Source organism: Hibiscus syriacus, unplaced genomic scaffold (assembly GCF_006381635.1).
Source record: "Hibiscus syriacus cultivar Baekdansim isolate YM2019G1 unplaced genomic scaffold, ASM638163v2 tig00002793_pilon, whole genome shotgun sequence".
NCBI lineage: Eukaryota > Viridiplantae > Streptophyta > Magnoliopsida > Malvales > Malvaceae > Hibiscus > Hibiscus syriacus.
In genome coordinates, this window is record NW_024061944.1 from 719,340 (window position 1) to 863,518 (window position 144,179).

A 144,179-nucleotide genomic window follows, 5' to 3' on the forward strand; every position below is an offset into this window, starting at 1 on the left:
AAGACAACATAAAAAAAAATAGTAATAAATATACATCACCATCTTCCAACTTTTAACAATAAATGACCAAAATAATAAAGGAAACGTTATTTTCCACAATGAATGATCAAAGTAGAAACAAGCAGTTGATTTTACCCAATTAATAATTCGAATATTATTTTTCTGGAACAACAATTTACCATAAATATAATAGTGTATTTTCTGGATGGGCTAATTCATTAGTATGACAGCAACCAAACAAGCAAGAAAAAAGAAATTATTACATAATAAAGATGTTTTGAGAGAGCCCAAAAATTCAACAAACGTAACCTAAGGGTCACAAAAATATAACAAAATAAAGCACATGACAACATAAAGAAGCCTTTTTTAATAAAAAAAAAATCAAATAACATGAAGTCGTCATTGATCACCCAGATATATATTATTCTCATAGATATTAATTCAAAACCCACCCCCAGAGTTTTACCAATCCCTCCCATTGTCCATCCATTGATATTGTTGCTCGTCACACCTCTAGAATATCCACCACATCATTACATTTTAACATCTGCTGGCAGCTGACTTCTATCCCATAGTTAAATAGGATACAAAACCAAGTTTTATTTTGATCACAATTAGCCCCACAAACCAACAGCTCCATCCCAAGTAACCCTTTTTAAGGAACATTTACTCCCTTACAAATTCAGCATCTTATAAGATTGGTTTTCCTCAATCTTCCTCCACAGATCTGGCTAAACCTGCAAAATTAACAGTAAGCTTCACTTTGGCTGACATGGGTATATCTACAAAGCAACATAACCAGACCCTTGAGGCTTTTTTTAATGGAATAATTGAATGCATACTCACTTGTTTAGCAGCAAGTGCCCACTGGAAGCCAATGCTTCCCATTCTCCTCCAATTACTCAACATTGACAATGCTTCCAAGTTGGATTTGGAGTTGAACTTGACAGCAAATGGAAGCAGTATATTCAAGGTAAACATTCTCAAGAACCTCAACAACAAAAACAAATTACAGACGAGCAGGTCATGTGAAAAGAACTTTAGGAACAATTACAATCAAACTATAAAACCTAGAGGCAGAAAATGAGGGAAGTTCCCACATACCAGCTACACTTCCATATTCTCACACAAAATAACGACCCATCCATGCTGATTGTCCTTGATACTGCTCAGGCAGTGAGGTAAACTGTTGGTTCCCATTCATGAGTTGTTGGTACAGTTTCTGTTGATACTGAATTTTCAGTTGCTCAAGAGTATTGTAGTTCTGCAAGTCTTTCTCCTTTTCCGTTTGAACCTGCACTGCTGGAACCTGCTCTCCAGGGAATGGAAAGCTTGCCTTTCCAGACAAGCCATTGCTTTTGCTATCGACATACTGAGGATCAGCATGAGATGAATAATAGAGGGAACTCTCAGGCCCAGAGCCTTTTAATAATGATTTCGACTGATGCCCAACCAACCACCTATAATCATCCATCGGAGGGTTCCCCAAATCAATGGCAGAAACAGATTCATTCAGTGGCTTTGTGGTAACAGGGCTAAAACCTGGGGGCGGACCAAGATGCCTAACAGGGCCGCTAACTGGATTCTTCTGCATCACAACTAGTGAAGCGGAGGTAGTTCTAGCAGTCAAGGCATCACCAGTAACTCCAGATGACGCAATGGCATTAACTCTGGATGGCATCACATTTTCGGACATTTTTGTCTGACTGTAGTACATACCACAAGCACCAACATTGACAGGCTGTTGTATAGCATGTGGATGAGCAGCAGGACGTGAAAAGCCTAAATTATCTTGGATCTCACTCTTTGTTAAATGTCTGTTCTCCAACATTGTCAAACCTTTCAAGCCATTAGCCAGAAAAGTAATTTCTTCTGTTGACCACCTAGATCCATGCATCTGAACCGGTTGCAGATGCCGAGGGAGAATACTACCAACAGATACAGGCAGTGGATGATCAGTATCAACCCTCTCATGCTGGCGAAGACTATCATAAGAAGCAGATATTGCACTGCCAAAGAATTTGAGATCACTTGCAAAGCTACTTTGATTGAGCTTCAAAACCTCAGTGGGAGAATGATGTGGAGCAATCACCTCAGTTTTCTTCTCTCTCACAGCTGGCTGGAATACAATCACTTCATCATCATCATCCTCTTCCCCAACCATTCTAGCTTGTGGGATTGGCTGAACGTTTCCACTATTAATTATATTCTCAGAGGGGGTTTCATGCACCGCACTATCTGTTACCACCGGGGAAGCAGAGCTTAATGTGCCATCTGCAAATGGTTCAACACCAATGAGAAATTTCTTAGCTTTCGAATCAAAACAAACAGCCTTCTGATCAACCCTAATGACATTAGCTAGAGCCTTCCCAGCTGCTAAAATTCTTTTGACACGGGCTTTCCTTTCTTTATCACCATCACTTATAAAGGAATGTTTCCTTGAGAAGTCCAAAATGGCCTGTGCTGGAACAAGAGGCAAGAACCCTTGCAACTCAAAGTCCTCCCACAATGCAAGACGGTTCTCAGTTTTTCCTTCTTCATACCTACTCATATTGAAAAAGCAGGTCTCGTCTTCATTATCATCCATGCACATAGGCCTAATTGACAGAATTTTATTCAGCAATGCTAAGCAATGTTTCCAGAAAAAAGATCTAGTAATCAACTGCTTCTCATCAGCATCATTACTAGCAGCTGCAACATCAGGGCAACAAGCCAGCCATTCTACAAAAACCATAATAGCAGGTAGAGTGTAGCTTGAAGAAACATCCCGGAGCTGTAAACATCTTTCGAACACATTTCCCATCAACTCAAAAATGGAAATGAAGGCATTATGAAGTAGGGCAGCACGCTGTACAATTTCAGTATATGTTGACCTTCACTCTCCCTCTTCAGATTGTGCACCGTAAATATGAGAATGGAAACCAGCCTAACAAAGAGAAGTGCATTCTCAGCAGCTCCTGTTCCAAAATTCAGCTCCTCTTCTGGCCCAGATGAGAGAAGTTCACATAAATCACGGCAAACGTGAGTAAGAACGTCTGCAAAAGTCTCCTGGCTGCACAGAGTAAGCATTAATAAGGACACAGCCCCAAAAAACCTTGGTCAATAACACAGGTGAATGAATTTCAGAGGAAATATACCTTGTGCGAGTAAAAAGAATGCCATTTAGACGGACAAATCGAATACAAAAGGACTTAAAAGTATCCTGGTCACCAGATACTTTCTCCACAGCATGGCTTGCCTCTATGTTGCCATCTTTCTCTTTAGATGCAAGTTTCGCTTCCACTTTCCCCCTACCTTTACCTGATTGCTGCAAAGCAGGCCCCTTGAAGGGAGCTTTAACATCCCCAAGAAGCTGTAAGTAATTATGGCGATTCTGCAAACAAAAATTCATATATTAAATACAATTTCAACAATCGTATACAATTTCAAATACTGACATATAAATAATAAACCCACTCAAAATCAGCTTTCAAGTCAGCCACATTTAACATAGTATAATTACACTATTTGCAATTATATAAAAGCTGCAAATTCTCAAAGTTGGTCTGCCATGTCAACAAACTAGCTGCATCCTCAAAGGAAACAAGATAAAAATGACATACATTGAACACATTTAAAAATCCTTAAAAAATCTATCATAGAAAGATTATGATAACTGTTTAACATTATGCCATTCTGAGGTTAATTCCCAAAACCCAAAATAAAAACTATTGTTTGAACTTAAACCTTCTCAAATGCCACAATCAAGTTATCCCTTGCAGTTGACAAGGGATTAACAGAAGCTAAACTCCGGAAATACTGATAAACAGCCACCAGCTCATCTCCTGAATATGAAGCTATTATAGCTAGCTGAAATAAGAAGATAATTGAAAGTGTAAAAAATTAGAATTGTATTAAACAAAAGAAATTCAAGAGAAGTGCAAAAAGATTGCAAGGGCATAAAGGTTGAGAGTACTATATTAGCAGGGAAAAGGAAAACAAAACAAATAACCTGATGATGTGGATTCCCACTTGATGGCCAAATTGATGCAGCTTGCATGTAGTAACATGAAGCAGCTGCATACTCACGAGATTTAGAGTCGCCATCTCCGTATAGTCCTTTGTACCGTGCTAGGTCTCCCAAGTATATCAAGCAACGGTGACAAGACACCAAACCCTTTTTTATATCAGCAGATTTCTTCCCATCTTTGTCCATAACAATTTGGCTTTCTGAATCATCAGAAAAATACCCAAATGGTAGTCCATACTTTGCTCTGATTTTCAAAATCAGATCATGATAAAATCCCGTTGCCTCTGAAAGGAAAGTCTTAAACTGCAGTCTTATTTTGTAATCCTGTCAGGTCGTGGAGGAACTTTCACACCCCGAGATGTGTTCGATCCTGAAGAAGCTAGAGCACTAAAATGTGCCCTTAGTTCCTCTATCCGCTTGTAATGCAATTGCCACAAAGCATACTCAATATTGTGCTGCTCAGAAAAAGCATGGTCCTCGAGAATTATTGCCTCATAGTTCTCACGCATCTGCTGCCAGGCATTGGGATCTGAAGGTACCCGTGCCTGAGCTGCTCTCCTGCGATTATTTTCCAGCTCTATGTTCTGCAGAGAGCACCAAATATTAATTCCCATTTTCAGGATCTAAGTAAACCTCTATCATAAAGAAGAAAAAGAATACCTTCTCATAAAGACGCTGGGCATGCTCCCTGGATGAAGGAGCAGACATTTTATCAATTGGCACTATCATCTTACATCTAAACTGTTCCGTCAAATGAAATAAACCTACAGACATTATGCATCATAATCAACAAAATATAGGTCATGTATCATTTGATAAAGTGAGTTCTTACAATCACAACTTATCTGTAACGAAAAAATGCAGGGAAAAACGCTTATCATCTAAAAACTGAGCCACTATGTTAGTCAAAATGTAACATAACTCCAAGTAAATAGTACAACCCCTATAACCAGATTACAAGATGCTCATAGTTAAAATTTCTAAGTTTCAAGATATGAAAAAGAAAACAATCTCAGTGCCCATGTAAATGTAAATGAATTTAGATAGCCATTAACTGAAACCCTATTATCAAGATAGCCAAAATCATCAAAGACTGGCATCAACTCTCACAGAAAGCAACAAGAATACATTAGATCAATGGAACCCTCGCCAGAATAAAACTCTCACAAAATGCAAAAATGACCTAAAAAGAACAATTAAAACCCCTAAATCATATTTTAGAATGATTTCCTCCCCAATTTAGATAGCCATTAACTGAAACCCTATTATCAAGATAGCCAAAATCGTCAAAGACTGGCATCAACTCTCACAGAATGCAACAGGAATTCATTAGATCAATGGAACCCTCGCCAGAATAAAACTCTCATAAAATGCAAAAATGCTCTAAAAAGAACAATTGAAAACCCTAATTCATATTTTAGAATGATTTCCTCCCTAATTTTCAGCTCTCAAATGGAAGCTTCATTCTGTCCAAAAGCATCCGCAAATATAAAACTCTTCCCATGCCATGTATTACTTATCCTCAGCTGATTACTTGAGCAATACTTGAAAATTACTGTAAAATCTCTGGAAAAGATCCTAAGACTAATATTAACCACAGCTTCGTATGCTATGCCTACCAAACCCCGACACTGTATCTGCTGTAGCAAATAATTACAGTTCAGTTTTTTTTTAAACCTAATATAATATTTACATTTTTCAATAACATCAATTTTTTAAAAAGGAAAAGAAAAGAAATAAAAAAACTAAGAGAAAACGAATGAAAATCAACCCATCTCTTATCATTTAAAATCAAATTCGAACATGTTTCTTCCATTTTTTCTCTTTCAATTCTTTCTAGATAATAATAAGAACAATAAATTATTCATACATAAAATTTTGATTTCATTACCGGAAAAGACAAAAGCAAAAACGCATCAGACCCGAAGACATCAAGGAGGTGATTACAATAATATCAACCACAAATACAATCCCCCAATGCAACCGAACAAATATATCAAATCGGGAAAAATCAAAATTGAAATTAAAAGTCAAAGGGAGAAAAAGGAACTCACTTGATGTAGATCGGATCTGAAGAGAAACCTGGAATTAAAGTATGTGTACGAATTTTGAGATAAATAAATAGGTATCGATTAGGGTCTGGTAGTTTGATAGAGATAGAGAGAGGTGGTTTTGTTTTGGTAGAATTGGGGGATGAGATAACCTTAAATTAAAATTTCAATATTTCTATGCATTTTCTTTTACATATTCATTTTAATTCGATTTAGATCTCTAAGAGGAGAAGACTAAGGGCGGCTCTCGTAAACGGCACCGCTTTAATAGCTGCTTCCATGCTGCTTGTTTTCTAGAATCATTATCGGGCGTACTAGTAACAGAATTAAGCCCGTGTTTTAATATTTTTATATTTATAATTAGTAAAAAAATACTATTTTATAAAATAATACGAACATAATTTATTTTTAATACTGTAAAATAAAATTAATTAAATTTTTAAACACAATTAAATATATTAAAAAATTAATAATTAAAATAATATAATAACATGCTTTTGAGATAAAATGATATAATAATATTTTTAAATTATAATTAGAGTTTCAATAATAGTAATAATGAAGGTCGAACTCTTTTTATATTTTCCTACTCTCTAATAAAATTCTTAAACATGAGATATTAACTGATACGAGTTTAAATAGGATTGTAAGTGTTTAGTGTAATTTAAGATTATTTATTAAGAGTTTTAGATTAATCAAAATTATGTTTATTTTATATTATAATTATAGTTTAGGTAAAAATTGAGATGTAAGTGACGGATACATAATTACTCGAATATAGATATATGTTCATTCTAAAATTTAAAATTTCTTCATATAGTTATATATTTTATTAATTATATTTTCTTAAAATTTTATTTGTGTCTGTTTCATTAGAAAATATTAATATTACTAATACATGTGCATCATTTTTAAAAATATTTTTGGATCCATTATTAATTATTAGAAACTTGTAATATTATAACGCAACAAAGAATGTATAATGACATCACTGGTTTTGAATCAAGTAAACCAACATGCACCTATAAAACCAACTGCATCATCTCCTCATAAATTTCCAAATAAAACTCCTTTTTCAAGCTTTGTCAGTACACATGGAGCATCCATTCAGCAATAAGAGATATGAGATTCCCCATTTTTATAAATCCGGTTCTTTCTAGCCTAATTAGCATACAGTTTTTGTATCATCATTATTCATCAGCCTCAATGGGAAGGTCTCCATGCTGCGCATAGGATGCCAATGTGAAAAGGGGGCCGTGGACTCCAGAGGAGGATCAGAAGCTGGTTGATTGCATTAAAAAACATTAACATGGAAATGGAATGGAAGCTGGTGAGCTTTTCCTAAGCTTGCAGGCTTAAACAGATGTGGCAAAAGTTACAGATTAAGGTGGACTAATTATCTGAGGCCCGATATCAAGGGAGGAAAGTTCATTGAAGAAGAAGAGAGTTATTATTAACCTTCATGCTGCTTTTGGAAACAAGTACATACCTTTTGTCTTCTCTTTTTAATCTTGGATTTTTGGATAGGAAGGGAGGGGGGGGGGACCATATATGAATATCTGATGTTTATATCTGATTTGTTCTCTTTGTTGCAAGTGGTCTAGGATTGCTACTCATCTTTCTGGAAGACAGAACATGAAATAAAAAAAAACTATTGGAATACTCAGATTAGGAAGAAGCTCCTGAGTCCTGAACATGGGGATTGACACTCACATCACACCCACAAGCCAAGAACTATAACTATAAAATCTTCTCTCCAACGTTTATTCTTTTAGCACAACGTAATCCTTTGGTACCGTAAGTTCCACATAATTCTAACCGCCATCTTAGACTCTACACAAGCTAAGCTAGGGTGTTATTTTTATCTATGCCTGGACCAGACGGGACTTGTATCCATGTAAAAACCAGGTCCAGCAAGAAACCAAAACGAGCAGGCCATGCAGGGGCCTAGCAACACAATTCTTTTATTTTGGTTGACGTATACTGCACGAGAATAGCAGGGAAACAAAAAGAATCTTAAATTCAGTTTGAAATAGAAATTCGCCATCTCCAGAAAGAATTGTACAAATAACATTTCCAGATTTTTGGTTAGCAATGAGCATTTAGGACGGTGTATTAGGGTTGAGGCCTTTTGTTTTTCCTAACGTGACAGTAACTTCTGAGGCAATTATATGAGGAAAATTCTGATGAACAGTACAGCTGATAAATCAATTTTGGGTTCAACCTGTTAGAGTTTAAGCAGTAACTGTAGTGGGGCTGGAAAGTTCCGGGACAAATTGAGAGAAAAAAATTAATAGACAAGCAGATGACAAGTTTGATAGACAGCCTCAGAAAATGAAGGGATAAAAGAAGAAATCCAAGTGATTTTATCTCTCCCACAGGAACCAAATAGAAGAAGAAGATCTGTGGTATTGGTTGGGGCAGGGAAGAGTGTGGTTGACAGGACTTTATCACGTTATCTCTTTGCATTGCTTTCTCAACCTCACAGTGTCCCATCTCGCTTTCAGGTTTCCTTTCCTCCAAGTCAGAGTGGTTGATATATAGCCGCTCGATTCCAAATGAATTCGCTCTTATCTGCCACTTGGAACCAGGTTATGTTGAGTGCTTCTCTTGCTCTTTTATAAAAACTCCAAACCCATCATATATATTTGTAAGGCACAACTAGCAGCCTGCAAGCATCCTTCATCCAATTCCATTGGAAGCTTCCCTTCCAAAGGTATGCCACTTTACACACTCATTTCTGCACTTTTACAGCGTTTCTTTTTATTATTATTACTATTATCATCTTCAGTTTCGTTTTTTCACTCTGATGTGTTTAAGCTTTGGAAGCTATAAACTGATCAGAAAAGATGTATTTATACATATGGAAACAAAAGCAAGGCAAACTTGCAAAAATATGAAAAAGACAAAAGAAAGATGATCACAGATCGTTTAACCAACCAAAATACGTATTGTGTTAGTATGATGAAACCTGTGCTTTTTATATTATCTACTTGATTGAAAGTTTGAAAAAACTATCATCTTTATCCTGACTGGAATAACTGTGAGTATAAATATTTATGTATGTTGTAGGAAAAATGACCCAAGACAAGTTATTAGAAATCTTTAGAATTTCAAAGTTTTGATTCTATCACAAGTTGTAACAAAGATTAAGATAGCTACCATAATTTGCTAGCATCTCTTGGGTTTGTAAAGGTATAGTCCCTGTTAGCCTTCAAATTTTGAAGAAAAAAATAATGGTAACAGATATAATACGTCCATCTTTTTGGCATCCTAGTGGATGTGGTTATCTGGTGTTTCCCTTTGTCCATTTGGTTTTCCCTCTGCGTTTATTTATATGAGAGTGATAGAGTGCTGTTAGTAACCAATCACCCTAATAAATCTGCATTAGAATCTAATTTATTCATATTATTTGAAGCCTATAGAATGAGATACATATTAATTTATCATCTGTGATTTTGTTTTCAATGTTGAAGTTGGAACACCGAAAAGTAGTGGAAATTCGAGTTATTGGTGGTGGTATTTCTAGGAGGGACAAAAGATGGATTATGTGTATGGACCGGGAAAGAACCATCTCTTTGTTCCGGGGCCGGTTAACATCCCGGAACCGGTTATTCGGGCCATGAACAGGAACAATGAGGATTACCGATCCCCTGCCATTCCTGCAATGACAAAAACTCTTCTTGAAGATGTCAAGAAGATTTTCAAGACTACCACCGGAACTCCCTTTTTGATCCCAACTACAGGTGTTTATTGTTTTTAATTACGCTACCATGTTTTCAGCTATCCATCTGAAGTTAAAACTTAAGATTGACCGACTTGAAAACTAATACCATTAATCAATCACATAACTATGTCATTAATACTTAATAATAGTATCTTACATGTTTCAGATTAGCTAATGAAGATGATGTTGGTGTTTGAATTCAGGAACTGGTGCATGGGAGAGTGCACTTACTAATACCCTGTCCCCTGGAGATCGAATTGTATCTTTCCTTATTGGACAATTCAGTCTGCTCTGGATTGATCAACAACAACGCCTCAAGTTCAACGTCGATGTAGTTGAAAGCGAGTGGGGTCAAGGTGCGAACCTTGACATTCTGGCAGAAAAACTTGCAGCCGATCACGCCCACACAATCAAGGCCATTTGCATTGTTCACAATGAGACTGCAACTGGAGTCACCAACAACCTGACTACAGTGAGAAAACTACTTGGTAATTGTTATGTTCTTTCAGCAGTGTACGTATTCATATGGGAACTCCCGAGTTCGTTAAACTAGCGAACTGGAATCGGAGCCCTAGTGAAAGCTGAAACAAAGTTCAAATCAACTTTCAAACATGGTTCTCATACTCTCTGTTTCTTCTCAGATCACTACAGGCACCCAGCACTACTACTTGTTGATGGAGTTTCCTCGATTTGTGCCCTTGATTTTCGTATGGACGAATGGGGAGTCGATGTGGCACTAACTGGCTCTCAGAAGGCACTTTCTCTTCCAACAGGAGTAGGTATTGTTTGTGCAAGCCCCAAAGCCCTGGAGGCGTCCAAAAGTGCAAAATCGGTTAGAGTTTTCTTTGACTGGAACGACTACCTGAAGTTCTACAAACTGGGAACATTTTGGCCATACACCCCTTCAATCCAACTACTCTATGGGCTAAGAGCCGCTCTGGATCTTATCTTTGAGGAAGGACTCGACAATGTGATTGCAAGGCATAGCCGTTTGGGAACAGCAACAAGGTGAGACATGCTTTTCATATATCTCCACCACACCACACATCTATATAATCATTTGTGAATACCATATCGTCTATTGATTTCATCACTTGCACAATCGTGGAATAGGCTGGCTGTGGAGGCCTGGGGCTTGAAGAACTGCACACAAAAGGAGGAATGGCATAGCGACACCGTGACGGCTGTCCTTGTTCCCCCGTATATCGATAGTGCAGAAATTGTTAAAAGGGCATGGAAGAGATACAATTTGAGCTTAGGTCTCGGCCTCAACAAAGTGGCAGGAAAAGTATTCAGAATAGGACATCTTGGAAACCTAAATGAGGTAATTACTGAGTGATGTTCAAAGTAGTGCTCCTTTTCTAGTTGGTTCTTTACAAAAAGCTTTTTTACCAACATCACCATTCTCTTGATGTATTTTTTTTCAGTTGCAACTGTTGGGTTGCCTAGCTGGTGTGGAGATGATACTCAAAGATGTTGGATATCCAGTTAAGCTCGGCAGCGGAGTTGCCGCGGCTTGTGCATACCTGCAGAACAACATTCCTATGATCCCTTCCCGGGTTTAATGAATGTGTTATGCATGTAATTACCTCTCTTCTATCTCTTGCTTCAAGGTACTCTGTAAAAAGATGCTTCCCCTGTGTTGAAGCTTTTCAAATCCAGTACTTCTTGACATTGACATGTTCACTTAATATTGTAGTATGCTTCGTTTCATATATGTACATTTTCTGGTCATATTTTTAGTATCCAGTTGGCTTTTGCTCCACACAAGTAGTTCCTTTTTCTTAGAACTGACGTAAAAGATAGAAAAAGATAAGGAAGAAAATGGGAAATAAAAGTAAAGAGAGCTTTCTGTACGAATTGTAGTCAAAACTGTGTGAATTTGAATTTCTGTTTACTGTCTGCATTTGACCATGAAATGATTGTATATTTGTTGTTTCTTTTAGGAAATTGGTTTGTGTATGATGGAAGCTTCAGTGGAAATATGATATAATTTATAATTCCCTCAATATATTATTAAGAATCAAGATATGGGTATAAATATTTATGATAATACATTAGCTGCTGCTACTTTATTTATAAATTTAATTTGGTTAAGCCTAGAGGGTGTTACGCAAACAGTCCATATCAAGTTTAATCTAAAACATGCAGTTACATGACACATATCAGCAGCACGCCCAATACAAGTCTGTAGTAAAACACACCTATCCACATAACACGACAGCTCCTCAAATAAAATAGCAGGCATCAGCAACACTCCAGGTTTCAGCAACTGAACAGGATAAGCAGCAAATTTCACGTGCCATGCAAATACATAACACATACCACACAAAATTAGATTTAGACGTAAAGATGAATATACTAACGCTATCCGAAACGAAGAGGTCTAGGGGCAGCCTCAACATTCTTAATCCACTTGAGAAAATCACACCTACATGTGGAAGTTACTGCAAACAATTATATCCGCTTGCAGCCGCCTATCCTTAAGTTATTTCGAATCTGGAATCAATAAAAAAAATGGGGTAGTGGACGACATAGACGCCCACATGATACGTTGTATCTTGGTGGTGGCACGGTTGAAGAAGATGCAACTCCCTCCTCCTTTTTAGATGGCCTACGTGTCTTTCATTCTAATCCCAAACGCAACTTGTATCATGTCTCTAGACTCTTTATGAAAGCAATCATACAGTTTTAACCTTTTCTCACAAGTGCACGCAATTCATTTAAACAAAATTTCATTATTTTAGGCTATTGAGAAAATTAAGACGGCCATGCATGCTGGAGTTCTACAACTATAAATACAGAACCTGGCTGCACACTTCAACTTCATCCCCTACTTCAAATTTTAATTGCATTCCTTTCTCTAGTTTTTCTATCAATGAACTTTCGATTGATTCCGATCTTCTCTACGGCGCTCATTGTGAGTAATAAGCTGTTATATGTGAATTATAAGTTAAGGCTTATTTAATAAAATTTTCGATGTAGCTTGTGTTGAAAATTGGTGAAATGCACCGAAAGTTGGCATTAAAAAAATTCCACCGAAAGTTGCACAATGGTGAAGTCAAAAGTGGCAGCAATTTTTGTTGAAATTTGGTAATAGGAAAATTTCAAATTTAGTCCCTGCATTTTAGGGTATTTACAGGATTAATCCTTAAGTTTCAACTATAAATACCCTAACTCATTTAGCTTCAAAACCATCCCAAATCATTCTAGCTTTCTCTCAATACTAGAGAATTTAGAGAGTTTCTTGAGAGTTGTTTTCTCCTTGTAGATTGAGAGAAGTTGTAATTCGTATTTTCTCATAGTGAAATTCTTCTATCTTTGCCCGTGGTTTTTACCCTATATTATTTAGGGGTTTTCCACGTAAAATTTATGTATTCTTTATCTTTATTTTTATTTTCTCAAATTATCAGTTGCGATTTTGCTCTATATGATAGCCGTATTCTGCAACAATTGATATCATAGCCAGATTTGAGTGTGTAATATCTACTTATTTTCTTTGTGGTTGCCACCAAAAGGTGGATCATCCAACATAAGAAAGTAAGAAGGTATTACCCATTCTTTGAAGGTTCCAGAGAACTATTCACGATAGTGAAATAGTGAGATCTATCCGTAATAGAAGCTATGACAACACAATTTGATATTGAAAAGTTAAATGGGAGAAATTTCTCATTGTGAAAATTGAAGATGAAGGTCATCCTGAGGAACGATAGTTGCCTAGTAGCTATCAGTGAAAGGCCGATAGATTTCACAGATGACAACAAATGGATCGAAATGGACGGGAATGCTATGAAAAACTTTCATCTAGCATTAGTAGATGAAGTATTGTCAAGCATCGAGGAGAAGAAGATAGCTAAGGAGATATGAGATCATCTCACCAAATTGTACGAGGCCACATCGTTGCATAATAAAATTTTCCTTAAGAGGAAATTTTACACTCTCCGTATGCCAGAATCCACTTCAGTGACGTAGCACTTAAACACACTGAACACTTTATTTTCTCAGCTTACATCCTTAAGATGTACAATAGGAGAACAAGAACGTGCTGAACTTCTACTTCAAAGTCTACCTGATTCGTATGATCAACTCATCATCAACTTGACAACTGTCGTTTCGATGTCAAAATAAATTTCCTTTTTCTCGGAAAATAAATAAAGGAAAATTCACAGTATAGAGAAGTAAGGGTTGAACCCACAGAGACTTAGAAAATTCTAAATTTATGTCTGATTGGTTTATACCAGGCGTGAAAGTAGTAAAATGGGGGGTTTGGTAAAAATATATTTAAATAATAAAGCGATTAAATAAATAAAATCAATTTAAATAAAAAAATAAGAGAATAAAGATTGTGAATAAATACTGTAAAAATAGCCTCAAGCCTTTCTTTGACTCAAATTCCTTTTGACCATCGAATTAAATTTTCCCTTCGGGATTCACGTCGGTTACTTATCCATGTGACTATCTTGTATACCAAATACCCAAGACAATATTTGATTTCGGCTTCAAAAATTGATTCTATCAACATCAATTGTCGTAGATCAATTATCATTTAAGTTCGTGGCAACCGACTCGGATTGTTGCTTCAATAACCGTCAATTACGATCTCAATTCCCTCTTGGTGAAGCCATCTCGCCAAATGTGTTCTCAGGAAGTCGAATTTCTTTCTATAAGCCGAATCTTCCTCCCACACATTTAATCGCAACAACCTCTTGACCAAAGTCAATCTTTGATTTTGAAAATTGTTTTGATTTTGAAAAAAATAAGCGCAGAGATTGAGAGAGATATTCTTAAGATATTAAGGGCTTGTTTCAATTCTCCCGTTGGAATTGAGTCATCGCTTCAGCTCTCGGCTTATGAGAAATTTAGCTAAGCATGACAAAAGTCATACTTAGCATATTAAAAACAAAACTTGAAAATAAAAGAAAAATGAAAAGAACTTGAAAAGTAAAAAGAGAAAGCTTTTATAAAACTTGAGAGAAAAGAAGATTGTAATTTGAGTGAAGAGTTTAGTCTTTCCCCAAGTGGGTATTTAGAGCCTCTCAAAGCCTAAAGGATAAACAAAGAAAATAAATAAATAATCCTAAAGATAATTATTTTTTAATTTAAATTCAAACTTAAACTAGTCTCCTAATGCAACTATGCTCGTCAATCTTCCAGAAGGTGTGCGGAGGAAGTCTTCTAGAAACCGTCGCTGACTAAACCTTCTAGAAACTGTCACGTCAGACCGCGTCGTGCCCAGAGTCGTGCCTATGTCTCCAACCATGACCAAATAAAAAAAAATGTAGAATGCACCTGTTTTGTCACTAATTTTAGAAAGTAAAGACCTGCACGAAAACAAGCATAACACGACCAATTTAACAACAATAATTCCACAAAATCGAAGAAATAAAGAACAAAGATTAACGATTCTGAACACTCATCAAATTCCCTCTCACTTATCTCATGCTTGTCCTCAAGTATGATATAATCAAATAAATCAAAAACTTCATTAAACGTTCTTTTGTCAAGTTTCACATTCAAGGAAACAAGGTAGAGACCACAAGAAATATTCAAGTCAAGGCATCAATCAATTGAATATCATCAATTGGAACAAGTCAAGTGCAAGTGCAATTGCAATATCCATTCATTCATTAATCTCAATGCTTATAACTCAATACCTTACCGGGATTCACTCAAATCACTCAATGTGTTTGGGGTAAAGAAATACTCAACGTCATAATTGACACAATATTACCATAAGCCTGCAAGTAAATCAAATCTCCACTACTAATAAGAACAATTTACATAAATCAAAGGGTCTTTTATTGGTTGTAACGGGGCTTGGGTAAAGGTGGAGAAAAGGCTAAATATATGGCTAAATCTTCAAGGCAAGGAACTAACAAATAATAGTCTCAACTCCATCAAAACATTAAGCACAAGAAGATAAAAAGACAACATATCAAACAACAAATTTCTTTTCAAAATCATTTTTTCTTTGTTGTTGTTTCGTATTCCATTTTTTTCACGTCTTTTTTTTCTTTCGAACAACCCCTTTTTTCTTTTCTTTTTTTCCTTTTCAAAATGTTATTCCTTTTTCCCCTTTTTTTGAAGCATACATCGGATAATTATTCACTTTCCCTGAAAATGGTAGAAAAGAGTGATAAAAATAAAAGGCTTGAGTTTATAAATATGGTGAAAACAAAGAACCGAGAATAGACTCAAAAGTGGTTAACTAGAGGAAAAATGCATGAGTAGGTAATTTAGTGGGGAACAAAATAGTTAATCCTAAGGTGCCCAAATCATATTTAAGCACCATGTTCATGTGTAATCTTGACACTATTTAACATGCAGGTTCTAGAATACCAATGCCAAATTCGACATACTCAATCCAACAAAATGAGAGAGAAAATAATATGCTCGTAAAGGCTCAAATCTCACCAAATTGTTTCATGCATTGAGTTAATCACATTGCAACCAACAAAGTCATGGAATATCACAAAAACACCAACTTATCACAATCCATGCTATTCGCTATCAAGAACATCCTAAACTAAACAATCATGTGTTCCCAAACAAGCATAACATTCCGAAAAATATTCAACAAGACCAAGAAATTCAATAAAATTTCGTAAATTCAACCAACACATACTAGAATCGAAACATAAAGATAAGCAAAAGGGAAATTCAATCCAACACTATACTCCCCCTCACTTAAAGTGTTTTGCCTCAAAACGTAAAACTAAAGTGCAAGAGAAGGGATAGTGTACTCTCCGGATTTCATGTCGAGTTTGCTAACGTGCGTCACTCTCCATAGGAGTGTGCTAACGTTCGTCGTTTATTGAAACGGTGCACACGGCTGGGGCATTATTTTTTCTGCTTTGTTTGACTGTTCACTGCTCAGTAGTCTCCAAAATTAGCACTATTCGAATCATAATTTCACAAATCTTTGTCATTTAAGTTTGAATAAAAATATTCGGTTCCTGCAAAATAAAAATAGAAATTAAATTAAACATGCTCAATGAAACAAAAACAAAAAATAAAAATAAAAATAAAAAATAAAAATTTAGCAGAATCGAAAACAATGGGTTGCCTCCCATGAAGCGATTTTTGTTTAACGTCGTTAGCTCGACGACCTGATTCAGACTACAAGTTCTTATAAGTCGAGATCTTCAATTAAGCAAACTTCGCTATTTGCATAATACAGTTTAATCATGTGCCCATTTACTTTAAATCGAGTGCCCGAATCATCTTTAATTTCAACTGCGCCATGAGAGAATATTTCAGTTACCGTATAAGGTCTGCTCCACTTTGATCGAAGTTTACCTGTAAAAAGTTTTAATTTTGAATTAAAAAGAAGAACTTTTTGTCCGATAGAAAAAAAATTAGAAACAATTTTTTGATCATAGAATTCTTTTTTTTTGTCCTTATATATTTTGGCATTGTCGTAAACATCTCTCTGGATTTCCTCAAGCTCTTCTATTTGTAACTTTCATGTTTCGCCATCCACTTCTAACTTCATATTGCATTATTTTACGGCCCATTATGCCTTGTGTTCTAGCTCGACAGGTAAATGGAATGGCTTACCGAACACAAGGCGATATGGCGACATACCGATAGGTCCTTTATATGCAGTTTGATAAGCCCACAAAGTGTCAATTATCTTCAAGCTCCAATCCTTGCGATTTAGCTTAACTATTTTCTCAAGAATCGTCTTTACTTCTCGGTTTGAAATTTCTGCTTATCCGTTCGTTTGCGGATGATAAACCGTAGAAATTCTGTGATTCACTCCATATTTTTTCATAAGTACATCAATTACTCAATTAATGAAGTGTGTTCCGCGGCCGCTTATTATCGCTCTTGGTGTACCAAACCTGGAAAAAATACAATTCTTTAGAAATTGAAAAGTAGTTTTAGCATTGTTGTTTCGAGTGACTTTAGCTTTTACCCACTTCGAAACATAATCAACCACAAGAATTATATAACAATTGCCAAAAGAAGAAATAAATGGACCCATATAGACAAGTCCTCAAACATCAAATATTTCGCATATATGTATAGGATTAAGAGGCATTTCGTTTCTTCGACTCAAATTACCTGCACATTGTTAATTATCACAAGACTTGCAAAACAAGTAAGCATCACGAAAAATATGAGGCCAAAAGAATCCGCATTCCAAATTTTTATGAGCAGTCCGCTTCGGTTTGAAGTGTTTACTACACGAATAAGAATGCAAAAATTTAAAATTGAGCTTACCTCGCTTTCAGGAACACATCGTCAAATTACCTGGTCTGAACAATGCTTCCAAAGATACGGATAATCCCAAATAAAGAAACGAGATTCTCTTTTAATACGGTTTACTTCAGCTCTCGTTAAATCAGATGTAAATTTACCTATAGCTAAGTAGTTTACTATATCTGCGAACCAAGGTATTGACTTCTGCACCATCATTAAGCTTTCCTCGTGGAATTCTTCACGAATGAGAGGATCAACTGTAGTGATTGGAAGTCGGCTATTAAGTTCTCACATCATTTTTTATCCTTGATTTCCAAATCAAACTCTTGGAGGAGTAAGATCTAACGGATTAGTCATGGTTTCGCTTTTTTTTACTGAGCAAGTACTTCAAGGCTGCATGATCAAAGAAAACAACAACTTTAGTACCAAGAAGATATGATCTAAGTTTATCCAATGCAAAAACAATAGCGAATAATTCTTTTTCAGTTGTTGAATAATTCCGTTGTGCGGAATCTAAGGTACGGACGCATAAGCGATAACGTGAGGTTCTTTCCCGATTTTTTGTCCGAGCACAGCTCCAACATACATGACTTCGAAGGGAAAGTCCCAATTTGGTGGTTGGACTATGGGTGCCGAAACCAATATTTCCTTTAATACGTCGAATAATTCTTGGCATTGTTGGTCGAAATTGAATGCTTTATCCTTCTATAATAGCTCGCACAATGGTTGCGCCACATTAGAGAAATCCTTAATGAATCTATGGTAAAAACCTGCATGACTAAGGAAAGAACAAATTTCCATCACCGTAGTGGGGTAAGAAAGTGAACGTATTATATCGGTTTTCGCATTGTCTACCGTAATTCCTTTAGATGAAACAATATGTCCTAGAATTAAACCTTTATCAACCATAAAGTGACACTTTTCATAATTTAAAACAAGGTTAAATTCTAGGCACTGACGCAACACATTTTTCAAGTTTAATAGACACTCATTGAATGAATTACCGTAAACGGTGAAGTCATCCATGAAGACTTCAATACCTTTCTCAATAAAATCAGAAAAATACTAATCATACACCTTTGGAAAGTGGCAAGTGCATTACAAAGTCCGAAAGGCATCTGTCGGTAAGTAAAGGTGCCGAAGGGGCATGTAAATGTCGTATTTTCTTGATCTTCAGGTGCTATTGGAATCTGGAAGAAACCTAAAAATCTATCAAGACAATAATAGTGAGATTTACCGGCTAATCGTTCTATCATCTGATCTATGAATGAAAGAGGAAAATGGTCTTTTTGAGTTAAAGAATTCAACTTCCTGTAATCGATGTAGACTCTTCATCCATTCTGAACTCTTGTTGGTACAAGTTCTCCTTCAGAATTTTTGATCACAATAACTCCTATTTTTTAGGAACTACATGTATCGAACTTGCCCATTTGCTATCCGAAATTGGATATATAATATCTGCATCTAGGAGTTTTTGTATCTTCTTTTTTACCACTTCCATTATTGGTAGATTTAGCCGGCATTGACCTTCCTATGTTGGTTTTGCGCCTTCTTCGGTCTTAATTTTGTGCATACAATTAGACGGTCTCAACCCTTTTATGTCAGCGATGGTTCATCCTATAACATCCTTGTATTGGCACAAAATAATGATTAATTCTTTTTCCTCCTCCTCGAATAATTCTTTTGATATGATTATTGACAGAGTGTTATTTTCTCTGAGGAAGACGTATTTCAAGTGATCAGGCAGTGACTTAAGTTCAACTTTGGGCACCTACAAAATGGAAGGTAAGACTTTAAGCTTAGAAGAAATCAAATTCAATTCGGTATGATCAGAATTCACGTTTTCATCATGATCCTCTAGCTCCCTACATATATCAAAGGAAAAGTTAGTTCTTAAAAATTCATCAGCCAAATGATCAATTAAATCAACAGAATTTAAACTTTTCACTTTATCAGGATATCTCATTGCCTTATATATGTCAAATTTAACGATCTCACCATCAAATTCTATATTTAAAATTCTGCTTCTCACGTCAATTTTCGTGTGAGCAGTGCTTAGGAAAGGGCGTTCCAGCAGGATATCAGAGGACGTGCTTGTGCAATCATTCTCCATATCGATTATATAAAAATCGGTGGGAAATATTGTTGAGTTAATCAATCGATGGAATTGGCCAAGAGGGGGGTGAATTGGCAATAAAATTTTTGGTGGAAGCTTTTGCAGAAAATTGAAAATATTTGCACAACGATTTAGAGTGATTCGACTTTCTCAACCAAAGTCTACGTCCACTACCTTAGCTATCTACACTAAGGATTTTCCAACAAATTCACTAATTTGTTCTTTCTTTTGAGGTCAAAGAGTAACCTTACAACTCCATCAAGAATTATACCCCAAATTCTTGAGCACACTATTTTTCAAAGAGAAATACACAAATTTAGAAACTTACAAGGAAAACCTCACAAGGTAGATTGTTTGCACAATTCTAGAACAAAGAAAGAACACTCAAGGATAAATACAATAGAGCACAAATGGTGTTCTTGAAAGCACAATGAATATTGAATGAAAAATAGGCTTGAAGTGCTCAAACAATGAGTTTGATGCTTTCTCTTTGATTCTCTCTCAATTCTTGATAATTGTTGTTTCTTATTTTTGATCAATGGCTTCTAAGCTTATTTAAATACACCTTTAAATGATTCTGAACGTTCAATAGAGCCATTTTAGTGTGAAATCAATTAATAAAACAACTTGGAGCGTGGGGGGAATCGGTACCCCCTCATGGGGAATCGGTACCCCCTCATGGGGAATCGGTTCCCTAAGTGTAAAATTCAAATATTTCGACCGTTAAACAGGGGGGAATCGGTACCCCCTTGGGGGGAATCGGTTCCCTCCGAGCATTCTGTTTTTTCTCGGAGCCAAACCATTCAGGGGGGAATCGATACCCCTTGGGGGGAATCGATTCCCTCTGAGCAATCTGGAATTTTTGACTTTGAAATGGTTCGAAATATTTTGTAAAATTATTTTGAAATTATTTTAAGTTTAAAACTTAATTTTACACTTGAGTAAGGATTAAAAATGTTATTTGAAAGATTTGGAGTAATATTTTGATATTCGAATAATTATATCGAATATACTTAGAAAATCTTTTGGAAAATCTTAAAATTCATTTAACTTAATTTGTTATATCGAAATATCAAAATATTTTTAACAATCTCCCCCTTTTTGCTATAATAAAACATTTTAGTAATTTTAAGATTTTGAAATCAAGTTTTGAAATTACTCCCCCTTACTCTAACACTTCTCCCCTTTAAAACACTTTAACATTTCTCCCCTTTTTTCTTAAATCAAAAAGACTTTAAAAAGATCACAATTTAGCCAATTTATGATAAATATATATAGCTTAAGCTGCTAAGATCACAATCAAGAGAAACGTTAGCCATTAGTTCCATAATTCAATATTCATAAATAATGTGAAATGACAAAAATTGGTCATAATGCAACTAATATGTAAATAATGCAAAAATAAACATTAAGCTCAAAATAAAAGTTAAAACTAAACCAAATGTATAAGCATGTAAGTTCAAATATCCAATTATCCAACAATTTCAAACATCCAAAATAAAACAATCCATTAACATTAAAATGTTTCACAATTCAAAGTTCTGAGTTGATAAATCCATTGGCCCCTTTCCTTATCCTTTTTCCATCTTGCTTTCTTCAAGAAAGTAAGATTGATTTGGTTTTGAAGAGGGATAGGAATATCAGAAGAGACCCTAAGACCGAGTTTGATAAACAAATTACTAAGGAGATAACCATAAACCAAGGTTTCTATATTCTAGGAAGGAATAGTGTTTATGGAAACTCACTAAAGATGATCTGTGGAAGATTAATCTTCTTTTTATGTTGGATACAGTATATCCACCATATATCTATGTTCCTAAGGGAGGAGTACCTACCTCCAGATGGTCTAAACCACCAAGAGATCATATAATGAATGAATCTATCACGATAAGTTCTTAGGGTACTCTCACTATCCTTAGACTTATAGGGTGAATCCACAATCTCTTTTTCATTAAACTTGAGTTATCTAGTCCAAAATGGGTAGCGATTGTGCCAGAGTCAATAAAAATGAATTGTCCTAAAAGATATGATCGAATTCCTATAATTTCAGATCGACGCTCGTTTTGGACACATACATATTGGAATAGAAAAATGCGGACTAATTGATGATAAACCAAAGGTTTGAGTTTAAAGAGTTTATCAAACTTCTAGGATTTAAGAGTAGGAAGATATTGGAAGTCCATATCTTCTATAGCTTGGATCGAAGGGATACGTTCTTCCCAGATTTTGTATGACTCAAAACAAGTATGGTACCTATGATATAGATCTCGTCTACGGCCAGGTACGTGAAACAAGAGTTCAGAATGGTCATATTTGGGTTATTTGGATTGGGTGGAGGAATAAGAGGTCGGTTTTGACTTGAGCGACTAGAGAATGTCCTAGGTCGTTTAGGATTTGACATGGTTTAAGATTCGGAATAGAATATGTAACCTGTAAATTTAAACACATGTATGCAATATAATCAAACCCAAAACTTAAATGAGTCATCAATATTTCAAGGTTCTCTAAACCGAATCCTAAAGGGCAATGTTTTGAAAAACTATTTGGAAAATAATGTTTGAAAATCATAATACGTATAGTTTTATGAAAACAACATAATTGAATTAAAAACATCAATTAAAACAACAATTCTCGATTTTTTTAATTTTTGAAATTAAAAGATAATTTTGAAAAATTGAGTGTTTTTGACGAAATTGGTTGTAAAATCATCATATAATCAATGCCCGATGTAATGTTCATCTTATAACTAATCAAAACTAGTCCTAAGTTCAAAAATCAATGAAATAGAGGATTTTGAAATATTACCTTGAAAATTTGGATTTTATGAGAACGTGATGTTGTTTGCAAGGATTAGAAGTTGAAGAAAGATCTAATTCCGAATGTATTTGATGATTTTGGCAAAAATGGAGATTTATAGAGAAAGAGAGGATGAATGACGTTTAAGATAGAAGAGAGGGTTTTAAGAGAAAATGTTTTTTCTGGGCGTTTAATAACCAGAACTCGTGGGGGTATCGATTCCCTAAAGGAGGGAATCAGTTCCCATTCAAAGGGGGGATTGGTTCCCCTTCAAGGGGGGGTATCGGTTCCCTCTGCACTAAAACTGCTAAAATTTGATTTTAAACAATCAAAATGCTAAATTAATTTTCTCTAGTGGTATTGGCAACTCATATTACTAAAAAATTAACTATGTTCAATCAATCAAATTTATCATTAAAATTTATTTGAACATATAATCAACTTTTCACAAAGAATCATAAACTCCCCCTAATTAATAGTAGAAAATGCAATCAAAATTTATTATAAGCATTTTTCATTTATTCTTAAAAGTGCTAAAATTATTTTAAACACTAATTGAAGATAGGTCAGTTAAACCTAATTCTCTCCTAAGTGTCTAAAATCTTTCCTTGTCTAAAGGTTTTGTAAAGATATCCGCTAATTGGTGTAAAGTATCAACAAATTCTAGAACTACATCTTCCTTAGTGACATGGTCTCTAATGAAGTGATGTCTTAGTTCAATGTGCTTAGTTCTAGAGTGTTGGATGGGATTTTTAGTGAGACAAATATCACTAGTATTGTCACACTTGATAGGAATAGTACATACTTCAATTTCATAATCAAAAAATTGTTGTTTCATCCATAAAACTTGCGCACAACAACTACCAGTTGAAATGTATTCAGCTTCAGTGGTAGATAATGCAACATAATTTTGTTTCTTTGAAAAACCAAGAAATCAACATATTTCCAAGGAATTGGCAAGTACCGGAGGTGCTTTTCCTATTTAATTTGCATCCTCCATAATCCGCATCAGAAAAAGCATGCAAGCTAAAACTAGAGTCTCTAGGATACCAAAGTCCTAAACTAGGAGTGTCCTTAAGGTATCTAAAGATTCTCTTAACAGCTAGTAAATGTGATTCATTAGGGCATGATTGAAATCTAGCATATAAGCAAACACTAAACATAATATCTGGTCTACTTGCAGTTAGATAGAGCAAAGAGCCAATCATTGGCCTATATAATTTAACATCCACACATTTACCTCCTTCATCTATGTCAAGCTTTGTTGATGAGCTCATTGGAATGCCATGAGGTTTCTCATTTTCCAGTCAAAACTTCTTAAGCATAATCTCTTGAGTATTAGTCAATTATGTGATAAGGGATTCAATATCATGTTTGAAACTAATGGTTGTAAAGTCATTGACATTGCATCTAATCGGATTAGTTGTTAGGATTGAGTCATTCATTTCTGAACAACTTCCTAATGGGTCTCCTATCCTTGGATTTCCCTAGTCCAAGCACGCTTAACCATAGAGTTCTAAAGCGAATGATCACCATTCCTTCTTAAAACCAATTGGAGATAAGTAGGCAGGTCATTTTAACCTCATATCTTTGTAGTGGGTGATCACTGGGTTCCCCCAAGCCAAGGTGGATTCTTCTGAGGCACCCCCCACAGTTCACCACGGTATTTCAGAGCCCCGCATCTATAGCGTGCTATGGGCGGGCCTAAGGACTTTGCAAGGCACACGTGGGCCTTGGCAGGTTGGACAATCACACACCAATATCGCGCCCATACACGATAGAATCCCTAAGGGTGATCGCTGGACCCCATAACCCAACAATCACCCTCAACGACACCTGGGGGATTCGAACCTATAACCTGCTCTGATACCAGTTGTTGAGTTAATCAATCGATGGAATTGGCCAAGAGGGGGTGAATTAGCAATAAAAATTTTGGTGGAAGCTTTTGTAGAAAATTGAAAATATTTGCACAACAATTTAGAGTGGTTCGACTTTCTCAACCAAAGTCTACATCTACTACCTTAGCTATCCACACTAAGGATTTTCCAACAAATTCACTAATTTGTTCTTTCTTTTGAGGTCAAAGAGTAACCTTACAACTCCCTCAAGAATTATACCCCAAATTCTTGAGCACACTCATTTTCAAAGAGAAATACACAAATTTGCAAACTTACAAGGAAAACCTCACAAGGTAGATTGTTTGCACAATTCTAGAACAAAGAAAGAACACTCAAGGATAAATACAATAGAACATAAATGGTGTTCTTGAAAGAACAATGAATATTGAATGAAAAATAGGCTTGAAGTGCTCAAATAATGAGTTTGATGCTTTCTCTTTGATTCTCTCTCAATTCTTGATAATTGTTGTTTCTTATTTTTGATCAATGGCTTATAAGCTTGTTTAATTACACCTTCAAATGATTCTGAACGTTGGGGGATGATTAGTGGAGTCAATAGAGCCGTTTTAGTGTGAAATCAATTAATAAAACAGCTTGGAGCGTGGGGGGAATCGGTACCCCCTAATGGGGAATCGATTCCCTAAGTGTAAAATTCAAATATTTCGACCGTTAAACAGGGGGAATCGGTACCCCCTTGGGAGGGAATCGGTTCCCTCTGAGCATTCTGTTTTTTCTCGGAGCCAAACCATTCAGGGGGGAATCGTTCCCTCTGAGCAATCTGAAATTTTTGGCTTTGAAATGGTTCGAAATATTTTGTAAAATTATTTTGAAATTATTTTAAGTTTAAAACTTAATTTTACACTTGAGTAAGGATTAAAAATGACATTTAAAAGATTTGGAGTAATATTTTGATATTCGAATAATTATATCGAATATACTTAGAAAATCTTTTGGAAAATCTTAAAATTCATTTAACTTAATTTGTTATATCGAAATATAAAAATATTTTCAACAAATATCAAGTCGTTCATATCTACCAATACATTCTCTAAGAGTCCTTCTGGATAGATCACCGACCTGTCGGCAAGCTGTATCGAGATCTTTGTATCCTTCAAAGGATCGTTAGTAACCATTTTATAAACATATAGAGGCATTACATTAATTGATGCGCCAAGATCACACATTGCTCGTTTTATCTCAAACTTACCAATTTTACAAGGGATTGCGAACATACCTTGGTCTTTTAGTTTAGGTAGTAACTTCCATTGGAAAATGGCTGCGACGTGCTCTCCTAAGTTTACTTTCTCTACCCCGGTAAGCTTTCTTTTTTTCGTACAAAGATCTTTTAAAAACCATGCATACCTTGGAATTTTCCGGATAACCTCGAGGAGAGGTATGTTAACCTCCACCTTTTAAAGTACGTCTAATATTTCCTTCTCCTCAGTTTTTTATCCTTTTTAACTAACCTCGATAGAAACGGTGGTGGCACGTCATAGGGAGATGACGTCGGGTCGTCTATTTATTCTTCGTTATTCTCTTTCTGGGATCCTGAATCATCAGTCTTCTTTTCTTTTCGGGTTGCTTTGTTTGATGGAACAGGTGGCACCACTACTGTACCACTCCGAAGAGTGATGCGCTGACGTTCTCCTTTGGGTTTACTTCAATTTGAGACAGAAGCTTACCTTGTGATTCCAAGCGGCATACGGTTTGAGCCAATTGACTCATCTGTTTGTCTATCTCTTGTAAGTGGGCTTTAGTTCGATTCTGGAATTTTTCCTGGGAGAGTACTAACCTCTCGACAATCGACTCTAATGATGTCTTCTACGGCTGTTGTGGTGGTGGAGGTGGTCTCGCTTGATAACCTTGATTCGGTCTTGAGTTCTGAGCGTAACTGAAGTTCAGATGATTCCTCCATCATGGGTTGTATGTATTGCCATAGGGATTCTAAGCTCTTTGGGGAGGTCCCAGAAAATTCCTGACAGTATTGACTTGAGCTGCTGTGTCATCTTGAATCAGTGGACAACCGTCTGTCGGATGATTAGGTAGTGCACATATTCCACATAATCGGTTTTGTCATGTCTTTCCTGCAACAAGGGAGTTTACGACTTCAGTTAACTTATCTATTTTATTTTCTAAGGAAGATGAACTTATCTCATGAACCCTTTGAGAAGGTTCATTATTTGCGCGGAACTGTTGGGAATTTACGGTCATCGTGGATATTAAGTCTCTTGCCTCAGTAGGAGTCATATTCACTAAGGCTCCACCACTGGCAGCATCGATCATCTTCATTTCCAGGGGAAATAATCCTTCATAAAAGTATTGAAGGAGTGTTTGTTCAGTTAACCCATGTTGTGGGCAGCTAGAACATAACTTCTTAAACCGCTCCCAATAGTCGTAAAGTGACTCTCTATCAAGCTGTTTGATTCCAAGTATTCTCCTTCGTAGTTCACTTACTTTCACCGCAGGGAAAAACCTGTTAAGAAAAAGACGAGTCATTTGAGTCCATGTAGTAATATAATTAGGAGGAAGATAAAATAACCACTTCTTAGCCGAATCGGCTAAGGAAAAAGGAAAAGCTCTAAGTTTGATTTGGTCCTCGGTTACTCCCAGTGGTCTCATGCTGGAACAGACCATATGTAATTCCTTGAGATGTTTGTGTGGATACTCGTTTGGCAATCCACAAAATGTAGGGAGGAGATGAATATGGTCGGTTTTCAACTGGTATGGCGTTTCGCTTTGGGGAAAATCAATGCACATAGACCCTTGTTCAGTGGGTGCCGCGGCTAACTCCCGGATAGAAGGATCGGCCATCGGATTTATATTACCTAAATTTGATTCTTCTTCTGGATTTGTTTCTTATCTCCTTCTCTCCCGAAGTGTCTGTGCGTGGAGTCTCCTAGCTTTGGCTTCAATCTCCGAGTTGTACTCCACTAATGCTCCCAGATTAGTCCTGGTTATAAATCAAATGCAAACAAAAAATTAGTAACTTTGGCGAAGTCCCCGACAACGGTACAAATTTGACAACTGTCGTTTCGATGTCAAAATCAATTTCCTTATTCTCGGATAATAAATAAAGGAAAATTCACAGTATAGAGAAGTAAGGGTCAAATCCACATGGACTTAGAAAATTCTAAATTTATGTTTGATTGGTTTATACCAGGCGTGAAAGTAGTAAAATGGGGGGGATTTAGTAAAAAGATATTTAAATAATAAAGTGATTAAATAAATAAAAACAATTTAAGTAAAAATAAGAGAATAAAGATTGTGAATAAATAATTTAAAAATAGCCTCAAGCCTTACTTTGACTCAATTTTCTTTTGATCATCGAATTATATTTTCCCTACGGGATTCATGTCGGTTACTTTGTCTAAAAGGGCTATCCCTGTGACTCTATCTTGTATACCAAATACCCAAGACAATCTTTGATTCCGGCTTCGAAAATGGATTCTATCAACATCAATTGTCGTAGATCAATTACCGTTTAAGTTCGTGGCGACCGACTCGGACTGCTACTTCAATAATCATCAATTTCGATCTCAATTTCCTCTTGGTGAAGCCATATCGCCAAGTGTGTTCCTAGGAAGTCGAATTCCTTTCTATAAGCCGAATCTTTCTCCCACACATTTAATCACAACAACCTCTTGACCAAAGTCAATCTTTGATTTTGAAAAAAATAAGTGTAGAGATTGAGAGAGATATTCCAAAGATATTAAGGGTCTGTTTCAATTCTCTTGTTGGAATTGAGTCATCGCTTCAGCTCTCAGTTTATGAGAAATTTAGCTAAGCATGACAAAAGTCATACTTAGCATATTAAAAACAAAACTTGAAAATAAAAGAAAAATGAAAAGAACTTGAAAAGTAAAAAGAGAAAGCTTTTATAAAACTAGAGAGAAAAGAAGATTGTAATTAGAGTAATGAGTTTAGGCTTTCCCCAAGTGGGTATTTATAGCATTTCAAATCCTAAAGGATAAACAAAGAAAATAAATAAAATAATCCTAAAGATAATTGTTTTTTAATTTAAATTCAAACTTAAACTAGTCTCCAAACAGGTCTACCACGGAGGCGATTCATCTACTTCGACGGCTTATGGAGAAATATAGGGAAAAGTCTAGAGATCTTCACATGGCGTTCATTGACCTTGAGAAGGCTTATGATAGCGTTCCTCGCGATACGATCTGGAAGACTTTGGAAACGAGACGGATACCAACTGCTTATATCCGGGCGATTCGTGATATGTACTGTAGATCTACTACTTACGTCAGGACTACAGTTGGCGACACCGAGGCATTTTCGGTGGAAATCGGACTCCACCAGGGGTCGGCTCTTAGCCCTTACATCTTCGCCTTGATTATGGACGACATCTATTGCGCGACACCAGACGGTGTACCTTGGTGTATGCTTTTCGCTGACGACATTGTCTTAGTGGCTGAAACAAAATCTGAGTTGAATAGTAGACTGGCTACCTGGAAGACTGCTTTGGAAGAAAAAGGTTTAAGGATCAATATTGAAAAGACAGAGTATTTATGTTCAAACTTCAATGGGAACCAAAACGATGAAGATGTAGAAGTATGCATAGAAGGACACGTTCTTCCCTCAAAGGATTGTTTCAAGTACTTAGGGTCTATGATACATAAAGATGGGGGTGTAGATGATGACGTTACACACCGTATAAAGGCGGGATGGCTAAAGTGGAGGGCCGCTACTGGAGTTTTGTGTGACAAGAAGGTGCCTCTAAAACTTAAGGGAAAATTTTATAGAATGGCAATAAGACCAGCGCTGTTGTATGGATCAGAATGTTGGGCACCCAAGAAGGATCACGTAAGGAGGATAGAGGCCGCAGAAATGAGAATGCTTCGATGGACATGTGGTAGGACTCTGTGGGATATGACGACAAACTCTGCTATTAGGATGTCCTTAGGGGTGGTGTCTGTTTCCGAAAAAATGAGGGAGGGAAGACTACGGTGGTTTGGGCACGTCCTTAGGCGACTACCGTCGGATGCGGTCAGGAGGGTAGAGTCGATTACAGTCGACGGTGCCAGAAGGAAAGGACGACCAAGGAGGAAGTGGGATGACTGCTTGAGATCTGATTTGATGGATTTAGGCCTTACCGAAGACATGACCTATGATAGGAAATTATGGAGGCTTAAGACTAGGGTAGTCGAGTAGTGTGAGTCACATCTATAGGGTGTATCATCTTTGTCTTCTTTTAAATGCATTTGTAGTAATTTCCATGACTTTTACTTTTTATACTTTTCTGTTATTGGTATTTATGAAAGATTAGACCTGGGCTTGCTATCGTTGTCTTCTGTGTATCATTCCCGTCATGTTTCCTCTATTAAATTTAGCCAGGTCTTAGGTTTCTGTCTATATGCAGAGATTCTTTCGCATGGATTATTTTGCAGGGATTACTCCCCATTACAGAAGCACATATGATATTAATGACTGCATATGAATACTATTTTAGCTATGTATTTATGTAATTATTTATACATGCATTGCATTTTATCTATATTTTTAATTTTCTGACTGCCGGAGGTCTTTCACGGAAGCTATTCTCAACCTGGCGTTGGGGGCAGCCTACTACCCTACCTCCCCCTTACCCCATATATATGGGAATTGGGTTTTGTTGTTGTTGTTGTTGTTGTTGTTGTTAAACTAGTCTCCTAATGCAACTCTGCTCGTCAATATTCCAGAAGGCGTGCAGAGGAAGTCTTCTAGAAACCGTCGCTGACTGGACCTTCTAGAAACTGCCACATCAGACCGCGTCGTGCCCATGTCTCCAGCCGTGACCAAATAATAAAAAAATGCAGAATGCGCCCGTTTTTTCATTAATTCTGGAAAGTAAGGACCTGCTCGAAAATAAGCATAACACGACCAATTTAGCAGCAATAATTCCATAAAATTGAAGAAATAACGAGCAAAGATTAACGATTCTGAACACTCATCAGAGATCAACATAACATGGTCAAAGTAGTAGTCACAAACATGGTTAATCAAAGTCGAGAAGCAAAAATAATTTAAAGTTCTACAACTGTGGAAAGAAGGGTCACTTGAAGAAGGATTGTTGGAGTCCAGGTAAAAACTCCGATCCACAAGGCAATACCACAAACACTTCAGATGATGGAGATGCTCTATGTTGTGAAGCGTCAACCATCGTGGAAGGTAGAAAGAGATTTGCAGATATATGGCTCATTAATTCGGGAGCAACATATCACATGACCTCAAGAAGAGAATGGTTCCATCATTATGAACCTGTCTCAGGAGGATCTGTGTATAGTTACAATGATCATACCTTAGAGATCGTTGGCATGAGAACCATCAAATTGAAGATGTATGATGGAACAATTAAATTTGTTCGAGATGTACGACACGTGAAAGGCCTGAAGAAAAATTTATTATCCTACGAATTGTTGGATAATAATGCAAGCAAGATTGAAACACGGAAAGGAATCATGAAGGTGTTCTGTGGAACGCTTGTGGTGATGAAAGGAGAAAAGATAGCAACAAACTTGTACATGCTGAAGGGAGAGACTTTGCTAAAAGCAGAAGCCTCTGTTGCCTTATGTAGTTCAGATTCTGCAATGCTATGCATCAGAAACTTGGACACATGTTAGAACAAGGAATGAAAATCCTTGTGGATCAAAAGCTACTTCCAGGCTTAACAAAGGTATCACTTACTTTGTATGATCATTGTATAACAAGTAAGCAACACCGGTTGAAATTTAACACGTCAAATTCTAGAGGCAAAAGTGTTCTAGTATTAGTTCATTATGATGTATGGCAAGCACCAGTTACATTTCTAGGCGGAGCAAAATACTTTGTCTCATTTATTGATGACTACTCCAGGAGATGTTGGGTGTACCCTATTAAGAAGAAGTTAAATGTGTTTTCAACTTTCAAAAACTTCAAAACACGGGTGGAACTTGATTCTGGAAATAAGATCAAGTGTTTCAGAACAGATAATGGAGGAGAATACACAAGTGAAGAATTTGATGACTTTTGCAGGAAATAAGGCATCAAAAGACAGTTCACAGTGGCGAACACTCCTCAACAAAATGGAGTGGTAGAATGGATGAACAAAACCTTGTTAGAAAGAGCAAGAGCAATGTTGAGGGCTACAGACCTAGAAAAATCATTTTGGGTAGAAGCAGTTAATACCGCTTGTTATTTGGTGAATCGAGCTGTTATTTGGTGAATCGAGCTCCATCAACTGCAATAGAGCTGAAGACATTAATAGAGATGTGGACTGGTAAACCAGCTGATTATTCAAACCTCTATGTATTTGGAAGTTTTGAGTACGTGATGTACAACTCCCAAGAAATTTCAAAAGCTGGATCCAAAATCCAAGAAATGTAAATTCTTGGGGTATGCTGATGGTGTAAAGGGGTATCGCTTGTGGGATCCAACTGCCCGAAAAGTGATCATCAGCAAAGATGTTATCTTTATAGAAGATAAACTACAAAGAAAAGAAGATGATGATAGCATTGAAAAGTCAGAGACTACATAGATACATGTAGAAAAGGAGTTTGAACAAGGAGATTCTTCTGAAGCAGAACCAACACATGACGAATAAGAAATAGAGAGTTATGAAGCTCCAACAACTCGTCAATCAGATCATGTGAGAAGACGTCCTAATTAGCAATCAGATTATGTTATAGAAGGAAATATTGCATATTGCTTTTAACATAGGACAGTGAGCCATCAACATATCAGGAGGCAATAAACAGCTCAGATGCTTCACTATGGATGATGGCGATGCAAGAAGAAATTAAAGCCCTTCATAAAAATAATACATGGGACCTTGTGCCAGTACCACAAGGAAGGAAGCCAATTGGTAACAAATGGGTCTTCAAAATAAAGCGAAATGGTGATGATCAAGTTGAGAGGTATCGTGCAAGACCGGTGGTCAAAGGATATGCTCAAAAAGAATGTATTGATTTCAATGAAATCTTTTCTCCTGTAGTTAAACTAATAACAGTTCAAATAGTCTTGGAAATGTATGCTACATTGAACTTACATCTAGAGCAGCTAGATTTTAAAACAACTTTTCTTCATGGAAATCTTGAAAAAGAGATTTATATGCTCCAACCTGAAGGTTTTGAAGAAAAAAAAAATAATAACTTGGTTTGTAGTTTGAACAAATCTCTGTATGGTCTAAAGCAGATGCCGAGGTGTTGGTATAAGAGATTTGATTCATTCATTATGTGCCTTAGATACAACAGACTTAATGTAGACTATTGTGCTTATTTCAAGAGGTTTGGTGATAACGATTTTGTTATATTGTTGTTGTATGTGTATGACATATTGGTTGCAGGACCCAACAAAGGTCATATTGAAGAATTAAAGGTACAACTGGCTAGGGAATTTGAAATGAAGGACTTGGGATCAGTAAACAAGATTATAGGGATGTAAATCCACCGAGACAGAAGTAATAGGAAGATTTGGCTTTCACAAAAGAATTACTTGAAGAAGATCTTGTCACGATTCAACATACAAGATTATAAGCCAATTTCTACCCCTCTTCCTATTAACTTCAAATTAACCTCCAGTATGAGTCCTAGCAGTGAAAAAGAGAGGATGGAGATGTCTCGAGTACCGTATGCATTGGCAGTGGGAAGTTTAATGTTCGCTATGATATGCACAAGACCAGACATTGCACAAGCAGTGAGAGTGGTTAGTCGGTACATGGAGAATCCAGGCGAGCATTGGAATACAATAAAGAGGGTTTTGAGATACATCAAAGGGACCTCAAATGTTGCATTATGTTACGGATGATCAAATTTACTTATCAATAGGTATATTGATTCTGACTATGCAGGGGATTTGGATAAAAGCAAATATACTACATGATATATGTTGAAAATTGTTGGTGGAGCTGTAAGCTTGGTTTCAAAATTATAGTCAGTTGTGGCTACGTCAACAACAGAAGTAGAATATGTAGTAGCTACACAAACCAGTAAAGAAGCAATTTGGTTAAAGATGCTATTGGAGGAGCTTGGGCACAATCAAGAGTATGTCTCTATGTTTTGTGACAGTCAAAGTGCCTTACATCTAACAAGGAATCCAACATTTCATTCAAGGACAAAGCACATACGAGTTCAATACCATTTCATTCGTGAAAAGGTGGAAGAAGGGACGGTAGATATGTAGAAGATCCATACCAAAGACAACATAGCAGATTTCATGATGAAGACGATCAATGTTGATAAATTTACTTGGTGTCGATCCTCTTGTGGCCTGTCAGAAATGTAAGCAACATGATGGTACAAGGTAGAAAGAATGATGTGAAGATATGATTGTTCCAATCAAATCTTCAAGTGGGAGATTGTTGAAATTTTTTTAAATGAATCGAAAGTTGGCATTAAAAAAATTCCACCGAAAAGTTGCACAATAGTGAAGTCAAAAGTGGCAACAATTTTTGTTGAAATTTGGAAATGGGAAAATTGAAAATTTAGTTCATACACTTTAGGATATTTACAAGATTAGTCCTTAAGCTTCAACTATAAATATCCTAACCCATTTAGCTTCAAAAACATCCCAAATCATTCTACTTTCTCCCAATACTAGAGAATTTAGAGAGTTTCTTGAGAGTTGTTTTCTCATTTTTATCAAGAGAAAATTGTAATTGTTTTCTCCTTGTTAGATTGAGAGAAGTTTTAATTCCTATTTTCTCATACTGAAATTCTTCTATCTTTGCTCGTGGTTTTTACCCTATATTATTTAGGGGTTTTCCACGTAAAATTTTTGTCTTCTTTATCTTCATTTTTATTTTCTCAAATTATCAGTTGCGATTTTGCTTTATCTGATATTCGTATTCCGCAACAGCTTGCAGCTGCAGCAAGACATGTGGCTCCCCAACACAGATGCACTGAACTTCTGTGTTCCCAAACACTCCAATGCCTAAAATCTTGCAAAATCTTTTAGTACCATCTGCTGATGGTATTGTTCTGTTTCCTCTGTTTATATATTTTCAATAATTTTGTGAGCTTTCTGATGCTCTGTTTCATGTAGGATATGGAGATCATAAGAAAGTTGTTTTGGCTAATATGGTCAAGATGTATAAAAATGGAATATCCGTCGACCAAGGAACGACCCAACGAACATATAACCGAAGATATGGATACTCGAAAAACAAGGAATTTGCAAATAAAAAAGTTACAGTTGAGAAAGACATTTACTTTTTGGAGAGTAAGCTTCATCCTGATACCAAGGTGCACTTAAAGGAGTTGTCCAGTAAAACAAGCAAAACGAGTTTTTTTATCTCGTCCAGTGGCTGACTCAATTCCCTTCTCAACTCAAACCTTTGCACATGTCTTGAACTATTTTTCATTGCAATCTAAATCAACAACATCTAAAATACTGGAACAGGCAATCGAGGATTGTGAAGCACCAACCATGGAAGGAGAAACAAAATATTGCGCAACGTCATTCGAGTTTTTCGTGGATTCGGGTGTTTCCATGCTGGGAAAAAACATCGAGCTTTTGTCGACAGAGTTAGAGAAAGAGACGCAAAGCCAAGAGTTTAGTGTCGGGGAGGGAGTGAAAATGATGGGTGAATCTACGATTGTTTGTCACAAAATGGAGTATGCATATGCAGTGTTCTTATGCCACTCCATTGATAAAACAGATTTGTATAATGGTCCTTTAGTTGGGGAAGATGGAACAAAAGCTACAGCATTGGGCGTTTGCCATAAAGATACATCAGCTTGGAATCCCAATCACTTGGCTTTCCAGGTTCTCAAAGTTAAGCCAGGAACTGTTCCCGTCTGTCATTTTCTAGCCAGAGACGCCCATGTCTGGGTTCCCAACTAAATTTGCTAAAAATACCAGTATCAAGAGGACTAGGGCTAGGGGTCGTATTAAATGTGTTCCAACTCATCAACTCGGTGTTTGCTGGTATTATAAATAAGTATAGTTGAAGTGCGCGCGCGTGTCAACATATAAATAGGAGAATGTATTGATCCTTTAGCATTTCTTACATGTAAAGTTGTGTATGTATGTGATGAATGTTTTTAATGTAGTTACTGATAGTTTATATAACTATCATTATTTGTCGTAGGACTCTGTGTTAAACGATTTTGATATAATCAAACGATAGTTTATCAAATTTAATCTTTTTATTATTTTTTTAAATTTAACTTTAATCTATAATTAAGAATATATTTTTTCACTCTTATACATATGTGAACATTTAATATGTGTTTTCACTCTTAGACATTGTGTAAAATAGTTATTATAAGTAAAATATTGTTTTAGTAAAACCTTCAATATTCTAAGAAGTACAGAGATTCACGAGAACCTTTTCAACATTTCTTGTTAGTATAACAAGTAAGCTACTTGTTTGCAACGTAAAAGTTGTGGCGAAGACAAAAACATAAAGGAGAGATAGAAACAATGTCCAAGTTCAAGAATCGGCAAGCATATGAGTATTACAAAGATACATCAGCTTGGAGCCCCAATCACCCAGCTTTTCAGATCCTAAATATTAAACCAGGAACTGTCCCCATATGCCATTTCGTTATCCGAGATACTCTTGCCTGGGTTCGGAAGTGAGTTACAAATACAATCCCGAAATGGTACCTTAAAAACATCACGTAATTTCGAATAAATTGCTTGTCTTTATGAATTCCTGTATCTTCCAACTTTCGAAGTATATCTTCGCCAATAATCATGTTATGCTTACTTGGAAAGCTTCTGTAATAAAATCTTTCATCTTCTCTGATAGAGAGAATTTGAGTTCGAATGTTGAAGATAAAATGATTGGAGACAGCCATAAACCCTGAAAACGATTAATTTTCATAAACAGTAAAATGAATATGTATTGAAATCCTAAATACACAGACAAATTTAAATAAACATGACATACTAATGTTGAAGTGTTTAAACATAAAGTTCACATCTCTGTCGGAAATTAAATTATCAATTCCAGTAATGAAAACTGCAATAAAATGAAACAATCAAGTCCAGAAAGAAGGGGTAAGTATAGCAAAAAAATAAAAATGATATATTCTTAGTCGAATGTCAGCCAGAGATGTAGAAACTCCAAAAAAAACGTAGTTCTTCGTAATGTCTGTACATTTGCTCGACTTCCTTTATGAACAAGCAATTTCCTTGAACCAAAAGGCCATCCGGGCTTAAAACATGGACTTCATTATTTCAAAGTTTAGAAACCTTTCACATTCACAAACTGTGATAAAAACCCTCAAAAAAGAAAAGAAAAAAGGAATTGCTCTTTACGTACTGGCATTACCCAGAACTTGCATTGATGCTTTCAATCATATGGTATTACCTCCTGGAAGTTCAAATAGTTCTAGGGAGTGAGTGGTTGATGTAGATTCCTTCCTGCGAAGTTCCTACATAGATCCGAATCTCCTAGAAATCATCATTTAACTTGATCAGATATCTCGAGATTGTCAAACACGTGGCCCACAACTGTCAAAAGAATCTGTTTGAACGAGTGGCTTTAGACCCTTTGGAGCTAGAGTAGCCAAACGATCTCCTGGCATCCCTCCGTGATTGCATGCCACTGCTTTTATCGAACGAATAATTATAACCATCTGCAGCTACTCTGGATGTATGTGCAAAATGTTTCTTTTGCAAGTTCCTTGTCTCTTCTTCAGAGTCATACCTAGAGCGCTGCAAAAAGACAATGTTGCAAGATAAGTACCATATTTGCCAAGAATAACATATACCATAATAAATAAAGTTATTATAATGCTCCTCAAGGTCAAGGAAGGAATAGGCAAATTCGAAGAGGATAACATATACCTTGGTAGGGTCTGAAAGTACTGCATATGCTTCTCCAATTATCTTAAATAGTTTGTCAGCATCCTTGTAGGCTTCTTCTCTTATCTCCTTCCAGATCTTATCGTCTCCATTTTCAGTTCTTACCAGGGATTGAACAGCCTACATGTGTACAAAACTACGATCACTGCCAAACTTCTAAAAATATGTGTATAGCAGCAGATATTAGAAACCTTGTCAGGATGATGCCTAAGAGCAGCTTTCCGATATGCCTTCTTTATTTCTGCTGGTGAAACAGATTGTTCAACCCCCCTGCCATTACAGTAAAAATAACATACATGGTTATAGATGAATGGAAAGTCTTAAACCCCTTTCACGAAATCTAAAATTTACTACCCACACAACAATATTAGAAAGGTTTAAGGTAAAGGCTAACAAATTATTTAATATTAAGCCAAAGAAGAAAGTAGCATCAAGATCCATGTACATAAGAAACTCACAAGATGAGATAGAAATCCAAAGGCACTTCCTTTTTGCTTTCTTCCTCAATTTCAGAAAGCCATGAACGAGCATGTCTTGTGTCGTTTGCCAAGTTAACAGATCTTTCAGATAATCCAGTTTGATTGGTTTTCATCTCCGTTTGTTTCACAAGAAGAGAAAGAAGTCTTTCAAGATCATTAGTTGCTTTCCCATAATCTCTAATCTTCTCATATAATGTGGCACGTCTAGAAAGTGGCTGCAAAGATAATTTTAAAATGATCTATAAATTTCACAATAAATCTAACCATTTATGTTGACTTTGATTCAAGCATGCATCCTACACAGTATAAAACCAAGAAATGCCCCTAGAAGGTGATAGGAAGCCAAGAAATGTAATGGAAGTGGATAAACAAATAATAAAGGCTGTGCCTGAGGCTCCAATCATTCAGAAAGCAATATTTTCCAGCAGTGAATAGTTGCAATAGATGTCTAAAAAGAAAATAATAAAATGTACTCCCAAAGTCCTGAATTTATACAATCATTTTATGTTGCTGCCGTAAAGTTACTTTTTAGATCCATACAACACAATACTAAGCCAAACTTATCAGGCATACATGACAACTTCTGGAAAAAACAATTGTTGTTAATGAGTTCGAGAATAAGAAAATCCCCATTTTAACCAGCAAATTAAAATAAATTTCTAGTAAAGGCATTTGGTTTATGCATTTTCTAAGTCCTTAGCATTCAGCGTTTATAGTTTTCTTGTTTTCTTTTGTTCATATTCAACATTTATAGTTTATTGCACCTTTCAGTAACATTTTATGTGCCAACCACTGCTGCTTAGAACAGAATAAATGATAGGCTGATAAGTAACAATCGTCTTCTTGTCAATACAATGATAAAACCATCCAGGCAGTCCTACAAATTGAGGTTGTGCATGTGCTTAGTAGCTATTAGATGACTTCATTCACTTTCTCCCTTTGGAGGTATTTTTCAGTTAGATTAAACAATTTTATTTAGAAACAATGGACTGACTGATTCAATCTCTCTACTCAAATTCCTCCAATCACTTCCTCTGATAGAAAATCATCTGAACAAGTAAGAGCACAAAGACAAATCAGTTTGCAGGAAAAAAAAAGAAACCTTCAAATAATTGCCATCAAGTGCTATGGCGAGGCTGCAATCAGCAATAGCATCAGTGACTTGGCCTAGTGCTTTGTATGCAGCAGCACGATTGCAAAAACAAATAGCTGCAAAAGGACGTGACTCCACATTGCAAGATAAAGCCGCAGTATAATGTTCAACAGCTTCCAAGTGTTTTCTTGATTGGAATGCTTCATTCCCTGCAGCCTGCAGAAGAAAGAAATAATTGAATTGATAATAAAGTTTTTATCTATCCCCCACCAAAGCACATCATTCTTCTGAAAGAAAGAAAAAAAAATTTAATACTGGTTTCTACTAATCATTTAAATGTTACCACTTCTCAGTTCCAGGATTCAATCTTAATTATACATTAATGTATAATTACGAAATAATTTACTTTTTAGTATATTAATCTTAATTATATTTTATTATTGAATTAATGTATTCAATTATAATAAACTTGCTAATAAAATAATATATTCCAGTGGAAATAACTTGTGTAGAGTCAAGTTATGTTGAATGAGGTCCAGGGTTCAATCCCTGTGTTTAACCACTTCCCCCTTCCTCCTTTAAATTAATCTAATTGATTGTACTGAATATATATATTTATAATATATAATTTAAAAATTTTAGACCACATATACCACATGGTCAACCAAAAACCGCCTTGACCCAGTCCCAACTTTTTTATTTAAAATCTGATTCTTAAGTTAAAAAGCATATCTAGGAAATACCTTATGGCTTAAGAGCTCACGTACAGTAGCAGCCAATGGAATTGATGATTCCAAACTGTTTCTTCCATCCCTGGACAGACTCAAAATGTGCAATAATCATTGTACTTCATGGCATAAATCAGAATATTTTGAAAGACAATGGTGTGAATTTTACCTATTTGTAGTGGATGGCAATTCCTCTTGCTTCTCCAGAAAAGCAATAGCCTCTTCAAGCTTTCCTAGATGAAAGTAAGATTTGAAGATCAGGTGACATCGCCAAATTCTAAAGGTAGGGTCCTTCAAGAAGCCAGAACTATCTGGACTGGCCGATTGCCCATTGGCATCTAAAGAAGGAGAATTCTTTTCAGCGGAATCAAATGTCTGCTCACACAGCTGAATTACTTCTTCATATTTGCCTAGCTGTCAGATTGCAAAAGTGTTGTTATGATTCCATCAATCTCCCTGTTGTTTAACATATGCTTAAATAACAGTAAACCACCTACTTTCAGAAGTTCTACATTTAGAGAAGCATATGTCAAAAAAATTACACTTACAATTAAAAAAGCCTCTGCTTTCATTTCAAGTAATTGATCTGAAACCACACTTATTTGCAAAGCCTCAGCAATTACTTCCAAAGCAGCCTCTGCATTTTCAGACATTTTGCTTTGCAAAAGTAGAGCCGAGTGATCCATGCATTCAGACAATTTCTGCCAAATAAGAAACCACTAATCAGCTAAATTACCATCATCTCAAATAAACCCAGCATAGTGAAGCTGAAAACTGAATAACTTCAGAGAAGCTAGCGAGGGTGGCTATCAAAACAATCATACACCTTCCATCAGCTAACGATATAAAAGAAAAAATGTAAACCCCTTCCACCACCACATACATTTGCACATGCACATACCCATAGACACGGAAATTCTTTTTTTTAGGATGACATTGCAAGAAATTTAAATTCAGACGTGTGGTTCCATGGCTTAGCAAATAATCAAACTTCTCAAAAACAACATATAGCCACAAAGTGAATTAATTTATCCATGCAAGTTAATAAATTAGAGCAAGTGGTCCGCCAAGAATTAATCTAACTCTCAGGTGCATTATTATGACTTTAAACTTGTCCACCAATTAGAGCAAGTGGTAGATCATTACGCTTCCTTTAGTAACCAACCACCTTTTTCATTTTCGAGCATCACTTCTGCTCCAGTACCTGTTTGTTGATATTACTTTCACCCATTGATTGTAATAGAAATATATATGATTTTCAAGAAAAAAAAAGGTTGAAACTAGAAAGTATCAAGCTCTGAAACTTGTATGAATGACATCAACTCCTTAAAGCCTAAAGACAACAATTTGGACTCATTTGCAAAAGTGCAGCAATTATTTGATTACTAACAGCTTGTTATTTCTCGTATAATCAATCAGACAGTCATATTAAACAGATAGCAAGCATTGAAGCATATACTATGAGAAGGTCAAGATCATGTTCTTGATCAAGTTCATAAATTTTGGTCTCATGTAGTTTAAGATCCTAACTGATGGAAAACCCAAACTAAATTGATCATGTTTCTTTGTCTTCAAAAGTCCATTGCAAAATACAAACTACAACATACCTGCAGCCATAATTCAAAGATGATAGGCTACTCAACAGGATAATCTCAAATGAGGACAAGATGCATTATTCAGTAGGGACTTTTGCAAAATTAATTGATCTTTGTGGAGATAAAGAATAAATTGTAAATAGAAACTAATGTTATAATTAACTCAAACCAGTACCAAATTAACTTGAATAAAAGAAGAACAATAATATAGTAGCTCCTCCCAAATAATAATCAGCACCTGAGCCTTTTGTAGGCCATCTGAAGATTCTACTGCAACTTTTCGGTCCACACAAACATCAGTTCCAGATTGTAAGCACTTCCTGAAATAGCACATCGCATTCTCAACTTCTCCAAGGGCAAGGTAGCAACTTGAAGGAAAAGAAATAAAGAAGAATCAAGTTAGGAGAGATAATGGAAAGCCAATAGAAATGAGAGTCAAACTAGTATCAAAGCATTGACATGAAAACTGATATCAAAATCAATATCCTAACAACAGGATGAGATCATAAGAATGAGGAGAAATATTAACTCCAAAAGTGAGCAGATATAAAAAAAATGGAAAACATAATTGGTAATTTAACTTATAGAAATAACACATATTAAGCACTACAAAAGGTCATCAAATGGAAGTGCTAAGATTTGAAATTGGCATCAGAGCTGCATCTATGGGCAATTTGAAACAAATGCCTGTAAGTCATCATGCATGATGCAACAAATCTTCAAAAAGAGAAAATAATTCTCAATCTTCAATAAGCTTGATATCTAAAGGAATTTATAAAGTTCCAGGATAAACACATAGAATCCTGGAAAATGAGATAGCTCAAATAAAAAATGAAACAAATGTAGAGCCTTACTTTGCTGCTCTAAGTTGAACCCTCAAAAAGTTGGGATCTATTGAGATGGCCATCATACAATCTCCTAGTGCATCTCTCATTCTTCCAAGAGACATGTGTGTGGCTGCAAGGTTGCTATAGCACAACATCAATGCACGAAGACAGCTTCTAGATTTCTCACCTGCGGGAATACAACTTATCCCTTGCATATAAGATTCCTCAGCTTTAGATGAATCCCCATTTGCATAGGCTTGATTTCCCCTGGTACATATTGTAAAAAATGTATTCATCGTGGAAGGGAAATCAATCGCTAACAGAGGTCGCATCATCAAATTACAAGATGGCAAAACAAGATCTATAAGAAAATTAATCTACTTGAAAAGTATATGTTTTAAAAGAATAAAGGTCAATTATAAAATTCATATTAATAATAACCTTAACCGCCACTTTTCACACAATTCCATAGCTGCAGTGTTTGAACTGCTCAAATTAGGCTCACATTTAACCTCAGGTCCTTTTTCCACCCTGGAATTTCCTTGAACCTTGCTTTGCATGGTAGAAACTTCAGCTTTCAGGTCTTGCCTAGAGAATATATGCAATGAAGCACTTTTAGCTGAATTTTTCTTTTTGTGGTGACCACTTGGTGGTGGTTGTTGACTTTTATCGGAAGGACATGCAGCAAAGGTGAAGTCAAAGCCACTTATATGTTCCAAGTTAGAAGGGGAACTAAAGAACATCTGGCCATCACTATCTTTCCTGTCAATACTTGTTCTTGAACTGACTTGAGTTTCAGCTGAACTAAGAGCAATACCACTGTTACGATCAATATCCTCGACTGCAACTGCAAAGCTCTCAGTTTTGGACCCATGCACAGAATCTTCTTGGGTAGCTTCAGCCGCAACACCATCAAAAACATCTCCAGAACCCTCCTCTTTTAGTTCATCTTTCACCCTACCATCTTTTATATTCATATACTGTGCTGTAGCAAGAAGATCCCCATCTATTGCATAACGTGAAACTGTTGACTGTGTATCACTGAAGTCATCTTTGTTATCAAGACTGAAAGACTCCTCTGAAGTTGCAGAAGGTTCTCTTGAACAACGAGCACTAATTTTACTTGAAACAAAATCTGGTCCATGCCACAGCTGGACAGATTTAGGCTGCTTCGACTTACCCTTCTTTTTCTTGACTTTTGTGCTTGTACCAACTTCTCTTTTTGCACCGAATTCCAAATTTTTATTTAAGCCAAAGGCTCTATTTGACTGTGAATTTGGCGTTTTGAATTCTACAAAGGGTGTTTCTATAGCATCTTTTTTTACTGTAAAACAAAACTCATCCTTGTTTCCTGGTTTATCAGAAGTCATGCCAAAGGTATTTGAACCACTCTGGAAAGGCAAGGTGTTAGATGAAAACAAAGTTGTTGATGCTGTAGCTCCACCACGTCTAATATCAGTTTTTGGTTTATCCATATGAGCTTTAGTTGTGGCCGCCTGAAAAGTAAATCCCCTCTCTGTTTGTCTAGTAGAATCTCCCATTGTACTCCCGATATTCAGCTTCATCTCGCTTCCAGCTGATAATACCTTATCTCTTTTCAAACCAAGATGACCAGAGCTTTCACAACTCTCCTTGGTGCTATTATCATCGAACCCCTTTATGTTCAAATTCTTAACCCCATCACTAAGCGTATCCGACACGCTTCGAACCAAATTATTACCTTTTCCAGCCTTAAATACAAAATCCTTCTTAACTCCATCGTCAACATCATTGCCTGTAGTATTCAATTTGCTCTGGAACTCGTACCGAAGTTTTTCAGTTTCCACACCACTACTAATACAACTACCTACATTGTCATCATTATTAGTACTCACCTTCGTTATATCATTTGTGAGCTTGGAAAATAAATTGCCACCCAAATCACTCCCATCAGAAAGGCTAGGGTGTCGCAACAGATTAAAACCGGAGCCTGTCCGGTTTTCTAACTTGCCTGAAGATTTTGAATTATGGGAATTCGATTGCTTTTTACTTTTGGCAGGCTTTGGCCTTGGAAGGCCTCCCGATGACCGTTGTACAGAAGGCGAATTGAAACTAAAATTGGGATTATTCGGGGTCGATTTGGGGAACCCAGAACAAAGATCACCTCCAAAACCAAAACCAGAAGATGAGTTCATTTTCTCTCGTGAAAACTTGGATTGAACAAAAAATAAACAGAGAAAGACCCAAAATTATTAACCGTAAAAGGAACAAACGAAGCCTGACCAATGGGAGTTGAACAAGAGGAGGAAAAAAGAAGCTCCTCTAGGCTCTAGCAACGCCGGCTACATGGCAACGTCGGCGTCATCAATCCAACGGCTGCCAATGTGATTGGATTGAAAATCTGATACCTTGATTGATCAAAAGGTGGCAGACGGTGGCGATCTTTTCTTTTTCTTCTTCTTTTCAATTCATTGAATGATCAAAACAAAATGTAAATAAACATTTGGTTTTAGGGGTGACGGTGATAATGAAACAGAGATTAGCAATGTAAATTCTGGAGAAAAAGAGGGGTTTTCCACATTTTTTGAGGGTGGTTTCTTTTTAAAAAAGTTATCCTCTTAATGCTGCTTAAAAAAACATCTTTTTTTTTTCTTTCTGTTTATTTTTTAATTTTTTAATATTGAAATTTAATTTTCTGAAAATAGACAAATTACAACTGCCATATTTTTATATTTTTATTTTGGATGAAAATACGTATAATTAAATATATATTTCACTAAATTTAGTAACATCTAATTATTTGATACTATCATTTTGTTATGTGAATATTCTGTTACGATCTTTTTGTGAACGAATAATCTACTTTAATATTTTTTTCAAAATAATATTTTTTATTTGTTTTTATCCTTTTTCTTTTTATTAAATTTAAAAAAAAATTGATAGATTAAAATATGAATAACTAAGATTTTCTATTTGTACAATATATCATTATATATACATATTTTTAGCACGATCATATTTACAATTGAAGAACGGTTATGATTAAGTATGATGAAATCTAGTTTAAAATGTCGAAATCAAAATTCTTTACTCAAAAAATATGTTACAATCAAGGATAAAGTACATTGTTGAAACTTTTTATTTTCGATTTATTTTATTTTAATCATTATTTAAAAATAATATTTTAATCATTTATATTATTAATTTATGTTGAATCTTTTTTTATTTGTTTTATTTAATCATTATTTAAAAAATAATATTCTAATCACTTATATTATTAATTTATTACATTTTCAACTGTTAACCATCGTTAAGTTAATGACATGGTATATTAATAAAAAAAAGTTATCTTTCGTAATTATAAAAGATTATCTTGTAGTTTAATCCGGGATAAAGTCACATGTCATTAATATTTGACGAAAGAATTAATATGACATATAATAAAATTAGTATTACACATTTTATATTTATTACTTATTCATTCTATTAATTTGATCATAAATTTAATTTAATCTAATAAAATTTTCCTCAAATCAATTAAATTTATTAAATTATATTAAAATTAAATTGATAAAATAAGTAAATAATTAAATTGATAAAATAAGTAAATAATTATGACTGAATGTATAATCATATTAATTTTGTTAACCACTTTATTAAACATTAACATCAAATAACTTGATTGTCATAATTTAAATAGTTAAATATTTGATTGACAAAATTAAAAAAATTAACAATTAAATTAAAATATTTTCATAATTAAGTGAGCATCCATATAATTTTTCCCCAAAAACTCAATTTGTATGAAATAAATACAACAAATTAAAAATAAAAACTAAACGTGTATACACGTATTCGTAAGGAAGAAACTAATATATATAAATTGACTATCCTTGAATAAAGCAGTAGAATATTCAAATTCAAATTATTTGCAGTGCATATGATTTCTGGAACTATATACAAGATGGAAACACCTCAGTTTATCATTTCTGGAAATTGTTGGTTTCGTTCATCAAAATTTCAAGCATGTTTGAATAATTTCATGCTAAGCCAATGGAAATATACAAAAATCGCAAGTACGGGGAGTACTACCTGTTCAAATAAAGAGTCCCACTGAATGCAATTCATAACGGAGGTCTTTCACGGAAGCTGCTCTCAATCTGGCGTCGGGAGCAGCCTACTACCCTACCTCCTCTTACCCCCATTACATATGGGAATAGGGTTAGCTAATTTAAGTGATCGAATTACAACTCTATCTGAATCCGCAATAATACTATTTATTATCAGGAGACCTTAAGATAAAGAAGAAGAAGAATAAAAAACAGAAATCACATGTTGTTTTGGATTGCTACCATTAGAGGATAATTCGAGAGCAGAAGAAGCTTCGACATAACAGCGGTGAAGAGAAATCCAAGCAAAAGAAGGGTTCCAATTCCCACTAACAACAACCCCATAACATTGTCGTTCTTAACCTACTATCCCCACTGGTAACCATTGTTTCCATTACCAGAGTTTTAGACCTCCAGAAAACCACAACAGGTAAGATCCTAAAGCGGTGTGTAATTTTTCTTATAGCCTTTTTACGGGTTTTTTCAATCATGGTAAAATAATTGAAGTAAAATTGATTGGTAAAACAAAATCGGATCTCAACTCGAATTGGACGAATGAAGGTCCAAACCCAATTTTTTATAATATTATCTGATTTCTCTGTAATTTTTTTTAATTAAAATATCTCGATTGTTATTTCCACCAAAATGTACAAAAGAAAGAGAAAATTTCATTTTTCGGTTAATGACTCTTGTCAACATCGTAACGGTCAACGATAAAAATATTTAATCAAAATGTCACATCGAATTATTTGTAGTGCATTTGATTTCTGGAACTATATACAAACAAGAAGGTGAAAAAGAAAAAAAATTGAATAACTCTTGTGTCTCGTCAGGATTCAAGATGGAAGCACCTCAGTTTATCATTTTTGGAAGTTGTTGGTCTCGTTCCACAAAATGTCAAGCATGCTTGAATAATTTCATGCTAAGCCAATGGAAATATACAACAATCACAAGTATGGGGAGTGTTAAAGGCACCAAATAGTTGTAATACCTGTTCAAATAAAGGGAATCCAAATTCAACTAATTCATATATTATATAGCGAGAAAATAATATTTAAACATCATTAATCCCTGAAAAAAAGGGCAAAAGAAAAGAAATTTCGGAGACAAAAAAGAAATTTTTTCGAAACCTAATGATTTAGCGTTGGAAAGTGATGGAATTGCAACACTATCAATATCCGCAACAACACTATATATTACCAGGAGGCCCCAAGATAAAGAAAAAGAAGAATAGAACACAAAAATCACCTGTAATTTCGGATGTATGCCATTAGAGGGTAATTTGAGGGTGGAAGAAGCTTCGACATAACATCAGCAAAGAGAAATCCAGGCAAAAGAAGGGTTCTAATTCCTAAGAGCATCAACCCCAAAAACTTTGTCGTTCTTAACCTACTATCCCCGCTGGCCACCATTGTTTGCATTACCATATTTTTAGACCCCAAAAAACCACAAAAGGTTAGATCCTGAAGCAGTGTGTAATTTTTCATATAGTCTTTTTACAGGTTTTTTATTAAACATGGTAAAATAATTGAAGTAAAATTGCTTTGTAAAACAAAATCGGATTTCAAGTCAGATTGGGAGAATGAAGGCCCAAACCCGATTTTTATAATATATTATCTGGTTTATTTGTTAATTTTTTAATTAAAATATCTCGATTGTTATTTTTACCAAAATGTACAAAAGAAAGAGAAATTTTCATTTTTCGCTCAGTGCATCCCATGAAGATCGTAACGGTCAATGAGAGAAACTGTTGGTCAAAAGGTCAAATCAAATTATCTGCAGTGCATATGATTTCTGGAACTATATACAAACAAGTAGGTGAAGAAGAAAAAATTTGAATAACTCTTATGTCTCACCAGAAATCAGCATCAAGGTTCATGATTGAAGCACTTAAGTTTATCATTTTTGAAAATTATTGGTCTCATTACACAAAATGTCAAGCATACTTGAATAGTTTCATGCTAAGCCAATGGAAATATACAACAATCAAAAGTATGGGGGTGTTAAAGGCACCAAATAGTAGTAATACCTGTTCAAATAAAAGGAATCTAAATTATATATTATCAGTAGGCCCTAATATGAAGGCCTAAACCTGATTTTTTTTATAATATATTATCTATTTTGTCTATTATTTTTTAATTGAAATATCTCGATTGTTATTTCCACCAAAATGTACAAAAGAAAGAGAAAATTTTTGTTTTTGCTTAGTGCATCCCATCAACATCATAACAATCAACAACAGAAATCGTTGGTCTAACGATCATATAAAATTATTTGCAGTGCATATGATTTCTGGATCTATAAACAAACAAGATGGTGAAGAAGAAAAAAATTGAACAAGTCTTATATCTCGCTAGAAATAAGCATCAAGATTCAAGATGGAAGCACCTCAATTTATCATTTCTGGAAATTGTTGGTCTCACTCCATAAAGTGTCAAACATGCTTGAATAATTTCATGTTAAGCCACAAGTATGGAGAGTGTTAAAATAACCAAATAATTGTAATACCAGTTCAAATAAGGGAACCTAAATTCAACTAATTCATATATATATATATATGAAGTTCAAAGAGTATGCACTTGAAAAGTTCAAAGAGTTTAAAAATGAAGTTCAGAATCAATTAGGCAAGAGTATTAAGGCACTTCAATCTAATCAAGGTGGAGAATACTCGAGCCTAGAGTTTGACGAGCTCCTAAAAGAATGTGAGATTGTCTCACAACTTACGCCACTTGGTACACCACATCGGAATGAAGTTTCCGAGAGGATGAATTGAACATTGCTAGACATGGTTCAATCAATAATGAGTCATTTGAATTCTTTTTGGGGATATGCACTTGAAACAGTCCCTTTCACATTAAATTATGTTCCATATAAATCGATTCAAAAGACACCATATGAGATATGAACTAGGAAGCATCCTAGTATGTCTTTTATGAAGATTTGGGTAAGTGTATATTTGTTGGATATCCTAAAGAACTAAGGATATTATTTCTTTAACCCTAACGAGAACAAAGTGTTTGTTGCTCGAACGGAAGTCTTTCTCGAAAGAGAATTTCTCTCAAAGAAAGGGAAGGGTAGAAATGTTGAAATTGGAGAAGTTCAAGAACAAAAAATCGATGAACCTGAGGTTGAGCATGTTTCACAAGTTGTTGAGGAACATTCAACATATTTATGAACAAAACCATTGCGAAGATCTACAAAAGAACACCATGTACCTGAGAGATATGGATTTCTCATTACCACACATGAAGACATTATTCTTACGGATCAAGATGAGCCTAGAACTTATCAAGAAGCAGTGTCAGAACCAGACTCTGAGAAATGGCTTGAGGCCATGAGATATAAGATAGATTCCATGTCAGTAAACCAAGTAAGGACTTTGGTTGAACCACCTCAAGGGCTCAAACCTATAGGATGTAAATGGGTTTTAAAGAAGAAAGCTAACATGGATGATAATGTACAAACATACAAGGGACTATTAGTTGCTAAAGGTTTTCGAAAAGTTCATGGTGTAGACTATGAAATTTTTTTTTCCTGTAGATATGTTTAAATCCATCCAGATTTTGATAGCAATAGTTGCATTCCATGATTATTAAATATGGAAAATAGACGTCAAAACCACTTTCCTTAATGGAAAACTCGAAGAGGATGTGTATATGACACAACCACAAGGTTTTTTCGCTCCAGGAAATGTTAGAAAGGTTTGCAAGCTACAAAGGCCTATTTATGAACTAAAGCAAGCTTCTCGAAGTTGGAATCTTCATTTTAATGATGCAAACAAAGAATTTGTTTTAATCAGAAATGAAGATGAACCTTGTGTTTATAAGAAGAATAGTGGGAGCATTATTTCTTTCCTAATCTTGTATGTAAATGACATACTCATCATAGGAAATGATATACCTACTTTACAGTCTGTTAAAACTTGGTTAAGTAGTTGCTTTTCTATGAAAGATTTGGGTGAAATAGCATACATCTTAGGAGTTAAGATCTATAGAGATAGATCTAGACGACTTCTAGGTTTGAGTCAAAGTACATATATAGACAAAGTGTTGCAAAGGTGTAGTATGGAAGAATCCAAGAAATGATTCTTGCCTATGAGACATGGTGTTTCTCTTTCGAATGAAATGTGTCCTTCAACCCCACAAGAGAGGGAACGAATGAGTAAGATTGCATATGATTTGATGTATCATATGCTTTGAGCATGACAAGTCGGTATCAAGGAAACCCTGGTGAAACCCACTGGGTTGCAGCTAAATATATCCTTCAGCTCACATAATTCAGAACTATGTTTTGTGCAATAGGCATCATTTAAACTTTCCTGGTGCTGCAAGGGTGAGAATGGTGATCAGCACAAACATGATGTCGTCTCTTTTGAAAAAGGGAATATTACGACTGCAGAACGCAGCAGTAAACAGGTATTACTTCCTCTATTGTATTAGAGAGCCTTGTTTGCTGCAATTTTCTTAGTATCTTCCCTTAAAATATAGCTTGGACACTGTTTGTTTATTGTGTGCCTTCTATCTATCATCTAAGATACCGCTATTTCTTTCCAGATTTCTCTGAAGTGGGAATCTGACCCACAGACCGTGCTTATTTTGACAAAACCGAATTCAGTTTCTGTTCGGATTCTTTGTGCACAAATGGTCAGGTGCGGATGTTGAGAATGTTAATTACTTTTACATGGTGTTATTCCGAATGTAAGTTTCATGCAAATTGCTTCAGGTTCTTTTGCCTTAACTGATCTCTGCAAAACTCTTCAAGACATTCAAAAGCATATTTTAATGTGCTTCACTTGCTTTAAATTTAATTCCCCTCCCCTCAAAAGAAAAAAAAAAGAACTCAGTTGGGCATTTAATCATTTTCTACATCCTGCTTTTTTGTCTGTAACTCTATATAAGTGACTTCTGAATATTTTATGAAAGGAAACTAAAAGATGATGAAGAATAATCAAAAAGAAATTTCATACACAAGTCATAATCGAATTTATTGCAACAGTATTTTCTTAGTATCACAGTTGTATACACGTTAGCCATTAAAATTCTTTGAGCAGTATTTTCTTAGTATATACGATTAGCCATTAAAATTAGTTCTTAATTAAGTCTAATACTAAAAGTGTTAATAAAGTATCAAATGTGCTAAACTTTTGTCCTTTTTTCATTATCCAATAGGAAGACACTCTTGTAAGGACCAAATTATAACTTTCTTTGGGTGGGGAATATGGGGGGTGGAAGGATATATTTTCACCAGTTTCAGTTCGACGAAAGGTAGTATATTAAGATTTCGAAAAGGCAACGTGAGGCAAAGGCCCCCGTAACGCCCCTGGTTGTATGGGTACCTCTGCTTGACAGCGCTGCCCTTTGATCACCCTGATCGGCTTTAATATGGTGTTTACATTGGCTGATGTTTAAGATAAAGTTTCCAATATGAGGGTATTGTAGTTATTAATTATATTCCGAGGACCCTTTAACTTTTTGGTCATTTTTAGTTCTCAAGCCTTGCATTAACTGCTTTGAATGTATGGTGTCTATCATCTTTATAGTCTTGCATGTCATTAATCTTCTATTGCATATCCCTTTACCCATCTCTTTCTAAGCCTTTCATCCAGATGGTTGAAAGAGAAGAAAAAGTTAAACATTTATGTTGAACCACGTGTGAGATCTGAACTTCTGACTGAGTCATCCGACTTCAACTATGTACAAACATGGGAAGATGGTATGTAGTTAGTCATTTTTCCTCACTGTCAAATTCCGCTTTTGAAAGTAGTATGCATACACTGATACTTAATTCGTCATGAATCAAATATCTTGGCTTATTGTTTCCTTGATGCTGTCTGTATGAAGCTTTTAAGTGTTGATGTTGAATTCTCTGTTTCTAGGTGGTTTCCATTTATTGCTTTCGCTTCAATACTCTGTCTCGCTACTTTGTGTTTGCAAACCTCAAGTATAGATAAGAAGATGAAATTTAAGAACACATAAAATTTGAGATTAAATATGGGATAAGGGACAGAAATTTCAAACATAACTAGAAAAGTTTTTGTTTGTGGAACTAAGAGCCTGTCCAATTTGACTTCCGTGTTTTGAAGGAAATCAGATCGAATTTGGTCCAAACACCTTTTGAACTGAATTTTATCAATCCCTATACAGCAGAATTTATCCGAATTATAGTCCTGTACAATAATTTTTATCACATCCACTGATAATCTCATGCTAGGTAAGTTTGTAATCGAACTAATTTCCGAAATATTTAATTAAACTGGTGGTTAAATACTTTTTGAAAAGTAAGCAAGACTTATTTATTTAATTTAGTGTTTGTTGGTATTTGTAGGCAATGGTTCTATTGTAGGAATTATAGAAATATATGACATGTTACCATCCCTTCAGTTAAGGGATTCTGTAAATATTTTGTTTTTTTACAATCCCTTATTTTAAGGGATCATATCTCCTAGGATTAATATATTTTCTAACTTAGAGTTTCCTAATTTAGAGATATATTTTGTATATATAAAGATGCAATATGTCCTAGTGAATTAATAAGAAAATACAGATAATTATTCTGATTTCTACATGGTATCAGATTAGGTTACGGTTTCTTTCCAACCTAGACCATGCCCGCGAATTCTTCTCCTACTCCGAAGATCACTTCAAATCCAGAAAATCTTTCTGGTTCTGATGCTCAATCAGATTCATCTAGTCTGACTATCACCTGCCATCGATTGAATGTCAATAACTTTCTTGAATGGTCCCAATCAATTAAGATTTTTCTCTTAGGAAGAGAAAGATTGGGCTACGTTACTGGTGAAATCAAGAAGCCTGTTGCGACTGACACTGTTTTTGCTAAGTGGATGCGTGATAATGGTCAGGTTATGACTTGGCTCCTTAATTCCATGACCCCGAGTATAAGCAGAAACTTTCTTCTGTACACTACAGTCGCTGAAATCTGGAATGCAGTCCGCGAAACCTACTCTAGCACTGACAACATTATTGAATTATATCATATTGAAGATCAGGCAGCCACCCTTAAGCAGGGAACCATGCCCATCACTCTCTACTACAATACCCTTATCGGCCTTTGGCAGCAATTAGATTTGTATGCACAACATGATTGGGCAGATCCAAGAGATGCTACTATTTACTAGCAAATTGTCACTCAATGAAGGCTTTTTCAATTTCTCCAAGGCTTAAACAAGGACCTGGACGAGGTTCGCGGTAGGGTCCTGGATATTTCTCCTCTTCCCTCCCTTCGAGAGGTTTTCTCTATTGTCAAGAAGGAAGAAAGTCGAAGGTGTGTGATGTTGCCTAATGAACCATATTCCCTTCCTGAAGGATCTGCCTTACTCACCCATCAATCATCTCCCACTTCCAAACGAGGGAGACCATGGTGTGATCATTGCAAAAAGATTGGTCACTCCAAGGAGAAGTGTTGGAATCTTCATGGTAAGCCTTAGGACAGGAAGTACAAGAACTCTTGCGATAATAAATCAAGTCTAGTCGCTGCAACATTTGTCACTAGCTTTTCCAAATAACATATTGCTAAACTTCAAAAACTGTTTGGAAAGTTTCAGGGGCCTTGTGAGGGTAATATGGTCATGAAAGAACCATAAGGTAACCCTTATGCTACAACTTTTTTCTCCTCCCAGTTGACTCCTAATTGAATCATCGATTCTGGTGCTACGGATCATATGACTGGTAACAAGGCTTTGTTTTACAATTTTTTCCCAACCTTTGGTAAAGCTGTCAAAACAGTTGATGGTTCCTTGTGCAAAATAGAAGGACATGATACTGTTGTTCTCAATGAACATATTGCACTTCAAAATGTTCTCTTTGTACCAAATCTGGCTTGCAATCTCGTTTCTGTAAGTAAACTTTCCAAGACTTGCACTGCTCTGTAATTTTTAATGATATTGATTGTACTTTGTAGGCACTGAACTCGAAGAAGATGATTGGTAAGGCCAGTTTGCAGAATGATCTCTACATCCTCCCTTTCTCTCCTAAAACCGAGATCTCCAAATCTTTCACCGCTTTAGGAAAAGTTGATATTGTTATGCTATGACACTTTTGTTTAGGCCATCCTAGTTTCCAATACCTTGCAAAATTGTTTCCTGCTTTATTCATTAATAAAAGGCCAAATTCTTTTTCTTGCAAAGTTTGCTCTCTTACCAAACATACTAAATCATCTTATTTTTCTTCTACATACAAGTCATCTCAACCTTTTGCTTTGATCCACAGTGATATTTGGGGTCCTTCTCGGGTGAAGAATGCTAATAATTGTAAGTGGTTTATCACTTTCATTGATGATCACAGTAGGATAACTTGGACTTATTTGCTGAAAGATAAATCTTAAACTGCTGGTTTTTTGCCTAATTTTATAACATGGTTCTCACTCAATTTGGGTCTAAAATTCAGCTCTTTAAATCTGATAATGGCACGAATTTTTTGCTAGGTCTTTAGGTATTTTTTAAGGGAAAAGGGCATAGTTCACCTTAGTTCTTGTGTTGGAACCCCTCAGCAAAACGGCATTACCGAAAGAAAAAATAAGCACCTCCTTGAAGTTACTCGTTCTCTTCTATTTACCACTAATGTTCCCAAATATTTGTGGGATAAGCCTTATTAACTGCCACATATTTAATCAACCGAATGCCTAGTAATGTTTTACAATTTCAAACACCTCAATCTATATTTTTGCAACATTTTCCCCATTTTAAACCTATCTCCCCCATTTTAAATCTTTGGTTGTATTATTTTAATCCAAAACATTGCTCATAATAAGTCCAAGTTAGATCCTAAGTCTTTAAAATGTGTATTGGTTGGGTATTTTTCACTTAAAAAGGGTTATAAATGCTATCATCCTCCTAAACGATTTTTACCACTATGAATGTAACATTTTATGAGCAGTATCCCTATTTCACTCAGGCTAAAATTCAGAGGGAGACATGGAGGGATTTTTAGCCACGTCAGGTATCTCCTCCTAATCTTCATTCTCAACCTTCAGAATTGCCACCATTTTTTCCTTTACCTACAGATTTGTCACCCGTGACTACTCCCAGTGATTCTCCTGTAATACCTATTACTAATTCACCCACACCTACTTTAAACACCTTCCTGAAAATACACCTACTCCCATTGAAAGTCTTCCAAAAACAACACCACCCAAACTGCTTCGTGTCTACACAAGGAAAAGAAAACATATCCCTGAGGCTGTTTTGCAATCTGATTCTTGTCGAGAGTTGGATTTGGGTTCAGCTACCGAAATGGAAGGAGAAATTAGTAAGTCCACTTCTCCTACTTTAGATGACTTCCCTATTGCTATTAGAAAAGGGGTTAGACAGTGCACCAAGCATCCTATTGGAAAATTTGCTGGTTATAATTCATTGATGCCTGATTTTCAAGCATTTACAGCAACCTTGGATAAAGAACAGGTTCCCACAAGCATAGCTGAAGCTATAAAGGATCCAAACTGGAGAAGGGTTGTTGAAGAGGAAATTTGTGCACTAGAGAAAAATGCTACTTGGACCATTACAAACCTTCCTCAAGGAAAAAAAATTATTAGCTGTAAGTGTATCTTTGTTGTAAAGTATAACTCCAATGGTAGTATCCAACGATACAAAGCTATACCCAGAGGCTTTACGCAAACATATGGGATAGATTTCACAGAAACTTTTCCACCTGTGGAAAAGCTTAACACTATTCGAGTACTCCTAATTTTGGTTGTAAATTGCGATTGGCAATTACACCAACTTGATGTAAAAAACACATTTCTTAATGGCAAGCCAGAGGAAGAAGTCTATATGAAATTGCCACTTGGCTTAAAGTTTGTTGAAGGTAGCAACAAGGTTTGCAAGATCAACAAGTCTCTATACGAGTTAAAACAATCACCCATAGCTTGGTTTGAGAGATTCACTAAAGTTATTCTTAAAAACGGTTACAAGAAGTCCCTCGCCGATCATACTCTTTTCATCAAGGTAACTTTTACAAATAAGAAAGTTATCCTAATTGTGTACGTGGATGACATAATTCTTACTAGATATGATGAGGAAGAGATTAGCAATTTGAGGAAGTTGTTAAATAGGGAATTCAAAACCAAGGACTTGGGAAATCTAAGGTATTTCCTAGGAATAGAGGTGGCAAGATCAAAATAAGGACTTGTGATCAACCAAAGAAAGTATGTACTTGATTTACTCAAAGAAACTGGTTTTCTTGGTTGTAAGCTGACTGATACACAAATGGAGGTAAACTTGATATTCAACAAAGAAGATGGGTCCTTAATAGACAGAGAGATTTCAAAGATTAGTTGGGAAACTAATTTAGTTATCCTTGACAAGGTCAGATATAACCTTTCCCGTAAATGTGATAAGTTAACATATGACTAATCCTACTGAAGAGCATATGGCAGCAACAAATAGAATTATCAAGTACTTGAAGAAAACTCCAGAACATGGCTTAATGTTTAAGAAGACACAAGACAAAACTTTTAAGATTTTTACAGACTCTAGTGGGGCCGGAGATCTCACTGAAAGAAAATCCACTAGTGACTACTGCATTTTTGTTTGGGGTAACCTTATAACTTGGAGAAGTAAGAAACAATTTGTCGTTTCAAGAAGTAGTGCTGAAGCTGAATTTAGAGCACTAGCATTGGGAATATGCGAAGGAATTTGACTACTTAAACTACTAAAAGAACTTGGCACTAATCAGGAGGATCACTTTGAAGTTTTGTGTAATAATCAATTTGCCATTCAGATTGCCAAGAACCCTGTTCAGCATGACCGAACAAAGCATGTTGAGATTGATAAACATTTTATTGTTGATCAAGTCAACAAAAAGCCAGCCACCCTTTCATACATTCCTTCAAAAGGACAGATTGCAAACATTCTTACTAAGGCTTTGCCAAAGCCTGTTTTCAATAAATTCCTATTCAAACTGGGATTATACAATGTATATCTCCAGCTTGAGGGGGAGTTTAGGAATTATAGAAATATATGAGTTGTTACCATGCTTTCAGTTAAAGGATTCTGTAAATATTCTATTTTTTTTACAATCCCTTATTTTAGGGGATCATATCTCCTAAGATTAGTATATTTCCTAACTTAGAGTTTTCTAATTTAGAGATATAATTTGTATATATAAAGATATAATATGTCATATTGAATTAATAAGAAAATACAGAGAATTACTTTGATTTCTACATCTATAATTTTTGAGTAGTAAATTGGTTTGATTTATTTTTCATGTAACTATCTTTTACTTCTAGCTTGTATTCTGATTTCTCATTTAAAAGTTTATTTTGCTGCTCTTTAGACCGGGAAATTTTGCTCCTGCACACGGAAGTTGATCTCATCATAACCCTTGGTGGTGATGGAACTGTTCTATGGGTAAGTTATTTCTGTTTGATCGAGCCCATATTTGAAAATGCATTAGTAAAAGTAAACTTAGTAAGTTTTCTAAAATGAATTTTGTTTCATTTTTATTAAGTTATTATTAGATATTTATTTAGTTTATGTATGGTTCTTTTTATGAAATTCAAATTTTGCCAATCTGAACATCAATTCTGAGTCCATCCGTAGATGATTTATGTCGGGTTCTATATGGACTCAGTTTCTTTAACATGACTGTAATTATTAGAATCGACATTATCACTGCAAGTAAATCCTGTGTCGTTTGAATTTCTTCTGATATAGTTATGTTGGTCGTTTTCTTATTTATTTTGGATTTCTTCTGAGTTCATGGTTAGCAATCATCACCTAATTGTTCTTTGCAGGCAGCATCAATGTTCAAAGGACCTGTTCCTCCGATCGTTCTGTTTTCTTTAGGGTCTTTAGGATTTATGACTCCGTTTCGTATCCTTCCAGTTCCATGAAGTATTTCTTGAACAAAGGATAAATGTTTAAAACTTTTTGTTTCTATTTTAACTGAGAATCCTTGTTAATTCTCATATTGGAATGAAAGGAAAATTCTTTGACTTGTGCTAGATAGTGAACATTTTAAAGAATCCCTTGATTCCGTCCTGAGGGGACCTGTAGGTATAAATAACATTACGGCACCGCTTATTGTGCCGTGTTATTAGAGATGCAGCTAAAAATGAGTATGAAACAGAAGAACCTAATCTTGTTCTGAACGAGGTTACAATAGACCGGGGAATATTATCGTACCTCACAAATTTGGAATGCTATTGCGACAATTCCTTCGTCACGTGCGTGCAAGGAGACGTTTTGATTTTGTCAACATCTGGTAGCACTGCATATTCATTGGCAGCTGGAGGATCAATGGTCCACCCACAGGTACATGCTGATAATCATAATTCCCCTTAAATCTGAAAATATCATGCTAATAATCATTTGGTGATATAACTGATAACACTCAGGGTGTGTTTGATTGGGGGAATGTGAGATTCACATGGGAATGGAATCCACATTCCCCCGTTTGGTTGGCCGGAATGTCATTCATGGGAATCTTACATTACTAATAGTAGATTTTTTGGGTATATTACCGGGAAGTCATTACCTCCATTTCTTTAGGTATTGTTGGATTCTCGACGTTTTGGACTAAAATGCCCTTAATTTTTTTCCTTTCAAAAATATCCTTATTCTGTCATATAATAATAAAAATTTACGAAGGTTAAATTACAAATTTATCCTTAAACTATTTTAGATTTACAAAAAAATCTATAATTAAAATTTTATATGAAGTTCAGAGGTTAAAATAAAATTTTACTCTTTCATTAAATCTTTTTATATTTTCAATTTTAAAAAAAATTATATAAATTTTATGAATTTAAATTTTTTTAAAGAAAATATATAAATATTTTTCAACTTGTTAAAAAAATAAATATATAATAAGGACAATTTGGTCAAATATAAATTCCAATAATCTTTTATTCATTTAACTAAATACGGTAATCTTACATTCCTGTTAAACCAACCAAACACAAAATACAACATTCCTAGTAATCCTCCTATTCACTGGTAATCTTTTATTCCCACTGATAATCTTACATTTCGTGAACTAAACGCATCGTCAGGATTTTGTTCAGAGGCCTTGTTTCATTACATAGTTTTAATGTCACATGGTTGTGTACAATACTACAATTTGCAGGTCCCTGGTATCTTGTTCACACCCATATGTCCACATTCATTATCCTTTCGACCCCTGATATTGCCGGAGCATGTAACGTAGCGTATAGTGGTGCCATTTAATAGCAGAAGCCCAGCTTGGGCATCATTTGATGGCAAGGATAGAAAACAGTTGGCTCCTGGGGATGCCCTTTTGTGCAGCATGGCACCATGGCCCGTGCCTACAGCATGTCAAGTTGATTCTACTAATGATTTCTTAAGCAGCATCCATGATGGCCTTCACTGGAACCTGAGGAAAACACAGTCGTTCGATGGCCCTCGGGAACTATAACTAAATTTCCCGGACTTAGTCTTACACATTTCTTGTTGAAAATCTTACTCGTATTATATATACATATTTTGGCTGTTATATGGGGCTGCAGGATTCAACATATTTAGCTGTCATATGTTTCAGGAGTTCTTGTAGGAAAGCAAAAGGCAAAGTTCGAAATATAAATTAACTAACACTTTCTAATCAAAAAATATTTTAATCAAGAACAAAACATTGAGAATTAAAATAATTTGTAAAGAAAATTGATTAAAGTGACTATGGGTTTTCATATTATTGGCTTTAAATTTCCATAGCAACATTTTCTATCATTTTAATACAGGAGGAGGAAAGTTCCTGACTTCAAAAGTCCAGGATTAGATGAATTTCGGAGGGCGATCGGAACACTCATTTTTTCCATACCCTTGCGTCAATGAGAAGGAATTGCAATCTAATTAGCTCTTTGGAAGTGAACGATACTGTTCTGGATGATTTTGTAAGCCTCAAACAAGCGATTCAATCTCACTTTCAAGAGGCGTTCAATTTTGATCAACTCTGGTTGTGCAACACATAATGATGCCGTCTAAGAAGTTGAATTCGGAGGAGGCCAGTATGTTGGAGTGCTAAATTCTCTGAACAGGAAATTTCTCAGGTATTAAGGAGTTCGGATGGGAACCGAGTCCGGGATTGGATGGCTTTAACTTCAATTTATTTAAAAAGTTTTGGCCGGATTTGAAGAGGGATATACTGTTGTTTCTATAACTCTGGGATTCTGGCAGATGGTCTTAATCACTCCTACATCGCCCTAATTCCAAAGAAGCCTAACTCGTTGTCTTTGGATGATTACAGGCCAATTAGTTTGGTTGGAGGAATGTATAAGCTGTTAGGTAAGGTGCCGACCAATCGTCTTAGAATTGTCTTGGGCTCGCTGATTGGAAGTTCTCAGTTTGCGTTCATTCCTGGATGGAAAATTCTAGACTGTTCGCTGATTGCTAATGAAGTGGTTGACTCGGCAGGGTGGAGTGGAAGATTGGGAGTGGTCTTTAAACAGCTTTCAAGAAAGCTTACAATTCGATGGACTGGGATTTTCTCATCCGGATTATGATGGAAATGGGATTTGGAGCTCGATTGTGTAATCGGATAAATAATTGTATATCGTCGGCTACTATTTCAGTTCTAGTAAACGGCTCCCCTTCTAACAAATTTCAATTGGCGAGGGGTCTAAGATAGGGGTGTCTGCTTTCACCGCTGCTGGTAGGCGAAGCCGCGAAGCATTAACTTGATGATTGAGAAGGCGACGAGGGTGGGTCTGTTCTCGGGATTTTTGGTGGGTCATGGTCCAAACGCTCTACGAGTTTTTGAACTTGCATCGGGCCTCAAGTTGAATTTAAAGAAATGCATGCTATTTGGGAATTAATACTTGCCACCAAGAAATCCACGTTTGGGTATCGAGAATCGAATGCATGGATGGAAAGTTGTCGTCTGATTATTTGGGACTTCCACTAAGGGCGAAACGCAATGCTCAAGCGCTCTGGCAGCCGGTGATTGATAAAGTAGAAAAGAGACTTGCAGGGTGGAAGTCAAATTCTCTGTCATTTTGGGGTAGAATTTCCTTGATTAATGCGGTTCTGACCAAACTCCGACCTATTTCCTATCGCTATTTAAAATGCTGAGTTCGGTATATAATAAACTAAACAGTACCTTCTCGAGAATTCTCTGGGGAGGTTCGCAAGATAAAAAAGGGATTCATTGGTTATGGTGGAAAGATGTTTGCCAGCCGATCGACTGGGGAGGCCTCGGCATCACCAATTTAATGCTTAAGAATAGGGGCCTGCTTGGGAAGTGGTGTTGGCGCTTTGGTACGGATGTTTCTTCCTCTTGGAAGCAAATCGTAACAGCCAAATACAATCTTAATCCGGGTGATATTATTCTCCCTAGTTCGAAGGCTAGAGGAGTGTCTTGGCTTTGGCGGGATATTCTAAATAACATTAACATGGAGAATGGAGAGCCGAAATTTAGAGATAACCTCAAAATTCAAGTCGGCGATAGGAAAAGAGTGAAATTTTGGCAAGATACTTGGATTGGTAAAGGACCGCTTATGCTAGCTGTCCCAAGAATGTTTGCGTTAGCTTTGAATAAAGAAGGGAGAGTTGTTAGGAAAATAAACCCAGTACAAGTAATTTCCCTATAACCAGATTAGTGAGAATGCAAAATAAAAGCGGAAAATAATACCCGAAAATTGATAACGGAGTTCAGCCAATTGTGCTTACGTCTCCGGGCTGCTGCAGATCTTTTACTAAGAGAGAAAATTTACAGGTGTTTACAAAACACTCACTACTCACAAGAAAGCTCTCTAGTATAGGAAGAAAGAAATGTTTTGGGATGATTTTGAAGCTAAATGGGTAAGGGTATTTATAGTAGAAACTTAGGGACTAATCTTTGAAAATACCCTAAAGTGCAATGACTAAAGTGAATTTACCCATTCCTATTTTCAACAAACATCTACCAAAATTTTACCAAACTTTGAAAAACATTTTTCAAAGAAACATTTACCAAACTTTGAAAAAACATTTTCCAAAGTTGGTTGCCAAACTTTGAAACTTTTAACAATCTCCCACTTGAAGACTGATTTTAATATGTCTTCACACCTCGATCAATGCAGCAGCATGTCTGGTCTTGTTATTCTAGCATGCCAACTGAAGCTGAACACAACTTCAGTTTGTCCGTAGTCACCGTCTTTGTCAACATGTCTGCCGGATTTTGAGCTCCACTAATCTTTTCAAGTTTCAAAATCCCATCTTCCAGAAGAGACCGGATAAAATGATATCTCAATTGTATGTGCTTTGTCCTGGAATGAAAAGACGGATTCTTTGCTAGATGGATAGCACTTTGACTGTCGCAATACAAGATATGTTTTCTTGTTTCTTGCCTAACTCTTCCAAGAAACTTTGGAGCCAAACCATCTCCTTGCTGGCTTCCGTAACAGCGACATATTCTACTTCAGTTGTGGAGAGAGCAACTATCTTCTGTAGTTGAGAAACCCAACTCACTGCAGTTCCTCCTAGAGTATAGACATACCCTGTAGTGCTCCTTCTGATGTCGACATTTCCGGCTAAGTCAGCATCTACATAGCCTGTCAGTATCATATCTCCACCTTTGAAACAAAATGCTTTGTTTGTGGTACCCCGAAGATATCTGAGGATCCATTTGACTGCTTCCCAGTGTACCTTGCCCGGATTATTCATGTACCTGCTAACAGCTCCCACTGCATGAGCAATATCTGGTCTGGTACAAACCATGGCATACATCAGACTTCCAATTGCTGAGGCATACGACACCTTCACCATGTGTGCACGTTCTTCCTCCGTCTTTGGTGATTGGTCTTTGGAGAGTCTGAAATGAACACCTAAAGGTGTACTTACTGGTTTAGCATCTTGCATGTTGAACCTGGAGAATACTTTGTTGATGTACTCAGCCTGTGATAACATCAAAGTCCCCGACTTTGTGTCTCTCTTGATCCTCATCCCAAGAATCTGCTTTGCAGCGCCCAGATCCTTCATAGCAAACTGCTTCGACAATTTTTGCTTCAAGTGTATAATCTCTTGCATGTCTGAGCCTGCAACGAGCATGTCATCAACGTACAATAATAAAATAATGAAGCTGTTGTCGAACCTCTTGATGTAGCAACAATGATCTGCTTGGCATCTGATAAAACCACTGCTACTCATGAAACTATCGAACTTCTTGTACCACTGTCTAGGAGCTTGTTTTAAACCATACAAGCTCTTCTTCAACCTGCATACCAGGTTTTTCTTGTCTGCCTCTATGAAGCCTTCTGGCTGCCTCATATAGATTTCTTCCTCCAAATCACCATGAAGGAAAGCTGTCTTACATCTAACTGCTCAAGATGTAAATTCTCTGCAACTACAATTTTCAACACCAGTCTGATTGTAGACAATTTTACGACTGGAGAGAAAATTTCATTGTAGTCAATACCTTCTTTTTGCTGAAAGTCTTTGACAACCAATCTTGCTTTGTAGCGTTTGCTCCCATCGTGCTCTTCTTTGATCCTGTAAATCCACTTGTTGTGGAGCGCTTTCTTGCCTGGTGGTAATTCAGCTAATTCCCATGTCTGATTTGACATAAGCGAGTCCATCTCATCTTTCATGGAAAACTCCCACTTGACTGAATCCTCCACTTGCATTGCTTCATCATAGCACTCTGGTTCACCATTGTCAGTCAGCAACAAGTAGTGTAAAGAAGGAGAATATCGTTGGGTTGGTTTAGGAATTCTGGAGGAGCGTCTCAGTTCTGGTGTGCCTGGTTCTTCTTGAACTGCTTCAGGATTGATCTGAACATCATTTCCAGAAATCTCCTCGAACTCAGCAAATTCCTTTGTTTCAGCTTCGGTATTACTTGATTCTGCGGTTGACCTATCTTTGTACATCACATTTTCATTGAAAATGACGTCTCTGCTTCTGATGATCTTTCGATTTTCGTAGTCCCAAAACCGGTAACCGAACTCATCACCACCGTAACCAACAAAGACGCATTTGTTGGACTTGGCATCAAGTTTACTTCTTTCAGCAGAGTTTATGTGTACATAAGAAATACAACCAAACACTCTTAAGTATGAAAGGTTTATTTCTTTCTTGCTCCAAGCTTCCTCTGGTATTCCGCCATCCAAAGGAACTGAGGGCCCACGGTTGATCAAGTAAGCTGCAGTGTTGATAGCTTCAGCCCATAGAAATTTGGGCAATCCGGCATGTATCCTCATGCTTCTGGCACGTTCATTCAGAGTTCTGTTCATGCGCTCTGCTACGCCATTCTGCTGCGGTGTTATGGGAACTGTTGTCTCCATCTTGATCCTATTGTTTGCGCAGAAATCTCTGAAACTACTGTCTCTGTACTCTCCTCCATTGTCAGACCTCAACCGCTTGACTTTCAAACCAGTCTCATTTTCCACCATGGCCTTCCATTCTCTGAAGGTATCAAAGACTTCTGATTTCTTCTTCAGAAAATAAACCCACACCTTCCTTGTTGAATCATCGATGAAGGTGACATAATATAGTGAGCCTGCAAGAGATGGAACAGGGGATGGTCCCCATACATCAGTATGAACCAATTCTAACCTTTCTGCCTTGGGAGTCTTGCCAATCTTTGTAAAACTGACTTTCTTTTGTTTTCCAAAGATGCAATCCTCGCATAGTCCGACATCTACATTCTTTAGATCCGGCAGCTTCCCTTTTGACAGAAGTATCTTCATTCCTTTCTCGCTCATATGGCCGAGCCTTTGGTGCCATAGGTTTGATTTTCCATCAGCATCTGCTACTGCAATGATATTCTCTAAATTGGAGGTTACATAGAGAGTACCGGTCTTCTTACCACGAGCAATGACGAGTGCTCCTTTGGTAATCTTCCATTCACAGCCTGAAAAAGTTGTACTATATCCTTCTCCATCAAGCTGCCCAACAGAAATCAGATTTCTTTTGAGGCCAGGAATATGTCTCACTCCTGTCAGCTTCCAAGTGGTCTGGTTTGGCAGCTTTAGTCGGATGTCTCCTTTTCCGACGATCTTCAAGGTTTCATCATCAGCTAGATGAACCTTCCCAAAATCACCACTGACATAGTTCTCCATGATTTCTCGGCATGGGGTGGAGTGAAAAGATGCCCCTGAATCCAAGATCCATGATTCAATCGGACTGTTGACGCTTAAAATCATGGCATCACATGTCTCCTCCGTCATGTTGGCAGATTCCTGTGCGCCGGTATTTTTCTTCGGTGCTCGGCAATCTCTTTTGAAGTGACCCTTCTTGCCGCAATTATAACAGGTAAAATCTTTATTTCCTGTTCTTGATTTGCCCCTTCTGGATTTTGATCTTCCACGATTTGAATTTCTTTCTGAAGTTCTCCCTCTAGACTCCGTGTGCAAGGCTGAGGAGGTTGATGCTTCACCCGATTCTCTTCGTCGAATTTCTTCACTCAATACCAGATCCCGAACATCATCGAATTTTAATTTGCTGTTTCCCGACGAACTGCTGACTGCTGTAACAGTAGCATTCCAACTATCTGGTAGAGATGATAAGAGAATTAAAGCTCGAACTTCATCATCGAAATCAATTTCCACTGAACTCAACTGGGTTGTGATTGTGTTGAGTTCATTTAGGTGTTGTGCCACCGATGCCCCTTCCGCCATCCGCAAATTGAATAATCGCCTCATCAAATGAACTTTGTTTGAGGCTGATGGCTTCTCATACATACTGGAGAGAGCCGCCATAAGACCCGCCGTGGTCTTTTCCTTTGCTATGTTAAAAGCAACATTGCGGGATAATGTCAGTCGGATAACTCCGAGGGCTTGTCTGTCGAGAAGAGCCCAATCTTCATCCTTCATGACCTCTGGTTGCTTTCCTGAGAGAGGTTGATATAGATTTTTCTAGTACAAAAAATCTTCAATCTGCATCTTCCAAAAGCCAAAGTCCGCACCGTCGAACTTTTCAATTTTCACCTTCCCTTCGTCTGCAGCCATCGCTCCCACTCGAATCTGGCTTCGTTTGGATCGTTTCTGACAATTCTTGCGAATCACCGTGTATTAGAACACCACCGTCGACAAACTCGTATCGCCGACCGAATTTCACTATTCACGAAATTTACTATTCACGTGAATAGTAATGAATAGTAACCTCACAGAAAATTTGACAAAATTCACAACCAAAAGCTCTGATACCAGTTGTTAGGAAAATAAACCCAGTACAAGTAATTTCCCTATAACCAGATTAGTGAGAATGCAAATTAAAAGCGGAAAAATAATACCCGAAAATTGATAACGGAGTTCAGCCAATTGTGCTTACGTCTCCGGGCTGCTGCAGATCTTTTACTAAGAGAGAAAATTTACAGGTGTTTACAAAACACTCACTACTCACAAGAAAGCTCTCTAGTATAGGAAGAAAGAAATGTTTTGGGATGATTTTGAAGCTAAATGGGTAAGGGTATTTATAGTAGAAACTTAGGGACTAATCTTTGAAAATACCCTAAAGTGCAATGACTAAAGTGAATTTACCCATTCCTATTTTCAACAAACATCTACCAAAATTTTACCAAACTTTGAAAAACATTTTTCAAAGAAACATTTACCAAACTTTGAAAAAACATTTTCCAAAGTTGGTTGCCAAACTTTGAAACTTTTAACAAGAGTGTCGGATTTCGGCACCAAATCCTGGTCTGGTTGGAGTTGGAATATCCAGCTTAGGAGGAACAATTTCGACTGGGAGAGAGATCAATGTGAATCTCTTTTCCGTCTGCTGCATGATTTTGAGAGCTTAGTCTCTGACTTGAATCGGCTAAAATGGCTAGGGTCTAAAGACGGGCAATACTCAGCAAAATCAGTAGCGTCTTTGCAGTTCTCAGAGGGCCTATCGGAGTTCGATCGGAGGGCGATAACTTGACAGGGGATTGCACCTTATAAGGTAGAGGCATTCGTCTGGCGAGTTCTCTATTGCCGTGTTCAGATCAGATCAGAACTCGTAAAACGTGGAGTAGTGGTGTCGTCGGACAATTGCTGCCCTTTGTGCATGGAATGTCAAGAATTGCTAACTCATTTATTTTTCTCTTGCATTGTTGCTTGGAAAGTTTGGGGAGCTTTCCTCGATCTTTGGGATGTTTCATCTGCCTTGCCTTCCGATCCTAAACTTTTCCTATTGGTTTGGAGAGAGCTCCTCCCTGTCAGTCTTAATTGCAGGATCGTTTAGGGCATTATTCCTTTAGCAGGTTTTTGGACCATATGGTTACACAGAAACAATTTGGTGTTTAATGAGAAGAATCTAGATGTGCGTTAGATGATGTTTACTGTCAAATTCCGGTTGGTTAGCTGGTTAATTGCAAAGTTCTCGGATGTCCCATTTAGGAAGGAGGATTTATTTGCAGACCTATCTCGTCCAACCAATGCATTACTTGGGAAGAAGTCGAAGCTACTGCTCCATTCTTGGTCTCTGCCCTCTGCGGGCACCCTTAAGTTTAATGTGGGTGGGGCTATGAGATCGGATGGTAGTGCTGGAGGAATTGGAGGTGCTCTCCGTGACAGTTTGGGTGAGCTGCTATTGTCTTACTCGATCTCTATTGGTAGTGGTTCCCCGTTGCAAGCGGAAGCTTTGGCGATTGAATATGCATTAAAGCCGTTTATGGCCTACACATAGGCTGCAAATAGAATCAGATTGTGCAATGTTGGTTAACTGGTTGCTGAATGCCTCCTCTGTCCCATCGGATCGGTCTTCCTTGCTACTCCCTATTGTGTCTCGTTTGGTCCAGGCTAATGTAGTTCTTAAATTCGCCCCTATAAGGTGTAACTCTCTGACTGAAAGGCGATTGGATATCGTTGATTCTAGGAGGCGTGAGGGTGTTGTGTGATTGGCTTCGCTGTTCCTTTTTGAGTATAGGATTGGGATGTTCTGGTGGGTGGGGGTAAAGTGCCTAAATGTGATTATAGAAGTGTTGAGGGCTAGAGCTTGAAGTTGGTTTATCTTTATTCTGTTTCATTTCTTGTTTCATAGTGTTATAAGTGTCTTGGGGTTTTCCAGTTTTATTTCTCAGGATGTTTTCTTTCAGATTGTATTCATTGGCTAGGGGCACTCTTTTTCCTCCACTTAAGCCAGGGAGGTTTTTAACGAGGCCCTTACCAATGTTTTTACTCTTCGTTTAGAATAAAATTCTTTACCTTTCAAAAAAAAAAATATTTGAATTAAATGTTTTCAAAATATGATTAAATTTAAGTATTTTCAAAAATTAATAATGATATTAATAAAATTTAATCAATTTGAATTATCATTGTAGCAATATTAATAACCGGAATGCAGGATCCATGAACAAGTCTGTCTCAACCTTGTTGGACAAAAAGGCCATCGCAGGGAATTCTTCATAAATTTATAGCAAGAGAAAGGATCAAACTGAGCAGCAGCTTAAATTAAGATGAGAGATTAAGTCAAAACGTAGTTTTTTCAGTATTAAATCGTCATTTTTTCCTGGTAAAATAACTGAAACAATTATAAGCAGAAGCCAAACAGCAAAAGGGTCGATATCTCAAGAAAATTGAAAAGAAAAAGGCATCAAAACCAGAAACATAAAAAAGAAAAACTTATTCACCATTTATTTTGTTATGGGGGGTCAAGAAAGAGAGGTACTAAGAATCAACTGACAAATCCCTTTTCCCTCAAGCTTTCAACTGTTTCCTTGAGACTCACCTCCAAAGGAGTGAATTCTATACCCAAACTCAATGCTTTTTCCTTTGACACCTGATATGTTGGCACATAAGGCTTGTCATCTGCACATCTGCCATGATTTTACCAAAAACGAGCTCAGAATGGAAAACCTAATGCTATATTGTTCACGTGGAAGCAATTGATACAAAGGATGCAGAAGCATAAACCATCATGACCTTTTGGCTTGAAAATGAAGGGAAGTGCTCCGTACAGAGAGGGAAAGAGAAGCATGTGGCTCAGAGGTAGTCAGTAGTATACTTTTAAAATTTAGAAGCTGGAATCTGACCTTTCTGGAAGATGTAAAGAAGGATATAGCTCTCTTAACATATTTACAACCTCCGAGCAATGTGCAACTCTCTCCACTAAACAATATCTTCCACTAGCTGATGGAATCTCAAATGCCTGGATGTGTGCATTTGCAACATCTTTTACATTAACCCATCCAAATGTTGCATTTGGGAATGCTTGCGCTCCTGCAGAAACAACAGAGGAGATTAATAACCCCAGCAGCTATAACTTGGACAAAATAAATTCCTAGAGGGTCTTGTTATTGGTTTTTCCTTTAAATCAACTGACATTTACCAGGGAAGCAAAGGGTTAACCGTGTACTTCAGATCATTAAAGAATGTGTTTTTTTATCCTATTTATTTTGTCAATAACCAGGGCAAATAATATTGATCATCAAATAAAGCAAATGGCATGTTCAACGTGCGAAGGCAAATGGTAGCCTGGAAAAATTACCTTTAGTTAAGCTTAAAACTGCTGCAGCACTCGTGTTAAGTGTTGGCTGTAAAAGAGGACCGATCACCATTGCTGGGTTTATGACAACTAAGTCAAGGCCCTTCTCTTTTGCAAATGTCCAAGCAGAATCCTCAGCTATGGTTTTGGATACTACATACCAGAGCTGAATTAAAAAGATGACATTCAGAAATAATACCCTTTTATTATAAAAGAAACAGTTTGATGTACTAAAATATTAAGTTGTAGCATGAACAAATTGTATAGTGCATAAACAAGCCAACAACTAGCCAGTTCATGCAACCAGCAAAAGAAGCTATGAAAAGTGTGATCAATATCTTCAATATGCTAAAAGTGCATGATGGTCACTAATTAGCTGCTAAAATAAGATACCATCTCGAACTTAACTTGCAATGATGCTTTGAAGCAAAAGACCTAAATAAATTATCAGTTAAATTATTTATATTGAGACTGGAAACCTATAGAAATTATGAATTTAGAACCAGTTCTGCAATCTGATAGAACAAGCGCATTGATAAGCTAGTTTGGCAACTAGCTCAAATTCACATTTGATACAAGCTCGACCTATCATCAAGCATTAATAAAAAAAGAAGAAAATAAAAGTGAGTTCAATGAATGTTGTCTTTCGCACGTTTTTACCTTTGTCTTTCAGCAACTAACTACTGATATTCATAAAGCTACCCAGAGCGCAAAAATGAACAATTTACATATAATATACTTTCATTGAAATGTATCTCCATATACAAATTCCTTTTTAGTTTCCTTTTCCATAATAATTCAAGAAAAAACAGGTTTAGGTTACATATAAAACACAACTCGAACCTCAAAATACCATCAGATGTATTGTATATGTACTCACCATTAAGCTCTTGCAGTACTCAGGATCGGTAAACCAACTTTCGTCAACCACGACATCTGGAGTTCGAGGTTTCCCATTGTAAGTGACTGCAGCTATAGATGTCAAGATCACTCGTTTGACAGAAGAGGTATTAGCACACGAGTTCAGAACATTCAGTGTTCCCTTCACAGCAGGATCGAGTAATTCTGTCTGAGACAGAGGAATGAAAAATTAAAACTTAAAAGCTTATTAACCGAGGAGAGATGGTCAAAGCCCAATCAAGAAAAAAGTTGGTAAACTAGTTAGTAATTTGAAAATAAAAAATAATTAAAACAAAATCAACGTGAAATAATATACGCATAACAAGCGAGATTTAACGTTGTTCGATCTTGTCATCACTCATCACTACGGATGAGAATACAAATCCACTATATACATAGAGCTCACAAAGAATACAAACATGTGAAATTCTTGTATCACATAACCCAATATACATATCGAAACAAAAACCCGGTGTATTTCAGAATCATCTCCTAATATCTCTGCAACATAAGCCCCAAAAAATTTAAAAAAGTTTTCCCCAAAAGAAAGGAAAAGAAATGTTCAAAAATAATGAAGCCAACTGCTACAATGAAATCCGTTCCCCAAAAATGAGAGCATCAAGAAAGTACTTATAAATCACTTAGAATTAAGAATTGAAGAAACAATCAGAAGTCATGTATGGTTGATAATTTTCTCAGCCTTCATCAGCTTCACTTTGTTAACATTTGAAACCATGAAGATTAGAATGTCTGTGATAAACAATACTTAACAGAATTGGCATCTTTTACGGTATGGCAATAGAACCCAGTGGATACAATAAGGATTGAACATCAACCTGTGGATCTGTGACATCATGGTAAAAGGGAGATGCTGTGTGAAAAACACTTTCACAGCCTTCAACAGCATAATCATAGGAACCTTCTTCCATTAAGTCTGCTTTAAACAACTTCAGCCTTTCCTCGGCACCCTCAAGTGCAAGTAAGTGTTGTGTTTTTCTTGGATCACCTATCGATGAAGAATAACTACTAATTGAAATGGTTTAGGAAACATATAGGTAACTCTTAGAATAACAAACAAGAGAAATGCAAAAGAAAAGGACCGTTATTCCATGATTATGAATCTGCTACGCAAACAATCTTATCAAAATATTCAATCGGAAAAAACATGAAGATCATGAAACAAGGAAAAGCATGAAATGATGTATGAGAAAAAAAGACCATACTGGGGTCACGAACTGAAGCTTTGACGGTGTAACCGCGAAGGAGAAGGTTCTTAACAAGGCATGAAGCAATGTATCCTGAGTGTTGAGATACATAAGGAAGCTGAGGGTGCTATCCACGTGCGAAGTGTCAAGGCTGTTAGGAAACTATTCTAGAAGTAGTAGTTTGTTAAAGTTTGTATGAACCTGCTATAAGAAGCTAAGGTTAGGTGATGTATAACTCACGCTTAATGAAATATATTTTCTGGTATTCTGTTTGTTTCAAGCTTTGCCTACTACAATGCTTAACATGGTATCATTCGCCGTCGATTCTGGTACTTCCTGGTGCTTCCGTTTTTTATTCTTTCACTCACAACATAGTTCATGGAGCTAGTTCTAAGGATACGGCGACCTCCGGTGGTGAAACGGTGGTTCACTCCAAGCTGTTCACTAACAAGAAGATTAGTATCGTTCTTGATGAACTCAACTTCTTGTTGAGGAAACATCAGATTCTTCTCGTTGTTCCTAATCACCGATTGGAGAAGTTGTTGCAAGGCTTGGTTCAGCCACCGCCTCTGACGGTGATCCTTGATGACGGGAGAGTGGTGGAAAACGAAGATTATGAGGTTTTTATTGCACAAGATAGTGCTTTAGCGTCGTGGTTTCTGTTCACTGTTAGTCCATCTCTTCTTCCTCAGCTGGTTGGGGCAGAGCCCGCGACGGAGATCTGGTCAGCCGTATACAATTTTTTTATGAGTAAATCCACCACTACCATAACGAATCTGCATTACCGGTTGAAAGCGGTTAAGAAAAGAGAGCTGAGCATGCGTTCTTATATCTCGCAAGTCAAGGAAATCTGTGATGCATTGGCCGCGTGTGGGAGTCTGGTGTTCAAGCACGAGAAGGTTCCTACAATCTTGAGTGGGTTACCAACTGAATACCGTTCGTTCGTCATTGTGGTTACCGTTAGCCGAGACCCTGTCACATTTGATGGCGTTGTGTCGAGTCTTCTTGATGTTGAGCTTCAACAACAAAGTTTTGACCGATTTGATGGCCTGAGCATCAGTATTAACGTTGCTCAAGCTTCTGCTCTAGAGGCTGTGAATCATTGTGGTGCAGTCAATATCTTTGGTTTTGCCCAGTGAATTGGCTAAACACGCGGTCTCAGAAGGAACCAAAGCGGTTACCAAATTTACCAGTTATTAGATCTATTCTTGTTCTTTTGATTTACTCTTAATTTGATATTGCAATTAGATTAGTATATTCGCTAAAAAACGTCAAGGAACCTTGTAAAAGAGGATGAAGAGGAAAGAAATGAAGGTGAATAAGAAGAAAGAAAGGAAGCATCGGCACTTTCGATTCAAGAAGAACGAAAGGAAGCATCGGCACTTTCGATTCAAGTGAACGGGAGGAAGCATAAGCACTTTCGATTTAATTGTTCATTTTTTCATCAAGAAGGTTGAATGTTAGAAATTAGTTGTAATTAGTTTTTTTTCAAGCAACATTTGAAGTGATTTGTGTAAAGATTGGAGTGCAAGTGTGTTCATGGTCAGAAGAGGAGAAGAATAAGAAGCGGGGAGAATGTTGAGATACATAAGGAAGCTGAGGGTGCTATCCACGTGCGAAGTGTCAAGGCTGTTAGGAAACTATTCTAGAAGCAGTAGTTTGTTAAAGTTTGTTATGAACCTGCTATAAGAAGCTAAGGTTAGGTGATGTATAACTCACGCTTAATGAAATATATTTTCTAGTATTTTGTTTGTTTCAAGCTTTGCCTACTGCAATGCTTAACACTGAGGTGTTGAAAGTATTAAAATGGTTTTCAAGTTTGGTAACCAACTTTGAAAAAATGGTTTTCAAAGTTTGGTAAATGTTTCTTTAAAAAATAGTTTTTCAAAGTTTGGTAGATGTTTGTTGAAAAATGATAATGGGATAATCACAATTAATCCCTAGGTTTTAGGGTATTTACAAGATTAATTCCTTAAGTTTCAACTATAAATACCCTAGCTCATTTAGTTTCAAAACCATCCCAAAAATCATTTATTTCTCCCAATACTAGAGAGTTTTCTTGTGAGCAGTGAGTGTTTTGTAAACACCTGTAAATTTTCTCTCTTAGTAAAAGATCTGCAGCAGTCCGGAGATGTAAGCACAATTGGTTGAACTCCGTTATCAATTTCGAGTATTATTTTTTCATTTTTATTTCGTATTCTCACTAATCTGGTTATAGGGAAATTACTTGTACTTGGTTTATTTCCCAACAACTGGTAATCAGAGCTTTTGGGTTGTGAATTTTGTCAAATTTTTGCGAGGTTACTATTCGGGTTACTATTCAAGTGAATAGTGAATTTCATGAATAGTGAAATTCGGTCGGCGATACGAGTTTGTCGACGGAGGTGTTTTAATACACGGCGGTTCGCAAAAATTGTCAGAAACGATCCAAACGAAGCTAATGGAAATTCGTTGAAGGGAGATTGAAACCTCTCAGCTCATCAAAGGGAGATTGAAACCTTAGGGCTCGGCCAAAGAGAGACCAAGATCTTTTAAGGTTTAAGTTAAATTTTACTTCTTCAGTTCTATATTTATATATCTGGTCTGCTTTATGCAATTGCATGTTTTGCCTTTTCCTTTTTCTCTGATTATAAAATTTGCAGTGAGAGCTGCAATATTTGGTGCTGCATGGATCATTCTAGGAAAGCGTGTTTGGTTCTTCCCTAACATTCTTGCTGAGGAGGCAACATTGCGAGAATTATTCCGTTTTTGGCCCAAAAAGATGAAGAGCGACCAAAATGGACAGCGAGGCTGTTCTATGCAATAGTGGCTATGTCGGTCATATTGTTGCTGAGGCACCATGCACCTAATGAGGCTGCCAGAGCAAGGTCAGTTCCAAATCTGCTTTCTTTAAATATTTACTCAGAACGAGCCTTGTTTTCTGTTGTTTGACACAGCAGTTCAATCATCTTATTGCTGTAAAAAAATGAGAGTTCGTGAAAATCTTGAATATATGCCGTTGGTAATACAGTGAACAGAAATCAGGTTATTATGGGGTTGTTTAGTCTTTGGCAGTTACAGTTTTTCCTCTTATTTTTTTGCACTTGTTTGGAAACTGCTCCATCTTTTCTGGACCATTATTGTTCTTGGAATCGTTTGCCATCATACATCTGAAATTTTAAATTTACACTTACCTTGCAGGTATGAGAAGCGAATGTCAAATATAATTGACGATGTCCTTGAATGGTCTCCCAGTGTGGCTCTGTCCGGGATGATGGACAAACAAACGGCATTCAATGCCACAGAAAACAGCAACAATTTTTTGAACGAAAGCAGTGCAACCTCCCAGTCGGAGACTGTAACTTCTGCAGATGAAACAGAAAATTTGGACGAACCCGATCAACATGAGAACGATAGCATGTAAATAGATCATGTTGTTAAATGGTTTATAGTGCATATTGTTGGACTTTGCCCAAAAAAGTGTGATATCAAATGAGGAAATGAAAAAATAAGGCGGTTATTTATTAAATTGGTTTTTTTTGAAGGGCAGGTTACAGCACTAACTATAGGGCAGCGATGTCTTCTGATGTTATAAAGTGTAAACTATACATCCATTAAAACGTTTGATGTGCTTTATGGTTTGGTATCCTTTGATGAAGTTATTCTATGTCTCCGCCTGATGATTTAGTTACATTGCTGCTGCAATCATCTGGTATGACAGATCAAGATTAATGATAATTGGATTTGATACAGATGATTATACAAAAAAACTAACTCAATTCATATATTCAATCTTTATAACACCACCTATGTTTCAATGTCCCAAAATGCAAACTAATAGCATTGTTAATCCAATCTACAAAGTGCAGCAGATACAGGTTTGAAGAAAAGCAAACGTCTCAACTGAAAATGACAAATGGAATCACCCCACAAACCAAAACAAAGTTGAGTTTTATTCAACACTATCTGTACAGGAATGCAACTAGGGAAAAAGAAGTACGACAAAACAAAAAGCTGTTTTATTCACTTGCAATCTCTTCTCCCCTTGCATCCACAACCTAGTAGTAAATAAGAAGCCAAGAATGATTTGCCGCCTTGACAATCAAGTGTCAAGATGAGATCATGGACAACAGTCGTACAGTTAACCCTTCAGCTTTTGAAAGGGCATTCTCCAATTCACTGGATAGCAAGAGGCCTATGAGAGGTCTGGTTAGAGGAGATACTACCAACTCGTTTCTGATAGATCACCGCTGTTGATATGATGGGTGTCATGCTTATGTGATCCTCTTGCTTCCTGCTGGCTGAGGGTGGAGTTCCAGGTTGCCACAAAATCAGCCGGAAATGGTTCAGAACCAGATGAACTAGCATATTGAGATGACAGAGCATGACCTGAACCTGTTCCTCTTCCTTCTGCCATCTGTTTTGAAGTATCAGCATCTGTCTTCTTTGCAAATCGTCCTCCACTACCTCTCGCCCTGCGCATAGCATGCTGGTGCCTAGATTCATGAAGATAGGCTGTAGGATATTGGAGACCAGGGTTTATAAGGATAGAGGTAAGATGCCATGCATATCAAAAGTAGAGCCACATGTTGAATAAAATAAGATAACATGCAACTCACTAAGTCATCTTTCAAACTCTAATTATCATGTAATTCATGTGGGACATCAAAAGGAATAAATTATTTGAAGATCTCTTGTTAAAGTGCATAGATTGTCCAAGTGAAGGAGTATGCAAGTATATATCTACCTTTCGAACTTTTATATCCTTTTTCTCAGTTCTGCTTTGGCACGTGCCTGCCTTCGCCTTAGAATTCCCTGGTACTGCTTGGCATTCACGTAAACAGGTTCTTGTGCCTTCTCAATAGGCAAAGCCATTCTGGCATGTGGCATTCCAACAATGGAGGATAACCCTGGTCAATTCAAACATTTATTCCTCGGAAATTATACCATGTTTTGACTGTCAAGTATGAAAGGAAGTTCTTAAGCAAGAATCTCACCAAAACGAGTGATCACCTACAGAGATTTCCATCACATTATTTATTTAAAAACGTAGTAACAGAAGAAAAGCAGTGACTGATGCCTGCTAACAACAAAATCTAAGCCCCAATCAGATTCCCCTTTTACCTTGCGTCCCATGTGAATCCCCTAATATCATTACCACACAAAGAAAGAAAGATAAAGAGGGGAAAAAAGCAAAGCAAAGGATGGAAACAAACAACCCACTTACCCAAAACAAGAAAACAAAACACAAAAGGAAAAAAGGGGAAAGGCAAAGCAAAGGATGGAAGGAAACAACCCACTTACAAAACAAGGAAACATCATTTCAAGCTAACATGTAAACATGACACACTGTTCATTAACCATTTTTCAATGTTCACCAACCACCTTTTATCTTCTGTAGTTGGAAAGGAAACTTAAAACGTCAGTATCATGGAGCAATAATTCACGAACCATAAAGAATTGGAAGGAACTTGAAAGTCAAAAGCATGTTTTCAACTAGGTAAAGACTAAGGAGAACAGGATTTAGGAACAAATATAGGTTTCCAACTACCTAATAGTGAATTTCAAACATGATAAGTTTTCATTTAGTTTTCTTCCTTTTCTAATACTGGCATTGTCTAGCCCAGGTAGTAGAGTTGATTTGAAGATAGGTGTAAATGAAAAAATAAAATCTAGCATTGAAACATTTCAACCCAGCTAGCACAAGCAGAGCATTAAGCATAAACATGAGACATTTTGCCAAGCAGAGAATTGTCAAGAAACAATAGGTTTGCTCATATAAATCGATGGTGTAAACTGCCCCTTCACAGGGTAAGAGAACATATTATCAGGGTTCCTTCAGTTCTCTAGTTAAAGGTAAAAAATAAATCATTCAACTTGGGTTTCCTTAAGATGCTTTCCAGAATCAAAATCCCCAAAAATGAATACAAGCATCCTTATGCTAGCCCCAGGAGAGGTCAAATGCCAGGTTCATTCCAACTAACGACTGCAAAACTACTATGTAGTTTCTTTGCACACATGCATGTGTGTATGTATATCTGAGTCTGTACATATGCATATATCCATGTCCTTCTCAATCCATCTATGTGTTTATGTAGCATAATAGAGGGAAAAAACTAAAAAAACTAAAAACTAAAGGAAAAAATCTACAAGCATCGCAGCTTCCTTATGAAAGTTAAATAGAACAATCAAATTATAATATAAGAAAACATATTGAATTGACCATATATATCAAACAAACCAGGGTTCCATACCAAAGGGTAATGTCCATAAGCAGCCATCATCCCTCCATATAATGGATCTTGATAAGGATTTGGTGGACATGCCTGCAAAAGGATTGAAACAAAGCTAGGATTTCTTCCATAACAAGTTCTGTAACTATAAGATCTCTAATTGTATATGCCAGAAAATCTAGAGCCTGATGCACTTACTATTGAACGGCCGACAAGCTCAAGCTGAGGAGGCTGCGTGAAGTGTCCGTCATGCATAGCAGGCATGTTAGATGCAACATGCTGTAAATTGTGGTGTTCTTTTCCATCATTTCTTACTGAAAAATAAGATAGGAAAAATGCATTACCACCAAAACCAAAAAACTGTTGGATGAAAGAATAATATGTAAGAGCTGGTAAATAACCAACATGCTATGGCAACTAAAGCTCCACTGAGAGCATGGAAAATGTTATTACCACAACTTGGGTTATCTAGTATACCCATCAGAGAGGCCAATGTCTTGAACTAGGTTTCTTAATGGCAAAAGGGTAACTTTTGGCCATGTAGTAGACTCAATTTATCACTTTCCCCCTATTGTATTTTCGCAACAATTCAGCCCTCGAAGTTGCTCAATTACATCATTATATACCCTAATCTAAAACCCTAAACCATACACCCTAAACCATAAACCCTAACTTAGAGTTTTTATTTTAGGGTTTTGAGTTAAGAGTAGGGTATAGAATGACGAAAACAACTTTGAGAGCTAAATTGATGTGAAAATACGATAGGGACGAAAATGATAAATTGGGTCTACTATTGAGGCAAAGGTGACCCTTAGGCCTTTCTTAATTATTCCTGGTTTCCAGGTAATCTTTGAGAATGGCTCAAACACCAGTTTTCTTGGCTTCTGGATACAACAAGTTAAACTAGACCACCAGATCTGTCCATTAAATAATTCCAACACATTTGAAAGGAATCTAAGGCTTACACGAAATAGTGCTAAACAGAAAAGAACCCAGGTGCATATCTAATTTGACTAACCTACAGATCCATAAACGGTCTTGAAAGTCGTGAAACAATGAACAATATGGCCCATCAGCAATTTCCACAAGAACGGGCCATACATGTGATGTTTTAGTAGTTATTGTCTACAGGTATTACTGGAATAATGAAGTGAAGTACCTGATCGGGAGGATATAGTAGTCTGTGTTTCTTTATTAACATCATCCTCTTTGTTTACCCCGCCATTGGACAGCATTTGGCTATCATTTGACTCAGAACCATTAGGGCATTTCCCTGAAGATGAATTTGAGGCATTTCCTGCCCTCACTCTTGGGGAGATGGCACCGTAACCATTATTATGCCACCAAGGTTCAGAATAAACCGCAGCTGGAGGAACACCGTGCAGATCAGATTCTAATTGCCTTCCACCTTCAGACTTTGATTGCATTCCTCCTAATACACTCAAGTAATAGTCAATATCAAATTGTCAGCTTTGGATTTGAAGAGAAATTAACCTAATTCAGATATACAATCACAAAGTCCTTTTAACTTGATAGAAAATACAACCAAATAATAAGATACTATAGTGAAAATTTTGTCATAATCTAGAAACCAAGACGGGACCGGGGGAACCTCCCCAAAACCAACTCCAAACTAAAAGGGAAAAGACGGTTGTATTTTTGAATGTCAGCCGTGAAAGTAATTAAATTCAACCTCGTCAAAATATACCAAGCATAGAAATATTTCCTAAGATGTTAAAAATTAAAAAGGCATTTTGAAGTCCCAAAAAAGTTCTTCCTTGGTTTCTCAAAAGCTTAGCATTTTTCACTAATAATTTTTTCACTAAGCTTAGCATTTTTCACTAATAATTATTTCCTAAGCTTAGCATTTTTCACTAATAATTTTTTCAAGAATAATTCAAAACTCTTATTTCCTGTTCTGCATGCAATCAACAAATTTAAATTATCAAATAGAAAACCCCACTTCTAGTTGTTCCAAAAACCCAAAATTCCCACATAAAGATAATTCGTCAAAACCAACAACCAAAACCTCTTAAATTTTCTAAACCCCGATATCGAACTCTCCCCCCAAAAAATACAAACTCTGGGACAATTCAAATCCGAAACAAATAAACCGAAATTCTCAAATCCTTAAAAAGACAACAAATTGCAATTACAAGATAATAGAAAAAAGAAAGAAAGAACCGAAGGAAATCAGAATAGGATAAACCAACAAAAGAAACTATTGAAAAATACATTTACCGGGTAACCGAGAATAACGAAACCAAAAACCAAAATTTTGAGGACTTTTGTTGAGAGAAGAGAAGGGGGGGGGGGCAGTCAAACCAGTTTCTCTGCAATTCTCAGTAAACAGATAGTCCAGGCTCAAGGGAACAGCTTTGCTTATTTCTCCAAATGTGAGAGTTAAGCTTTGATTGCGTCACCTACCGTTACGATTCCAGGTTCTATCCACCCGCTCCTTCTATTGACGCGTGGACGGCTTCAATCTCGTCACTACTTTTTTTTTTATTTACGCCTTTATTCCCTTTTCCAATAGGAAAAGTAATGCACGGTATTCTCATTTTCTTTTAAGGCTAAATTATATCAAATATCACTCTTCGTTCTAGGTAGAGATGCACAGAAGTCGAATTTTAATCTGATTCAGATCGGATAAAAATCGATCTAATTTTTTCTTCAATCCAAAAACCGGATTTTAAAAAAATTGGATCGGATCTTAATCGGTTTGGAGGTCCGGATGGTATAATCGGTGTAACCGGTTTTGGTTTGCAAAAAAATCGGTTTTTTTTAAAAACATGATTTTTTTCAGATAAAAAACCGGTTTTTTATCCGGTTTGAAAAAAAACAGGTTTTTAATCCGGTAAAAAAACCGGTCGTTCAATTTTTTCCCAAACCGGTTATACTATCCAGTTTTTAAATATCCGATCCGGTTTAAAAAAACCGGTTTTTCCAAAATCCGGTTTCGTATATTTTTTTAGGCAAAATCGGATATTCGGATTTTTTGTGCACCTCTAGTTCTAGGGGTGTTCATTCGGTGGCCGAATCGACCGAACTATCATTTTCGAATTAATCGAACTTTTTTTTCGAATTAATTTTCGAATTAACCAAAAATTTTAGAATTTTAGAATTTAATATTTTTTAATTAAAAAAAACAATTTACAATTAATTTAAATAATATCTAATTATAAATAATATCTAATTAATTTGATTCAAACATTTTGCATTTAGTTTTGATATTATTTTAATTAATTAATATTTGATTTGGGTTTTAAATGGATTGAGCCTTTTAATATAATTATATTTAAATGTTAATTCGGTTAATTAACCGATTTCGAACCGAATTAACCGTTAACCGAATTCTAAAAAAATCTTTAACCGTTCCCCGATCGAATTAATTCAGTGACCGACCGAATTAATCGAACTAATTCGATTCGATCGATTAATTCGGTTAAAACCGAATTTTGAACACCCCTACTTCGTTATACTAAATGTATTTCTTCTAATTTTTAAAATTATCCTATTTAAAATGTATCGATAATTTTATCATTTCCCTTAATTAAATATATCACTAGAAACTATATGCGTAGTCCATGTAAAACACAAATTATGGGACTAAGAGAGTATTGAATTTTAGGTGATGTCATGTATACTATTAAACGTTTAACTTTTAATTATAGTATTGAATTTTAATTTTGACTTTAATTATATCATTATATCGTTAAATTTTAGATGACGTGAAAAGATAGATGCAAAGATCATAATTTTAATGACGAAGATTATGTGATAACACAAAAGTTAAGAGTCTGTTTGGCTTTAGAAAATATTTTATGTTTTTGTTTTCGGAAAATAATTTTCATTTTCAGTTGTCTGAAAATTAGAAAACATGTTTGATTAATATAAATGAAAACTTGAATTCAGAAATAAAAAATAATGAAAATATATTTGATATCTAATTTTTTTTAAAATAGAAATAAACAAATAGTTATTAAATAATTAAATTAAACTATAATTGTTAAAAATATTACATAAATTTAACGTATGAGTTATGTAAATATAAAACAATAAAGTTGATAAGAAATTTTATAACACGAGAATTATTTTAATTTATAATAAGAATATTATGTTAATGCGTATGAACATCAATTAAATTTAAAAATAAGAAAAATATTGTTATAAGAAATAAAACATAAAAGTGTTATCAAAATAAAAATATGTTTAGTGGTAATTGAGGTCTTCAAACCTTTTTTTTTGTTTGAAAAAGTTAGTGTAGTCCCTATTAGTTTTTTGCACCTAATATGATCATTAAATTGAGAAGAAGAAAAGTCAATTTAACCCTATAAATGACGAAAGTTGACCGTCACGATGATTGCAATACAATTTATGAAACTTACATGAAAATCTACAATGTTTTGATATGATAATAATATATAATATTGTTATGATAGTACACGATGGATGATTATGTGACATATGAGCTTAATTGCTTTTTTGGCTAAGTTCGAAGGTATAATTGATTTTTTTTTAATTTGAGGATTTATTTAATTTTAAACAAATTTTAAAAAATCAATTTTAAAATATAAACAATTATTAAGAGATTCAATACATTAAAAATAAAAATACAACAAAATTAAGGTATTAAAAAATTAATTTACCACCTTAAATGTAAAAACAAAATTCAATGACCATTTTGATTTTTTTAAAAGTGAGGATTTCATAAACCATTAATTTTAAAAAAATTTAGAAGGGTTCGAACTTATGTAAGTTAAGTTAAAAATCTAGATCTCATATTTTTTTATTTTTCAAAATAATTTTAATGGAACAATGAAAACATCTTTTTATGTTTTTATTTTTCATTTTTCAGAAATCATTTTTTTTAATTTCATAACTAAACACGTTTTCTTCAATGTTTCTAATTTCTTAAGAAAATGAAAATAATCTATATTTTCTAGAACAAAACGTAACCTAATTTTTTATTTATTTTTAATGTCAACGTCAGATCACGTCAAACCATCATATGATTTAATGATAGAATCCATAGAACTCCTAAAATTTAGTGTTAGTGATTAGCTGGCTACTTAACTCAAGATCGGGTAATTTTGAATGGGTTGAACAAAAGGAAAGATTAAAGGAGGTAGGGCTGTGGTCTGAAATTTATTGGGCTTTTACAACTTCATGGGTCGTCAATTAGGAGTTGCTATTTTTTTTCCGAATTCCAAACTAATAATATTGATAGGGTGTTCAAACGGGTAATTCGATTAACCGATCGAATCGAATTATCCAAATTCCATTAATCAATTTTTTTTTTCATTAACCGTTAATTGAACCGAATTTTTTTAAAAAAATTTAACCAAACCGAACTAAGTTTGATTAATTGATCAGTTAACCGAATTAACAAAAATTTATAAATAATATATATTAAATATTAAATAATTTTTTTTATTCGGCTAATTCTATAAAAATTGAGCTCAAACACACCTAAAACTAAATAATATATATAATAATATTAAATATTTAATAATTTTGGTTAACTCGGTTAATTCAGTTAATTAACCGATTTCGAACCAAATTAATCGAAACAGAAATTTGAAAAAAAAATATTAACAATTAACCGACCGAACCCAAACTTAACCGACTAATTAATCGATCAAAATTTCAGTTTAATCGGTTGATCGGTTTTAACTCAACAGTGAACGCCCCTAAATATTGATAGATGTTGGAAATTAAGTAGGTAGAATCTTAATCCAGGCAAGCATGTGCATGTCACATGCAACATTCCAATCTTGGATAAGATGCAATGGTGTCAGAAAGTGGCCCCACTGATATGCAGATGACCTTTTCCCCCTTTAATTAATAAACTTATTGAATTCGATCCATAGACGGACTGAATATTGATTGATTCGGTCTGGGCCAATGCTATTTTGGACCAGCTACTTGATCCGGTCTACTCGAAGAATAAGGAACCACATCACATTTATAAATGATAATTAATCTTAATAATAAGATAAAAAAATAATAATGAAAGAGGTCGATTTGGTGAGAATCAAGGGTTCATTTTATGTTTAAGAATCAACTAAATATAGTTTTGTCGAGTCATGTATGATTATAAAATTAATAAAAAATTTCATCAAATATTTATCGTTGGTGTATTCTCAAGATCTCGAACTTAAAATCTTGATTAAATTAAAATAATTTTATTTCACTGTAAATTTGACCAAATGATTGTTACTTACACTATAATCAAATTTATTATTATCATAAGATTGAATTATTTGAGAGTTTTATTACGGTTCAGAGTTGAATTTACACTATATTAATAAGTGATGTCATGTAATTTATACATTGAAATTACACCAAATAAATAAATAAATAAATAATGTAGCTGTTGATTGAAGTTCAACCATTAATAGGGCATGAGAAAATTTGATGGTTTTGGAGGATGCATGGGTTCCAACAAAAATAAAGATACATACATGCACATACATGCGTGAGTTGGAATTGTTTCTTTTCAAGTAATTATTCACCACCACTACACTGTCTTCCCTAGCTGCAGACACCAAAGCTAAAAATACAAGAAAAGAAAGTAGGGTTGGAGAACAGAATATGCAATAATACCAAAGATTTCAGCAAAAAGATAGTGTAAGAATCAACCAAGCTTTTGATCAAACACCATGGTGGGATATTTATGGATGCACCTCCCACGTTCAGTGCTGAAGCACATGTATTTAGTGCACATATACATGGTACTAAAATCTGATTACAATATTGACTAATGGTTGAGGATACAATTGCGATATCCTAACTTAAACGTTACGTAATACATACCGGTTATCGCATTCGTGATTTGCTTCGAATTATAAATACTATACACATATATGACCAATGTTGAAGCACACATTTCTTCAAAGTTTCGTATATACACACACTGCTTTATCTCCGTATTAAAGAATGTTCAACAAAGGGAAATTGTGGACCAAAGGTAACATTACGATCTTAAAGACACTCTTAACGTTATTATTCTACGATGACAACAGAATCAATGCTTTTCCATCTTTGAATGCATTTTAATGGCCAGAAAAAAAAATGAAAGAAGAATGAAAAGGAAGCTGTTCCTTTCCTTAATATTCAGCTATGGAGGATATGAAAAGGCAGAGAATATACAGTAGGGAAGAACGATTAATACATACACGCATAAAGATAACACCTGCTGAAGATCAGAAATCGACAGGTAAATTTTACACAATACATACACGCATTTTAGCTTTTATTAACTTATGATAATATGTATAAATCAAGGAGAACATGTTCACAGTGTCGCCAAGCAGGCCTTGCATGATTTTTTGTATTGTATTATTTTTCTGCTTTTGTAATTACTTTTATAAGAACTTCAACTTTTTCAATTCCCAGACAAATTTACACTTTATTCTCTCGCAAGAATCTGTCCAACAAAGGACATCTGTGGCCCAAAGTTTTTCTTTAAAAAATAAAAACCCATTGATCTCTAAAAGCTCAGCCCTCCTTCTCTGAAAGATTATTTTGAAGATGACATGTCAAGAAGGGTTAATTAATCTTCTAGCAAAGGATGCCTTACAAAGGAAAGGAAAGGAAAGGATGTCAAGAAGAGAAAGTACTTTTCCTCTTGTTCAGACGATGAGCATAAGAGAAACTGCAGAATATGCTCGAAGGAATCACAGTTTTAATTAAAAACATCTGATTCATTACATGATGTAGTAAATGATTAGATCAATTATTAACAAAAAAATATCCACTTTAATGTAAAGCTTATATGAAGAGTTTTTACGTTATGAGATTATTGAGGTGCAGGGTAGTAGTGGAACTCCTGCAGCAGTCTAAAAAGCCAAAGCAATTTGCTTTTTTTTATATATTAATTTGAAGAGTATGGGCGAGCCCTTCCCAACCCATCTTTATTTGCTTTTGGTTTGGATATACTGCAATGGCCATAGCAAAGTTGGATAAAAGCTGCCACAAATTTTAGAGATGAATCCTCTGCTCTGATAATGAATTTGGCTTTTCCTTTATTATCTTTGGGTCTGAATATATTTCATTCATTTTCCAAATATTTAGAAATCTGGAGCTTGACAATTGACATGCATGCAGGGCAGCTTTTCCATGGTTGATCCTTTACTAGTACAACCAATAAAGAATATGTCTGAGATAAGCCTGTTGTTGGCTTCAAAGTCTTGAGATACGTATGTACTTTTAAGCCTTATCAAAGTAGTCGGTCGACCCATTAATTTCCCCCCCCCCCAACAAAAGAATATCCTTCACATGCATGTATTGGCAAAGAAGAGAGAGATAAGTAGTAAACTCTTTCATAACCAAAAGGATCTATCGTCTTATATGTGGTCATTTATTCACTCTTAATCCTTAATCAGTTAATGGAAATCCAGTTGATTTCCCTCAACACCCTGTGCTTCTTATATATAACGCCCAACACAGACGATGTGTCTTGCTAAAGTGCACACGCCCTTCAGATTTTAGGCCCCAACTCAATCTGTCAATCAACAATAGTTTGATTTTAAACCATTTCACATGTTCTCTGTTTTTACCAAAACCTAGGATACTCTCCTCAGACTAAAAGTGAAACTCATACTATTAGGAGTGAAGTTAAATATGTTACATTACAGGTTGAGATGACAAATATCAAATCATATATGTTTTCTTAAGCATTTATTGCTTAACAGCATAAAAATTTTGAAGGTAATCTAGGGGAAGTATTGCCTAAATCCATATTATTATTATAGATTTATTTTATATTTTAATGTTGTCTTATGATAGTATCTATTTTATTTTTAACTTTAATAAGATAACCATTCTTTTTACTGCGTTCTTTGAATTTTATTTCATATGTACATGTAGTTTAGATAGGGTAATTTTTTTGACTATTAGATAGGCTAAAATTAATTGAAATAATTAATATATGATATAATGTGGGTCAAAATATGTATAATAAATTATTAACGTTTCAAATTCATAAATGTGAAGTCTTTTTAATATATATATATATAATAGAAAATATAAAATTTGTATAAGTTATTTAATCTACTTAAATGCAAAAATTGAAAGAAGAGAGTTACAGTGTGAGCAAACAACAAGGGTCCCTTGTACTTTTTCTTCTATCATTATACACACAAAGTAAGATTATATATTTTCTTTATATATTTTTTAAAATTTTAAACAATTATTTCAATTTAATTTATTTTTATTTATTAATACTTCTATAAACTGTATTTTTTTTAAAGAAAGGAGGGTCTCATTACAAACCCCTACTACCAACAAAAGTTAGGATCCTAAAAGGGGAAAAGAGTAAAATCTATTAGTCACGAGGTAACATATTATTTACATCGTTTATAAGAAATTCAGGACAAGCGGAGTCAAAGAATAAGGAAACGTAAAAATTGAGGGCTCGCTTAACCAATTTATGAACCACCTTATTCGCTTCTCTACATACATATACCACAAAACAACAATTAAAGGAATTACAAGTGCGTCGGATGACTTGCATATACACCCTTAATGTTGAAACATCGTTGTTCACAGTATTAAATTTGTTAACCACCATGGATGAATCCATTTCGAATATAACATTCGGTCATCCTTTATACACAACCAAATTGACCACAGCGGCCGGGCCATGCATCTCGGCCGTTCTAGCATCTAAATAATCGGGGGAAGTAGATGTTTAGCCACTAAGAACCATCCCTTGTGCATCATGAGCTATTACTCCAATAGCAATAGTCTTGGATACCGGATCGAAGGCATCATCCGTAGTTATTTTGATCATGTCCCTGGTCGGAGGTATTCATTTGCCAACATCTCGATTCCCTACTGATTGCGAGCTTTGGAGTGTTGAGTTGTTAGAAAGTCCTGATGGAGCAATCGGGAATTTGCAACCAAGAGCCAAGCAGGTTGAACTCGACCCTCATGCACAATAGCGTTTCACCCATTCCATACATTCCAAAGGATCATTAGAAAGCCTGTAAAGTTCTCTAAACCAAGAGTAGCTAAAGCATGTTCCAAAACACAATAAAGGCGAAGAGCAAGTACTGTATCTAATCGAACATGGTAGTCCAACCAAATATAGTACCTCATGTACAAACACAGTTTCGTACAACGTGTATGGGACTCGATATCAAGCTGACATCGAGGGCAAAAACCATTCCCTACATCGACTATTCGTAAGCGCATACCTACTGGAATCACACCATGGGCTAATCTCCAAGTAAAGAGCCTCGCTTTGGGAAGGATCAATAACTTTGCCATGGTTTGCAAGAGCTTTGAAATAGGTTCTTGTATGTGTGGATTTATGAAGTCATCAACATGCTGATCGAATAGAATAAATACCACTGTCATTGTTACCCCAAACTATCGTATCACCGTTGCAGGGGACTATCGGAACTTGTAGTACTCCCTCCGCATCTTGGTCATTGAAAAAGCCGATAACCTTTGCTCTATCCCTTTGAGGTTGATCCCTAATCATAAAGTTGCCACAATAGACATCATTTGTTGCCTTTTTGCTAGTACCTGTAAGGTTTATAATTTTGATGTCGCCTCATTTATCTTAAAAAAACACGTGTTAAACTATTATAACCAACCCTTCAATAAAAGCCTTTTGCTAAGGCTTGCATTGTCTTGTATATAATCCTTTCCACGAGTAGGAGCTTTGATCACCCATTTTATCATTTAACAGGTCTTCATTCAGATAATATTTAGCTCGGAAGACTCGAGCCAACAACGATTATGAGGACTTGATGAGTCTCCAAAACTGCTTTTCTAACATGGCAAAATTGAAGGATCTTAAATCACAAAAACCTAATCCTCCCATGTGCTTTGGTGTAAATATAGTGCTCCAAACTAGAAGTGGTCATCTGCGTTCAGACGTCTTTCCCGTCCACCAGAATTGACTCATTATCCCTGTGATCTCATTGAGTAAATTTTCAGGTAGTAAGTAACAAGATATAGCATATTGGGGCAACGATTAAGCAACTGCTTTGAGTAAATCTTCTCTTCCTCCATATGAAAGTAATCATTTAGTCCAGCTAGTGACTCTAGTCTGCTCTCGGTAATGTAGATATCCGAAAATGTTTGTTTTATTCTTGCCAATATGCAACGGAAGGCCAAGGTAATGACCTAGAGTATCAACTTCTACAATTCCAAAAATGCTGGCCAGATTTGAGCGATGTTCTGGGATCGTGTTAGGACTAAAATAGATAACATATTCTGACAGATTAATTTTTTGGCCAGAAGAATCATCATACAACCCTAATATATCTTTAATGTTGGTTGTTTTCGCCATTGGATTTTTAATAAATACTAAGCTATCATCCACAAATAACATGTGGGAAACTCGTGGTCCATTCTGGGATGCTCGGATGCCTTTAACTGCTTCTGAAAGTTGGACCTTATGGAACAATACAGACAAACAAGAATAAGAAAGGAGATAAAGGATCTCCCTGTGAAAGGCGCCTAGTAAGGGTAAATTCGCGTGTTAATGATCCATCGACACAAGCAACAAAAGATACAGATGTGACACATCGAATAAGCTCCACAAAATTTGTATTAAATCCCGATTTTAACATAACACAACGAAAAAAACGTTCATTGCACTCTATCATACGCCTTTTTAATATCAAGCTTAAGTGTACCTAACCCACTTCGTTTTAATGTCAAATAATATCTTTAATCTCAAAAATATAAAATATAAAATAGTATAGAGAGAATAAGGGTCAATCCACAGGGACTAAAGAAGATGTTGATGTAGGCTTTTGATTCTTGATCTGGGTGAAAATAATAAGTAAAAGTAAAAATGGGGGTTTGATAGAAAGATTTGTAAAGAAAGTAAAAAGAATTAAAAAATAAATTTAAATTAAAAATTCAAGATGATTAAAAACAGTCTCAGGCTTTCGCTTTTTCTCAAATTCTAATCGATCATTGAATAGGATTTTACACTAATTAAATGCCGGTTTGAGTCCGCAAGGTTCAATCATTGTAGCTCATTTTTCTCTTTGGTGATTAATTTTCCCAAATTTATTTTAGAAATCTCAATCCTTGTTTGGATTAACTGCGACTATCGTTGTTAACTCAAAACAAATTAAAAGAGCTTGGAAAAGTCTGACTCGAATTATGCTTTCTCTATGAACGTCAAACTCGATACCAATTTCCCCTTGGAATGCTATCACTAAGTGTGTTCAAGGGAATTCAAATCAATTCATTTTATAATCCCAACGATGAACCATAACAACATCCAAACCAAAACCTATTTTTGAATTGAAAGCGTTTTGATTTTAAGAAAGACCATATGCCAATCTAGTTTCCAAAAAATTGAGAAATTTAACACGAAGGGTATGAGGTGATTTTCAATTCTCACGTTAGGAATTGAGTCATCGCTTCAGCCTTTGGTTAATGAAAAACTTAGCTAAGCATGGTAGAAACCATACTTAGCATTTTAAAAAATAAATAAAACTTTAAAGAAGAATAAAGAAAAAGTAAATAAAGAACAAGAAAGAACTTTTATAAAACAAGAGAAAGAAAGAACAAATGAATCTGAGATATCTTTTCAGGCTAACCATGGTGGGGTATTTATAGTCTCCTGAAAAACCCTAAAATAAAAAATTCTAAAAGATAATTCTTGAAATTAAATCCTAAAATAAAAATAAATCCAGAATTTAAATTCGAATTCACGGTTGAGTTTTCTGTCTTCATGCAACTACTGAATGGACCTTCTAGAAGATGCTAACTGGATTCATGTCAGTGCTTTCATGCCCGATTTCATGCCCACTAGGACGCCCATGATTCTGGAAAAAAATAAAAAACTGCAGAACTTTGTCTTTTAAGTGCAATTTTCAAAACTCAGGGTCCTATATAGAAAACAAGTAGAAATGCTGAAATAAATAACATAATCTAATTAACAATGATAAATTAACAATAAAATATTAACTATATAAAACACTAATCAAATTCCCTCTCACTTATTCGATGTTTGTCCTCAAGCATTTCCCAATTAACATGCCAAAATCACAAGTTATCATCTCAACTTTCACAAAATTTCCAAGCAAATCAAAATCAAGGCAAATATCGAAATCCAAGAACAATCAAGAAAAGACATAAAAAATCAATGTAAGCAAATCAAGGCATCCCAGTTAAATGTTAATTTTAAAGATACAAGACTTAACACCTTACACTGATTCACTCATTCCACTTAAGTGTTTCGGGTAATAAGAATTGCTCAAGCCTAAACTAATCATCACATTACTATAAGGTTTTAGCTAAATCTAATATCCACTACTAAGTAAAAACATGATGAAATAATCATGGGGTCTTTTAAAGGGTTGTAACGGAGGCTATGGTTCGGGTAGGATAAAGACAGAAAGTCGGGTTTAAATTTCAGGATAAAGAGAAGATCATTCCAAAATTTATTCTAATGGAAGCAAGCGAATAGAAACAAAAAACTAAAATTTTCAAACTTTTATGTTTTTTCTGTTTGATTTGAGTCTATTTTATCTCATGCATTGTATCTTTTTTGCACAGTTCAAACAATGTAATTTTTGTTTTTTCTTCTACTTTGTTGTTTTTTTTCGAACATGCTTCCTTTTTCTTCTTTTTTTTTTGTTTTTTCAAAGGAACAATCTTAGTTTTTCTTGAAAACGAGTGACAAGAGAATGTAAAATAAAAATTGTTTCAGTTTATTAAAGTGGTAAAACAAATAAAGGGATTAAGGTTCAAATTTAGTTATCTAAGGGAAAAATAAAAAAGGTAGGTCATTTATTTTTGGGAAGAGAAATGGTTTAATCCTAATGTCCCTATCATATTAAACATCACATTCAATCATGTAGTCTCGAAAAGTATAATGCTACAAGTTCTAGAATGCAAATAATTAATCGACACATTCAAATAAAAGAAAATAACAAGAATGTAAATATATGATCATTAGGGTCAAAACTCACATGAAAGGTTTTAATTATGCTAAGTCATGCAATCGATTCAACTAACTAATAAATAAAATTCCAAGAAAAAATTACAAAAAGTAGTCATACCATACTATCATGTATCCTAAATTCCAACAAAAGCAAGATCAAAATTAACATGGAAATACAAGAAAAGTTAAAGAAACAAGAGATAGACAATAAGAAATTTCAACACATTAAATCAAGAAAAACTAAATTCCAAACAATCAAATAAGCAAAATGAAAATTGATGCAAATGATATCCCCTCACTTTAGTCATTTTGTCCCAAAATGAAAATTAATGCATAATAGAGGTGGTAGAAAATGTTTTCTATTCAATGACGGCCACGGTCGCGTCGAGATGAGCTCGGGCTCAAGTAAGAGAGAATCTTAGCAATGTTTGTCTCGATGGATTTGAGTCGGCCATGCACCTCATGGATCTCGTTGTGGACATCCGAAGATGGTTGTTCCACTGGTGACACATATTGTGTCGTCATCCGAAGCAATATGCGCGCATTGCATGGAGTAATGGCATAAGGAGGAACTATATATGGTGCATCAGGAGTGTCGATGTTAAGTCCCATTGTATCCAAACATCGCGCATCTAAAGGATCCAATGCAAAAGCGTAAGGAAATTGAGATATATAAAATGTCAATGGAAATAATCGATATGCAAGGTGATTAGTATAAGGGTCGGGAATGAAAGGGTGATTGGTTTGCACAAGGCATTCAAAGTCATGGGCAAACCAAAAACTCAAATTTACCTTTATATCAGTTTGTATACACCATAAGAAAAATAATTCAACTTTACTCAATGAAGACATAGTGTCATTACGTCCGAAATAGTTATATGCGAGGAATCAGTTCTTGTAGTGATGAGCAAGATTGTGAATCTTTTGGTGGTACGAGAATCAAAAGTGACCATTACCGAGCCAGTGAGTGCTTCATAGGTCATGTCCGTATCAAAGTCATGCAGAATCTCATACAAAGAAACTATAAAATCATGGTCTGTGACATTAATCACGAACCCCCTAGAAAAGTTAAAATCCACTAAATACTGAACAAAATATTGTCCAAGTAATCTAAAAGAAATCATGCATGGTTTATTGGTAAAAATTATACAATTTGGTAAAAACGTTAACGTAGTATAAAACTCGAAAACCAACTCGTAATAGTACTACAATGAATCTCATAATATAAACGCCAAGTAAACCATAACGAAATCACATAAATACAAAGAAACTAAAGTGCGATCAGGAATATACCTACAAACTTAGAACTTACGATGTCATATTCCATCAAGCCGCCAAACCTCTTTGTTGTCAAAGTCGATATAACCTTGAAGTGTTTCATCGATCGGAACGTAATAAGTTCATCCACGATGATGGCGTTTAGATAAATGAACGTGTTCAGTTGCTCTATTGTCGGACATAATTGCATCACTTGAACTAGCGGTAAATGTAAGTGAATGTGGGTTCTGACCGTGAGTTTTTCGTGAGGTTGAAGCATGATCGGGTGCCGAAAGTGGTGGAACGTTCGATAAATACCCACTTTCAAAATCTTTTGAAAATCAAAACACGGATGCCAAATTAGTGATGGTTCAACACTAACATGTTTATAACTTACCTTGGGTTGGTCAAGCATGCCAGCGACAGTGAGACTTGAGTAAGAAACTGATAGAGCGGTGCAGAAGGTTTATATCACCGACGAGGAGGAATGATTCTACCACAGTCGGGAGTGACACTATGGAATTAATTGAGGAGTAAGTTGCAGACGTAGATGTGGATGGGGTCAAAAAATTGACCGACTCTGGAGTGGGAGAACACGTGAACGATTATTGCGCATGACGCCCACCACATGGAGCAGTGGGAGTGAGGATGTTCACGAGTACAGACGGTTGTTGTGGAAATGACTCTAAGATGATCGACACATCGATGACATGTAGGGCAGAAAGCGAAGACAGTCTCCACCAAGAGTGACAGTGATGTAATCCTGTCTAGCACCAACTTTCTGCATGACAAACTCACATCATTTAAAATCCATCAAGCTCAATATAAGGGAGTTCTACCTTACTTTATATTATATTTACTCATTTATACAATATATATTATTATGAGCATACATTTGCATATTTAGAATATATTTGAATTATCATAATATGTGCATTCATTCATTATGTCCTATGGTTTGCGTCATTGGTTAATATTCATGCATGTAATCTATAGTTATAATAATAATATTTATTCATTATCATATGATGCATGCGTTATTATTATAACATATAGTCCACATCCTTATATGATTATTGTTTTAATACTTATATTATGTTTTCTTTTGTAGGTACATAAGCGGCCACATGATGGGAGCTAAGTTAAAGCTAGTATTGGAGTCCATGAGCTATGAAAACATGACTAGGACAACTCCGGGACAGCTCAAGAACATTTTCAGACAAAGTTGTCAGCTACCCTCTGAGCTCATAGCTGACTTGAGATGGACTTTTGAGCTAGTTAGACATCTCATTTCAGCTGGAGAGTTGCACCATCATCACCACCACACAGAGTACTTCAAATATGGTCTAGGTCAATTTTTGTGGAATCGTACCTTTTCGCGAATAGTTTCCATTCCAAGAGGTGCCTTTTCACAAGGAGTTGTCCTATGACTCATCTTCGTGTAATTCATCAATGGCCAGCTCATCTTTAGCTCATACATATGGGAAGTATCTCAAATGATGAAAGGTTACCTTACACGTAATGTGACCTTTCATGACAAGTTGTTGCCCATTGAAGACCATGACACCTAGATGCACGTTCGAAGCTAAGTCACGCCTAGTTGCTGCCTATCTTCATTCCATGGACTTCAAGACACCATACTATGGTTGCAACCTCACCAAAGCATTGCAAGAATACCCATGTGCATTTATGTAGGCTTCCATGTGCATCATTCAAGCATGTGCACTCCATGTGACATCAAATAGTCGCCAAAACACAAAGGGATGCTTCTTATTCGGCCAAAGACTCATTCCTCTTCATTTTGGCGCCCAAATAACTTCCAAATGCATTCTAAATATCCTTAGTCCAAACCAACACCTTACCATTTGACCAAGAGCATGTATCTTCATTAAAATCATGTATTTTCATTAAAAAATCATGTATTTTCAAAGGGGTTTCATCCATAGCCAAACCATCATGTATCTATTCAGCCTAAACCCTTTAAAACTATAAATAGGCTTTGGCATTTCATTTGTAACTCAACCCTTTTGATAAATTAAACTCTTGTGAGATTATTGTCTCTTTAAGTTCTTTTTAGAACTATATCGATTAAGCAAGCTTATTTCTAAGTTGGTGGCGTCAAACCCCTTTCTATTGATACTTAGAGTTCCTAGTCCTATAACTAGTAGGTTCAAGTCCTTGCTACCATCCCTTATAACGACTTATAAGAAATGGGTTTTTGCTCATCTATAGCATTGGTTCCTTCTTAGTCTTATAAGATACTATCTTTCCATCACCATATTTCATCACCTTCACGCCTAAATCATCACCATTCCATTCCCATTTTTTTATCCTTCAATCATCAACAAGGCATACGTCCAACAACATCATTTGGAGGCCGAATTCATCATCACTTGAAGGATAATTATACAACACTTCTGTAGCCTACTTTGATATCATTTCTTTCTATTTAATTTTTTTTATCAATTTCCATTTCTTTCGTTTCTTATTTCCATTTAATCATTTCTTTCTTTTTAATTGTGCAGATTACTTTTTAATTCAAAGTGTAGCATTTGATGTATCTCCTAGATCGGGAAACAGCAAGGCTGCCAACTTCTCCATTATTGAAGAAGCTTGAATAGTCTTACATCAAGCGGAATTCAGAGTTTTGTTGGATTGACAATCAAGTGATGCAACAAAAAGAAAGAAGAAAAAGAAAAAAAAAGAGAAAATACTCCTACATCATATTTGGAGTGCAAAAAAAGAAAGAAAAGAAAAGAAGAAAATTCAAAGCAAAAGAAAAGTGAAGCAAAGTTGCAAAATACACTCAAAGAGAAGCATATTACAATCTGCCCCAACATCAAACTTGAAGGAGGTATCCTTGTTGTTTCTTGTGAAGGAAGATAATAAGTGTTGCAACTTGAGTTATAAGTTATCTTCATTTTCTCTTTATTTCACTTCCTTTTATTTAATCTTTTCTTATCTATTACCTTATCCCTTCTTACCTATTCTACCTTTGTCATATCCATTTCTATACCCTAACCATTTCTTTTAAGCCGACGCACAAACAAAGAAACTTACTCAATCTTGAGTTAGTTCTCTAAAGGACCCACAAAATAGAATTGAGCGGAAAAAAGCAAACAAGAGGATGAGATCATAAGGGGGATTAGTAAAAGCCAAAAACATATCCCCGAGTGCAAACACGGGTGTGAGTGAAGTGAAGTCTTAATTTTCTTTGGAGAGACCAAGTGAGGCTTTTGTGAGTGCGCTGGTAAGGTTTTAATTTTTTTATTTTATACTAACAATGTCTTGTGATCTTCCATCTTTTCAAACATTGGAGGATGAACAACAAAGAACAAATATATTTCACACTCGTTGCCATGTAAATGATAAAGTGTGTCTTGTAACTATTGACGGAGGAAGTTGTACAAACATTGCAAGCACATACATGGTCAAGAAGTTGGGACTTACAACGTTCACACATCCCCACCCATATGTTTTGCAAGGATTAAATGAAGATGAAGAGTTGGAAGTCATAGAGCAAGTACTTGTTCCCTTTTCAATTAGGAGATATGAAGATGAAGTCTTGTGTGACGTTTCTTCCATAAATTCAAGTCATCCTCTTTTCGGTCGACCTTGGCAATTTGACAAACGAGCTGTCCATGATGGATTCACAAATCGGTATTCATTCTACCACAATGAAAGAAAAATCATCTTGACTCTATTATCTCCTAGCCGAGTGAATGAAGATCAAACACATTTCAAAATGAACATTAAAGAAATGAAAAAGCAACTTAAAGACAATGAAACTGAATGAGAACATTTGGAGGAAAATTCAAATAAAGAAAAGCTTGAATGTTTGGAGAAAAATTCAAATAAAAAAGAGCTTTTTGAAGTTGAACAAAAGAGAGTAGATTCAGAAGACGTTGGACTTGAAAATGAGAGAGTTGAAAAGAATGAATTTGGAGATAAAGAGAAGAGTGAAGAACCAATTTTATCTAACATTACTTTTTCTCCTATTCTTCCTTTTGTTTTGTAGGACAATTCAAGAGACATATCTTTTAAAGGAGATGATTCAAGAATCATTGCTTTTGGAGGACTAAAAGATGTGACTTTTGGTGATCTAAAAAACATGTCTCTTGATATTTCAAAGGAAATGTCACTTGAAGTGCCAAGAGTAGCAGCCATTGACATTCCAAATACATTGCACATATTGAAGGGAATTCAACAACCAATGGAGTTCTCCATCATTAAGCAACCAACTCCCATTAAACATCCACCTTGGTTTAATATTTCCACATTTTGTTTATAATTTCTCACATTCTAATTGTGATTTAATTTGAAGGAAATCATATGGTATTATCCGACCAAACGTTGATGGCAAGTTCCTTTGTCATTATGAGATTGATTGGTGCTTTGAACTAAACCATTTCAAGAGTATAATGCGAACATTGTCCACATACTCAATAGCTATATTTGGAAAGAAACATCAAGCATGTAAGAAACTATTCAGAAAGATGATTCAAAGGTCACAACTTGTCAAATGGAGGAACCAAGAGACATGATCCATGGAAGCTTAAAAAAAATATCTTTTCAAGTGCCAAAATCTATAACTTTTCATGGTTCAATGTACATGACTTTTGAAGAACTAAACAATATGCCTTTTGGGTTACTAATAGATATGATCATTCAAGACAATATGTCTTCAAAAGACATGACTCTTGACCATCCAGCAAACCTAGACAGGGAGTATTTCTTTCATTTATTTATCATTAATCATTATCTTACTTATTAGATTCCCTTTTCTTTTCAGGTCATGGACATTCAAGGAATTTATTCAAGGGATATGATTTTTGATAATAATCCTTTCATAAAGATGACACATAAAGGCAAACCAACAACGATCAAATGGGCATACAATTTGGAGAAGTCAACTTTCGATTCGAGGATAAATCGCCCAAAAGAAGGGGATGCTGATGTGGTCATGTCTAGCACCAAATTTCTGCATGACAAACTCACATCATTGAAAATCCATCAAGCTCAATATAAGGGAGTTCTACCTTACTTTATATTATATTTACTCATTTATACAATATATTATTATGAGCATATATTTGCATATTTAGACTATACTTGAATTATCATAACATATGCATTCATTCATTATGTCCTATGGTTTGTATCATTGATTGATATTCATGCATATAATCTATAGTTATAATAATAATATTCATTTATTATCATATGATGAATGAGTTATTATTATAACCTATAGTTCACATCCTTATATGATTATTGTTTTAATACTTATATTATGTTTTCTTTTGTAGGTACATAGGACAACTCCGGGACAACTCAAGAATATTTTAGGACAAAGTTGCCAACTACCCTCCAAGCTCATAGCTGACTTGAGCTGGATTTTTGAGCTAGCTAGACATCTCATTTCAGCTGGAGAGTTGTACCATCATCACCACCACACAGAGTACTTCAAATATGGTCTAGGTCAATTTTTGAGGAATCATACCTTTTCGCGAATAGTTTCCATTCCAAGAGGTGCCTTTTCACAAGGAGTTGTCCTATGACTCATCTTCATATATTTCATCTATGGCCAACTCATCTTCAGCTCATACACATGAGAAGTAGCTCAAATGATGAAAGATTACCTTACACATAATGTGACCTTTCATGACAAGTTACTGCCCATTGAAGACCATGACACCTAGATGCACGTTGGAAGCTGAGTCACGCCTAGTTACTGCCTATCTTCATTCCATGGACTTTAAGACACCATCTTATGGTTGCAACCTCACCAAATCATTGCAAAAAGACCCATGTCATTTATGTAGGTTGTCATATGCATCATTCAAGCATGTGCACTCCATGTGATATCAAATAGACGCCAAAACACCAAGGGATACTTCTTATTCAGCCAAAGACTTCGTCCTCTTCATTTTGGCTCCGAAATAACTTCCAAATGCATTCAAAACATCCTTAGGTCGAACCAACACCTTACCATTTTGCCAAGAGCATATATCTTCATTAAAATCATGTATTTTCATTAAAAATCATGTATTTTCAAATTCATCCATGGCCGAACCATCATGTATCTATTCGGCCTAAACCATTTTGAAAACTATAAATAGGCTTTAGCATTTCATTTGTAACTCAACCCTTTTCATAAATTAAACTCTTATGAGATTATTATCTCTTTCAGTTATTTTTAGAACTATATCGATTAAACAAGTTTATTTCTAAGTTTGTGCCGTCAAACCCTTTTCATTGATACTTAGAGTTCATATTTCCTATAACTAGTGGGGTCAAGTCCTTGCTACTATCCCTTATAACGACTTATAAGAAACTGGTCTTTACTCATATATAGCATTGGTTCCTTCTTAGTCTTATAAGATAATATCTTTACATCACCATATTCCTTCACCTTCACGCCTAAATCATCACCATTTCATTCCCATTTTTTTATCCTTCAATCATCAACAAGGTATACGTCAACAACATCATTTGGAGGTCAAATTCATCATCACTTGAAGGATAATTATACAACACTTCTGCAACCTACTTTGATATCATTTCTTTCTATTTCATTTCTTATCAATTTCCATTTCTTTCATTTCTTATTTCCATTTAATCATTTCTTTCTTTTCAATTGTGCAGATTACTTTTCAATTCAAAGTGTAGCATTTGGTGTCTCTCCTAGATCGGAAACAATAAGGCTGCCAACTTCTCCATTATTGAAGAAGCTTGAGTAGTCTTACATCAGACAGGTGGTCAAGCAGGGTTACTGATTTGATTCCTCATTCGTATCATTATTGAAAACTAACGTAGATAAAAAGATAATGAAGCAAAGATAACTTGAGGAATTCAGGAAGGAGAATCGATCGGAGCGGTACGATGACGAAAGGGAAAAATAGTGATGCTATATGAATTATGAATGGATATGGAAAATCGATTGGTTTGTGAAATAATAAAGAGAATGGGGTGTTTGGTTATGGCACTTGATTAATAGAGTGAAGAGTTATTATAAGGATGTAGATGCTCGTTTTTGTCCGGGGCTAAGTCGGAGCAGACCCGAAGCAGAGCAGTTGGAGGCCCAATCCAATGATCAAGCCCAGTCCACGTGAAATCCTAAACAATTAAAAAGGCGGTTATTAAAGGAAAGTGGAGGAAAAGGGTCAGTTTTAAGGGATTAACTACTGGAAATTGTGGGGTGGATTGAGAAAACAAATAGAGAATTCAAAGAGGATGCCATTCAAGCAAGAGGATTCACGAACAGAAATCTACGAAGGGGGCATACGTCCGAGCAATTTTTGGTTCCATTATTAGTTGCGGCATCCAGGGCAGGGAAATACAAACGAGTATTTTGAGTTTTCTGCAGTGATGGATTATTGATTTTAAAAATAAAAAAAAGGGAGGAGAAGAGAGCATACACGCCTAGTTGCTGCTGGATCCTAGACAGAATTGGAAGGGGAAGCTCTCGGTTTTCAACAAAAAAAAACATTGTGTAAAGGGGTTTTCATCTTCCATTTTTCTATCATTCGAAAGAAACAGTTTCCGGGAGTCCATACGGGATTTTGGTCGAGTATTCATGAGCAATGTAATCAAGTGTAATTTGGGAATGAAAGAAAGCAATTGAAAAGGCGAAAGGTAATTTCATGAGGTATATGTTATTATTCGTTTTCGATTTCCATGTTTGTTGTGTGTGTTCTTGTCTCTAAATAAATATAAAATAAAGCAGAGAAAGCCAAACAATCATTAAAATGTTAAGGAAATTCGAGTGATCTTTTTGGTTTCAAAAGCTCGTATTCTGGTCCCTAAATTGATTTTTTGTTTATAGCTCTTAAGTTGATGTGTGTTTCGTTTTAGTCCTTGCTTTGGTGTTGTGTACATTTCGAATTTGGCTCTTAACCTTTATGTTTGTTACATTTTAGTACGAGCCATGTTATTTTAAGTTTTGACAACTTTATGTATTCGGCTATTAAATTTCAGAATATTTATTTTAGTCCATCTCGTTAGTTAATTCATATTTTGTGTTGTTGATATTTTTGGCCTGTTGTTTCGTGTTCTTTTATTTTAGTCCTGTAACAAGTCTTTTGTGTTTTCCTAATTCTGTTCTCTTTGTTTATGCATATTCTAATTTAGTACCCAGTGTGTTACTCTTCTTTTGTTTGTTTGTCTTCGCATCTAGCTCGTAATTTTTATATATGACAATTTAGTTACTTAGTATGCTTGTTGAGTTTAGTGTTTAATTTCTATTTTGTATGCTTAGTTCTAGTTTTCTATTATTTTGGTCCCCATGTCAGTATTGAATACGAGATTGTTGTTATTGACAATAGGTTTTTATATGTATAGCAATTGATGTTATTTTAGTGTATGTGCATATTTTATTTTAGACTAAGATGTTTATTCGAATGTGTGACATTATATGATTAGTTTTTGCATGACATCCTTTTGCATAATTTGCATGTTAGCCTCATGTGTATAACTCGACATCGTTACATAATTGATTTAAGGGTAATACCCTTTTAATTTAAAATTGTTTTAAGTGGGTTGTCTTAACTGATTAGAGATCCGCTTTCGACAATAAAATCGTATCCCATCAGTGACACCTAAGAAATTGATGTATCACTTTAAAAGTTTGGGAATGGAAGGAAAAGAAATATTTGGCTATTTAAATCTATCGAGAAAAGGTTGTTATAACTGATTCAAGATCTGGTCTCGATATTTGTAAATAATCGAATATTCTTTATCTTTATAAAGAATGGGTAATTTTAATTTAACCTATTTTGGTGCTTTTGAATGTTGTAAATTTGTATGTTATTGTTTTGTCGGGGATCATAAATCAAATTAAAATCGAATTTGTAAATTTCATTGCAAAGACATTAATTAATCGACGAGGTATCGATTTAGGGCGCTGTAGGGGTGCTAATCATTCCCCACGCGTAACCGACTCCCGAACTCATTTTCTGGTAATGCGGATCTAAATTTGTTGTTTTAATTAAAATTAATTTTTATTTAAAATGACGAAAATGTTTTTGGGTGCCCAATCACATCCTAATGAAAGATTGGTGACAACTCTTTGAACCTGTGTTTTTATCGTGAATGAATTCCCAAATTTTCGAAACGAGAGGTTTTCTAAAATCACATTGTTTTTAACTAAAAATTGTAATCTTAAGAGAATAATTAAAAATGATGCGGTTTTCAAAATCTCCCCCCCACCAGTTTAAAAATCGTTTCGACAAAGGAGATGAGAACGACTGAAATTTTGGGAAGGGGTAAAGTACAAAAGGGTTTAACTTTTGAAGGGTGAATTGTAATTGGGTAGGGTTGGCGACTAAATAAAACAAATGTGGGAAAATGAAAAATTAGGGTGTTGGGCGGAAGGAGAAATTTTTTTTGCTTTGCGCTAACTTGCGTCTAGGCCAAGGGGGATGTGCTAACGTGCGCCCACCTAAATGAAACGGTGTGCACGATATTTGGAAACAAATTTCCTTGTTGATGCCTAATATTTCCCTGCTACTGTGTGTGTATTGTGGCTCCAAAATTTGGTAATTTCAAGCTTTGTTCAATCGGTTTTCAACTTTCAATTGAATCTAAATTTAATTAAGAATGATGGGGTACCTATAAAATTAAAATTAAAATTAAAAACAAGTAAAATATCAAGAGAAATTAAATAAAAACAAAAAAAATTGAAATCAATTAAAAATGAATTAAATTAAATATGAGTTGTCTCCCATAAAGCGTTTTGTTTAATGTCGTTTAGCTCGATGACTTGATTTAGACTACAAGTTCGAAAATACATGTTTTCTCCACTTCATACGCTTTTTCTAATGAAGAAATTTCTTAATAGAAAGTCTACGATCGTATTATTCCTTTATTTTTTAATTGTAGATCTAAACATTCTCATAAACTTTTCTTCGGATCTGCTTCAACTTTACAAGCTTGCCCAAAATAATTGATAAATTATTTCTTCCACCTAAAACTATGTTCTTCAAATATTTAGGAAGCAATTTTATTTTTTATAGTGATCTCTGCAAAATAGAAAATAACAATTTAGTTTTTGAGGGAGTTAAGCACAAATTTGATTCAACAAATGAAATAGTTTTCAATTCCCTAGATTCTTCATTTTTATCCTTCAATTTCCTGCACAAATTATCGGATAAATTAGTTTCCACAATTTTATCAACAGCAAGTTCAATAATATCAATAAAATGTATGCTAGCAATATTATTAGGATGTCGCATCGCTTTATACACATCAAATTTAATGACATCACTGTCAAATTACATTGTAAGAATCCCGTTTCTTATGTCGATTTTTGTGTTTGTCATACTAAGGAAAGGTTTCCCAATGAGAATATTAGAAGAAGAATTTGATCAATCGTTTTCCATGTCAATGACATAGAAATCCACTAAAAAGATTAGTTTATTTATCTTTACTAAGACTTTCTTTAGGACTCATTCGAGATAGATTACCGAGTGATATGTCAATTGTATCGTCACTCTAGTATCTTTCAATGGCTCAGTATATAGTAAATTCTATACAGATAAATGCATATAATTTATAGATGCTCCCAAATCACACATCACACGTTTTATGTCAATCTTACCAATCTTACAAGGGATAACAAACATACCTTGGTCCTTCAACTTTGGTGGCATTGAAAAATGCAGAAACATGTTCTCTCATATCGACTTTATCATTTTCGGTAAGCCATCTTTTATTTTTGTAGAGATATTTAACGAATATAGCATACTTTAGAATATTCCAGATTATATCAAGAAGTGAAATATTGATTTCTACCTTGTAGAAAACATCCAAATCTATTTCTCCTCAGTTTTTTCTCTTTTTTATGAATCTTGAGGGGAAAGAAGGTGGAACATCATAAGGAGATGGTATGAGATAGTTGTAAATCTATTTTTCTTCTTTCTCTGGGATCCTACGTCATTCTCACTTCTCCTCTAGAAGTCTGCGTCTAACTCCTCTGGGATTGGGTTTTTATAATCATTCTGCTTTGGAGGGTGATGGCAGTAATATTCTCCCATGGGTTCACCTCGGTTTGATATGGTAGTTTTCTTTGTGATTCCATGTGTCCCATGGCTTGAACCAATTTACAGATCTACTTGTCGATTTTTTGAAAATGTGACTCTTGCGATTCTGAAACTTTTCTTGGGAAAGAGATAATCATTCAATGATTGATTCGAGTGATGTCTTCTTCTGTTGGTAGGTTGCTATGGAGGTGGCCTGGGTGATGAGCTTGATTAGGCATCGGGTTCTGGGCGTAACTAAAGTTAGGGTGGTCCCTTTAGCCTGGATTGTATATGTTTATGTTAGGATTATAAGGCCTCTGGGATGTCCTGAAAAGTTTCCCAAAATGTTTACTTGTGCACCTACTTCTTCCTATAGTATCGAACAGTAGTCCGTTAGATGATCCGACATTATGCATATCTCGCATACTCTTGCTGATCCAAGTTTTCCTGCAACAAGAGAATTATCCACTTCAATAAGTTTATCTAATTTTTTTTTCAATCAAAGCGGTACTTATCTTATTAACTCGTTAGTTGGGTTCACTTGTAAAGTCAAACTGTTGAGAGTTGGCTGCCATTATCAAAATTAATTCCCTTGCTGCATTCAATGTCATGTTGACGAGAGCTCCTCCTCTAGCATCATCGACCATTTCATTTCTAAGGGTAGCAGTCCTTCATAAAAATACTGAAGAAGAATTTTCTCGGTTAATCCGTGTTGCGAATAACTTACGTAAAGCTTCTTGAATCGCTCTCAATAGTCATAAAGCGATTTTCCATCTTTTTGTTTAATGCCAAGATGTTTCTTCTCAATTCTTCTACCTTTTCTTCTGGGAAAAACCTGTCAAGAAAGATATGATTTAAATCAGCCCATGTGATGATTGAATTTAGAGGTGAATAAAATAGCCATTCTTTTGTTGAACCAGAAAGAAAAGGGAAATGAATGTAATTTAATTTTGTCTTCGAATACTCCTTGTGTTTCATACTATAACAGATCATATGAAACAACATGAGATGCTTGTGCAGATTCTCACTGGGCAGTCCATGAAAGATAGGAAGGATATGAATGAGTATGTTTTTAGTTGACATGGGTGTTTCGCCTTGAGGGAATGCGATATAAAGAGGTTGCTGAACCGCGGCTTTGTGGCTAACTCGTGAATGGTTCGATTGGCCATTAGTTTCAGTGTTTGTGCGTCGACTTCGAGTAATGTAGAGTGCAATTTGGTATATGACGATTCTTCAATGGAATGCGTCGATTTTTCTTGTGTGGTGTCAATGTCGGTTTATCCTTCGAGGTTTGATTGTTCTTTTTGTCATATTCTTTTCTATCTAAGTGTTTGTCCGTGGATTTGTCTAGCTCTTGCTTCGATTTGTAGATCAAATTCTTCTAATGTACTCGGGTTTTGCCTGGTCATAAATCAAAAACAAAAATCAATTACTTTTGCTGAAGTTCCTCAGTAACGATACCGATTTGACACACATCGTTTTAATGTCAAATAATATCCTTAATCTCAAAAATAGAAAATAGAAAATAATATATAGAGACAATAAAGGTCAATCCACAGGGACTAAAGAAGATACTGATGTAGATTGCTTTAAATTCTTGAATTGGGCAAAAATAACAAGTAAAAGTAAAAAATGGAGGTTTGATAGAAAGATTTATAAAGAAAGTAAAAGAATTAAAGAAAATAAATTTAAATTTAAAATTCAAGATGATTAAAAACAGCCTCAGAGTTCCACTTTGCCTCAAATTCCAATTGATCCTTGAATAGGTTTCTACTCCGATTAAATGTCAGTTTGAGTCTGCAAGGCTCAATCCTTGTAGCTCACTTTTTTCTTTGGTGATTGATTTTCCTAAATCTATTTTAGAAATTTCAATCCTTATTCGGATTAACTACGACTACGCTTGGAAAAGCCTGACTCGAATTATGATTTCTATATGAAAGTCAAACTTGATCCCAATTTTCCCTTAGCGTGTTATCGCTAAGTGTGTTCAAGGGAATTCGAATCAATTGATCATATATTCCCAACGATAAACCATAATAACATCCAAGCCAATATCTATTTTTGAAGTGAATTTTTTTTAAGAAAGATCATCTGCCAATCTAGTTTCCAGAAAATTGAGAAATTTAACTCAAAGGGTATGAGGTGCTTTTCAATTGTCACTTTAGGAATTGAGTCATCTTTTCAACCTTTGGCTTATGAAAAACTTAGCTAAGCATGGTAGAAACCATAAAGAGCATTTTAAAAATAAAGAAAACTTTAAAGAAAAAAATAAAGAAAAAGAAAGAACTTAAAAGAAAAAGAAAGAACTTTAATAAAACTAGAGAAAAAAATGAACAAATGAATATGAGATATCTTTTCAGGCTAACCCGATGGAGTGTTATAGTCTCCTGAAAAATCCTAAAATAATATTAAAAATCCTAAAAGATGATTCTTGAAATTAAATCCTAAAAATAAAGATAAATCTCGAATTTAAATTTGAATTCGCGATTGAGTCTTCTATCTTCACACTACTACTGACTGGACCTTCTAGAAGATGCTAACTGTATTCCACGTCATCGCTTTCATACCCCCTAGGTCGCCCATGATTTTGGAAAAATAAAAAAAATTGCGTAACTTCATCTTTTGAGTGCAATTTCCAGAAATCAGGGTCCTACATAGAAAACAAGTAGAAATGCTTAAATAAATAACAAAATTTAATGAATAATGAGAAATTAAGTATAAAATATTAACTCTTTAAAACACTAATCAGCAATCGCTTATTAATACCGTTTCTAGATGAGTTCATATAATGCAGTAATTCACGGGAAACAAGAATATTGTCCGAAATCTGTCCACTAGGTAGAAATGTCGCCTGATTATCGCTAATAAAGCTTGCCGTAATAGGTTTCAATCGATTGACCAGCACTTTTAGACACTATCTTTATATGACCGAGCATAAATTAATTGGACAAATTTGTCATGTATGTAGGATCCTCCATTTTGGAAATAAGAACAAGGATAGTTTTGTTCACCATCGCTATATCCGTTTAGAAGATCCAAACAAAGATGAATGGCATCCTGACACACTATCGACCAATGTTACCTGGAAAAAACTAGTTGGTAATCCATCGAATCTAAGTACCTTAATCGGTTTGATATCATGGACTGCAGAAAGAATTTCATCTGTCGTGGAAGGTTTGGATAACTCGGCATTCATATCCTGATCAACCACAGTCTCAATGGCATCCAATATACGAGCATGCGGAATGACAATTGACGTGATAAATAAATTTTCAAAATAATTAACCACAATATCTTGCATGGCATTACAATCCTCTGTCCAGCAATTGTTTACATCAAATAAGCCTTATAAACTATAGTTATTGCATATATGTAATTTATTAATTATGAACATATATATTTTTAATGATATTTTGTGTTTTGGAACAATTTGGATGAATGAGAAGACGCCACATGGTAGGTGACAAGGCGCACGAGTCTCTTCCTAGGATTCTCGTACCACCGCTGGGCTGAGCTCAGTTAACCACATCGCAACCGTCCCGGGGGGGGGGGGAATAAATTAATTTATATTGTTGAGCAGCCGACTTGATGATATCTCCTTTCCTTGTATTTGTTTTACATATCAATCCGACAAATTACACCAACTTACCCATTAATCAACTCTCTTTATTTACCTTTTTCTTACCACATTATCAATAGTGCTTCCAAAAAATTGGGTGTCAGGGTATCCATTCCAAAACCGATGATACCTTGGTTAATATCATGAACAATGGAGAAACAATAGAATTGCACACTGGAACAAGTATCTATTTTTTTCACTTTCTTAGTTTGATAAACAAAACAAAAATCACACTTACTTCAAATTGCACTCTTAAACTTCAGAAGTCATCAACATTGCTTTTGAAAAAGAAAAGTTGGAATTAAAGCTAAATTTGCGATTGCTGTGCCCTACAAATTTGAAACTCGACTTATTAAAATTAATTAGCAGCACCCCCAATAAAAAAGTAGCCAATGCTACCGGGCTTCTTCTTCTTCTTCAAAGCTGTACTCTTCATATGTCGCACTATAAGTTCCAAAGATACAAACTACAACCCTAAAACTACAAGAAACTCGAACTGAAGAATGATATTCAAATTTTATGCAAAAGCTAGAACATATCATCAAACCGAGATGTCTCTAAATGCACAGACGAAGAAGCTCTATATCTGGAGGAGCGAAGAAAGCAATAGGAGTTCTTCGCAATGGGCAATTTGAGGGAAGTGATCTTCGCTTCTTCGGTGCCGGAGGGCATGTGTCGATCTCTGGTATCCGAAACCTTTTAGCTTTTGGTGTGGAGCATGGCCTTGCAGTAGCCATATCATCAACTCCTTCACTATGATCGAACCCATCCATCTGGGAACGCAAATCCTCCGACACTGGTGATGTCGTTTGAGTATTGAAGTTGTTGGACTTCACAAGCTTCTTCGTGTAACTGCTTCTTCCGGACTTGCTTGTTTTTCTTGTTGTTTTGCCCCTTCCGCTGCTTGGTGCCATTGAAGTAGGTGATAAAGTTAAAAAAAAAAAAAGCAACAAAACTAATCAAACTGTCATGAAACCACCAAAGAAAAACATCATGGTGGAGTATAGTTGTTGCAGTTGCAGAGATAGAAGCCAAACTTAAGGCGAGTTATGAAGTTTTATTTTCCAAGAAAAGAACCAACAAGATTCAAAACCAAATCACAAGAAAGCGACTAAGTCAAATAAGATGAAGATAGAATAAAAATCCTAGCGAGAGAGAGAGAGAGAGAGAGAGAGAGAAGAGCGATTTTTCAGAGTTACGAATGCTGGGGTGTTAATATTTAATTTGGAGAGGCTTTGTGCAGGGTGTGCCCGCTGCCCTAAGCAGTATTAAAGAACCAAAAACAGGGTTCATGGGCTGTCCAGGCCCGTTCCAAAATATATATTTAGCTCATTCACATACTATATGTTGCCAAGTGTGTCGTTGGTTTGTCCCGTTTCATATTTTAGGGTCAAGTTTGAACACAATTTATTTTGAAATGCATAGCTCGTTTTGAACCCTTGGAAGAATTATAAACGTAACATACACCTGAACCCGCGTTGCGTTGAAAGTTGAAATTTGAGAAGGAGAAGATAAAATTCATTTTTAGTTGTTTTGATGAATTTAACACGTTTATACATCAAAGTTCATTAGATTCAAACAAATGGCAAATAACAAATAGACCCACCAAATCTAGGCAACCGTCCAGGTGGTTGTTACTTGTTGGAGCCCGTAATCAAACACATGCAAGCTAAGCCATCTTTGATTTTGCGTCTTATATCCTTTTTTGGTCTTTTTCTCTAACCACTTCGGGTTGGACAATTCCGGACCTCAAAATCTGTCTGGTTAAGCTTCACCTACCCTTTCAAAGCACCTCATGCTTCACACGTTCCCCCCCCCCCCCCAAAAAATATTTTTTTCCTTTAATTTCTATTTGACTTCCCATCTTCAATCCCCTAGTTTCTTGGATACCAAGTTACCAACCAACTATATCAGACTATTCATTCTCTTTAGTTGGTATCCTTTTTTTTTGTTTTCCAGTTAAAACCAAGAAAAACCAAAGCAATAAACCTTGTCCAACTGTTGTTAGTTTGAGAGCTCAAGTTACCAAGAAAAGATGGTGGGAGGTTTATCTGTAGTGGGTTCATCAGTTATGGACTCTCAAACCGGTCCATGTTTGTGCCTGGATGCATTGCCGTCCACCAACATGAGCCTCAAAACTGGCGGGGAGTTGATTATGAAAAGGACGTTTTCAATGAAAAGAAAGCACGCGGTACCAAAACCACGGTCTCTGGACTTGGGAAGCTCTTTTCTAAATTCATGGCATGGTTCGAGGTTGTCTTACAAGATGATTCCAGGTGTCGTGAACAAGAGTTCAAGGAAACAGCGCAAGGACCGAAAACTCGTGGTTGTCGACAATTTAGGAGGGCAGTATGAAGATACTTTTGGGGATGTTAAAACGGTAAGATTTTTAGTTACAGTACAAAGTTTTCTGCAATCTGCAGTAACATGGTACTGACATTGATAGGCATGTGTTACTTTGGTGGCTGATTTTTCTTTTTGCAGCAATTACTCAACTATTTCACGTACAAAGCAGTGAGGACTGTTCTGAATCAGCTCTATGAGATGAATCCACCGCAATATACATGGTTCTATCAGTAAGTGGCATATCTGGTGGCCAGTGTTGTATACAAATATATTCTTTTATGTTCTGTTTCTGATGACCCCATTGCTTTCTAATGGGGATGCCTAGAAAGATGTGAAATTTAACTGTTATGATTTTGGCAGGTTTACAGCAGCAAATAAGCCCAGTGATGGCAAGCGTTTCTTACGCATCCTTGGCAAGGTGACTTTAAAGAGTCTTTTCGGCTTACTGTTTTTCTTCCACACAAAATTCTAGCTAGGCTAAGAAACTTTTCACTTCATTTTTGGACTATAAGAACAAATCAATTACAATTATAGCGTGATAATATGAACCAGCTAACCTCATGTAGAACTGTGAATTTGATATGAAGTATTTAAAAAGAAGAAGAGGAAAAATGAGGTTATTAATCTTGGCAATGACAGGAGAGGCAAGAGCTTGCGGAAAGAGTGATGATAACAAGGCTTCATTTGTATGGGAAATGGATTAAGGTAATGAAAAATCTATTAGGTTTTTACTTTTAACAAATTCAATATATACATATGTTATAAACCTGTGTATTATGTTGGTATTAGAAATGTGATCATGCTGAAATATACAAAGAGATTTCAGACGAGAACTTGGAGCTGATGCGCGAGCGGCTCATGGAGACTGTGGTTTGGCCCTCCGATGATACAAACACAGAGAAGATTGGCTGAGGGACCCTATTCTATCTGATATTTTTTCTTCTTCTCTGCAAATGCAACACGTTATTGTATGGTCCCAAGTGAATGATGTATATAATACAACCTGTCATTTTAGATGGTTCTAGTGGAAGCTGAGATTGCTCGATGTGATTTGAACTTGTGCATTGAACTTTTCTTCTTTTGGAAAATGTTGCATCGGTGCTTCAAATTTGTTAGATGCCTTTTTCTAAACGGTGATTATATAAACCAACTAAATTAATCCCAACACGAGTTCAAGCATTAACAAGCTGGTGTAGATGTCTTGAATAAACGCAAAAACAGTTTGTATAACTTAGTAGCAGCAGAACAGCAGCTGCTATAATAGACAGGCTGCCCCATGCAGTGCACAAGTAATCTTGTTTCAAGGTCGCATTCCACCTATGCCATGGCGATCCACAGTATGCGCTCATATCTTCAGCCAGACCAGCAAACTCAGTTTTTCCTATTGATTCAAACCTCCTCAACAAGGCCATTAGAAAAGGTCGAAATTTTTCACTGTACTTGAAACTATTTTCGATGATTCAATTTCTAATCAGCAGTTCTGCATCCAACACTTAACTACAACAATGAATATGTTGTGCTCCGTTCTTTGAAATAGATGAATTGGTATTTTATATTTATTTTAATGCCTATTTATTATCTCTGTTTATAAAAATAATGAATATGCTAATGTAACAAGGACGGGAGTATTGTTGTTATTGATATCCAACACTACTATGGCTCTTTAAGAACACCTCCATATTGATGTCTCTTTATTGACATCGATGGTTACACTTACAAATTGCAACAATTCATTATTTGTCGGCTGCTTGGTATTTTTATATTCCCTTATCATTCTCCACAGTTTGCAAACAAAGCTTAATTATTCCATTAACATATTCTTTGGGATTAAACTTGTTTATTGTATAGTTTACTTATCGGAAGAAAGCCGAAAGCCAATTGTTGGCTCTCAGTAACCTGCGCAGCAAGAAGTTCAGTTCTTCCATAAGTATAACTACAACATCAATCGATCATGTCTTTTTGAATAATCTGAAGTGATTGTAAGATAATATTTGTTTAAGATTTTCTTAGCCTATTGACAAGGCAAACATCCTACAAATGTAGCTAATCGAACCCAGGTCTTCTAAAGTGATCAACATTATCTTTTACTATTGAAGTCACTCAATAAGTTTCATCGATCGATCATGCCCTTTAATTATTACTATAATTCCTTCAGATTTAGTTTGGTAATTGAACGTTGCCCTGTAAACCAAGATAATTAGCTTTTAAAGTCCCAAATCTTCCCTATGATCACAGAGTGCCAAAAGTTTCTCACGCAAAGCCTCTTCTGATCCCACCTTGCAGGCTGTTTTCAATCCCATCTGCAAAATCCACAACACTAGAAAATTTGACATCAACTCCTGTATATCCATGCAATATTTCCAGAACAATTATGTGCTCTAGGAAAATTTGCGTAGACGTATATATATAATGAAGCTATATAGATATGGGTACCTGAAGGTGAATATTGTAGAACACAATTCCTCCAAATGACTCGAATGAAGAAGCATTTAGTAGGAGGAATCCTTGTTGCTCCAAGTAATGCAACATGTCAGACACAGACAATTGGCTTCTGTTGTCAACTTTCCGCCCTGATATTTGAACCGAAACTTCACTATCACTGACCCTATTCATAGAAACAGCAACCGATCCGCTTAAACATCTTCCCTTGGGCCTGCTTTGCTTTCGCTGTTCTTCTTGATCTCTACGTTTACCACCGTCCTGCTCCGATACCCTTAACATGGGCTCTTCTTTTTCCGAACCAGTCTCTCCACTTGCTCTTGCAGTTCGGGTATATATTTCAGTGCATGCGAAACTGTGGCCGGAAAGTTTAATTTCTTCTGTTTGCAACAAAAGAAACAAAATTAGTTGCAGATTGTAACGATGAAAAAGGAAACATATATATATGACGTGATTAATTAGTACCGTTTGATCTGCTGCCGGGAGCAATGAACGGAGGGATGAATAGATACTGTTAACCTTCCTCCTCCGGTCGCGTTCGCTGGCGTTGTGGTTAAGTTTCTTGAGCATGCAGGAGTCAATTTTGGGTGAAAGATGGAGGACATTGAGAATCAAGTGGAATTTCTTCTTGTGGTGGAGGAGATTGAAAGAAGGAAGCTAAACACATCCATTGCTTTCATAGACATAGTTCTTTTGGTAGCCAATGGAGGGCCAGTTTGGCGTCGAAAATGGAGTTAATGCATGCATATTGGATTGGTATAATTTCATGCTAAACTTTCTTGAGAAAGTGAAAAAATCATAGACATATGTATATATATTGAGAGTACTTATCCATTTGTATACAAACTGACGACGTCAGGCATTTCCCATGTATTGATTTTTGGTATGTATATTTCCATCTACTTGGTCTTAGATTATTGAGGAAGGCGAAAGGGAAATAATAGAATATTCGAGGAAGAGGAAGATGCATGGATTCCACAAGCCAGCCACTGAATGTTGAATCAAAATAGAGTAAAAACTCTAATTGATCGAGAAGAAGAAAAAACTCTTTAGAATAATCTCACAAAATTGCAAAATGGAAGAACTCTTAAGAAAGCTTTCAAATGCTTATAATTAAGCTTTGATTGTTGGATGATAAAACTCAAATACAAGTAGGGTATTTATAGGTTACAAGAAACAATCTAAACCACTCATTAAAATAAGTACTAAATAATCTAAACCATTGAAATTAAAACATGAAAAAAATTCTTAATTTTCACCTAACTAAATTGATGTAAGCAACGACATCAAAATTAAATTGATGTAAGCAATGCCATCAAATTAATTTAGGTGTGAACTTATTTAGGCTAATATTGAATTTTCAACACTCCCCCTCAATGTTAGCCTCCATTCTTTGAATCACGTCATGCTGACGACGGAAATGTTCAAACTTTCCAACACTCAAGCTTTTTGTAAACAAGTCAGCAATTTGCTCATCTGTCTTGATTTGCTTCATCTCAATCTCTTCTTACAAAACTTTTTCCCTAACAAAGTGGTAATGTACTTCCACATATTTAGTTCTTGCATGAAAGACAGGATTCTCCGCCAGCCGAATTGCCGACTGGTTGTCACAATACAATGAAATTGCATAATCTACTGGTTGATGTAGATTATTCATCAACTGTATCAACCATGTACTCTCTTGAGCTGCCATTGCTGCTGCTCGATACTCAGCTTCAGTGGTTGACAATGATACCGTTGGTTGTCTTTTGCTACACCAAGAAATTGTTCCGGAGCCAAGCTTAAACACATATCCAGTTGTTGATCTCCTGGTGTCTTGATCTCCTGCATAATCAGCATCACAATAACCAACTAACTTACAGTCTTCACATTTCTTGTACAAAAGACCATAGTCAATTGTATTCTTCACATATCTCAGTATTCGTCGAACTGCTTCCAAATGAGGCTTCTTTGGATTTTTCAGATACCGACTCATCACACCAACTGCATAAGAAATGTCAGTCGGGTCAAGGTTAAGTAGATCAGACTACCTACCAATTGTCGATACATTGTTGCATCTTCCAAATCTTTTCCTTCATGTGCACACATTTTGATATTTGGTTCCATTGGCATTGAAGTTGACTTGCATTCGAGCATTCCAAACCTCTTCAACAAATCTTTAGCATATTTCTGTTGACATAGAAATATTCCTTCGTGTGTGTGATCAACCTCTAGACCAAGGAAGTGCTTAAGTTGTCCAAGTTCCTTCATCTGGAAACGAACTGATAAATTCTCCTTCGTCTAAAGAATTTATGCCTCATCATCACCGGTTATGATTAAATCATCCACGTACACTAGCACGATAGCTAGCTTACCTTCATTGGCTTTGACAAACAAGCTAGAATCTGCTGGTGTTACTGAATAACCACTTTTCATTAGAAATTCAACAATCTTACCATACCATGCCCTAGGTGCTTGTTTCAATCCGTAGAGTGCTTTTTGCAGCTTACACACATATTCATGATGATCTTGACTCTGAAAACCCATTGGTTGGGTCATGCAGATCTCTCGATCTAGTTCTCCATGAAGAAAAGCATTCTTCACATCCATCTGCCACAAGTTCCAGTCTTTGTTGGCTGCAAGTGCAAGTAAGACTCGTACGGTTGTAAGTTTCGCCACTGGACTAAATGTTTCATCATAGTCTAGTCCATACTGTTGAGAGAAACTACGAGCTACCAATCGCGCTTTCTACCTCTCGATTGACCCATCTGGACGACGCTTTATCTTGTAAACCCATTTGCAAGATATGGGTTTCATATCTTTTATCTTTGGTACAATATCCCAAGTTTGATTTTGTTGAAGTGCATTGATCTCTTCTTTCATAGATATCATCCACTCAGAACTCTTCGATGCTTCTTCGAACGTCTCAGGCTCCGTTGCTTCTTCAATTATGGATGCATTGGCATATTTGGGATTTGGCCTTCGTATTCTTGTTGACCTTCGGAGTTGAGATTGTGGAATTGATTCTTCTGTTTCACTAGGCCCACCTTCTTCGTTTGGTTTTTGATACACGCCAGTTTGCCAAGGATTCTGAGTCACTCTTTGTTCGACATCATCGCCATTTGGATCTTTTGATTCATCTGAACTTGTTTGGAGTTGAACAACATGCTCCCCCATCTTTTGTTGTAGCTTGTCTCCAAATTCTCTCGAATCTGGCAACACCTCCTTCTCTGAGGACCACCAAGAAGATGCTTCATCAAATACCACATTTCGTGACGTGTAGCATCTTCCACTAATTGGATCACAACATTTCCACCCCTTTCTCTGGATGTCATATCCCACAAAGATACATCTAACAGCTTTCTTGTCAAATTTGCTCCGTAAATGATCAGGAACAAACATATAACATACACAACCAAATACTCGAAAGTAGCTAACTGTAGGTTTTATGTTCCATAGTTTCTCAAATGGTGAAACAAATCCTAACCTTGGTTGAGGAAGTCTGTTGATCACAAAGGCTGCAGTCCTCATTGCTTCAGCCCAAAACCTTCCAGGTACATTCTTTGCATGTAGCATACTTTGACAAATTTCTGCAAGATGCCGATTTTTTCTTTCTGCTACACCATTCTGTTGTGGCGTGTTGGCACAAGTGTACTGATGACGTATTCGACATTCCCTTAGGTATTGAGAGAACTCGTTTGATCTATATTCTCCTCCGTTGTCTGTGCGCAAGCAACATATCTTCTTTCCCACTTCTCCTTCAGTTGAGTCTCTGAACTCTTTAAACTTTGAGAAAGTATCAGATTTTTCTTTCATAAAGAAAACCCACACATACCTGGAGAAGTCATCAATGAATGTTACCATGTACTGCATATCGCTAATTGATTGTTGCTTAACCGGTCCGAACACATCAGAGTGAACCAACTCCAACGGTTCTTTTGCTTTAAACTTCGACCCGTCTTATGGTAATTGGTGTGCTTTACCATACTGGCATCCCGCACAGACCGTGTCTGTTCTCACGTCTAGTTGAGGAAGCCCCTTAAGCATCGACTTTTTCACCATCACACTTAGCTTGGAATAACTAACATGACCTAACCGCATGTGCCATAGATCTGATGTCTCATTTTTCCTTGTCCTGTCTACATATGCAGACTCTGCTGACATCACGTAAATTGATTCCAAACGTCGTCCCTCCATTGTTGGTGTTTCTGAGATTTTGACGTCACGATAAACCTTCACGTCTTGGGGACCAAATAAGACATAATGGCCTGATGATGTTAGTTGAGCCACAGATAGCAAATTTTTCTTCATTCCTGAGACATGGTAAACATCTTGAAGTTGCACCTGGTTAGTATTATATCGAGGCGTAACTATTGTCTTACCGATGTGAGTTATCGGTAACCTTGAGTTGTCAGCTGTCACCACCACACGACCTCTATTATACTCAGACAGGTTTTGTAACTTCTGTTTGTCACCCGTCATATGATTGAGCAGCCAGAATCTACGATCCAATCATTCTTGTAGTCAATCCGTTCTGGTGTTGTTACCGTGAGAGCTAATTCTTCTTCCTCCGTAGCAAATAACGCTTCAGCATCCCAACCATCTTCATTATTCTCCTTCGAACAAGAAGTAGCAGTATTACTTTCAACAGGCTTTTTCTTGGTCCAACAGTCTTTTTCCATGTGACCCATCTTCCCGCAGTTATAACACTTGCCATCGAACTTTCTACTATTACCGCGATTCTTGGATGCTCCCCCTGAATGAGGGCCTCCATTTCCTTGGTAATTTTTCACCTTGTCACCATCCTTTTTAGATCCACTGCCAGTATACCGCTGAAAAGTGCCTCTGCTTTTGCTGGTGTAGAGCGCTTCCTCTTCACCCTTCAGCGAGACTCCTCTCATTTGCTTGGCCATGGCTTCTTGACCTGCAAGCAAATTTTTGAACTCAACAAGCGATGGCTGTGTCGGCCATCCCTGTACAGCGGAAACAAACCCTCGATATTCAGGTCTTCAACCATGGACAATTATTCTTTTTATCATGGCTTCCCCAATAGCAGCTGTCGGATCTAATTCTGAAATTTCGCGACATATCGACTTCACCTTGTGAAAGTATTGGGCAACCGCCATGTCGCGTTGCGCCATTGATAGAAGTTCATTCTCGAGAAGTTGCAATTTTGTATCGTTCCTCTTCGAAAAGAGTGTAACAAAAGTGTCCCATGCTTCCTTTGGTGTTTTAGCATCCCGAATGTGCTCCAACATTTCTTCTTCAATTGTGGTCTTTAAAGCAAACATTGCTTTACCTGCTTTAATTTTCCACTTTCGTAAGATTCCATTGGCATCTTCTGTCGCCGGTTGTGTAACTTCACCACCACCGACAACCTCCCAAAGGTCTTGACCTTGTAAGTATGACTCCATACATGTTGCCCACGTGTTGTAGTTTTTGTTGTTGAGCTTCTTGATCCCTCCAACTACTTGAAGATCACCCATCTTAACGGCAAAGCTTTGACTACACCGAACAAGCTTGAGTAACAAACGTGCAGAGTACTAAATTACTCTAAACACAAAGAAGCTCCACAAGGTTTGTAATAACCCCGACAATAACTTAAGAAATATTTTCTGATGTGGAAGATCAGTTAAAAACTACAGCCACAGAGCATACTCAAAATTTCAAGAGACCTTAAAAACGTGGCTCTGATACCAAATGTGAATCAAATAGAGTAAAAACTCTAATTGATCGAGAAGAAGAAAAAAACTCTTTAAAATAATCTCACAAAATTGCAAAATGGAAGAACTCTTAAGAAAGATTTCAAATGCTTATAATTAAGCTTTGATTGTTGGATGATAAAACTCAAATACAAGTAAGGTATATATAGGTTACAATAAACAATCTAAACTACTAATTAAAATAAGCACTAAATAATCTAAACCATTGAAATTAAAACATGAGAAAAATACTTAATTTTCACCTAACTAAATTGATGTAAGCAATGACATCAAATTAAATTGATGTAAGCAATGACATAAATTAATTTAGGTGTGAACTTATTTAGGCTAATATTGAATTTTCAACAGAAATGCATACGCTAAACTGGCCATGTCATGTGGAGAACATGTTCCCTACTTGAGGTGACAAAAACCTTTCTTAAAATTAGGGTTAAATCACATGAAAATTAAATGCAAGTCAATACTTCCACCATAAATAATATAATAGCTTCCGCGTTGACCGTTGATTATCTAGTGGGGGAATACTAGAGTAAGCAAACGTAATCTTGATTTGTTTAAAGCAATCATCAAAGGCTGAGGTTGAGTTGATGTTTTGGAAGAATTATCAAGAGTAAGAAAGAACAGTTAATAATTAGGAAGAGGAAGGTTGTTGACAGTTAATATTAGGGCTTCTTCTTTCTTCAACTAATATTAGGGCTTCTAGATGTTTTGATATGCAAAATTTAATATTTTTATTATTATTTATAAGTTTAACTCTATCTTAATTAATTTGAAAGATCTTTTGATTAAATGATATATCAATCCAAATAATTTATATAAATATTATTAAAACTTCTTATGCTGATGTACAATTATACCATCCAAATTTTCAAATGGACCATAAAATATTTTTTACTTTTAAAATTTTAAAAATAATTTTAAATTTTTTGAATTAATTATGTATTACTTTTGTATATATTTAAACTTTTTTTTATTTTTTTATTAATCTAAGATAAGGTAATATCTATTCAAAGATAACTTTTAACCACTTGACATTGAACAATAATACCCATATCATTCATGATGCTCAAATCTGAGACCTCAAAGAATATCAACAATTTATTTTCTATCGTGGTCACTTTGTTCGTGGAAATAACTTTCAACCACATAAAATGAGGTGTAGGGATGAATTAAATAATAATAATAATTATTATTATTATTAGAGAAAATAACCTCAGTGACCGAAAATACCTTATAATATACGATTTTAACCAACTTTTTTTGGATTTGCGAAAATAACCAACAAATTCGCAACGCAAATTCAAATTTCGCAACCGAGGTTCTAAATTCGCAACGCGAAAGTCGAAATTCGGAACGCGATAGTCCAAAATCGCAACGCGATTGTCAAAATTCGCAACGCGATACTCCAAAATCGTAATGCATTTGTTTCTTAAAAATTTTATCTAAAAAGATAGTATCCACGCGGACGTGTCGAAGACACGTATTGCCACGGCCACGGCCACGACGGGACGGGACAGACGGCGGCGGCGGTGCGCGAGAGTCCCCCTTGTTTTCTTTCACTCAACAAGGAAGTGGGAAATCCAAGCCTTAAATACCCATTCTCAATAGTGTTTCCAATACTATGTGAGATTGAGTATTAACAACACTTGTTTCCAATGCTAAGTTGAAACATTTAACATTTGGAAGTTGGAACACATTTAACCAAGTGAACATCCTTTCGGTGACCAAGATAATTAAGTTGGAACATATTTAATCAATGCTTGAGAAGGCAATGTACTTGGCGAAAGTTGGGTTAAGAGAAGATAAAAGAGATGATGTGAAGCAAGAGTAAGCACTTCGTCGTGTTCCCCCGACGATGTCGCCATCGCAGCATGTAGCCAAAACAAAAGACATTTGATTAACCCCAATGTGTTGTGTACATCTTGGCACATAATAATGGAATAGGATCTTATGTTAAAAACAAATATCACTTAAATATTACAAAACAAACCAAGTTTTCCCAACTCGATTACAAATATCACTTAATTATCTTGGCCACCGAAAGGATGTTCACTTGGTTAAATGTGTTCCAACTTCCAAATGTTAAATGTTAAATGTTAAATGTTTCAACTTAGCATTGAAACAAGTGTTGGTAATACTCAATCCCACATAGTATTGGAAACACTATTGGGAATAGGTATTTAAGGCTTGGATTTCCCACTTCCTTGTTGAGTGAAAGAGAACAAGGGGGACTCTCGCGCACCGTCGCCGCTGTCTGTCCCGTCCTGTCGTGGACGTGGTCGTGGTCATGGTAATACGTGTCTTCGACACGTCCGCGCGGATACTATCTTTTTAGAGAAAATTCTTAAGAAACAAATGCATTGCGATTTTGGAGTATCGCGTTGCGAATCGCGTTGCGAATCTTAAAATCGCGTTGCGAATTTGGAACCTGGGTTGCGAAATTTGAGATCGCGTTGCGAATTTGTTGGTCATTTTGCCAAATCAAAAAATAGTTGGTTAAAATCGTATATTATAAGGCATTTTCGGTCACTGAGGTTATTTTCTATTATTATTATTATTATTCATGGTAAATAACACAAATGGTCCTTCGACTATAGGGTACTGCTTAATTAAATCCATCGACTATATAAAATTATAAAATGGTCCTTCGATTATGGAGTGCTTCTTTTGAGTCCCTCGACTATTAAAAGTTACAAAATGGTTAACCGACTATTAATTATGCTCCAGATTCTTCATTTTTCGTTAAAAAATTGGTGGTTGATTAAGTTGGTTGTTAATATGATTGAGACATGATAGTGTTTGAGATCTTGAGATCACAAATTATCATATCACTCTCAATAAGTTAACATATAGATCGAAATAGTTCATCTTTTTTTTAAAGGACGAGTTTGGAACATAACTATCGCAACCGGCCGTTGCGAGAGGAAAATACCGACTAGTTACGATAATGAGGTTTTTTATTTTTATTTTTGAAATGATGAGAGTCTCCACAAATCATTTTTAAGTTGTGGTCAGAACACCTAAAATTGAGTAATTTTAATAAAATATTTTTAGTTATAAAAAATACCAAATTTTGGTCTACTAAAATAAAAAATCAGGTTCGTGAGTCAGTTACCATAGGGGAGGATTAGCACTCCACATCATCCAAAAATTGGTACCTAGTCAATTACCCTATATTTTAGAATTTGAAATTTTGAGTTAAAATTTTATTTAATTTATGTATGCAAATTTTGAAAAAGGTTGTTGGTTTACCAAGACCAATAACGACCATCCCCGGGCATTAGCAGAAGCTTCATTATCAATCTCAATAACAAACATTACCTCAGGATTTAGAAATCATGTAGGATTTTGAAAATGATATTGATTTACTTTGAAAATTACCATGGTCACCTCAAGGTATAACGCAAGAGATATACCATTAACCCCCTAATAATAAACATTGCCTTACTTTGAAATTAAGTCATGCAATGAAACGATTTATTATTATTATGCCTAATTATACTAAGCAGGTTAATTAAGGTTTTCATCTAACTTAAAGTGTCAAATTATGAAATTTAAATGACCTAGAGGATTAAACCTAAATATATTGGCTCTAATTATTAATTCTAATTGATTTAATCATTATTGAAATGAATAATCGAAATGGAACCTCATGCATTAAGGTGAGGACCAAATAAAAAATTCACCTAAATTAAAGGACTAAAAGTTAAATTATCCTAAATTGGAGGCTCTAATTATTAATCCTAATTGATTTTAATCAATTATTGAATCAAATAAATGAAATGGAACCTCGGGCATTAAGGTGAGCACCAAATTGAAAATTTACCTAAATTAAAGGACTAAAAGTGAACTTAACCTAAAGTGGAGGCATTGATTATTAGTCCTAATTGATTTTAATCAATTATTGAGTTGATTAATCGAAATAGAACCTCAGGCATTAAATCGAGGACCAAATAAAAAAATTGCCTAAATTAAATAACTAAAAAGAAATTAACCTAAAGTGGAGGCTCTAAATATTAATCATAATTGATTTTAAAATTATTGAATCGAATAATTGAAATGGAACCTTGGACATTAAGGTGATGACCAAATCGAATATTCTCCTAAATTAAGAGTTCGGGGACTAAATCCTAAGAAACCTAAATTAAAAAATAGATCTAAATATAAATGTTCTCTATGGACTAAATTGAAAGAAAGCATAATTCAAGACTCGAATTTAAAAAATGAAAAAAATAGAATACTAAAAATTAAAAGGAATAAAAATTAAAATAATAGAAATTTAAAGGTAAAATGTAAATAACAATAATTAAAGAATCAAATAAATTAATAGTTAATTGTTTATAAATTAGTAGTTAGTACCAAATTAAAGGTTAGTTAATTAGAAATTAGTAAATTTATTAAAGCATTGATTAAAATGTAATAAAAAATAAAATACAAGGGTTAATTAGAATAAATATAATAGCATAAAATTGATGACTAAATTGTAATAAAATAAACAGTGAGCCATAATCAGAATATAAAATGAGCATTGAGTGACCATATTAAAAACTAACAAATATGTCTCCAATTCAAAGTAAATAAAAAATGGGAAAACGGGTGATTAAAATGCAAACACGTTAATATTTGGATGACTTAAACGAGAATAACCCAAAAGTTAACCCAAGACAACTAATAAACACAAAAATGAAAATAGCAAAATAAAGACAAACATTTCAAATTAAAATAAAAGAACAGAATAGGTTGACCAATAGTAAATTTGTGAAACTTGAAGGGACTAAAAGATGATTATCCTTTTTTCTATGAAAACGCGTGAGATATAGAGGTCAAGCTTTTTTCTGTTTCATTTGTATACATCCTAAAAAAAATTCAAACTTTTCTTTCTATTTTCCGTGAATGTGGGGAGAGATGATTTACAATGTTTGTTCCCTATTCTTTGAAAAAGAGATGAGGAAAATAAAGATATGTGTTATATCTCCCTCACTCCTCTTCTTTAGTCAAAAGCTCGCCAATGAAATGATCTCCTCACGATCCCTCTTGTCACAATCCAAACACGATATGGATTACGAAGACTTTAATCCTCCCTTGCCTGCCCCTCCTCCTTATAAGGATATGGTGACTGGTCACTCAAGTCCCGGGCAAGATGAAGACCATCCTGATCTGACAATGACAACATTGAACTACTTGATGACGATATCATTCTTGGTGAACAAAGCAGTATCCCATCCATAGATTTCTCTGAAAGGGTTCAATAATTGGCTATCAAGAGTATGGATCTTACGCCTGTAGTTAAAGTTCTAGGACGACACATCCTCCACAATCCTATCTTTAACTTATGAAAGCCATCCCATCCGATAAAGCTTATGGACATCGAAACGATTATTTTTTCGCGAAATTCAACGCAAATAGCGACTACCTTAAAGTGTTAATAGAAGGCTCTTGGCCTATCTTCGGACACTACATTTTTTTGGGATAAATCAGGTATTATTATCCAAGAGCAGAATTGCTATAATATACATCAAGGTTCGAAACAAAACAAGCTACAAACAAGAAGATCAATGTTCAACTATACCCCAATGATTGCATAGAGAAATATTAACATTATCGACTCTATTAATAGTCCTACCGCTTAGTTGTAAGCTTACAGTATCTTTAATATCTTTAAGAATCGCTTCTGCAGACCTTGTTCAGTTTTGGAACATCCTTTTGTTTCTCTCTTCCCATAATGTGTAAATGAGAGCATTGAGAGCTATCTTCATGATTATAGTGAGCAATGATTTTCCCTTCCAATTGGAACTAGCCGATGCTATAAGAACCTCCCATGAACAAGAAGTAAAACGTAAAAAGAAAGTGAGAAGATTGTCCAAATTGTAACAGCAGTTGTACATTTTAAAATAAATGGTCCCTTGTTTCCTGTTCAGATTTGCAAAGTACACATATGCTTTCGCTAATAAGTCCCATTTGTCGAAGTATGTCCTTTGTTGGAAGTTTATCAAGGAAAGCCATCCATGCTATCAGACTGTGTTTAGGAATGTGCAGGGGAAACCATAATAGTTTCTACCAAGGGGCCTTTGCCTTCTTCTCCCTAATAGAATCCCAGATTTTAGTGACTTTTATAGCACCTGAAGACAGAATTTGTGAGCCTCAGGTCTGAGTTTCAAAATTCTCTTGAAACTCCAACTTGCAGTGGAGTTAATTCCCACAGACCATAAATCTTTCTCTTTAAAAACATAGTTTTGAGCCAAGCTACTCATAGAGATCCTTCTTCAGCTAGGATGTTTTTAATTAATGAGATCATGCATGCTTTGTTCCAGGATTTCATATCCTTAACCCCAAGCCCACCTTGGATTTCAAGAAAATATATTTTTCCAGCTCACTCTTGCTCCAGAAGCTGATTTGTCAGTCCCTTTCCAGAAAAATCGGGAGCAAAGTTGTTCAATCTTCATCAAAACAGAATTTGGCAGAAAAGTTGTCTACACCAGAAGTTGGCAACACTAGTCAGCACAGATTTAATTAGTTCCAATCTTCTGCATAACTAAGAGTTTTACTGGACCAGTGGTGCAATCTGGATTTGATGTTATCAATGAGAATAACACAGTCTTTTTCTAAAATTTTCCTTGTGGGAAGAGGGATGCCAAGATATCTCACAGTCAGGGAGCTATTGTTGAAGCCTGTAATTTGTTGAATATTTTCGATAGCACTAGTAGACATACCAACAACAAAAAATTCACTTTTAGAGGCATTAAGTTTGAGGCCTGATATATCATAGAATAAATCTAAGACACTAGTGACCCCGATAACAGATTCCACAGTCCCTTTATAAAAGATAAGAAGGTCGTCAACAAAGGATAGATGAGTTAGACCTATCTTTTTGCATTTGGGGTGATAGCCAAACATACCTCTTGAAGCTGCCAAGTTAAGAAGTCTGGAAAGGATATTCATTGAAAGGACAAAGAGTAAAGGGGAAAGAGGGTCTTGCCTCAGGCCCTTGGCTCCCTTAAAGAAACTAGTCAAGCTCCCATTGAATGAAATAGAATAGGCAGCTGTTGAGAAACAAATTTCAATCTATTTGACAAAAATCCTTGGAAGCCCAATGGCCTTCAAAATAGCAGATATGAAGTTCCAATTTAGTGAGTGAAAGGCTTTGGAAGGTCTACTTTCAGAGAGCATCTAGGAGATAAGTTCTTTCCACTATAGCCTCTAACTAATTCTTGGGCAAGAAGTGTGTTGTCAATGATGCTTCTGCCTTTAATAAAAGTGGTTTGGTTGAGAGTAACCAAATCAGGCAACAGTGTAGTTAATCTTCTAACAATAATTTTTGAAATGGCTTTGTAGACCACTGAACAACAAGAGATTGGTCTGAAGTCTTTTACCTTGCTTGGGTTAGGGATTTTTGGAACCAATTCGATTATTGTAGCGTTGAAACCGGGGAAGAGGTAGGACTCTTGGAAAAATTGGGATATAGCAGCTACAACATCTTTCTCAATAATATACCAATATTTTTTGAAGAAGAATGGTGAATACCCATCAGGTCCTGGAGATTTTCATTTCCTTGACTGAAAAAGCCTCTTTGATTTCCTCCTTTGTGACATCCTTCACGAGAGCATCGGCCTTGTCGGCATGTAGGGAATACCGTAGTAAATCCTTTAAAAGATTAGGATCAGTGTCTTTGATTGCAGGATCAGTAGTGCCAATCAAGTTTGTGAAGAATTTTATCATCTCAGCAGACATTTGATCATATGTTTCCAGCCTATTACCATTTTCGTCAATGAGGATGTGAATAGTTTCTTTTTTGTTTTTAAACGCGACTGCAGAATGAAAATATCTGGTGCATTTGTCTCCCTCTTTCAGCCACTGAACTTTTGCTTTTTGTCTGTAGAACAATGTTTGAGCTTCTTCCAGATTTTTTAACTAATTTTGAATGAGCAACTCCTTTGCAATACCATCCTCTCCTTTTAAAGATTTAAGTTATTGCTGCTCTAAATCATTTCTTTTGTTAACCATTGTAGGAAAGTCACTGTACCATGTCTGGTTAAGATTTTTAAGGCTGATTTTCAGTCTTTAACTTGGTGAAAAGTATATGCATTCGGTGCACTTGAGCTGGACCAAACCATGACTGTTTGACCACTTCCATAAAACTAGAGTGTTGAGACCAATAATTAAAGAATTTAAACCGCTTTGGTCGGTCAACTTGAGCTTATTTTATGAGCCATACTTGAGCAAGACAATGATCGGAGCTGTCGGGGGCTTGGAATTCAACATGCGAGTCCTTGTAAGGGGTCACCCATATAGGATTAACTAAAACTCTATCGAGCTTCCTTGCAAGGTAGGAACTCTGTTGTAGGAACTCTGTTGTTTGTTGCTCCATGTGAAAGAAGGGCCAAAGAAAGGGTAATCAATCAGATCAAGATCAACAAGAACTTCTTGAAAGTCTCTCATGTCAGAAGTAGATAAAGGGCCAATGAGATCATAGTCAAAACTTTCGTTTGAGTGAAGAATTATGTTAAAGTATCCACCAATAATCCAGGGAGAAATGCCAACAGTAGCTTCAATATCTCGTAATTGCTGCCAGAGGAGTCTTCTTGCAATATCATCATTGCTACCATAGACTGCAGTGATGACTAAGTGAGCATTCTGGTATAGCCCTTTGATTGTCATGCACAGGTCTGAAGAATGAACAATCGAGAAGTCCAAGCCTTGTCTCCAAAGGATCCATATCTGACCGTTTGAGGTATAGTCGTAATTGGTGTATGCATTCCAGCTAGAAAATTTACTGCCAAGAATAGTTACAAACTTTTCTTCATTTACTCTTGTTTCTAACAAACAAAACACGTCTACTTTATTCTGGTTTGCTCTTCTAATTATTCTGTCTTGCTTTTGAGGACTGTGTTGAGTCCTCTAACATTCCAAAAATCTATGATCATTTTGATTGAGTATCCACTTTACCCCCTCCACCTCCACTTTCAACACATTTTGTTTTTTCAAGTACTGTTTTCTTTTTCGACTTAAGTTCCTTAATTAAGGCATCCACTCCTTGCGAAGAAGCACGTGGTTTTCTTTGGATGCCCACTTGAGCAAAAAGGAATTTCCTCATAGTCATTAAGAACTTGAAACCTGTTTGTGGAACCAGTTATATCCACTTTTAATTTATCTTTGGCAGGCCTTCCACGTCCTCTGTTAGTTGAAGAAGATTCACCTCCATTCTTAATAGATGTCACATTTGAGTCTGAACAGAAATTCTCCAAAACAGTAAGGTCTTGATGAACCTCATTTTGTTTTTTGTTTTCCTTTGCTTGAACATCGACATTTTCTTGAAGATCTTTTCCAGTAGTTACAGGTTTTCTTTGTTGTTCTTCTTTTTTATCATTATTACCATTAGCAAGCTCCTCAGCAACAATGCTGGCATCATTTAATTCCTCCAAGGAGGGGGCTTCTTTTTCTTGTAGCAATTCAATTACACCGACTGGAGGTTCAAACTCTACTGTTGTATGGTAATTTTCTCTTTTCCTCCAAACTTGAGTTTTTGTAGAAACAAGATTATTGAACTTCATACAGTTTCTCTCGTTATGGCCGAATGTTTTACAGTGATTACACCTAGCAGGCATCCAAGGTACTTCAACCTTGATTGAGACCTTTGCTCTATTCTTCAGCTCCACTTCAACGTATTTAGGAATAGTTTCATTTGCTCTTATTTCAATACAGAGCTTGGCATATTCGAGATGAGTTTTAGTTGCAGTTACTGTATCCATAGAGAGTGGAATTCCTATTGCACTTCCTATGTAACTAAGGCCTAACCGAGAGTACTCTAGAGGAACATTATGTAAATGGACCCAGATAGGCAAGCTTGAAAGATCAAAGTTCAATTTTTGAAGGTTCGGTTCCCATTTCCTTAAGATAAGCGGTTTGTTCAAAACATGCCAGGGGCCATTTTCAAGGACCCAATCACGAGCAGTAACCGAAGAGAATGAGAAAACATATAAGTTTTTTCCAGCAATACTTACATGAACTCGTGTGCCCGCCGTTGCTTTCTTCCACAGGTTGTCGATCAGTTTTTGCATTAAATAAAAGCTCGGGGAAGGACCAAGGAATTGCCCACAAGTGAAAGATTCCACTCCTTAATTCCTGCTTCTAGCACTTCTTGTGGGGCCTGAACTGTTGTGGTTCCATCGCTAACCCTAGGCGGATAAAATTCTAAATTTTGGCCTTCAGAACTCCCAAAAAGCCTTCTCCAATCCATGGGTTTTCTCAATTTTCTTGTTTACTCTTGGACACTACATTTTAGTCGAACCGTGGCCTGCCGATTTTCATCCATCTCAATCACCCAGGTCGCATTATGGCCTGGGTTCGATTACCTTTTCTTCCTGCAGTCCTCTACAAGAGAAGCCTCATTGAAGCTATAGGTAACTAGATTGGTTCGGTCATAAAATTCGATTACCAAATTGATAACGGCTGCCACGGACGTTTCGCTCGCGTGGCCATCAATATTAATCTCAAGAACCCCATCCTCTCGAAAGTGATCATCAATGACACTATCCAAATAATAGAATATGAGAATCTCCCATCTGTTTATTTCCAGGGTGGTTTCTATGGTCATTCTAAGGATACTTTTCCTCATATTCATAAGTCCGATACCAACTCGCTAGAACCCAAGCCAACCACGGTTTCGATCTCCCGAGACCAGCGAACGTCACCCTTGAAGAACCCTACGGACCTTGGATGCTCGTTGATCGTAAACAAAGAAAGAAATCGTGTCAAAACATTTCTTCAGCAGCTGTAATTAAGGATATTCCTATATCGAAGTCAAAATTCAATCCCGTCTTTGAAACTGACCAGATTATTCAATCAGACCCCACTACTGAAATCCAACCGGAACCCAACGCAACTAATCCTGCTTCTCATCAAGCTAACTCCGCTAATTTTACGTTCGAAAAACAAAATAACTCCGCTAATTTACCTGAACCATCACACGCCTCAATCCTTGCCAAGATTTCTAACTAAACCATACCCACAAATGCTCCCAACATCACGACCAACCCCTGCCTTAAGCCTAGTGTTTCCAAAACTAAGAACAAGGGAAAGCCCAAGTTACCATTTGTAAACCACCAGCTCTTGTCCCATCCCACAAACTTTCGGGACATACCTCTAGCACCAATCCATCAGCTGCCAATACCTTACCTTCAAACCCCAGTCCCTCTTCCCTAATACTGAGTGAGACTATTAACCCTAAATTATCCTCCCTTCCTCGCAGACTTCCTTACCCCAACTGCCTCGTAACCCTTCTACTTCCTTAGACCCTTTGAAACATATTGCGGTTACTCTTAAAGATGGTGATAATCCGCCCTTGCCTTTGGACGCTGCTACAGGCTCTGCTTCCCTTGATCCCCCCACTCGGCCAAATAATGTTGACACCTCGGTTGATGGCCCTCAGGCCATGGTTGAATAGCATTGTGTTTTGCTCCTTCCTCGTTTCTTTATTTCTCATGAATCTCAACATCTTTAATTGGAATGTTCAAGGCTGTGGTAGTTGATCTTTTCTCAAAGTGATGCGTCAATATTTACGTGATTATTCTGTTGATATCAGTGTTCTCGTTGAAACGAGAGTTAGTAAAACAGTTGCTGACAAAGTTATTGCTTCCCTTGGTTTCCATAATTCTTTCAAGATTGAAGCTGTTGGTTTTTTTGGTGGAATATGGTTATGCTGGTACGACCATTTGGCTATCGACATTTTTTCTCAATTCCAATTCCTTCTCTATCAGGTTCATCATAAATAGGCTGGTCAATCTTTCCTTGCTACCTTTGTTTACGCTAGTCCGCATGCCTCCAAGCGTAAACCTCTTTGGTCTTATCTTCATCAACTTGCTTTAACTATTTTCGAGCCTTGGATTATATCTGGGGATTTTAACACCACCCTTACCCCTGATGACCGTCGGGGCTGTTCTCGTCAACAGTCTACCATTCTCTTCTCCAAGGCCTTGGTTCCGGACCAACTTTCACTTGGTACAGAGGGAATTGTTCTTTTCGGTTGGATTGAAGCCTTTGCAACTTTCATTGGCTCGAAACCTTTCCTGACACGGTTGTTAATGATCTTGTTCGAATGAAATTCGACCATCGACCCTTGCTTATCAGTATTGGCGACCAGCACAATAGACCCACATCTTGGCAGTTTCGTACTTCTTTGGATGGTCAGCACATGTAGATTTTCCCAACTTTGTTCATGCCAATTGAAACTTTTCTGGTTCTATCTCGGAAACTATTAATAATTTCAGTAATGCAGCTTTTGAGTGGAATTCTACCGTTTACGGATCAATTGGTAAGTGGAAGAAAATTATAATGGCTCGACTCTAAGGAACCAAAGAGCACTTGACTCCCGACACACTCCTTTTTTAATTAATCTTGAGCAGCACCTTTTATCCGAACTTGAGCAAGTTGATCAGGTAGAATTGATTTGGTTTCACAAATCTCGTGCTGATTAGATTCAATCGGGTGATAGGAATACCAAGTTTTTTCAAGCTCACGCTCGTCGTAACTCCCGCAAGAGTAAGATCTCCTCTCTTAAACTCTCCAATGACGTTTGGTACGATGACGATCCTACTCTTCGAGATGAAGCTAATTCCTATTTCATGAAGCTTTTTTCTTCCGAAGCATCTCCTAGTGCCCATTTTTCGCTTTATGGTCATTTTCCCATCGTTGATTGCGATAAAATGTATGCTCTCAACTGCTTACAATCTCCTAATGAAATTAAAAGCGTCCTTTTCGCCACGGCACCTCTGAAAGCCCCCAGAGCTGACAGCTTACACGCCCATTTCTTTCAGAAACACTGGACACTGTTGGTCCGTCAGTTTGTAATCTGATGCAATGGAATTTTGCAGGAGAAAATATTCCGCTTGACATCAACCGTACTATTCTTGTCCTCATTTCGAAGGGTGATTCTCCGAGCTCTTTCTCTAATTTTTGCCCCATCGACCTTTGTTCTGTCCTCTATAAATTGGTTCAAAAATCATTATTCCATGGATTCAACCTACTATGGCACGATTGATTGTCTAAATCAAGTTTCCTTCCTGGGAGATCTATAATCGATAACATTATCTTCAACCAAGAGGCGGTCCATACTATGCACAAGAAAAAAAGGCATGACAGGTAGGATGGCGATTAAAATCGACCTCTAAAAGACATTTGATCGCCTTAACTGAAACTTTTTAAGGACACTTTACAGGAAGTGAAATTCCCAGTCTCTGATTTCTTTCATCATGCGTTGCATAACAATCTCTTCCATACAAGTTCAATGGAATGACAGTTTTGGTGATCCTTTCTTCCCCTCTAGAGGCATAAGACAAGGCGACCCCCTCTCGCCTTATATGTTCATCCTCACTATTAAAAGGCTAGGAATGATTCATAAATTAGTGCGGAAGGAAGGTGGGCGCCATTTTTTCTTGCTAGAAATAGCCCGGCTTTATGTCATCTTTTCTTCACCAACGATCTGATACTTTATAGCAAAACTTCCCCTAGCCAGGTCCAGTTGATACATCAAATCCCGATTGATTTCGGTCTCCTCTTTGGCCACAATGTCAACGCTCGGAAATAAGAAATTTTCTTCTCACCAAACACGGATCCTATGGCCATATCTTCGGTCTGCTTTTTCTCAGTTTCCATCAAGTTACTGATCTTGGCACATATCTGGGAATCCCTGTTGTTCATAAAAGAGTGACATGTAACTTTACCAGTATTCTATCAAAATTGGAGGCAAAGCTTAATAATTGGAAGGCTTCTACACTCTCCTTCGTTAGTTGGCTAACGTTAATGAAATCGTGCTTGCAGCCATTCCCAATTACGTCATGCAATCGAGACTTTTTCCGGTTCGAATTTGTGCTGACATCGAGAAACTTATTTGAAAATTCTTATGGGGTACTTCCAATATAACGCTCGTAAACTGGAGCTCCATTGCTCAACCTTGTTCCAATGGTGGTTTGGATTACGATCGATGCGTTCCCATAATGCTCTCCTATGGAAAATTTGCTTTGCCCTTGTAAGCGACCAAACTGCTCCAACCTCTGGTTATCTTTAGCAAGCATTTGGGATAGTTTTTGTTCTTGTATTTTTTTGGTCCATTGGTGAAGGCGATAGTGTCCATTTTTGGCACGACTGTTGGGTTCCTAATCTCGACCCCCTCATCAAATGGAATCACCTTATGCACCCATTGACCACTCGCTCTTGATCAAGATGTTGCCTTTCCATTTGGTGGTTGGAATTGGAATATTCTCAAATCCCTTTTGTCACCCACTCCGCTTTTGTATATTCAATCGATCCCCTCTCCATCACCGTTAGCTGGTGGAGACAAGTGTGGCTGGAGTATCAAGGCTAATAAATCTTTTTCCACAAAACACGCTTATCAATTTCTCGTACAGAATCAATGGAACCCAGGGATAAAGATTGGCTTATTCCATAGAAAATGCAGGTACCCGAGCGGATTAGATGCTTTCTTTGGTTATCTCTCAGGAACAGCGTACTCACAAACACTACTCGTCGCTCTCGGCATTTGACCATTGATCCTTCTTGTCCAGTTTGTGGAGCTCATGAGGAATCTGCATTACACGTCCTCCGTGACTGCCAGAACACCAAATTGTTGTGGAAGTTGATCGTCAAGTAAAGCACAGTTTGGAATTTCTTTGACCTCCCTCTCAAAGACTGGTTGTTAGAGAACTTGCGGACTGCTTGCCTTTTACAAGGAACGAATATCGCATGGAATTGTTGGAAACAAAGCAACGAAAGAAGTAAATATGACAGCAATATGACTGTGGAAAGGAAATGCTCCCTTTATTCAAGAGTAATATGCCTATTTATAGGCTTACAAAGTACTGCTTAAGAAAAAACTCAACTAATCAAAGATATTGTCAACACTAAATCATAACTTATTGACTCATAAATTAAGGAGTAAATCACGCTAACTACTAAAGACCAATCAAAGTTGTTATGAATCAACAAAATTCAACACTCCCCCTTGATTCATAGCTGCACACGCCAAGTTGTGTTCTAAACTTAACATGTTTTTCATAAGGAAGGGACTTTGTGAATATATCTGCTATTTGATCATTAGTGCTGCAAAAATCCAAAGTGATTACGCCACCTGCAACCAAATCTCTGATGAAATGAAATCGGATGTCAATATGCTTTGTTCTCCCATGCATTGTTGGATTCTTTGTGATTGCAATAGTTGATCTGTTATCACAAAATATTTTAGTTGTCTCCTTTTGTTCTTGATCCATATCTGCAAGTAATCTTCTAAGCCATGCTGCTTGACAAGCCGATGAAGTGGCAGCGACATATTCAGCCTCTGAAGTTGAAAGTGCTGTTACTCCTTGTTTTTTTAACTCCATGTTATGGCACCGGAACCCATACTGAAAACATATCCGGAGGTACTCTTTATGTCATCTAAAGACCCTGCCTAATCACTATCAGTAAAGCCAATCAACTTGAAATTATGAACATGAGTGAACCAAATTCCATAGTTTGTAGTTCCAACAATGTATCGTAGAATCCTCTTAGCAGCTCCAAAATGTTGTTTTGTGGGACTTTCCATAAACCTTGAAACCATACCACAGAAAACACAATATATGGTCTCATGTGAGATAAATACATCAACCCACCAATTAGACTCCTGAAGGCTCTTGATCAGTTTTCTCTGTTCCATCTTCAAGCTGCAGTTTCTCAAACGTTCATTGGAGTAATTGCTATCTTACAATTCTGCATTTTAAATCTTTTAAGAAGATCCTCTACATACTTCTTTGACAGATAAAACACACCATCTTCTCCTTGCTTAATTTCTAACCCAAGATGATAATGAAACAAGCCTAAATTTGTCATCTCAAAATTTTTTATCATGCTCAATTTGAATTCATCAATAAGAGAGTGAGATGAGCCCATGTAAATTATGTCATCAATGTAAAGACAAACAAGTAGTAAATCATTACCTGTTTTCTTTAAATACAATGTAGGCTCGTTATCACTTCTTTTAAATCCATTTTGCTAAAAACGAATCAATCTTACTAGACCATGCCCGGGGAGCTTGTTTTAGGCCATACAAAGCCTTTCTCAATCTGTATACTTTATCTTCCTTCTCTTGAATAATGAATCCTTCTGGTTGCATAACATACACTCCTCAATCAAGTCACCATTTAAAAATTCCGTTTTAACATCAAACTGATACACCAACCATTGTGTCTGTGCGGCCAAGACTAGAAAAGTTCTCACTGTTTCAAAAACGAGAAAACATGAGAAAATGTATCATGAAAATCAATACCTTGATGTTGAGCATAACCTTTCGCCACCAATCGAGCTTTTCTTCTGAACACTCCTATCTGAATTGTATTTGGTTTTGTATATCCATTTCAACCCAATAGCATTTTTACCTTCAGCAAGTCTACAAGCATCCATGTTTCATTTTCTCAATTGCCATGATTTCTTCCTTCATTGCTCTGTACCAATCCTCTTTTTCTATAGCCTGTGTAAAAGTGAGTGGATATGAGACTACTAAAGCAAAATTGCAAGTCTCATAAATCTCTTTTAGTGATATGTATTTGTGGAGGTGTTTCATCAGAGGATTGACTAGTGGACGATGGTGAGTTTGTAGGACTAGTGTTTGGTGTGTTTAGTGGACTGATTGATGGACTATTTAGTGGACTGATTGATGGACTGTTTAGTGGACTTATTGGTGGACTGTTCATTGAGCTATTTGTTTGACTAGTATCTTCTGTGATAGAGTTTGTATTATTTTTTGTTGGAAATTGAATTTGTGAGTTGTCATTCTCTCTTTCCCAGTTGCAACTTGCACTTTCATCAAAGGTCACATTCCTGCTGATTATCACTTTACCACTAAGAGGATTATATAATCGATATGCTTTAGATTGCAAACAATATCCGATAAAGATACATTTTTCAGACTTTTCATCAAGTTTTTTTCGGTTTTGAGAACTTACCGAAACATAGGCAAGACAACAAAAAACTTTCAAGTGATTCACGGATGGTTTTGTACCCCTCCAAGATTCATGTGGTGTATAATTGAGAACAGCCTTGGTGGGAGATATATTCAGCAGGTACACAACAGTTGCTATTGCTTCAGACCATAAATCATTTGGCAATTTTTTAGCCTTTAACAAACTTCTTGCCATCTCAACAATGTACGATTTTTCCGCTCCGCTACCCATTTGCTCAAGACTCTATGGTGCTGTCAATTCCCTGCGTATTCCAACACCTTCATAAAATTAATAAAATCAGTAGAACAAAACTCACCCCCTTTGTCTATTCTAGGATTTTAATGGTGGTCTCACTTTGCTTTTCAACCATGGCTTTGAATTTTTTGAAATTCTCAAATGTTTCTGACTTGAGTTTGAGAAAATAAACCTAGATCATCCAGCTATAATCGTCAGTGAACATTAAAAAATATCGACTTCCACCAAATGATTTTGTATCCATAGGTCCGCACAAGTCAGTATGAACTAACTCAAGATGATTTGAAGCTCTCCAATATCTCCCAACAGGAAATGACCGCCTTGTTTGTTTACCATACACACACCTTTCACAGAGATCAAATAAATTAATTTTTGGTAAACCATGAACCATGCCTTTATTGCTCAACAATTGTAATCCTTTGACGTTGAGATGTCCATACCGCAAATGCCATAGTTTTGACTCACTTCTTTGATCAGCTACAAAGACATAATCTCCCGCATCTGAAACTTCTAGAGGAAACATGTTGTTCCCACTCATAGGGACATTTATAATTTTCCCTGTCTTTTTCTCCTTTATAACACATAAATCATCATCAAATAGTATCGAAAATCCACTACTCATAAGTTGCCCAACACTTAACAAATTGAATGCCAGACCAGGAACAAAATGAACATTATAAATGAATTTTAATTTACCATTTTTAACCTTCACAATACCTTTCCCTTCGACTTGAATCTGCTTGTTATCACCAAGCCTGAATTTGATTTTGTAACTTTCATCGAGTTCTTTGAACATCGACCTTACGCATGTCATGTGGTTGGAACATCCACTGTCTACAAACCAAACATCATTTGACACACCATCGTTATTGTAAGTTGCCATGAACAATTTACTTTCTTCCTCTTCATTTTGATCTTCTTCTACAAAATTCATTTGCTCAGCTTTTTCCCAGCAATTTGCCTGAATATACCCGAACTTTCCACAAGGATAGCATTGGATGCTATTTCTATATTGTGGCCGTTGCCCACTTTGGCCTCTACCTCGTTGCCCACTTTGGCCTCTACCTCTACCACGCACTCCACCTCTGCCTCGTCCTTTATCAACTGTCATTTCGGGCATCTTCCTTTTCACCTGGAACGCTTGTTCTTCATGCTTTTCAAAAGATCTATTAATTCGAACCTCATGAGATTGCAAATATCCCATCAATTCATCAATGAAAATGCAGACAAATCTTTGGACTCCTCAATTGCTGTAAAAACGTGATCAAATTTTGAGGGTAAGCTTCGCAACACCTTTGAAACAATAGTCTCATCAGTGATCTGTTCACCATAGGCCTTCATTTGACTAGTAATAGTTGTAACTCTTGACAGAAAATCTTGTACAGTTTCTTTATTTTTCATGAGTAAGGTCTCAAATTGATGCCTTAAAACTTGAAGTTTCACCACCATTACTTTGGTTGAGCCTTGAAACTCATTCTGCAATATTGTCCAAGCCTGTTTGGAAGTAGTAGCTCTAGCGATTCTCGGAAAAAATAGTCTCATGAACAGCTTGTTGAATAAAAAACAGAGCCTTTGAATCCTTCTTTCGATTGTGTCCTCATCTGAATCAACAAATCCATTCTCTATCAAATCCCAAAGATCTTGAGATTTGAATAGAGTTTTCATTTTGATACTCCAGAACTCGTAACACTCTCCTTTGAAAATAGGAATAACAGGTTGGGAGATACTCATTGAACTAATATTTGCAATCATCATATCACTAAAAAAACCTAGCTCTAGACACCACAAATGTTGGAGACAAAGCAACGAAATAAGTAAATATGACAGAAAATATGACTTTAGAAAGGAAATGCTCCCTTTATTCAAGAGTAATATGCCTATTTATATAGGCTTACAAAGTACTGCTTAAAAGAAGAAAAAAACTCAACTAATCAAAGATATTATCAACATCATAACTTATTTTGACTCATAAATTAAGGAGTAAAACCACGCTAACTACTAAAGACCAAATCAAAGTTGTTATGAATCAACAAAATTCAATAGGAATAAATTATTTTCATCCTTAGCTTGGCAGCTTTGGAAAAGGAGAAACACTTTCATTTTACAGGTGATAGTACTTCCCGCGACATCTTTTCCACCCGAGTCTCCTTTGGGCTAAGCTTTTCGAGAACCCAACTGCCTCTGCGGATGCTTCTCCTCCTCTTGAACCTCGTATCTCCCATTGGCACAAGCCCCCCACGGGATGGGTTGCTCTCAACTCAGATGGAGTTGTTTCTTCTACATTTTCCCTTGGTTCTACTGCAGGTCTCATTCGTGACGATAATGGGAATTGGTTTGGAGGTTATTCCAAATCCCTCGAAGGTACTTCTGTCACACAAGTATAATTATGGGGTCTCTTTGATGGTCTCAAGTTCGAATGGTCTTAATGTTTTGAAAAAGTTTAATGCCAGATTGATAATAGTGATGTCTTACCATGATTGATAATAGTGATGTCTTACCATGATCTCTTCAGCCAACGCCCGCTCTAGCTCTTCTGCTCTAGCCACGCTATCGTCTCACTCCAAGAACGTGCAAGGTCTGTGAACTTCAAGCTCATCCACTGCGAAGCCAATTCAGCGGCTGATTGTCTTGCCAAGTTCTCTCTTTGTCAAAACACTGATTGCTGCTTTTTCGGTCCTGCACCGACCTTCCTTCATGGCGTCCTCCAACATGGTGCCAATGGAGTCATTGGAGATACTTCTTAAGTTGTAATCTTTATTACCTTACCCATTTAAAAAAAAAAAAGAAAAGAAAAGTGGAGGACCCTTTCTTGATATTGCTTTGTGTAAAACCAAAAAAAAGGATCCTTCTTATAAAAAATTTTGGGTTTTTTATAATCCATTTACAAGCCTACTTTTGTAAATACAAAAAAAGAAAGGCCTTCATTCTTCAAATCTCTCGTCTTTTCTTGATTGCATGTATTGATTTGGTGTTGAATGAGGCTCACACGAAGGGTTGCTGGTTTCGTAACCGTTGCTGTTGGGAGGACCACTGCTGCAAGGAAGACCACCGCATTGGTTTGGATGATACATAACTTGACAAAACTTGGGACCACTGGGAAGGGCGACTCTCACGTGGCAGGGAGGCCATCGTGACTTAAGACCACATCCGGCATCTGAAAAATCATAAGACGGCGGCTAAGAGCTTAAGAAACTAGGATTTTTCAAACCTTAAGCATCGTGGGCTTTCTGGGCCTTAATCGATTTTGGGGTTAATGGGTTATTAGTAATATTTGGTTTGGGGTTTAGTTGTATGAACAAAATAAGAAAGGATTTAAGAAGATAGAGAGAATAGAGTAAGGAAAACAGAATTCATCATCATTTCATTCATAATATCCATCTCATTACAACTGAATTTTATAGGAATTATTTACTAACAGATTGCCAGCTGTAACATTTCTCTAACAACTTATATTAACCGTTTCTATTGTCTTTTGTTGGTTGTAGGTATTGGGCTCGTCATCTCCTGGTCCAATAAGCCTTGGTCTCTTGCTTCAACAGTCCACGCATGGCCCTCTTCATCAGGTAACATCTCAACCCCATCCTTAAACTCCTCATTTAATTTCCCAAACATAATCCCTAATTTTCCCGTGTTTCCCCCTTTCTCCTCATCAGCCTGTAATTTGTTTCCTCGTTTCTTCTCATCATTCTCCCGTCTTGCCTCCTGGCTCGTGACAATACCCCCAGCTGCAATGGATGCTTGTCCCCAAGGATCAAAATCAGGAAATTGGGATCGTAGCACCGTAAAATCCTCCCAGGTAGCATTCTCAATCCCTAAATTCGACCACTGAATCAACAATTGAGTCACTGCCTGTTGTTTCTTTTAATGACTCGTTTATCCAACAATTGTAGGATAAACCCGAAGTTGTCCATTCGTAGTAAGTTCAGGTGGGTCTCGTGAAGCAACACTTTTATCCCCCATTTTTCTTTTCAAAAGGCTAATGTGAAATACCGGATGAAGTTTAGAATGAACTGGTAATTCTAATTGGTATGCGACTGAACCAATTCGTTTCTGTATCTTGTAGGGACCATAGTATCGAGCAGATAGTTTCAAATTTTTGCGTAGAGCTAAGGAAGTCTGCTTGTAAGGCTGAAGCTTAAGGTAAACTTCCTCCCCTTCCTTAAATTCCCTGTCGCTGCGATTTCTATCTGCATAATATTCATGCGATGATGCTTTAGTGAGTTGTTCCAAAAGGATACTATTGATATTATCCCTCTCCGCATAAATGTGTACATCAGCCACCCTTGTCTCGCTTGAACAAGTCATTGTGGAGGTGTATAGCCATATAGGGCATGAAAAGGTGTTGTACCCAATGCTGTATGAAAACTAGTGTTATACCACCATTCTGCGTGGGATAACCATTTAGCCCAGGAACTTGGTTTTAGAAAACACAATCCCCTTAAGTACTATTCAAGACATTGGTTAAGCCTCTCAGTTGACCATCTGTTTGAGGAGGAGTAGTAAACAATGTGTGCCCAATAACTTTAATAATTCCTTCCAAAAAGCACTAGTAAAATTCTATCCCTATCAAAGAGCAATTTTAGGCTGACCATGAAGTTTGTAAACCTGGTCCATGTAGATTTTAGCAACCTCAGAAGCTGTAAAGGATGAACCAGAGGTAAAAAATGCCCATATTGGTGAATTTATCAATTATCACCAAATAGAATTGAATATTAGAAGTAGGCAGCCCGTCAATAAAGTCCATAGTAATGAATCCCAAGCATGCTGTGGAATAGGTAAAGGCTGTAATAATCCAGGCTGTAAAACATGTTCATTTTTTATTCTCTGACAAACATCACATTGTTGCACATACTGTTTAACCAGTGCCTTCATTCCTTTCCAATAAAAATACAACTCAGCCTGTAATAGTAGCATGTATCCCAGAATGGCCACCTTGTGGTGAATCATGAAGTATAGAAGAATCTGCTGTCTTAGACCACCTGTTCACAACATAAACTTTACCTTTGTATCTCAGAACACCCTTAGCATAGGACCAGTCTGCTATAGAATTATTATCAAGCAGCAACTTAGGAATGAAATCCTTTGCAAAGAATCCTGCTCATACGTTTTCCACCTCTTGAACCCAAGCAGGAATAACAATTGTAGCAGATAACTGATTTAATTCTTTTTTGTCTTCAAACTGTCTAGATAAAGCATCAGCAGCTTTGTTATGTTTGCCCCTGCGAAACTGAATTGGTAATCCAATCCTAACAATTTTGTTAGACCTTTCTTCTGAATAGTAGTCTAATCTTCTGTTCTAACAAATGTTTCAAAGATTCATGATCTGTTTTAATAACAAATGGACTCCCTTCAAGATAATGTCTCCATTTAGAAATAGCCATTAATATGCTATATACTCCTTCTAGATAGACAAATCAATTTGCTTTGGTCCCAAAGCCTTACTGAGGTAAGAAATTGGTCTGCCTTCTTGGGGACAAGACTGCTCCTTACCTTTCAGCGTACTAACAACACCCAACTTTAACTTTTAAAAAAAATCCGTGAAAAAATTAAAAGGAAACTATAAGAAAAATCAGTAAAATTTTGAACATATAGAACTTAATATTATTGCCACAATTCAATATACACATAAAGTTTAGGTAATTAGTCCACAAAGCCAGAACAACAGAAGTAGACCTCTTATCGCAGAAAGACCCATCAAACCATGTGAGTGAATAGAAACATGAAATCAACTAGCTTTAAGAATGTGAAATCTAAGATGCATGATAAAGGAATAAATATCTATAGCACCAAATGAAGAGTAGGGAGAACATGATGCAGGGCACAGCAACAAGCTGGAAGCTTCTAGAAAACCAGAAGAGAGACAGAAACTGGAGAAGGTGCCCTAAGCTTTGAAAAAATATTTTTAGTGATTTTGGGATTGGATTCGTCGATCTTTAACATATTTGATCAATTTTTAAGAGTTAATTTTAGTTGGATTGAAAAAAACTTGACTAATAATTTTGGGACTGGATTAGGTTGATCTTTAACGTACTATGATTCAGTTTTATGAGTCCATTTTAATTTTTCTTGAAAAAGCTTGACAAATAGAGTAAATTGAATCATTATCTGGTTCTATTGTTTTTAACCCCCCTTTGGTTCTTGGTATTTTTCAGCTTTAAGTGGCTTTTACATAATCAGCATGATATATGTATCTTAATGGAATGCTTCGCCAGTTCCATGTTGAACCATCCAGTCTGATCTAGTTTTTTGTTCATTGGTCTTTATAGACTTCCTCCTCTCTAGTTAACTATTGGAATGTTTGGAATTGGATTTCCTTTACAAGAATACTTAATTTAGTAATTTATTGATTGTCTCCATTGATCATGAAAGTTACTTCTCTCTCAGGTTTTCCTACATCATTGCGGAGTACCGATGGCCGCACTCCAAATCCTGATGTTCTTTGCAATACAAGAATAAAATTTGGTATGAAACCTAGCTGAAGTTAAGCCATTAATCTATGTTGAAGGCTTTTGGCTCTTTTTATTCTTTTTAGGTTTGGTAAACTAGTAGTGAGTTATATACATGCTATGTTCATTTTGCATTTATGTTTATAGTGACTTCCAGGTGCATTCATGGACGCCATCTACAGTTTGGATTATGACTATATTGCATCTGGGCATTATGCGAATGTTGTTCACCCATCTGCTGATCAAAGCAATAACGCTTCTATCTTAGAACTGTCAAAGGACATGGTACTTGTGCAATAATTCTTGTCAATTCTTATGGCTATCTTGAAAGTGTCTTTGTTAACTTTTCTCGAAATTTTCTTCTTTGCTTATTGGGGAAGTATCAGGCTGTCATATGATCAGAAGGGTTGTGCGTGATGTTGAATTTGCTTTGATATGGAAAACCTGGAAACAATTCCTAAGCATTTTCTGGAAAATTACATCGTAAACATGTTTACTCCTATTTCTTCCAGTGTTGTATTTCATGTTTTGGACCTATAATCAGAACTTTGCATTTCTTAATGGAAACTATTAGTCAATTCTTTGTTACATAAATATAGTATGAAAACAATACTTGAAAAAATGATTACTGGAATTAGAGTTTGGTTATTACATACCAATCATTGTGTGTTTATTCAAGATCATGAGTTTGCTTTGAATCTTGTAAGATAGAGGTCTTTTTTCTATATCCTGTTATATATAGGTTCAGTACAACAATTTGTTCTGTGTATGTTAATGTGCAGGTCAGGATCAAACATACTTCCTTTCACACCTCTCTCAGTTCCAGCTCAAACGACTTATTTTCCACTTGGATGTCTCTCAAGGTGAGTAGCCCTAGATTGTTGCAATTTGGTCAATTGGGATGCTATCTTCACTATATCCTCTGTTTGTCACTTAAGGTGGATCTACTTGTCGTCATTGTTTGTTATGATTATTTATTTTATTTGATTGGTGTATTTCAAATTATCTCAAATTGCTGTTATTAGAAAGGAAAGCAGGATGGCTATTGTATAAACACGTAGATTCATTGTATTAATCAGTTCATGTAACAAACAGTTTTTTTTAAATCCTAGATTCTCTTGCCTTGATGTTGTCCTGTTCATCTGCAGGTTTTTTCAAAGCTCTATCTTTTAATACTGTGGATGTTTGATTGTCTTTACTGAACTCATTAGTTGTCTGATTTTATGGCCTTCTCTGAAACAAATGTGTTTCCTTCCAAGTTTTTCTGGTATTGTTATGCTTAGCCAGTCTGTTGTGCTTTTTTAGTTATTTTCCTTCACATCATCTACAGGATGAAGTTCGCCACTTGCTGCTAAGTTTGACTTGCCCAATAAAGATAGGAAGGATTCACAAGGAATTTGCTTTCTTGGGAAGGTATATGTTATATCATATTAGCATCTATTTCAAACCACATTTCCATGCATTTTAAAATCTTTCATTGAAATATATAATTGAAGTTATTTAGACCCTTTTATGATGATTTGGTACTTTATAGGAAAGTTAACACATCTTGCCCCTCAAGTTCTGCCCATGTTATTTAGTGTGCATCTTTTTCTCTTTGATAATTCAAGAAGGAAATGCTTTAGGTGAGGTAATTGAGGAAATTTAGAAAATCTTCTAGTAGTCTTTTATGCACATAACTGGCACTGACCAACAGTTTGTAGTAATGTATGAAACTTTTTGCTGATTTTATATGGTGGTCTGTTACAGATAAGATTTAGTGATTTGATGGAAGGTATCATATTAGAAGCTGAGACAGGAGACTTCCTTGGGAACAGGGGGTTCTGGTTCTACACAATTGGTCAACGCCAAGGCCTACGTCTCCCTGGAGGACCTTGGTATGCTCTATACCTATTGACTATTCATATCAGTCTGGTCATCATCATTTTATCCTGGGTGACGAAAGTTCTTCAATTTTACGGAAGAATTGCTTTAGTATCCAATACTCTACAGTTCCTCCCCCTTTGTTCTCACTTTGTAATTTGAAGGAACGATTCTTTTAAACCAAGCTTGTCTGATAATTTGCATATAGTATGGATTGCATACATCTTAAAGATGCTTATGTTGATGGTTGATCCAGTTTGCTA

General features: G+C 36.0%; 6 protein-coding genes, 1 long non-coding RNA gene and 5 pseudogenes across 8 annotated transcripts; 6 read left to right on the plus strand and 6 right to left on the minus strand.

Moving 5' to 3' along the window:
- Positions 1–386: 386 nt before the first annotated feature.
- LOC120150139 lies at positions 387–6,227 on the minus strand (annotated as a pseudogene).
- A 3,353-nt stretch (positions 6,228–9,580) lies between these two features.
- On the plus strand, positions 9,581–11,461 carry LOC120150149 (serine--glyoxylate aminotransferase-like). The gene is made up of 5 exons (XM_039162864.1): positions 9,581–9,806; positions 9,991–10,275; positions 10,429–10,795; positions 10,901–11,111; positions 11,215–11,461. The coding sequence occupies exons 1-5, from the start codon at positions 9,602–9,604 to the stop codon at positions 11,350–11,352; spliced, it is 1,206 nt and encodes a 401-aa protein (XP_039018795.1). The 5' UTR covers positions 9,581–9,601; the 3' UTR covers positions 11,353–11,461.
- Positions 11,462–35,105: 23,644 nt separating this feature from the next.
- LOC120149021 (BURP domain protein RD22-like) lies at positions 35,106–35,625 on the plus strand. The gene has a single exon (XM_039161960.1). The coding sequence runs from the start codon at positions 35,201–35,203 to the stop codon at positions 35,615–35,617; it is 417 nt and encodes a 138-aa protein (XP_039017891.1). The 5' UTR covers positions 35,106–35,200; the 3' UTR covers positions 35,618–35,625.
- A 1,126-nt stretch (positions 35,626–36,751) lies between these two features.
- LOC120150159 lies at positions 36,752–44,935 on the minus strand. The gene is made up of 11 exons (XM_039162871.1): positions 42,755–44,935; positions 42,341–42,580; positions 41,725–41,854; positions 40,440–40,592; positions 40,061–40,305; positions 39,907–39,976; positions 39,173–39,379; positions 38,050–38,285; positions 37,783–37,861; positions 37,574–37,711; positions 36,752–37,441 (listed from the first exon to the last, which is right to left on the minus strand). The coding sequence occupies exons 1-11, from the start codon at positions 44,485–44,487 to the stop codon at positions 37,241–37,243; spliced, it is 3,432 nt and encodes a 1,143-aa protein (XP_039018802.1). The 5' UTR covers positions 44,488–44,935; the 3' UTR covers positions 36,752–37,240.
- Positions 44,936–50,525: 5,590 nt separating this feature from the next.
- On the plus strand, positions 50,526–59,954 carry LOC120149411 (annotated as a pseudogene).
- An 8,984-nt stretch (positions 59,955–68,938) lies between these two features.
- Positions 68,939–72,168, minus strand: LOC120149423 (phenylacetaldehyde reductase-like). The gene is made up of 7 exons (XM_039162213.1): positions 72,150–72,168; positions 71,881–71,955; positions 71,494–71,663; positions 70,638–70,826; positions 69,761–69,923; positions 69,306–69,492; positions 68,939–69,089 (listed from the first exon to the last, which is right to left on the minus strand). Exons 1-7 carry the CDS (start codon positions 72,166–72,168, stop codon positions 68,948–68,950), a joined length of 945 nt encoding a protein of 314 aa, XP_039018144.1. The 3' UTR covers positions 68,939–68,947.
- Positions 72,169–75,603: 3,435 nt separating this feature from the next.
- Positions 75,604–79,624, minus strand: LOC120150170 (annotated as a pseudogene).
- Positions 79,625–88,473: 8,849 nt separating this feature from the next.
- LOC120150181 lies at positions 88,474–113,433 on the minus strand (annotated as a pseudogene).
- On the minus strand, positions 108,175–109,064 carry LOC120150203 (cyclin-dependent protein kinase inhibitor SMR13-like). Its single transcript, XM_039162898.1, has one exon. The coding sequence runs from the start codon at positions 108,813–108,815 to the stop codon at positions 108,459–108,461; it is 357 nt and encodes a 118-aa protein (XP_039018829.1). The 5' UTR covers positions 108,816–109,064; the 3' UTR covers positions 108,175–108,458.
- On the plus strand, positions 109,797–111,335 carry LOC120150191 (chaperonin-like RbcX protein 2, chloroplastic). The gene is made up of 5 exons (XM_039162892.1): positions 109,797–110,281; positions 110,386–110,477; positions 110,608–110,665; positions 110,887–110,952; positions 111,037–111,335. Exons 1-5 carry the CDS (start codon positions 109,937–109,939, stop codon positions 111,157–111,159), a joined length of 684 nt encoding a protein of 227 aa, XP_039018823.1. The 5' UTR covers positions 109,797–109,936; the 3' UTR covers positions 111,160–111,335.
- Positions 113,434–142,019: 28,586 nt separating the features above from the next.
- Positions 142,020–142,888, plus strand: LOC120149033. 2 transcript variants are annotated; one of them, XR_005518426.1, is made up of 3 exons: positions 142,020–142,069; positions 142,201–142,338; positions 142,836–142,888. It is a non-coding gene; the product is annotated as an uncharacterized LOC120149033 (long non-coding RNA). The 2 variants fall into 2 exon arrangements; XR_005518425.1 differs by having other exon boundaries at positions 142,211–142,338.
- Positions 142,889–142,904: 16 nt separating this feature from the next.
- The window catches only part of LOC120149434, a 2,557-nt pseudogene continuing 1,282 nt past the window's right edge, over positions 142,905–144,179 (plus strand).

Excerpts from the sequence above, each read along its gene's own strand:
- LOC120150149 (XM_039162864.1), top strand. The coding sequence starts at position 9,602 with ATGGATTATGTGTATGGACCGGGAAAGAACCATCTCTTTGTTCCGGGG. Across the intron at positions 10,796-10,900 it reads CGTTTGGGAACAGCAACAAG|GCTGGCTGTGGAGGCCTGGG; the intron begins GTGAGACATGCT and ends ATCGTGGAATAG. Across the intron at positions 11,112-11,214 it reads ATCTTGGAAACCTAAATGAG|TTGCAACTGTTGGGTTGCCT; the intron begins GTAATTACTGAG and ends ATTTTTTTTCAG.
- LOC120149021 (XM_039161960.1), top strand. The coding sequence starts at position 35,201 with ATGGAAGGAGAAACAAAATATTGCGCAACGTCATTCGAGTTTTTCGTG.
- LOC120150159 (XM_039162871.1), bottom strand. The coding sequence starts at position 44,487 with ATGAACTCATCTTCTGGTTTTGGTTTTGGAGGTGATCTTTGTTCTGGG. Across the intron at positions 41,855-42,340 it reads GTTCAACTTAGAGCAGCAAA|TTGCTACCTTGCCCTTGGAG; the intron begins GTAAGGCTCTAC and ends TTTTCCTTCAAG. Across the intron at positions 37,712-37,782 it reads TTAGGCATCATCCTGACAAG|GCTGTTCAATCCCTGGTAAG; the intron begins GTTTCTAATATC and ends GTACACATGTAG.
- LOC120149423 (XM_039162213.1), bottom strand. Across the intron at positions 71,664-71,880 it reads AGCTTCAGTTCGTGACCCCA|GTGATCCAAGAAAAACACAA; the intron begins GTATGGTCTTTT and ends CTTCATCGATAG. Across the intron at positions 69,924-70,637 it reads AGTACTGCAAGAGCTTAATG|CTCTGGTATGTAGTATCCAA; the intron begins GTGAGTACATAT and ends TTTTTAATTCAG.
- LOC120150203 (XM_039162898.1), bottom strand. The coding sequence starts at position 108,815 with ATGGCACCAAGCAGCGGAAGGGGCAAAACAACAAGAAAAACAAGCAAG.
- LOC120150191 (XM_039162892.1), top strand. The coding sequence starts at position 109,937 with ATGGTGGGAGGTTTATCTGTAGTGGGTTCATCAGTTATGGACTCTCAA. Across the intron at positions 110,666-110,886 it reads TCTTACGCATCCTTGGCAAG|GAGAGGCAAGAGCTTGCGGA; the intron begins GTGACTTTAAAG and ends TGGCAATGACAG. Across the intron at positions 110,953-111,036 it reads TGTATGGGAAATGGATTAAG|AAATGTGATCATGCTGAAAT; the intron begins GTAATGAAAAAT and ends TGTTGGTATTAG.